We start from the raw sequence: 144,179 nt of genomic DNA, 5'->3' as shown, positions 1-144,179 counted from the left end.
GAAGAGAAACTCCATCAAGGGACAGATCATTGGTCTCATTTATGCAACGCAATATTTGAGAGTCCTGTTGATTATTTTCAACTCCCTCAGCATTGTTGTAAAACTGGTTTCTGGATGATTATTATTCGATGTAAGTTTATTATGTTATAAACCAGCGCATATACATAGTAAGTCTATTTTTGTTCTTAATATTATGTCTGTTCTGCTTATCAGATCAACAAGTTTTTGGAAGGACGGTGTTGCTGTTGGCAAAAGGAAAAAAAAGAGAAAAAACTTATGTAATGCAGTAGATTTTATTTTGAAGTATATGACAGATTTGAATATTGGATTAAGTCGCTTTGTGATTTGGGCAGTCTGTAGTTTCGTTAGTGTTGTATTTCTGTTGCTTGTAATCTAAACAAAATTGGGTTGAACTAATTACTAAATTTTATCTTTACCAAGTCTTCAATTTAAAATTCAACATCTTAATAACCTCTTCAAGAGTTTAAACTATATTCATATAATCGATATTATACAGTATTCTAATGTATACTGTATATTGTATACGTAACCAGATCTCTTTATTAAAAATACATGTGGTTAGCATAATCATCTTGATAACCTTTTTTTAATAGTTATTTTCAAGAAGATATCATGCCTACATTGTTACACCTCTGTCTAAGGCCCAGGAGTATGATCAATAGTTGGTACTACAAGTGTAAATAAATCAGAGTTGCAAGCATTTAGCGAAAGACTTGTAAAACTTGTGAATTTAAGTTGTAAATATTTACAATACAGAAGTTGGGATTATACAAGATTCCCAAAATATTCCAAAAGATTATATGTTATACATTACAAAACCACTAGTGTTTATAAGTTTAAGTTTAGCAAAAGATCCGAGCCATCGGATATTCAAAGCACTTCGTCACTCCAAGTGCTAAACTTGTTCACCTGCAAAATGTAAGAAAATACGTTAGCAACGAATGCTGGTGAACACGCTGATGCAAAATAACTTCTTTTTACTTTATTACCCCTCGAGACTACGCCTGCCTCGGCCCATCGTGGCTTAGGAATAACAAAGTCAAATAACACATTATAAACTAGAGCCTCTACGCTAGGTCACCTCAGCAAACACCGCAGCGTTCGACTTAGTTAAGTACCCGTAAATATACACATAAGGTCGTACTCCCTGCAGGAGAGCGTCCTACGACCAAGGGTGGTGCGATCATGCCCATACATCGCATAGTACCACCTATGTAAGGATCCAGACATACGTATACCACAGCCTGAGGGCTAGGTTTATACCCATAGTTATAACGGTTTTAGGAACACATAGTTCCTTGTAAACAATTTCACATAACAAGTTTGACTCATTTAAAAACAAGTTTAAAAGTTTGGGGCGTATTCACCTTGTCTCTTTAGGATCGGCTTCACTCACCGTCCAAGGGTCTTTCCCTTTCTTTATCTCGCACCTATAGTACGAGTATAAATATTTGTTAGTCGGATACACGATCCGGCTTAAGACCTTTAGTCTTATATCTCAATCCTCGATTGAACCTTTAGTTCAATTCTTTATTTACTTAAAAACTTTCAGTTTAAAAGTAAATTGTAAACCTTTAGTTTATATTGAAAACCCGACGTTTCTTCTTCTCCAAGAAACGTAATCTTTTCTTTTATTATTTAAGAATACTCTTTATTCATTAAATAATATTCTCATAACAAAGAATATATACATATATACTTACACACACATATATGTTATCACAATATTCAACAATCATACTTTCATTCGTTTCTTTGTTATGTTTTCTTTTCTTTTCTTTTATCGAGGTATCGAGTATAACCTCGACTTAAGGCTTAAGCCTTGAATATAATATTGAATTATATTGTATTCATTATTACGCCTAACCTTAGTGGCGTATCGAAACTCTAGAGAAATAAGCAGCACTTCGACGTCGCTTTACTTTTCTCGATCAACTTTGATATGCCAACTTCAACACTTGTCAGCACGTCTTTCTGGACTCTTTGCCATTACAACAACGCCTTCTTGATGAATGAGGGTGGAGGGTGGCACAAACTTTAAGGAATCGTTGGTACACAATTTGAAGGTCCGGGACACGTTTTACGAGGAAACAAGGCATGTTTATCGAGATAATCGAGTATACGATTGTGGTATTGTAGAGAGATATTAGAGAGAGAATGGAGAGCAGGTTTTGGTGTGAGTTGGAATGAATCCCGAGCCCGCTATTTATAGACTTCAAATTGGGTCCCATCGCGGTACGCGATGGGCTCCTGGGCACCCGTCGCGTATCGCGACGTAGCCCTGGTGACGCACAACGTAGGTATGCCACATGTCGCCACGTGGCAGACGGTGTGCCACGTGTTGACACGTGGCGGACGTTGCGCCACGTGGCGACCGATGTGCCACGTGGCATACCACGTGTCTTGTCGTCAGACGCCCCATCGCGGTACGCAATGGGAGTCTCTTCTGACTCATTGCGTAGCGCGATGGGTCAGGCAAACCAAATTTTCATTTTTAACCCTCAAGTTTGGAATTTGACAATTTCAGTCCCTAAACTTTGGAAAGTTGATACTTTGAACTCGAAATTTTCACGTTGTTACATACATCGTTTCAAATAGTATAAGGAGTTGTTCAGTTTGATTAAATGACGGTCCTAATGACTTTTCGCATATGTTTTGAACATGTTATATCCTTGGTAGCGACAACCAAGCGAGGTCAAACAGTACACGCTAAAAGGATCAAGTACTTGTATAATGTGAGGGAATAGGGATAAGCTATCAATATATTAGTTGATACACCACATGATAATCTCTTTGACATGGTGGGTATTTATGAAAATTTCTAAATTATATTTAATCATTTGAACTCCATATTCATTTTCTTTGATATGAGGATCAATGTTGGAAAACTTACTTTTCAGCCACCAAATTAGGCCACAAAAAAAAGCTCTCATTACTTGGAAATATTTAGGTATTGATGGGATTGATACCTGGCACTTATTCTCAACCTTCTATACATGTTCATGTGGTATGGTGGAGCAACTAAAATATATATTACACAACAAAAGTCGTGTGAACTTATTTAGAATAAAGTTCAGAGTATCACAACTTTTTTATTAATAAGTTTGCTTTAAGTTATTTCAAATAAACAAAGGATCAGTCTTTTATTATGAATGTAATCATATCTATACTTCTACCTGAGGTTAGTGACACCATGCCATTTAGACTTGGATTAACCAGATGTTTCATCATCGTTGTTAATCATGTTTTAAAAACTCTTTCAAACACAATCTTTTGCATCTAGAATACAAAGATTATTTATAGTGTTTAGGAAACAAACTCAAATTAAGCAAGATTATAGTATGCAAAACCTCAAACAATTAACACGGATACTCGTCTGCATACTTAGTCTTCTATCAGAAACACAAAGGGGCAGTAACCATGGTAGCTACAGTAGTTCATAACAAAAACAAATCAAATGATTCTTTAGCAGCTAGTCAGCTACCCATGCCATTATAATCAAATATGATGGCAAATCAAAATACAGACAATTAGACATCATAAGAACCTTACAAGAATACCGATGGGTCAAACAAACTATCCATACATCGATGACATGTTATACAGACCATTTAACAGTTTCCACCGATGACATGTTATACAGACCATTTAACAGTTTCCATGTACCATGATATTCGGCATACAGCCCATATGATACGTAGAAAATGTTATACAAGCCCGTATACAAATAAAATAAGGTTTATACAATAATCCAAGTTGTTATACGAATCGTTTAAGGTAGTTTGCAAAAGTTATACAGTTCGTTTAATTTTACCAAAACTGACTGTTGTGACAACTGACAATGGTATGCCATGTCAGAAATTATACGGGTGATATAATAACCTTACACGACATGGTATAACAAGTGAGGGTGATGTATCTATAATAGCACGCTTACTGACCCACTACCTACAGGTTCAAAACATCAAGAAACATGTCTATTGATTTCCAGATAAACAAACCACCAACACAAACCACATCAATACAAAAACACCAAATAAAACGTTCACGGTTTTCATATCTAGACACGCTAACTTACCAAAGTACCAAACGATCTCACTACTTCATACCAGTTTCCAAATCATTCGCTTTGACCGCACCAATCTTCTCATATCTGAAACCAAAAGGACACACATAACCTTCACCTTCACCTTCACCTTGCACCTTCCGCCTATCAACAAAATACGACCACACATGCGACACAATCCAACCCGCAAATGCTCCACAACCAATAGCCAATATAAATCCCAAATCACCACAACCTTCACTCTCTGAATCATTCTTCAAACCTTCGCTACCTTTCACCTTCGAATCCTCCTTCGGAATAACAGCAGGAATCGAATGCATCCATTTCGGAACCTCCTTAATCCCGAAACTCCACGAATACACAGCCGCAATCTCTTCCTTCTCTCCATTATCAGACACCAAACCCAACAAAACCTCTTCACCTTTCCACATTTCCCCCAAATCAACCCGATACGAAACCAACGGCTCGACCGGCTTCGGGTGACCAAACTCACTTACCCTAACATCTACCCGCTTCAAAATCGCAATGTAATCGACCCACGCCGTTAATTTCACTCCAGTTTTCAACTCATGGGTCATAATCGAAACATTGCTAACCCTAGAAAACGAAATTGTGCATAAACTGGCACCAAACTCGACATTAACGAACTGGGTTTCATCCAATTGTTCAAAAGATACGTTTTTAGCTAATTTGGAAGCAAACCCAGATGGGATTATTACCAGTGAGAGACCGATCTTGAACGTGAAGTTGGTTGAAAACGACGTCGTTGGGGTGAGTTTGAACGGTGTGGTGTGGAATATGATGCCGGAGCTTGATGGGTTTGGCCGTGTGAGTTGAACGGAATCGGAATCGGAATCTTTGTCGCCGGAGAGTGAATATCTGGCTGGGAATTGGAGTGAGGTTGATGACGTGGATGGTGTTGATAGAGATAGGATGAGTAGTGTGAGGAGTGAGAGTGGAAACCAAGCCATCATCAGTTCACAACAATGGTGATTTTGAGAAATCTGTGAGTCTCAAATGGTAATAATAAGAAGAAGAAGAAGACTATGTTGTACTCTTTGCTTTAAGAAGTGTACCTCGATTCATGTTATTTGTGTGTGCTTTTTGAGAGGTAAATTAATTAACATTGCATTTTCTGTCTCGAGAATTTCAATTTCGTCTAGACTCTAGAGATAACAAATGGTATTGATATCGATACAGAATAGGATATCAAGCTAGGGTTGTTAACAAGTCGAGTTAAGGTGGGTTCGAGCTTGAAATTAGACGAGATAGCTCAGCTAGACTTGGGCTCGAGTTTGAAGTTAAACGAACCTAAGATCAAGCCAGCGAGTCAAGTCATTAACCTAGCAAAGCTCGACAAAAATGAGCTAGCTCGGCTCAAGACGTTTCAAATCACTTTTTTTAGCTAGTATTATTCGAGCTTTTATCAAGCAAGCTACGAACCGCGAGATTTTTGAACAACTCTATAATCCAACGTTTTGAGGTTTTGGGTTGGTAGTGTACCTGTATTTTATCGATTTTTTGTTTTTACGGTACCGAACTGAGTATTATCGGTACCGGTATCTATTTTTGATGATTTTCGATTTCGGTACATATAATGAGCTCATTTGCTTCCACCCTAGTTTTTATTTCCAAAGTGTTCAATTCATTTATTTTGTTCTTTAGTTTGTTAACTCTTACAATTTACAGTATTAAAAATATGTTGCAAGCCAAGTTATATGTGGATTTTGAGATGTCACATGATGTAACAAAATGAACTTCAGAGAGATGAATGTGATAAATATGTTTATTTCAAGAACTTAAGGATTCACATTCTAGGATGTGACAGTACGATAATTATGGGAAATAATATCAAAAAATCATTAAAGGTACCATGTGTGACATGATAGATATGAGTTTAGCGCAGTTGAGAAGAATATTATGAGTTTAATCATATTTTTAGAAAAATATTTTAAATTGCCAAAACATGTGTAAGTGTGTAACCAATATGTATGTATACCTTGTGATGGACAATTACCCTTTAAATGGTTTCTTTTTAGTGATTACATAATGTCAATTGTCAAAGGATGCTACCACATTTTAAATTACAAAAGGTTTGTCTAGAGAGTATATGATTTACTAAGAGGAATGAGTTTAGTCCTATTAGTTAACAAAAAATTGTAGTTGCTTAAAGTTATCTCTCTCATATTTTATAACATCCCATATCTTATAACAATCATAAATCATAATCCACTCCTCATTCCCTTCTTCATTTTTAAGACATATATAAAAAAGTTAACACGCTACAAATTAAATATCCATCATTATAAATGCTACAATAACCTTTTATTATAAAAGAAAAACTACCATTTATTCTCCATCAAATTATTATAAACATATACAAACAAAAAAATTAGTGATTTTGAAGATAAAGACAAAAATATGAAATGAGATGTGTGAAATTTTAGAATGAGAGAGAACTTTTTTTTTTCTTTTTAAAAAATGTGACTTGGAGGGTCTGGATTCAAATTTAGGTTTTCGCATTTTAATTTCTAGCTTTTAGACTTTATAATTTTTGTTTAAATCATTATGTGTTTTTATTTATCATTGTATTTTTTTTTTGTTATTTTTTTTTGATATTGTGCTATATATTACATATTGTGTTTGCTATTGTGTTATATTTTGTAATCAATTGTGTTAGATTTAGAAGACTTGCAAGTAGGGCTGTAAACGAGCCGAGTCGAGTCGAGCTAGAGTGTGCTCGAGCTCGAGCTTGGCTCGTTTTCTTTATCGAGCTGAAAAATCGAGCTCGAGCTCGGCTCGTTTAAAGTTCGAGCCGAGCTCGAGCTCGTCGAGCCGAGCTCCTTTAATTTTTTTATTTTTTTTAATTATTTTTATATTTTATATTTTAAAATTTTGATATATAATATACAAAAAAAATATAATTTTAACATACATATTATATAAAATTTATAAATTTGAGAATTTATAAGTTTTATTTTTGTTATTCTTTTATAAGGTTTTAGGTATCGAGTGACATAATATATGTATAATTTTAATTTATTTATTTCTTGGTATTATATTATTACAAATAGATATTAAAATTTAGGGTTTAATCTAAACGAGTCGAGCCAAGACCGAGCCACGAGCCGAGCTGACCCTGGCTCGAGCTCGGCTCGTTTAGAAATCGAGCCGAGTCGAGTCGAGCTCATTTAGAATCGAGCTTTTTCGAGCCGAGCTTTTTTCGAGCTATTTTCGAGCGAGTTTCGAGGGAGCCGCGAGCCACGAGCTTTTTGAACAGCCCTACTTGTAGGATAATTAACTTAACCTTAGAGATAGTGGATTAGATGTGATCGAATGCTCTTATTTCCCTTAAGTATATAGATACACGATGAGTCTCTAAATATAGGGAATTAATATAATTTTTCATTATACTTTGGCGATGAGACATGGTGATGTGGAGTAAGAGAACAAATTTTTGTATTTTCTTTAAATTTGAGAGACGAGGACGACTATAAAAAACTATTAGACATAATGTAATTCTGTGAAAGTTAAGAGTATTATCTATACATGGTTGACAATATAACGTACCGTGTTATCTTGTGTAAACCGTAATCACAATCATCAATACATCAACACACATTTACATTTTTGTTAACACACACATGAGAATTTATCTTAAACCAAATGGAAATTATCTAAATTGAAGCCATTACAAAAATCATATCAATAAGGGGAGACCAAGTCATTTAAGTCATGTAATTACAACTCACAGTTTAAACACAACGGGGATTAAAACCTCCAACGTATTCCTATAGCTAAAAGATTAGAACAGCTCTTTATTTTTAATTACTATTATAAGAGTTTTCAATACTGAATTCTTGGAGAGCACTCAAAGAATAAAGATTCTTAAAAGACTTCAATGAAGTGAAAACTATAATGTCTTGAAACAAAGATATATCGGGAATTTTGGTGATTTAGGTGATTTGAAAAAAAAAGTGTTTTTAAGTGGTTGACTAGAATTTAAGTGGTTTTAGGTAATCCTCTATCTGAGATAGCGGATTACCAGTACACGAAAGCATACTTTCAATGTGTTCCTCCAACTCATCTGATTGTTCGACAAGCGTTGTCCACGTCAACGATGTGTGACATGTGGAATCCTCTATTTGAGATAACAGATTACATAAAGTCATTTTACTCAGTCATTTTACCTCCCGGGCATGTGTCACAACCCTAGGAATCCTCTATCTCAAATAGAGGATAAAGGATTCCACATGTCACACATTGTTAACATGGACAACGCTTGTTGAACAATCGGATAACTTTGATAGACACGTGGAAAGTATGGCCGTGTGTACTGGTAATCCGCTATCTTAAATAGAGAATTACCTAAAACCACTTAAATTCTAGTCAACCACTTAAAACACTTCTTTTTTTATTTTTTTTACAAGTAACCTAAATCACCAAAAAATACACGAATGACGAAATGCAAGTACATATGATAGTTTTCACCCGAGAAGGTTCATAGCCAAAATTAAGCTACCTATCTTGAAGTAGTATACTCAAGTTGAAACTCTTTAAATATGTGTTGTGTTACTTGTGTTGCATTGGTGACTTCTTAATTTCCACTTTCATGTGACATCGTAAAAAAATATTTATTTCCAAATATGACTATTATAACTTATTAGGATGAACCTTAATTAACATAACAATTTGGAACTTGCATACCTATATATGCATTTAAACGTTTAAATCATCTATAATGCAATGAAAAAGTTAAATGAAAAGTTACAGGTTTTTTCATGAAAACCGTCTCTAGTTCTAGTGACATGTTTGGAATTCCACTATTGATATCATTTTATTATAGTGACAAATGCCATTATAGACATCTGAAAATCACTATTTCAGTAATATTGCATCTACAGATCAACATGCTGTTCCATTACACATTCTAACAACTTTTTTCATACACTCTTCCACTAAAAATATATGCACTATGTAAACCAGAAAAAAATTCCCATTACATACAAAAAGAATTTCATTTTGGGTTGCAAGATTCGATTGAATACACACACACACATGAAATGCTTTACGTAAATATTTCTTGAAAAGTTGTGTTATGGAATAAAATTTCTACTTAGACTTTACCGACAGATGGTTGGTAATGAATTAATATTGTGTAATGTGTAACATGGTATAACTGATAGCTAGTGCAACCTTGAGAATATAATAGACATGGTCACCTTGAATATTCTACTAGATATATGTACATATATTTTTACCAATAAAAGGTTAAAAACCTCAATAATTTGGTAGTCAAATTAGACATTCTATCATTAATCGGGTAGTGGGTTGACCCCTTCAGGCATACTTTGGTTAGCAAAGTATTTCGATTTGAATTCCTCGTTAACGTACTATAAACTATTTGATAAAAGTCATATACCTTCGTAATACTTTATCCCATAAACCTAGAAAGATGTGAATTAACATTCTCTCTTCATGTCGTTCGCCGCTAGACCTGGTCGATAACAACAAATGATGAATATAATTCGCATAAACAAACAGATTAAAATTCTTCTACATCTGAATTACACACAACTGAATAAAATCTATAAGTTTAAATGTGGTTATAATTCGCACCATGTCCATTCGATATGAGAAGATAAGGTATTTTCTAAAGGTGGGAAGTAGCCATGTGCCTAGAGTTGAAGGTCGGGTTCATGTGACAAAACGAATATCATAAAGGAAAAAAATGCATTCCTTTATTGGAAAAATTATTTTATTTTTTCACAAATATAGTACATATACGTGCTTGTATTGCTCGTTTTCCTTTATAAATGAACAAGTACTGAAGAATAGTATGTATATATACATGCTTTCTCGATTAATCGTGTAAATTAATGAATATATATTTCATGCACATACGAATATCGTATATATTATACGTAATTAAGTGCTCTTAACCTACATACATGTTGACAGAAATATAATTTGACTAGAAAGTAGAATGTATGAAAAAGGTAACGAGAGAGGAGAACATCAACTAATTAGACAAATAAAAATAAGATATCAATTACAAAAATGTTCATATAATTTTCGTGATTCTCAATATAATTTATAATTCATTTTTCCATAAAAACATCACTTAACATCGTTAATTTTCTTTTTAACACTTCTTATTTGAGATTAAAAAATTTGTTAATGCTAACTTCCATCTCAGACTGAACGTGTGTACTCAAGCCGATTAACGACCAGGTCGTGTTATTATTGGCTTGAACCTAAGTTGGTATTAGCTTGACTCATATATACTTTCCAAACACCTATAATTGGACATAGTATCGCGACTCAATCGATATAACAAGATGAAGGTCAAAAAATGAAATTTCAAAAGCAACAAAACAATATTTATAATGTATAACGACCAAATACTTGTAAATTGCAATTACAGAAATTACATAACTTTTGTATAACTTCAATAAAGTTATAAAATTTTTAATATAAATCCTCAATAAAAATAATATAAAAAATTAACCCTTTGTACCATACTGTGATTTACTTCTTCCTTTTATCTTAAACTAGTCATTTTACAAGTAGATTCAATAGTTCTTTTTTCCCTATCAAGGCCACACTACACATGTGCATGATTCCCTTTGTTTTTAGGACACTCAAAATGAGCTCCCAAAATTAGCACATAACACTCCCTTGGATTCCAAATAAAGTACCACAAACCCATGTGGGTTTGGACTCCCTTTCCTATAGGGCCTCCCTCCACTGCCCATTTGTGTGTGTCCCATATGCTACCCTCTTAAGGATGTTTGGCTATTTTTGAACTTAATTAAAGATCTTTCTTTATAAAATACACTCTACACCTATTAAAACTGCACACTTCACATAAATCATATAATCTAAAGGGCATATATAGGCAAGCGTAATTTATAAACAAAAAAAAAGGAAAAAAAAACTAAATTACTTTTAATAAGACGATATAAGTTTTGTCAGAAGACTGACTTTTCAGACTCATATTATAACCACACAACGCAAATGATTATGATGTTATCTACGTATTGTCCTTCATAGACTTCTCATAGGCCTCAATCACATGGCAATGTCCATCAATATAAGCAAGCAAATTCATACTTCTTATAGTAAAAACGACAATCATCTTCCTCACCCACTATCTGACATCTATAGTTGGTTTGCTATTTAAACTATAGTGTTTTAATAACATCTAATCATTCTTATGTTTATTGACTATGTACAATCATCAAATTTATAAATCATTACAAATTTGTGATTTTCTTACTTTTAAGCTTGTTCTACTCTTTTACTTTTTTTTTATGATTAGAAAATAAAACTAATGCAACATTCAAGAGTCATATTATACATATATTATAAGGTAACTTGCGATTATCTCACACTAAAGATTGTTCATGAAATCAACCAGTCATTTTGCTACACGTATCCGAATTCCAAAACTATAAGTTACAATATATTATATTATAATAATAATAATTTACAGAACATGTGTTACTGCCAGAAAGCTATGTCATTGCTTCTTCTTCTCTACTTGATCAACTCACCTTAGGTTTCACTCTCTGATCTCCCACTCGCAAAATCAATCGATCGTTGCTCACCACCACTATCTATGGTGTTCGATTGTACCATCTCTCAGTAAATTGAAGACTACAGCACCGCTCCGCTGTTTTCGGTTATGGATTTAGTTTTCATTCATTGATTTCAAGCTATGCCTAGGTATTTTTAGATTAGCAATTTAGTTTTGGTTCTAAGGTTTCTTAATTAAAACATTAATTAGCTAAGTTTATAAATAATTTATATGTGATAAATAGTTCACATTTTATTACATACTTTATATATTTGTAAATAAATTGTATTTTCTTAAATAATTTATATTTAACAAAATATTGCATCATCTAAGAACTATGTTATGTATTGCCGTTAAAAAAAGCCATGTTATGTATTAATTAGCATTCAAGATATATATGTTTAAGCTACAAATAGCTACATTAGATGTTAAATTCGATATAAAAGACGTATGTACTTGAAATTCTTGAACCTCATCAAAAGTTTAAAAACAATCACACAAAAGCTTAATATTACAAAAGTTTGTCTGTAGTTTATAGACTAGAAAACATTAGAGGCTAATCAAGGAGCTAAAAACAAGACTTAAACTATTGAGTTTGTGAATTTATGCTTACTTGTACTTGGAGAATTCCCACATACGCGTCTTCTATATCCCTTTTCAAATTATTTGGAAATTGCTTATCAAGTGATTCAATTCCCTGACGACAATTGAAAATCAAACATCAAGGCCTCTCCCATCTTTGGTTTTCTTGGCTCATATTGTTCCAATTTTATCAAGTTAGAAGCAACCGAAGAAGGTATCCAAAAGGATAGCATGATCCCAACTCTACACACACACACACACATGTATACTACGTATATGAGATTTAGGATCAATGCGATCCCTTTGGATGCCTCCTTCAGCTACCGTCACACACGCGCGCAAACACATAGAGGGAGGAAGAAAGAGTGAGGAGAGAGAGATGGGAGGTGGGTAAGAAGAAGACTTGAGCAAATGAAAGAAGGGATGCTCAATATAAGAGATTGTCAAAAGTGATATCTTACAAAGACAACTCTATTTTCTGTTAGTATTTGAATTTATTCTATATTTTATCTTTTTCATATTTTAATGCTATTGTGTATCATAAAATATGCAATTCAAACAATAGCTGACTTGTCTAACGCCCTAAAATTACGTAGTAGACCTTTTTTCCCCCTAATCTTACTAATCTAAAATGATTGTTAAAATATAATAATTAATTTAATTTAATTAAAATAAATTGTTAATTGAGCGGACCCCATATTGTTTATACAGCCAAGCACATGTAAAGGTCTCACCAAAATAGTGGGTCACCCGATTCTTCAATAGAAATTCCCACCAATTTGGGAATACATATTATTATTGTTTTCTTTTCTTCATTATTATAATTACCATATATCAATGGATGTGACCCCATCCATGTTCATGTTTTTACGGATCGAAATTTAAATATCAAACAATTAAAGTCGTATTCGTTGATAAACCAAACTTTTGTTAGACCTTTAGTGATATAATATTTGCATTACATTTTAAACTATATTACTAAACGAATTGAACAAAATACTATATAACTCAAATATAGATATCTAGAATATAAACATTTTGATCAAATGTTTATTTTTCACAATGATTATTTTAAATGAAAAAAGAATAATTATGTAAATATAGGAGGGCTGTAACAACATAGTATTTTAACTCACTAAAAAAGATAGACTACATATTAAGTACATGAAATATTACACCAACAAAAATACAAAATTAAACTAGAACCGAATCGATATTTTTTATTATTGAAAACGAAAAAATAATAACAATAAAAAATATTTATACATATGCAAGAAAAATCAAATCTTTAATTACATGTAACTATAATTTCATATCATTAATTACGTTTGAAAATATGGGTACCATAAATCTTGATATGTTCAATTGTTCTTTACATAAATTAGGATCCAATGATTTTGATTGAAATAAAAAAAAACTGGTTTAGTGCAATGTCATGTGAATAAAGAGAAAAATATTGATTTTCATGTGGCATTTTAGAGCAATAATAGCCTAATGGGTAGGCTATCAAAAATCATAAGTTCTCGTTCTAAAAAAAGATAAGAAATTAAGTACATTTGAATGAATATGTACATTAACATAAATCATTAAATATTTACGAACTTAACATTTGTTTATGTTGGTTCGTTAATTAATTAATGTAAAAAAACTTTTTTTGATATTTGTTCGTTTAATAAATATACAATAAACATTTATGAACATTTTTTGCTAGACGGTAAATGAGCGGCATCTTAACATTTTGTTATTACAGGACTATTCAACAAGTCTTGTTGTGTGACAAAACTATAATGATTTATAGAAATTTATCAATACTTTACTTGGTAAAAGAAATTGTTTAAAAAAAAAACTATGGATGTGGTAATACGGTATAAACTAAGCTGATAAAATATTTTTAATTCTAATAATAAAACTAGCTTAAAATATGCTAATTCCTTTGGAAGCAAAATGGACCATCTTGTTCATCATTAGTGCGTAGCATGTGAGTTTTTTTAATTAAATAAACATGATTAGCAATTATGTAATCCAACAAAATCAGTCCAGAAAAATATTCTGATCTTCATGGTCAAAGATCTTTTAAAATTAGTTGTGCACATGTCTTCGTTACGCCGGCACAAATTATTATCATTTATAAATTACTAGCTTTAGAAACCCGTGTATTATACGAGATAAATTAATATATAAATTATAATGAATAATTTAATATAAATAAAAAAAAAAGATAAGTAAGCCTCTTTATATTATGTAAAAAAATGTATTAGAAATATAGTCGTATTATATCATCAAATATATTTGACTTTTAAATCGAGAATGAGTAGTTCTACAATCGGTATACGATAATGAAACAATGCCACTGAAGGAAATTTAAAACAATGAGGCACTTCGATGTGAAAGATATAGCTAAAGTCTTTCACAAAATTTTCAATATTTAATAAACATGGTTTGTTGTAGATTTTTGAATTTCACCAAGTATGTTGTGAAATATATTCTAACAATGTACATTAGTATAATATGTAAATATTTATCTGTATAAAAATGTATAGATATAATACAAATAGAGTTAAATAAAAATGAATAAATTAATTAGATATAATATAAATAGAGTGTAAAAGGAAAGTAAATATTTTTTTATATTTGCCATATATAAGTTTTGGAGGGAAAAAAATTGTAAAAATTAACCACAAACTGACACGTGTCATAATTATTTTATTTTATTAGAATAGATAGATTTTAGTAATTTTACTATAATAATAATAATAATAATAATAATATCTTTTTAAGGTGAGAACCCATTATGAGTTAATTAACTGGGCCTTATGTATACCTTGCTAACCAATACTATCTAGTAAAACGCAACTTGTGCCGGACATGTGTCCTTCATGGGGGTTTAAAGAAATGAATCGAAAATGGATTCTAACAGGACCTCTCTAATCTCTATAAGGACTAAACCGCATACCTTTGCACCAACCTTTTAACTGTAATGTTTAATTCCACTGGAAAATGCTATAAAATCATATTTTGTAATTTTTTCTTAAGCATAAGTTTCAAAAGAAAATACAACTATCCTTATTTAAACAGGTAGTTTTGAAAAGTATGAAAATCAGTGGTATACTTATTAGTTAGGTGAAAGCCAAAGTGATTTCTTTGAGTAGTAGTGAATAAGCAAAGTTATCATATTAAAAAAGAGTTACTTTTGGTGAAAGAAAGGGACCCAAGTGATACGGTGTTAAGGTCATTAAAGTTAGAAGACTGAAGTAACAATAACATTATTGTTGATGGCCATGGGGTCATAGTGGTACTGGTGGGGACCTTTAAGACATTTATGCCATTATTATTACAATAACCACCTTCTTAATTCTCCAAATATAAATATTCCATTTATTCTTCTCTGATCAAATTATACACAAACATATATAAATAATCTACATTACATCAAGTTTTACATAGAGGACCTTGAGTACTGAGTAAGCCCTTATACATAGGGTTAACCGGACAGTTACATAGCGCCGTATATGTTACAATTAGGATAATATATACAAGTGTCTATGCGTGGGTAATGAACGATCCAATGTGTGCGCGTACACACACTTGTGATGACATGTAAAAATCAATAAACAATACAAATAACACACTTTGAGTGAACTGCTTGACTTGCAATCTGAAGCAAGAATCTTTTTTTGACTTTAAGAAATGAAATCAACTTGGTTAGCTTTTTTACATCAAGATTTGTGATAAGAAGGAATATTCCAATGGAAAACAGTATGATCATACCACAATTTGTTCACATTTATAGATCTAACTGTACATAATTAAATAACTAAATGTGGCAGCTGCCCTGAAAATTATTCAATTTCAGAACAATTAATGGTTTCAGTGCAATTTACAGTAACATGGTTTTTTTTATATAAAACATGAGAAAGAGAAACCAAAATAAAGAGCCTGCAAATCTATGATCAATAATCTTTAAATAGAGCCTGAACTATGATAAATTAGTGACATTAACTTTGCCTCTGAAAATTCTGATGGTCAGATCTGAGCTGTTAAACTCCTCTCATTTTGCAAAAGCCAAAAGATAAAAAAGTAAGCTTACAAAATACTAGGTAAAAAGAACACGTTTTTCCATCTTTTTATAAAAAGATAACAATCTTAAAAACTGTTAAAAAGTATTAACTTTGTTTGGGAATGAAGAGATTTTGAGGAATTTTGGACCAAGCACATGGTCACCTTAGAAAATAAGACAGGTAAGAGATCAATGAAGATTATTTATAATGCAATTAATTAATTACTAATTAAAAAATTATATAAGCAAAATGTTAAATACTAGTAGGCTTCTAAATGAATCGCTCATTCAGTAAACCGTGTGACATGAAGTTCGTTTATTTTCATTTTATTTAATAAACAAACGAATATGAACGCATGTCACCTTAGTAAATGCTCATTTACGTTCGCTTATGTTCACAGGTTTACGTTTGATTAAGTTCGCTCGTTTACGTTTGTTAATATGGATTTAAAATTATTTTGGCCCATACAATTTAGTTTGGTTTTAATCACGTTCTAGGCCCCACACGGGCAGACAATTAGCTCAGTTATGTTCTTTCATCTATGTTACTTATGTTTGTTCTTCTACGTTCGTGAACCGTTTAGTTATATTGTTAACGAACGAACACGAACATATCCGACCCATTAGCAAGGATTTTTAATATTCGCAATCAACCCATTGCATCATCCAATTTCATAAAACTTTGATAACTTATTAATATCATAAGAATAACCAACAAAAATATTTTAAAAAACTGATTAACAAAGAGTAGGATAGCATCCAGAGAAACAATAATAATAATAATAATAATAATAATAATAATAATAATAATAATAATAATAATAATAATAATAATAATCATCCGAGGCAGTAGATTAGAGTTAGTTGACTTTGTCATTGTGAATGATGCTAGATTTTGTCCACACCAGTGAAACATCAATGGACCACATCAACTATGCAGGCTTTCTATGGTGCTCTGTAGGCCCATTACTCAAAACAAACACACATATTTTCAAAGATGTGATAAAAATAATAAATATAAAGATTTATGTAACAACATTCAATTTGGGTGGGACACCAAAATGTGGTCTGGTTCTAGTGTCTAATGTAAAATGAAAGAAGACTTTGTTTTGTAATGGTTTTTAGGTCCATCCATCACCATACTAAGGTACAATTGTCTTTACTTTATTGTACATGAATATTATTTCCACTCAGGTTCTGTTACCCATCAATTACAGCATCAATACTCTGCAACAAAACTACCCGTTTGGTCCTTTTTTTATTTAAATCGAATACCATATACAACTGAGTAGGTTTAGCAAACTTACTTGATTGGGCGGGTTCAAGTCACGGGTCATTATGAATTTTGAGCAAAATGAGTTAGGGGTTGTTTTATATAAAAATAACTTCAATTTGATTTCGTGTAAAAATGGAGTCAGGTTGAAATGAGTTTTTTTAGAAAAAAAGTAACAAAATAATTTAAACCAATTATCTTTTTTGGTGATGGTTGTAGGGGCAACTATGAGGTAGAGACGGTGTTGGAGGTGGCGATGGTGGAGTGGGGGAGCAATGACAACTGTGCTAGTAGAACAATGGAGGATCCGGATGTGGTGGGGTAGGTGGAGCGGCGACGGTTTCAATGGCCGTAGCGGTAGCGGATGTATCAACAGAAACTATGCCGACGGCGACAAAGCTGGTGGAGGCAAACAACGGTCGTGGTTGATGGTTACCAATTTGTACGCTTTTAAGTTAGCAAAATTTTATAATAATTACCCGTTTTGACTAGTTGACTAACTTAAATGGAATCAAATTGACATGTTGAAGAGTTTGAGGTGAAGTAAATAAGCCCTTATATGCAACTTACTTTTTCACAAATCAACCCATTCTTTCATACAACTGAGAAGTTATTAATTGGAGTCTAGTGAACAAATGGTATTATAATAGCTCTTTAGTTTTTACCTTCAAAGACTTATAGTGTTTTGTCCCATTTTTTAAATGACAAACAAATGATTTAAACACATAGGGGCATATATACGATTGATAATAACATACAAAATACAAGATTTGTACAAAGACATAATTTCATGATTCATGAAGAGATACAAAACAACTGTAGCAAGAAACAAAAAGAGCCCACAGGTTGTTTTCTCTAAATTTAACAGGTTTTTCTTGTTCGTGTTCATTCGTTAGCAACATAAACACACGGTTCTCGAATGTAAGCAAACAAACATAACTAAACATAAATGAACAAATATAAGCTAAAACTAGTTAAAGGTAATGTGATAAACAATGTGTCTGGTCTAAAATATTATAAAACCAAACTAATCTGGCTAGTCTTCTTTATTCCATCCCACACCAATAACTAGAATGGGAACGTCAACGCATCCAGGAAAAAAACGAATAATCTCTCACTTCTGCATCCAGGAAAAAACGATTAATCTCTCACTTCTTTCTCTCATTCAAAACCGTGCATGAGACTTTCATCTCACACAACTCCTAAGTGATAAAAGAAAGAACTCCGCTTCTTTCCTTTTTGATTGCCTTCCTCGTGTATGTCACCCGTTTTTAGCGATAAACTGAATGATAGGGAGACAACGATCTTTAAATGAATATATTAACATGCAGAGGTAAAGAGACGAACTTAAAAAAATGTAAATAAACGAACATAAACAAATTTAAATGAACAAACATAAAAACGAACCTTAGTGAACGAACGAGACATGTTCATGTTTACCGGGACCACATGCCTTTCCTGTAAGAATGGATTAATGGGAATAAAAGTATGCAGTTGAGAGAGCGAAAAGTGGGGATAAGAGTGATCAATTGAACTTATTGCGCACTTAACTTTGTCTATGTGTGGTCCTAGTATTAGATTGCAAAATTTTCAAATAAATGTCACTTCGTTGAATTAAACAACTTTGGTCCTTTCAGGTCTGCTAAAAAAGCATGTTTCATCACTGTTTTGCCTTTGTTAGCCATACTCATATTCTTTTGCTTTTATACAAGATATATGCTCCCCATTTTGCAAGTTTATAGTGAGTCTTGAAAGTGAAATAAACCTTTTTTTCTCCATTTTGAACCAGAGTTTTATAGTGGAGTTTCCATTTTTCAATATCATTTAGAGTACACACAATCAAATACCATTTTATAGGCCCCATGATGTATTCATAACTCAATACCTAACAGTCTAATACAATGATGACTTATAAATAGATGAATGGGTATTAAAGGGATTATGGTAATGAGACTGTATGTTCAAGGACCAGCTCCTCATTATTAATATATTGATGTTTTCTAGTTTCTACTATGAATTTCTTTTCATGTTAGTAACTTAGTATTCTACTTCTAGATTCATTTTTGTTTTGTATTCTTATCATTTATGATTATGCCTTATGGGCCATTGACAGTGTAATGTTTTATGATCGGGACATATCCGATTGACAGCGTTACAAATAATAGGTAATTAACTTGTGTTGTTACTCAAGCTAGCCGGATAAGAATATGCGAAATAATATTGTAATGTTTATACACTATTGCTACACACTAATAATCAAGTTTTTAAAACTTTGAAATTGCTCAAAGACAAAGGCAGGCATAAATTCAAAATATATGTGCATATTCATAATCCATCCCCACTTTCCTCAAGAAATTTTGGACTTGATTTAAAAGATAAAAAATGCTAAGAGACAGAAAAGACACAAGATTCTGTCTATATGTTTCACTATAATGCTCAAAGACACAAGATAAAAGATAAAAAATGCTAAGAGACAGAAAAGACACATCCACCAAACATTAACCTTCCATTTTCAAATCTTCATAATATTTATCCATATATAACCAATCGTAAACCTAATGTCATGCCTTGTTTATCATGTTATTGTGTGACTGAACAAGGGGAATCACTTGATCAATAATCAACTTAGCATCATTCTATCTATCAATCAATCAGTCACTAATTCATATGTCACTCTTATAGTCATCACATCTCAATTTGGGTTTGATACATAACTAATTGGAGGCTTCATTGGAGATCAAAAAGGAATCAATGACTCAGAACAGATCGACAAAAAGCTCGAAAAGAGACGAGCCCAAACCTCAAATAAAGCTCGCTTAGTTAGCCTGGGATCCAACCTTATATGGGAAGATTGCTTAGGCTTGTTGAGCCTTAATATGCCTAGTGTATATTTACGTTTCAACTACTTCTATATATTAATTTCACACCGCACAACCAAGCCTCGAGCCAAGCTTTTGCTCATTAAGGTTTTTTTCCTCAAAATATATTAAAATAATTTGTAGGTCCCAAGACTGGATCTTGACGAGATCAATTCGTACTACAAGGGTGATGAATCCCCTTGATCAACACTAGCAAGCAATAAACGAGTAACAAACCTTCAAGCACATCTTCTATTAATTATAAACGATTACAACCAATTCAAGACTTCAAACACGAGCATAGACACGTTCTCCAAAACACGATATATAGCGGTTGAATGATTAACTAAAAACCCTAAACAACACTTGTCTTATATAACCCAACAAGTCCACGGGTACCCAGGCCTAGTCAAGTGAACTTGTCAAGTTCGCTTGACAAGCCCGTTAGCTAAACAAACCCATTAAACACAACTTGAACGACACAAAGCATAAACATAAATGTAACAATTACAAGATACGCATACAAATGGCCGGCTATCTATAAGCCGAGATGTACCAACAAAATTAAAAATGCATATAAATTAATTAATAAATAACAATTGAGCGGAGCCCAAGCTTGAAAAAACTACTCATGAACCAAGCTCTAGCTTTAGAAAAAGAGCTCGAAACGAACCAAACTCGAGCTCTCGAAAGTCAAAACGAGCCAAGCTGAAGCATATTCAAACTCGAGCCTGAGTCGTTTACACTCCTAGTAGCTGAACAAGAGGAATCACTTAAGCAATCAGCTTAGCACAGTTTAAGCTATCAGTCAATCAATCACTAACTCATACGTCAAATTGATTTTGATACATAACTGAACACAGGTTTCGATGAAGATCTAAAAGGAATCCGTAAACAGAAGAATAAAAAGTACTATTGCATGTATACAAAAATAGCAATTGATTGGAACAGTGAGTTTGATGAATGTTCTAGGGTTTTTATTCGTAATTTCACGTCGATGGAAGAATATAATAATACATATAAACAGGTTTATATATGTTACATGATGTAGATAGATAGAATGTGTGTATCAAAATAATAAATGATCAATAATGGAAATGGATGATAAGATAGGACGAAGGAAGACTACTACCCGTGTGAGATGCATGGCCCCAAAGGTCCCCCAAACAGCTAGCATGGAGCGTGCACATAGATTTAGGGTTTATCATATCAAATCAAACTTTGAAAGCTCCGTTTCAACTACAACACTACAGTCGGTACGTTGTTGTTTCTATACACGTACTGTTTTTAAAATTTGTGTTTATTTTTCCGGTAACAAGTTATAGTATATTGATGTTAAGGATTAAGCCAATATAGAAGTTATTTTAAAATACACTATCAAAATAGGTTCAACCGTTATATTATGGCAGAGGTAGAGGCGGTGGTCATGGTTCCGGTGGAGGTGATGATGGTGATGTTGTGGTAGTGGACAAGGGTTCGGTGATAACTAGCGGGTTATGTAGACAAATGGTAATGGGAAGGTTAACCAATTTGGACAACAAGTTATATATTTTTAATTGTTTTTACTGGTTGTCTAATTTGAGATGACCCAAACTAACTCATATACAATCAGTTTTTCTCCAAATTAACTCATTTCTTGAAATACGGGTCACGATTGCCATCTATAATTAGGATGCTAATGGGTCGGATATGGCGTTAGTTATTGATGACGGGGGTTGCCCAAGGAAATAATAAAATGACTGAAACACATTAACGCTAAAAGGGTTAAAAGGTTAAAAGCTTCATTTCCCGCCCAAACTTATGTAAACAAGTACCCACGTGCTACAGTACGATGTCGTTCACATCCTTGTCCCCCCTGACCAAAGGACATGCTCAGATAAAGTATTATTATTTTAACTATGGACCAACGGTCCAAACCTTCCCGCCCATAAAGGTCAACTCTCTATACAAACAAGAGGCTAACTAGTTTAGTTAACTGGACTAAAAGGCTTACATCTCTTCACCTATATAAGAGATGCTTAGTCACAAACAAGAAACAACAGATTTGGGACAGATAACACCATCTCCCTAATCTTCTCTTCTTCTTTGAGAAATATGCTCTTAGTTTATTCTTTCTTACTTCAATTACTTCATAGCTTCACCAAGAATATTATCCTAAAACCGATTCCAAACATCACGGTTCTTGATCTTCGGTGATCTATAACAACAAACAACAAACTAGTGAACCTCCTTCTACGTTTTGCAAACGTAGAGGGACACCACGACCTGCGTTAGGTTAACCTGAACCCTTGAAGCTTGTTAGCCTAACCAGTCCATTCACTATCATTGGTCTTATCTTTGTTGTAGCAACAAGTTGGCGCCCACCGTGGGGCTACGCCGCTTACTTTATCATAAAGACCAGTAGTGTAACTCCATCACCAAGTCAGAAGGTGGATCTCCTGGAGAAGTCAATCAAGTGTCAAGAACACCGACACCAAGTGTCGGCCAAGAAGCTCCGGTGACAACCTCGATTTTTTCCACTCCGGGAGGAACTTCGACGGGACCTTTGTTCCTCGATTTTTCACCTTTTCGAACTCCAAACCCTTCACGATCCGGAGTTCCTTCTCCTCATGCAGGAGTCACAAACACTCCGGAACGTGTTGACTTGACAATGGAAGGGGTATCACGACATTTCTTGCAACTAAGACATCTTCTTAACCAACACGTGAGCCAAGAAAGAGAAAAAGGGATAAGAATAAGGCTAGATTATGACGAATCAAAGCCCTCACTGTCGGTCGGACGTCCACCTTCCCCTCTAATCAGCTCATGCCCGGCTGCTTCTCTTTTTGAAGCTGGTCCAAGTGTAACCTGTCAACCCTTTAACCCATCTCCCTACACCTATGGGAGATCAAGCCCAACGGCTTTCCCTTTGTTCACTTCACAACCCCTTGGACACGAGACCACTCTCGACCAAATATGGCAGTTACCAGCTTCAAGTGCTCCTCCTACAGCCACTACGTGGGAGCAGGCCATGTCGGTCTTGCCCTTGGCTCGAAGTGCAGCGATGAGCACTTCCATGGGAACAAACCAAGCAGCAACAACACCTGAAAGCCTTCAAGGCTTTAACCTCATGCCTCAGATGATGGCTCAAATGATGGCACATTTCCCCTGGACCCAGCTCATCAACCAAGCGTTGGGTACTCACCAAGGAACAACAAGTCATAATCCTGCTGTGAGGCTAGATGAAGATCTGGCAAAGCCTTACAAGCCCGGTAACTTATCATGTTTCTCTGAACAAATTTCCGATTATGACTTTCAAACAAAAATCAAGATGCCACCCCATATAAGAACGTATGATGGGACTGAAGATCCCGAAAACCACCTCCAAGTTTTCACTTGGGCAGCCAGAATTGAAAAATGGTCCCATGCTGAATGTTGCTTGATGTTCATGCAAACGTTAGTCGGGTCGGCAAGAATATGGTTCAACGACCTTCCTGCTCAAAGCGTTCGAAGCTTCGATGATATGAGCAAAGGCTTCTTGGCTCACTTCTCACAACAAAGAAGGTACGTCAAGGACGCCACTGTCATTTTTCAGATAAAACAAAAATATGATGAGAGCCTTCGAGACTTCATCGAAAGGTACAAGAAAGAAGAGTTACAATATGTGGGGGCTGACGAAAAAATGAGGGTGGCAGGCTTCATGAACGCCATCACCTCCAAGCACCTCACAAGGGACTTTAACAAGTGCCTGCCTGAAACCCTTGAAGAAGCTCTTGAACGAGCTGAGGCACATATTCGAGGCGAGGAGGCTGTTGATTTCAAAGAGAAGCGAAAAAGAGCTCCCAGTTGGTGAGGCAACAGCCCCAACTGAAAGAGAGGGAACTACAATCCTTATGACAAGTATCCCCGGAGTTCAGATCAACGAAGGTCTGAAGGCCGGAACCCTCCAAGCAGGAAGAAGACTGTAAACTTCACAGCCTTAACCAAAACCCCTCAAGAAATCCTTGCCACAGAAGAAGTGAAGCACAACTTCCGACCTCCTCGACCCTTGCCCAAGAGAAAGAAAAACGAAAGTTCCACCCAGTTCTGTGAGTTCCACGAAGAAAAAGGTCACCACACAAACGATTGCTTTCAAATCAAGAGAAGAATTGAGGAAGCCGTCAAGTCTGGAGAATTGGCTCATTTGGTGAAAGGGGTCAAAGACAAGATGGCTGAAAGAAAAAGCAAAGAAGTGAATATGGTGAATATAGACCAAGGTGTTCCCCACAAACGAAAACGCTTGGAGGCTTGGTATCTTCAATGAATCTGCTTCCCACCGCCTCAAGGTAACCTACTCTCAAACCCCCTAACGGTGGAAGCGAACGTGGGAACACTCCAAACAAACAAAGCCTACATTGACACAGGGGCGGCCACAGAGATCATGTATGAAAGATTCTTCAACCAGCTGAGCAAGGAAGAACGTTCAAGGCTTCAACCCTCCGAGTCATCTATAAAAGGTATCGCCGATGTACCCTTGAAGCCTTTAGACCAACTAACCCTTGATGTCTGTTTTAGTGAAGGTAGGATGAAGAAAATCAAGCCACTCACTTTTGTGGTTATCAACACACCTTCCAACTATGACGTGATCATAGGAAGGCCAGGGCAATGTGTGTTTAACATGGTTGTCTCGGTTAGTCAAGGTGCTGTGAAGTTTCCCATCGACATGGGAATTGCTACCCTTCAACCTACTCAAGAGGTTTACACGGTTGAAGGGGAAAGCTCAAAAAGCAAAGACAAAGAACAAGGCTTAATCATAAACCCCAAGTACCCTGAACAAAAGGTACTGGTAAACACAAGCCTCTCCAAAGAAACACTTTCACACCTTGAAAAGCTGTTAATGAACTATAGCGATGTTTTTGCTTGGTGCCCGGAAGACATGACAGGCATCCCTCGAAGCATTGCAGAACATGAGCTAAAAATGCCCCCCGATGTTAAGCCTGTTGTCCAAAAGAAACGGAGCCTGGCTCCTGAAAGAAGCTTGGCGGCATACCAAGAGGTTGAAAAGCTTGTACAAGCCGGGGTCCTACGTGAGGTCAAGTATCAATCTTGGGTGGCTAATCCAGTCCTGGTTCGAAAACCTGAAAAGTCTTGGAGGATGTGCATCGACTTCAAAGACTTGAACAAAGCATGTCCAAAGGATTGCTATCCCTTACCCGAGATGGACCTCAAGGTTGACTCTTTAACCGGCCATCCTTTTTAGTGTTTTCTTGACGCTTACAAGGGTTACATCAGATTCTCGTGAAAGTGGAAGATGAAGAAAATACCGCTTTCCACACGGACAAGGGTATATTCTGTTACCAAAAGATGCCCTTTGGCCTACAAAACGCCAGTGCAACCTACCAACGTTTGATCGACAAAGCATTTGCTAGCCAAATTAGCAGAAACTTGGAAGCTTATGTCAATAATCTGGTAATCAAGAGCAAAACCGAGCATCAAATGCTTGAAGACATACAAGAAACCTTCCAAAACTTGAGAAAGATCAACATGAAGCTTAACCCGGGAAAATTCTCATTCGGGTTCGAAGAAGGCAAGTTTTTGGGACACATCGTGGGGAAACAAAGCATAAAAGCTAATCCCAACAAGGTCAGGGCTGTTCTCGAGACCAAATCCCCACAAAGCAAAAAACAAGTGGAAAGCCTGAATGGAAGGCTTGCAGCCTTGAAGCGTTTTAACTCCAAGCTTGCTGATAAGTCCCTACCCTTCTTCAAAACACTAAAGGGTTGCACCAATAAGAAAGATTTCAGGTGGACAGAAGAAGCGGAAGAAGCCTTCAACCAGATGAAGCAACACTTGGCTTCACTTCCAGCTATTGCAGCCCCTGAAACGGGAGAATTGATCTCCGTCTATCTCTCAGTTGCTGAAGAAGCATTAAGCGCGGTTCTAACCATCGAACGAAACAAAGTTCAGGTACCCGTTTATTTCTTTAGTAAAACACTAAAACTGGCAGAGGTCAAATACCCTCCTTTGGAAAAACTTGCCCTAGCCTTAATTCAAACGGCCAGAAGGCTTCGAAGGTACTTTCAAGCACACCCTATACAAGTGGTCACTGACCAACCCATCAAAAGTGTGCTTAAAAACCAGAGAACTTAGGCCGATTGGCCAAATGGGCTGTGGAACTAGGTGAGCATAACATCACCTATGTCCCAAGAAAAGCTATCAAAGCCCAAGTATTGGCGGACTTTATTGTAGAAATTCCAAAGCAAGTCATTCCTGAAATACATACAACTGCCACTGAACCTTCTGACCCCGAAGCTTGGAAGCTTTTTACCGACGGAGCTTCCAGCATCGAAGGGTCAGGAGCTGGGCTCGTCTTAATCAACCCCGAAGGGTTAGAATTTACATATGCTCTTCGACTTGAATTTCAGACCACCAACAACGAGGCTGAATACGAAGCATTGATCGCTGGTCTGAAGATTGCCAAAGAGATGAAGATCCACAAGCTACAAGTCTTCACATACTCGTTACTTGTTTCAAGTCAGGTCAATGACAACTATGTAGCCAAAGAGCCCAACATGAAGAAATACCGTGAAAAGGCAAAAGGGTTGATGACCACATTTCAAGAATGTACCATCAAACAAGTCCCGAGATCACAAAACAAAAGAGCCGATGCCCTAAGCAAACTAACATCTCTCACATTTGCACACCTCACCAAGAAAGTATTGGTGGAAGTGTTGAAAACTCCTTCAATTCAAGAACTGGAGGTTCAAGACGTAATCACCGAAGAAGGTCCCATTTGGATGACTCCCATAGAAAAGTTCCTCAAAAATGGTGAGTTACCTTTGGACCAGACAGAGGCTGAAAGGGTTCGAATCAAATCCAGACAGTATGTGTTGCAAGGAGAGATCCTTTATAAAAAGGCCTACCTTGCACCACTACTAAGATGTGTGGGCCCCGAACAAAGTCAATATCTGATCAAAGAGGTTCATGAGGGGATATGTGGAGCTCATTTCGGGCCAAGAACGGTGGTTGCAAAATTGATGAACCTTGGATACTTCTGGCCTACCATGCACCGAGATGCAACGGAACAAATCAAAAAGTGTGAAGCTTGTCAAATTCATGCCCCGGTTCCCAAAAGCCCTAAACACGATCTAGTCCTCATCTCCTCGGCTTGGCCATTTCACAAATGGGGAATAGATATTGTTGGTCCTTTCCCGCCGGCCAAAGATGGGGTAAAATTTTTGCTAGTAGCCTTCGACTACTTTACCAAGTGGCCTGAAGTCAAACCACTTGCAAAAATAACGGGCAAACAAGTCATCGACTTCGTATGGGAAACCATCATTTGCCGTTATGGGCTGCCAGGAGTGTTGGTCACGGATAATGGGAAACAATTTGCTGAGAAGCCTTTTAGCACATGGTGCAAAGAGTTCAGAATCACTCAAGTGTTTAGCTCAGTCGCATACCCACAATCCAACGGCCAAGTTGAAAGAACAAACAGAACCATCGTTGAAGGAATCAAAACAAGGCTGGGAAGGCACAACAACAATTGGCTTGAAGAACTCCCAAACGTTCTTTGGGCAACAAGAACAACCGAAAAGACAAGCCAGAAACGAACGCCTTACAGCCTAGTGTTTGGATCGGAAGCTGTAATCCCAGCCGAAGTCGGAGTTGTGACTCAAAGAGCACTCAACATGGACCTCGAATCAAACAACAATGAGACCATGTTGAATTTGCAACTCATTGAAGAAATTCGTGATCAAGCCGCAATTCAAGAGGCTAAGTACAAGCAAAAAATGGAAGCTTATTACAATGCTAGAGTGAAGGATGCATGCTTCAAGCCTGGAGACCTTGTACTTCGAAACAACGAGGCCAGCAGAAAAGAAAACCAAGGAAAAGTTGGCCCAAAGTGGGAAGGACCATACACAATCCTCGAAGCTCACAAGGGTGGATCCTACAAACTGGCCGACACAGAAGGCAAAAAGCTTCCAAGACACTGGAACGGCAAAACCCTTAAAAGGTTCCATGCCTAGTCAAAATGTAAAAATGTATTTCAAGAAATGTACAATTCTCCTTTTTGTGAAACAACAACCTCTTGAATGAATGATAAACTTTTTGTCATAACTTATCTTTACTATCCTATAATCAGGTTGAGAACCTAGCAAGACACTTCATGGCAAGGGCCGTGTAAGGGGATGAGCTCCCAGGCCACATCGCTCAATAGGTTCAAGGGTTAAATGGACCTATATAAGGGGTGAGTACCTATATCAATTCGACTCCATGAGACTTAGAAAACTTTTTCAACCAAAACTTGTCTCATAGACAGGTTTGAACAGCCTACACCAAGTCGTTCCTTAAACTTCAAAACAGTTTACGAAAACAAAAACATACACTAAGTAGTGATATAAAGGATAGCCAACATGTGCTTTTTACTTAATGAAGCCTTGAAGCTAAAAGTGACTGCAACACTAAAACGTTTTAAGGAAAGTTAGCTAAAATCACATCAAACTAACAAGACAAGCAACCAACACACAAATACATAGAACATCATAGTTCATAAACAAGGCCATAGCTAAATAGCATTCATACATAATAAGCCAATTAAGGCTAAAGCGAGGAAATCACAAGGATTCCCAAGAAAATGTTCAAAGGGCCGTAAAGGCCAAACATAACCACAAGGCAGAAACTTTAAGAGTTCCATGCCAAACCTACATTGTTTAAGATTACATAACATTGTTTTAAAAGTGCTAAGAAAGCTACGAATCAGGTACTTAAACATCAGAAACAGGCTTTGAGGTACTAGCCTTACCACCCTTAGCCTTCTTGGACTTCTTGACTTGTGGGACAACATCAGCAACAGCCGAGCCTTCGAGGCTTGCCACATGAGATCCGTCGCTTCCCCCAGATAAAGTCTCCTCACTATCACCGGAACGGGAACGTTTTTTTGACCAGGACTCAAGCACCTCTTTAGCAACCTTCTCATCAAGGCCGGCTGGTTTCAAGCCCTGCAAAACTGAAAGAGGCTTACCATAGCATGACGAAACTTCACCCACATAAGGGTAAGTGAGCCTTTCCATCGCATGAACTGAACCGGTGAAAAGATTGTAAGCTTCAGGGTTGAACAAGGGGGACTGCTCCATAGGCTGACCGGTTTCGTGATGATGGAAGCCTGCAATAAAACCCAAATGCTTCCCATGGCCTAGCAGCTTCGTGTAAATATCGCCCAGCACCGAGTTAAACTCTTTAGAATGAAGCAAGTAAGATACAACCTGCTGAAACCCATGCTCAATCAACCACTTGTTGTCATCAGAAGTTTGGGTAACCGAAGCCTTCAAGCCTTCCTTCTCCATATCGAAGGCTTTCCTCTGCACCTCAAAGGCTTCACGGTCAGCATCCAACCTAGCCCTGTCAGCTTCCATAGCTTTCTTCAACCCTGCCATCTCAATCGCGTGGCCACGAGACAACTCTTCAATCTTTTTCACATTCACTTTCTCCTTCTCTGAATAACCTTCAACTTCTTTCTTCATGGCCGCCATAGAGGCCTTCATCTTCTCCTTCGTCTTCATGAACTCCTCATACTCCTCCATCCATTTTCGAAACCGAGTAACACCTTCTGCCAAAAGGGCAGAAACGTTGCAAGAGTTCAAGATCAACCTGGACAGCAAGAAATCACCTTCCATCTTGGAGATAGTATCACGAACCCCCGGAGGAGCAAAATGGGCTAAAGTATCAGCACAAACTTTGGGATCCTTGAAACTATCCCCGACCTTGACACTCCACCCTGGCACATAAACAGCATCGCCATCCAACCCTTGAACCACTGACATAGTAGCTTTCTTCCCAACCGATTTCCCCTTTTTGGAAACCACCAACCCTTGCTCCTTTTCACCCTCCACAGTTGGACCATGGTCTTCAGAAACCTGAATATCATCACTAACCTCAACTGGTTCATGAGAGGATGAGGTGCCAACAGACTTCAGCAAACGTCGTGTGGAACGACGGGTAGAAGACTTCGGAACAACGGTCTTGGTGAACCCTTTAACGTTTGCAACCCCAACATACCCAGTGTCCTCAAATCGACCCTCTTTCCCCCGAACCACTGAATCATCTCCAACAACAGCCACAACATCAGTAAGACCAACGTCAGAAGTATCATCGCTCTTTAAGAAGTCCAAAGCCGACATTATTACAAACACAAAAGAAACCCATTAACAAACAAATCAACAAGATAAAGCAAATACGGGATAAACAAATGCATACCCTTATTATCCCTCATAAGCACGGGATTCCGATTAGGCTTATCCCAAAGTTTGCTAATTCCTAACAACACAAGAAGGTGTTCGGGGAAAGGACGAAGACGTGATGGACATTCCCTAATCGATTTCAAAAACACCTCATTCAACTCCGACTCGGCTGGTTCTGGTTCATTGAGAACAGCCTCGGGTTGTCTCCAAACAGGCTTGAACGGAAGGATAGAATCAGAAACAAAGAAAAAACGGTCCTTCCAAGAACCAAGGGTTGTAACCGCCGAGGAAACCAAACATGTATCGACCTTAGTGTGTTCGAATGTGTACCAATCACCATTTTTTGCTAAGCGAAAGAAACGACGAAAATTCAACAAAGAAGGGTCATAACCAAGGGCTCTACACAAAACCTCAAAATGCAACACCCTAGCAAGCCCTAGAGGATGGATTTGACCGAATGATATACGATAATATTCCAAAACATTAAGAACAAAAACCGAAAAAGGGTGTCGGAGATTAGAAAACTCGAAATGACGGCAATATAGAGCAATAAAACTCGCCGGACAACAATCGATTGAAGAATCGACCGGCGGAGCAATCGGTTTATACTTTAACCCTATCCCACTCAATGCAAAACGATTCAACCTCTTCTTGGGTTAATCGGGAAAAACTGATCGAAAGATCCTTTTTGGCAACCATAATTTTGAAGAAAAGTGAAGGATCGAAACTAACCTGGTAATGGATTGAATGAAACTTGAAGGTGTTTATGGTGAAAATTGTTAAAAAAATCTGGTAGAAAGTGAATAGTTATCCCATTGATAACTATTAATGAAAAAGCAGTTATTGGAAACCGCAATCTGACAGTTACAATCACATCAACTGTCACATCAATAATTCAAAAAATAACCAAAACTGAACAAAGCTTTGTAGCCTATAAGCCTTTAAGCAATAAACAAAATGTGTGCAAAAGTCAGAAGCCCTTGAGCCTACTCCTCAAACACCTCTGACTTGGGGGGCTGATGACGGGGGTAGCCCAAGGAAATAATAAAATGACTGAAACACATTAATGCTAAAAAGGTTAAAAGGTTAAAAGCTTCATTTCCCGCCCAAACTTATGTAAACAAGTACCCACGTGCTACAGTACGATGTCGTTCACATCCTTGTCCCCTCTGACCAAAGGACATGCTCAGATAAAGTATTATTATTTTAACTATGGACCAACGGTCCAAAACTTCCCGCCCATAAAGGTCAACTCTCTATGCAAACAAGAGGCTAACTAGTTTAGTTAACTGGACTAAAAGGCTTACATCTCTTCACCTATATAAGAGATGCTTAGTCACAAACAAGAAACAACAGATTTGGGGCAGATAACACCATCTCCCTAATCTTCTTTTCTTCCTTCAGAAATATGCTCTTAGCTTATTTCTTTCTTACTTCAATTACTTCATAGCTTCACCAAGAACATTATCCTAAAACCGATTCCAAACATCACGGTTCTTGATCTTCGGTAATCTATAACAACAAACAACTAACTAGTGAACCTCCTTCTACGTTTTGCAAACGTAGAGGGACACCACGACCTGCGTTAGGTTAACATGAACCTTTGAAGCTTGTTAGCCTAACCAGTCCATTCACTATCATTGGTCTTATCTTTGTTGTAGCAACAGTTATAATAGTTATGTTCTATTAGTTGCATCAGGTCTTTGAATAAATTAGTCAAGATGATGGGATGGGATACACCTTCGACAATTTGATTTAAAAGTCATTTGCCCATTTGAAAATGTTGTCTAAATAACCCTCTAGGTATACCAACTCTAAAGCGACGTAGTCGTTCCATAAACGGTTATTTCCATCTTCAGGACAAATCCCTATATATTTGTGTTTGCGCTTTGCTTGTGATGAGCTTGACGCATCAACTGCATAAAGATTCAACTAGTGCATGACAATATTTTCAAATTATAAGATATCATCTGTTGAAATTGCATTTTTGCTAAACAAATGAGTGAAGTTGGCACGATTTCATTAGGGATGTGATCCTCCCACACCACCCCCACATGCCTATACGGCTCGTATAGGCCTATACGGCCGTATAGGGTACACATGCCTGACAAGTGGACAAAAAAACAGCTTTTTGCAGCCTATACGACCGTATAGGCATTAAATGTCTCGTATTGCATTAAGATAAAACCATAAAAGCTATACGGTCGTATAGGGCTATACGACCATATAGAAAATAAAAGCTATACGGCCGTATAGGGCTATACGACCATATAGAAAACATTTGCAGAAACATTCAGACTGCCTTAATCGCTGCCGGAACACGATTTAAAAAAACCTCAAATTTTGGGGCGCATCTTTATTTTAATGTATGTTGACTAGATGTTAAAAAAAACCTCAATTTTATTATATGTAAGCAACAAATATGCCTAGACAGTCTTGAGTTTTTGACAAGCTAAGTTTGAGCTCAACATTTAAACCCGCTAAGATAAATGAACCAAATTCGACCCGTATAAATCACATATATTGTATATATGGTCATCATTTTAAAAAAAAAAAGTGTCTATAAACGAGCCAAATACGACCCGTATAAATCACATATATTGTATATATGGTTATCATTTTTTTTTTAAAAAAGTGTCTATACGGCCGTATAGGCATATACGGGGGCCTATAAGACCCGTATAGGCCTTACGACCCGTATAGGCTTATACGAGGCACAATAAACGATGGCAGACAACCACTTACACGATTCAGGTCCTATACGACCATATAGCCCTATACAATCCGTATAGGACAAAAAATGGTGTATGAGGATCCATGATGGTGTGAGAAGATCCCATGACTTTCATTATCACCATAGCTCATTTTGAGCAATCATTGAAATAAAAGAAAATGGAGATTTTAGGAAACAAGAATATATGATTTGAAAGGGTTGGAAAAAGTGATTATATCTACAACTGTTTTGGGAAAACTAGCCGTTCAAATTTATCCAAAAGTTAATATATTATTTAGATATTTTAAACTGACAATGAAAGAAAAAAACTTAAGTTAATGACTTAATTCAAGAGGCTAGCCACAATACACACGAATCAAACCCTTCAATACGCCACTTGTGAAACGCACAACACCCATCATTGGTACCCTTGTTGCGGGCATAACCACGTATGCCACGAGCCCTGATCATGGACTCTCGATGTGAAAAACCTAACAAATAAGATATTATGAAAAACCCATGTGAATTTTTTTACAAGTATGTGATTTAGAAAGTTATTACGTGCTCGTAGGTGGGTGTTTGAAAAATGGATACAAATATGTAGTTCGTTACTTGAAACAAGCGGACTCCAACTGATTTTTATAACAAAAAACTGAGGTGGCACATTGTAACATACACCTGTACTTGAGATTCCTAGTTTGCTCGTTGAATAAGCAGACTTACTTTTTCTAGAGTTCGTTTGTCCATTAAGCGGACCTTTTAGAGTTTGCTAGGTTAAGAAGCAAACCATACAAGTCTGCTTGACACATGAGCGAACTATCGGTGACCTTGCTTATTCAAGGAGCAGACTAGCCCCGACTAGGGATCTCAAGTACATGTGTGTTCCATTGCGCCCTAACGCGCCACCTCATTTTTTGTTGTTATGAAAATCAACTGAAGTCCGCTTGTTCAACGAACTATTTATTTGTGTCGACTTTTCAAACACCCACCTATGATCACTTAACAACTTTCTAAACCATCTACTTATAAAAAAAAAAATATTCCTACCATGTATTCAATGGATTTATTTGATTTGTTGAATCCCATTATAGGATTGTCTCGCATTTAAGCGTGTAACAATCGCATGTCCCCAACACACCCCACAGAAAGTGGGCCAAAACACCATTTACTTTTCTATTTAATAAATTAAATAAAGTAATACATACCTTATTTTGAATTTCAATATTCGAAAATCAATTTTCTATTTACATTTCATGCATTTAAGAAATATTTGAACAGTTTGAAGTTAGATTGGGCAAATTAAAATATGTGTATTTTGTAATCTGTTTATTTGAGTTTTGCCTATCCCGCAGGATGTTGGCTGTATCAATTGAAGGTTGCAGTTCAAAAAAAAAAAGAAATATTTGAGGCTTAGATCATCTACTATATATGTATATTAATTTTTGTAAGCTTTTAGTAATCATCAACTCAAATTATTATATAATACAAACTTTTTAACGAAAAACATATCTTAATGAGACAACATCACCCACCTACCCGTCATAGCCAATGGTCAGGTGCCACAACCCACCACTTAAAGTCTGTCGCATCCACTCTTAGAGATAATGTTAGTCAACCAAGGATTTTTACCGACAATTTATGCTCGAGAATGAGATCTCTTTTAGGATTATATGTGCATGCATGTGTCGGGCCAAACACGTTTCTTATTGTAGATAAAAACTAACTTTAACATGAGAACTTTGCATAAACAATGCCTAGGTATCAATTGTTAATTGAAAAATAAAATAAAATAAATCAAAGGCTAAAAATGTTGTTTTGGGCTTACTCGCATCAGCCTAAAGCCCTATATATTACATATATTCGATTATAGGCCCAGTTTCACCAAAATACGATTCAGCTTTGGATGAATGTGCACGATTTTAACTTTTAATATATGGCCCATTTGTATTCAGGCCCACATAATACTTTAAATCAACCTTCAAACCACAAAGAATCTCATATTCTAAATTTGGTCATTTAGGGTTTGACCACATTACCACTATTGTGCTGGTCATTAATATTATTTTCTATTTATTTGATATTTCAAGTGTACTAAACAGTAAATAATTCAATATTTCAATATTTCTAATAAAATTGAATATATATATATATATATATAATAAAACATACTAAAAATATTCGAGCCGAACCGAACCGAGCTAACCCTTGCTCGTTGCTTGGTTCATTTACAAACCGAACCGAGTAGAGCGGCTCGTTTACAATCGAGCGAAAAAACGAGCGAGCAATTTTCGAGCAATTTTCGAGTGAGCGGCGAGCGACGAACGGTTTGGACGGCCCTACTAAAACAACTCGTATTTGAGTAGGGTTGTTCACCAACCGAGCCGAACCGAGCGAGCGTTCGCTCGAACTCGGCTCGAATTGTATCCGAGCGGCTCGGCTCGGTTCGAATTTAAGTAAACGAGCAAGAAAGCGTTGCTCGAACTTGCTCGAATTGAAACCGAGCGGCTCGGCTCGGCTCGTTTTCGCTCAGATTGGAATGAAGAATACGAGAGGACTAAAATCTTAAGACGAAGAGTAGCCTGTGAATAGCCGTTAGCGTGCGATTCCAATTACGATTCTCCGATTCAACGGCGTGGATAGAGAAGAGTGGAGCCGTGGCATGGATTGTGAGTTTGTGACGTGTGGATAGAGAGGGTGACGGCCTGATGCTTTAATGGCGCTGGTTTGAATTGATGTAGATCTGGTTCAAATAAAAGTGTTGGTGGATGGTGACGGCGTGGCCATGAAATCGTGGATAGATAGGAGCCGAACCGAACCGAGCGAACCCTTGCTCGTTGCTTGGTTCGTTTACAAACCGAACCGAGCAGAGCGGCTCGTTTACAATCGAGCGAAAAACGAGCGAGCAATTTTCGAGCGAGCGGCGAGCGAGTTCGAGCGACGAACGGTTTGGACGGCCCTATATTCTATGAGCCCACGAGCCCACGATGGTAAATAAATTGGTTAACATTAATAAAATAAATTGAGATCGAGGAACATTCTGGTGATAAAGTGTCTCTGTTATTAGTAGCGGGCCCAGAAACTATTTTTTTAGGGGATGACGTCAGGACTTAACACTAGTTTTAAAAGGGGCGATCGGGATTTTCACAAACAGACAACACTAAATTAACGTTATTATAGCTTAAAGTAGAGGGTTCAAATCCTGCACGACAACTAATAATAAGTAGATTCTAAAATATAGTATGCCTGTAAGACTAAATTTATAATTATATATATATATATATATATATATGGCCATTATAATCATTTATATTATAATAGATCAAAATATTAACTATACCTTATTATATATTAGTTTGGTAATTGTTGATGGGCCATATTACCTATAATTAACTAATAAAGGGTTTCCCCTTGGGTGTATATATAGAGAGATAAATATTAACATCATAAGCTAATCACACACACATGATAATTTTGTGTGTCTCCTCTCTTCTAAACCGGGTTCCTCTCAAGAACCCTAGCACCATCCTTAACTATACATCCTAAAGGAGAACTCGATCAACCTGACAACTATGTCGTCTACATCCTTCTCCGATGCGGTTAGTTAGCTCCATGCTATAACAGATACACATATAATTATAGGTTTATCATATTATTCATGTTTTCCATTATCACCATGAGGAATTGATTAACATGTGGTATCAGAGCGATGTTGTTTAATCGGTTCTTCATGGTTTTCCATTAAATCTGGATTTAAACCGGAAAACTTGAATCTAAAGTCTTGATAAACCCTAATTTTGAATTTTTTTTTATGTTTGTACTCATTGAAATCGGTTTATAAATAAATTGTTTAAAACTTTTAGAACCCGATTTCACATTAAAAACCTGTTAAAAATTTATGGTTTTTCGGTGATGTTCTTCGTGTTCATCATGGGTTTTTTTTGAAAATAATACATATTTTGGTTAAAATTTAGATTATGATTGTGTTATTCCAAAATTAATTGAAAAACACATCTCCAAAGATTTTTTGAAATCTGAATAATTATTAAGAATTTAAATTTCAAAATTAAACAAATCTTTGAGATAAAATTAATCTCTAACAATTTGAACCAAAATATTATTACCTTAAATAATTTTTGGATTTTAATACTTACCGGAATCTCGGTCAAACTGAGATTTCATCAAAACCGAAATCTCATTAAAACCGAGATCCCATTAAAAACCGAAAATTTATTAAAAATCGAAAACCTGATAAAAAAACCAAGAACTCATAATTTGACCGATAACTTATTACTGGAATCGAGAACTCATTACAAAACCGAAAACCAAAACTTTTCTAATCTAAACAGGTTATTATTAACTAATTAAATATTTTGTAAATACTTATAACTTAAAAACCTTTTACAAAACATAAAAAGCTTAACTTGAGTGAATTTTGATGTATCACTTCTGCCCAATGGTGATGTGTTACATCTACCCTATCATTCAAGTCTAACTAAAGCTTTTGTTAGTTTTTGCCTAAGATGATACAAATGTCTCACTTCTACCCAAAGGTGATGTTTTACATTTTTATCTAGCAAAACTAGCCCTTGCATAGTTAAAATAGTTGCCTCACTTCTACCCAAATGTGATGTGATACAATTGTTTTGCACACATACTTAAATAAATTTTAATTCTGCCCAAAGGTGATTTATTTATTTGTTTAAGTAGAACTTTTAACTATAGTCTATTAGTTTGATGTTAATAATAGACATATCACATCTTCAATAAAACATAATTATCTTCACATTAATGATCCTTCATTAATCTAATGATCATAAATATTAATCTGTATTGTTTTAATATTCCATGACATCACTCACTATAATTTTCTTCTATAAATAACTATCTCATTCAAATCATCCACTCTAATATTAAATCATAATATAAGTTTTACATCACAAAGAGTTTCAATAATATTTAACTCTTCTCAGTTTTAATCATCCATTAAGACATGATATGACTATCCTACCGCTCTTTCTAATAACAATCATTCTATTGAAAACTAGAGCATAACAAATGGGATGAGTCAATCATAATGTCTCTTATGATAATGATAATCAAGAATTTATTTATATAAATGTTATCACTAGAGTTATTCTTGATTTAGTTTTTCCTAAGACTAATCATAATAACTCATAAGATGCATGCATTCATTCTAAATTCTAACTATAAGGTTAAATGGTATTTCTGAATACATCATAATGTACAATTCCATGACCCATAAAATTAAGGGTTCGCACATGAAAATAAGTACAGTTTTATAGTACATTACATACTAGAATTTTCAATAGTACAATTTGGTGCATTACGAATCAACTATAACACTCAGAGGTACCAAAGGAAAATGAGTGTGTTGACCAGCAACATATGTACACGAAAATAAATGTCTGGTACTATAAATAAGATGTTATTCAACTCACTACCACTAAAACCTAAAAGAGGATAATTCTAAGGTTCATAGACAAAATACAAATATTACTTCCAGCTTTAAGTTCTCTAAGGATAAGTCTCATTGCAAAAATATGTCATTAGATTAGGCATAAGCAACAAGACTATCCATAATCCAAAAGAACATCTGGCTAAAACTATAGTCGTATATTAATGATATTTAAGTCTACTAATCCTAATATTCCAATTAACACGTGATAGGTTGAGTCTAGTTCTATGAGTTTCTTTACTGATATCAACAAATAACTAACATGAGTATTGGTGACAAAATTTAAATGTTAAGGTTGTTAGAACCATGATAAACTGTCTTCTAATTACGCTTTATGATACCTTAAATATTCTGGAGATTAATCAGAATTTAGTATCATACTTAAGCTACAATATGACAGTTATGAGGTTTGCATAGCCAACATAAAGTCACTCTTACCTTAAACTCTCATATTATTTGTTATCAATATCTAGATTGAAACATTTATAAAATAGAACCAGATGATATTATATATTTCACAACTTTTGTTATCATGCAAATAAAAATTTAACAAAAGACAAATGAGACCTATAAAATTCATCCATTAAAAGCAAATTTCATGAGAAATCATGACACTATTGACGAGGGTGATTTTTCATAATCTCATTCTTAGTGATTTAAATCACGTGTTAGATGCCCTAAATATTATTTGGCTTAAGAAATAAGTATGGGTCCACCATAAGTTATATTTCACTGACATTCGTGAAACTTATTCAAACGGAATATTCAGACATAATTCTTTTATCATTTAAAATGATATTTACTTGTATCTAATCAGTATCCTGTGGTCCGGGTCTTAAAGAGATCAGTTCATATATACTTAATACGATTTCTTCTAAATATGTCCTTTAAGTTTATTATGACATCTGGACGTTAATGGAATCAAATCAAGTCTAACATATATATGACAGATTCCCACGTCATGTACATCATTGAAACTTCTCTTGTATTTTTCCTAGAGATATTAAAGATCAGTGGGAGCCTTAAGTGTCTCAATCATAACTTACAAGATTTGTAAGAGGTGGGGGAGTGAAAACTTGATGTTATCTCAAATACACCTCTTGTACAAGACATTGCTCCACCACAACACTATTTCATCAAAACTTATCTCTGTAGAATTTACGACTACTCTTACAAAAGTTTCGGTGTTTCTTAAATGTGGGCATACTCCGATTTCTTACTGAAATAATCCTCACAAGAGTAACTACGACGACTTACATCATTAACTCGTTTTTCTATTAGAATCTATTGGTCTTTATATACTAACCTAAACATGCAAATTTTCCTAAAGGCTTCTAAGGTCAGTGGGAGCAGTAAAAGTCTTTATAATGAATTGTTAGAAGTACAAGAGGCGGGGGGAAGAGAGTTATTAAATTTTACTCCAAATTTTAACTCCAATTACACCTCTTGTACACCATACTGCACCAACTCTTACACACTTAGAATCTTGAAAATGATAGCAACATAACCAAGAGCTAATCCTTAAAACCGAAACTTTTAAAATTACCCAATAATCAACTTAGGAGGCCATCTAGGTTTTAAAACCTACTAAATTTGATGCTTATGTAACCTCCCTAACTAAAGTTGAATTGGATGTTGGAAAGTTTAATGATCATACCCCTTAAAATTTAACCATTATCATCAATCATAATTAACTCCATAAGTCGCTAACGTTTTGAGATTTGGTTGAATCACCTAAAGGTGTTCATAACTAAACTAAATCCTAACACAAACGTTAAGACACTAAGAAGCATAATTGATTATTAAAGGTTAGATTCAAAAGGGAATAAATCATCAAAGAATCTTATAACCTATATTATAAAACATTTCTTTGAGGATCATCACTGTTCAACTAGCTTATAATAGTTAAAGAGCTACGTTAGAAAAACATTAAAAAAAACTTTCCCTAATATCTGACTTACATATCTACATGCTCATAAAACAACCTAAATGTTATAAATTGAAGGTTAATGAACATTTAGTCTATAAGTCAATAAAATCCATATATGGGTTAATGCAAACATCAAAATTTGATGAAATATTTATAAAATTATTTTCATCAAAAACCAAATGGATTAATGTACCTACCTCAAGATGAGTGGGAGCAATTAAAAACAAACTTGTCCTTATATAGATGACATTCTTCTGACAAGTATATGTTACATAAGTCAAAGCATTGTTCACACACTTTAATATGAAATATCTCAAAGATATCCCTTACATGATAGATATCATAACATTTTGAGATAGACCCAAAGGGACATTAGTTTTGTTCTATAAGTTTTATCTTAAATGGGTCCTTACACATGTAACAAACAATATTGCTCTATTTAGAGGATAATAGGATTATTGAGATTATTACCTTATGCTTCATTAAGTAGAAGCCTTATGTAGGTTTAAGTCTATACTCGTTCAGATATTACTCAAAATTGTAACATACTAGATATGCCTAGATTAATGTGAAACATCTAAAAGAGTATTAAAATATCTTTAAAAGAAATGAAAGACTATAATTTAAAAGAAGAAGTGAGAATTCAAACCGGTATATTACTCTAAACTTTTTCATATTCAGAGATAAGAAAATGTAATTTTCGGGATATATTCTTATGTCAGTAGATAAATCTATCTCATGGAGGAGTCATAATGAACTGATAACAACAACCTAAGTCATAACAACATAATATATTGATTAATTACAACGTTGTTGTCAATAAATGTTGTTGAATTTATTAGTGGACTCATAAGTTTTATCAAACTCCAAATAACTTATATATTGAAGACTAATTGTGATAACGTCAGCTACCATTGTTTTCTCAAACAATAACAGTTTGATAGGTGCTGCATTAAATTTTGATATGAAATTAATTATTCGTTTATGAACGATTTGAGGAATCTAAATTTTCATATCGAATACATTCATGATATGCTTAAGGATCCTATAACTAAAGGTCTATTACCCATAAGTATTATGAAAGAGTTTATAATCATGAAGGGTTTATTAATGACCACGTACAACTGCATATCGTACTATGAATGATTAACTATTAAATTTCCTCATCAGTTTTGATTTTGTACGTCTCTTAATATGTTCTGCATGCATAATGACATATAGACGAATTAAATATACAAATCAAACGTTCTGAAGGGCTTACTTGAAAATTTTGATCATAACTACTTAGGTTTTAAATAAGGACTGCAGTATGATTAATGGGAGTCTTGAGCTGATGTTCAATTCAATGACTGTATTTCTCTGCTTCAGTTTAAGTTTAAAGCTAAAATGAGTGTTAACTCCTGATCAGGCTTATATAATACTCATAATAAATGATTACTCGGCCAAGTGGGAGAACGTAAGACTAAATTTATAATTATATATATATATATATATATATATATATGGCCATTATAATCATTTATATTATAATAGATCAAAATATTAACTATACCTTATTATATATTAGTTTGGTAATTGTTGATGGGCCATATTACCTATAATTAACTAATAAAGGGTTTCCCCTTGGGTGTATATATAGAGAGATAAATATTAACATCATAAGCTAATCACACACACATGATAATTTTGTGTGTCTCCTCTCTTCTAAACCGGGTTCCTCTCAAGAACCCTAGCACCATCCTTAACTATACATCCTAAAGGAGAACTCGATCAACCTGACAACTATGTCGTCTACATCCTTCTCCGATGCGGTTAGTTAGCTCCATGCTATAACAGGTACACATATAATTATAGGTTTATCATATTATTCATGTTTTCCATTATCACCATGAGGAATTGATCAACAATGCCTAGTCAAGGGTTTAGATCAAATACAAATTAAATTAACGTTATTATAGCTTATGTGGCAATCTTCATGTTTAAGTTTGTTTTGTTATTTTACCGTTATTTAACAAGTCGGGTGTGTGGTTTAAGTCCCCTTGTTAGTTCGGTTAGTTAGCTAATTTTATGCAATGGTGCATGTGCACGTTCTTTATTTGTTTCTCTAATTATGTACATGTTGAATTCTTAGTTTTAATTATCAGAAAACAAGCAAATTTTTGGTTAAAAAACATCTCGTCTTTATTTCCTTTGTTTACTCCTGAAATAACAACACTTTGCATACCAATTTAACACTCTGTTTATGTTCGTTTGTTTAACTAATCATACAAAATTTCTTGCTCATGTTTGTTCATTTAATAAACAAACGAATATAAATGAATTTCTCATCACCGACCGGTACTCAAATTGTTCGTTGAACGTTTAGTTACACGGTATGTGAGTAAGGTGTCAATCGTTTCAGGTTGGCAGGTTGATGGGTTTCGGGTTGGTGGGTAAGCGTGCTGAGATTCTTCAACCCTAACCTAGCCCATATTTTTATTCGTTCCATGTCATGTCGATCCATTAAAATCCGTGTCGTGTTTCAGGGCAACCCATTTTACGTTCATATACGAATACGAGTAATATCTATTGACTTAGTAATAAATTAAACAATTATTTACTCTTATTAATATAAACCTTGTTAATAATTTTTGATAAATTCAATTTTGTTTTGTGTATTTATCTCTTATTCTCAATTAACAAACTTAGGTGCATATATTTAGCTCAAGATAAGAATAAACGAATATAGAACTAATAAAATGAAAATGTTGAAAGTAAAAAATAGATAAAAATAATGTAAAAAGAAATTAGTTTTACTTTTAAAAGTTGATTGATATATGAAAAATTAAAAATCTAATTATTTAACTTTAAAATTTATTTATATTTATCTTTAAAATCAAAATATTAACTTCTCTAAAATTGTCAAACGGGTTAACATGTCAACCCAATTTTTAACGGGCCGGGTTCGAGTTGACATGTTTTTTAAAGTGTCATGTTTGAGTTAATACGCATATCCCATTTTTGCACAGCAGGGTTATGAAAATCCACGAGAAGCGACTGGACGTATTGTATGCGCCAATTGCCATTTAGCTAATAAACCGGTGGATATTGAGGTTCCGCAAGCGATACTTCCCGATACTGTATTTGAAGCAGTTGTTCGAATTCCTTATGATACGCAACTGAAACAAGTTCTTGCTAATGGTAAAAAAGGGGCTTTGAATGTAGGGGTTGTTCTTATTTTACCAGAGGGTTTTGAATTTGCCCCTCCCGATCGTATTTCCCCCGAGATAAAAGAAAAGATGGGTAATCTGTCTTTTCAGAGCTATCGCCCAAATCAAAAAAATATTCTTGTCATAGGCCCTGTTCCTGGTCAGAAATATAGTGAAATGACCTTTCCTATTCTTTCCCCGGACCCCGCTACTAAGAAAGACATTCACTTCTTAAAATATCCTATCTACGTAGGTGGAAACAGGGGAAGGGGCCAGATTTATCCTGACGGGAGCAAAAGTAACAATACAGTTTATAATGCCACAGCATCAGGTATAGTAAGCAAAATCCTACGAAAAGAAAAGGGGGGATACGAAATAACCATAGCGGATGCATCGGATGTACGTCAAGTGGTTGATATTATCCCTCCGGGGCCAGAATTTCTTGTTTCAGAAGGTGAATCTATCAAATTGGATCAACCGTTGACAAGTAATCCTAATGTGGGCGGATTTGGTCAGGGAGATGCAGAAATAGTACTGCAAGATCCGTTAAAAAAAGGGGACGTGTCAAGTGTCAACCAACCAAAAACCTAAATTTTTTATTGTCGGATATCGGGTCGTGTAAGGAATTGACACCCCGATATGTGAGTGTAGAAACTAGAAACACTTTCTAAAACATTATAATGTGAGTGTAGTTAAAATATAGTTAAGGGGTTGAAGAGAAAAATAAAGTATTTATACTTTATAGTTATTATATACTCAACAAAAACAAAATTGCAGTTAGTCGAGGTTGGTACGGTTACACAGCCGAAGAAATGAGCGACGACGCGGTGATAATAATCGACCAACAGATGACCGACGGTGACTCCAGCCATCCAGACGACGGCGGACAAACCGGCTATGCGATGACGGTCGACGGCGGAGATGGCGGCGGTAGCTCGGAGAAGAAGAACAAAATTAGCAAGGGACCATGGTCGCGAGAGGAAGACGTGGTTTTAAGCGAACTTGTGGCCAGATTTGGGGCTAGAAATTGGACCTTAATTGCGCGACGTGTACCCGGGCGGTCTGGTAAGTCGTGCCGGTTACGTTGGTGTAATCAGCTTGATCCGTCACTTGAGCGCAAGCCGTTTACTGGTACGGAATTGTTGTTTATTTTTTTCGAGAAGTCGTAATTGAGTTTCGATATATAAATTATTATGATCGCGATTGATGATGAATGTGCTTTGTTTAGTAGGGCTTTTGTTGTTGTTGTTGTGAATGATATGTGTAAGTTAGGGCATAAATTGTTGGATTGAGGTCTGATCACAAATCTAGGTTAAATTATATTGAGTTTTCTCCTAAATTTGTTAGCGGTTATCGTTGTAGACATGATAGATGACTGTCTATCAGGTATTGGCTTAGCCAGTGGAGAAGTTTGGACAGAAACACGAAGGGGGGGGTTGTTAAAAATTTTCGGTCAAAACGGGTAAATATACGCCGCGTTTAAATTTTTTAGACGAGACGGGTGAATTCACACTATCGAGGGTGGGGGGGGGGGGGGGCATAAAGTTTCGCCCCCGGACCTTAACGGCAATATAAGTTTGGGGCTAGACTAGGGTTGTTTATCAAATGATAGGAAACATAGAGACCTAAAGTTTGTACAATCTCCCATCGTTAAATTGTGTTTGATATCTGTAAGACTTTAACAGGGTTGTGCTCATCGATTTGCAAATTGGCAGTTAGTTTAGGAGACAACAAACGGAGCTGATCATTTTATAGAACCAAGTTGCAGGCACTACTTAAGCAACTTGGAAATATTATGCAAGCTCCGTGTTCTGTTAAAATGGAAGCATGTATTTAGAATGTGACACGATTTGGTTCACGCTTTTAGCTGATACTGTATTTTGTTAATCCTCGGCTCATAGAACACGTCATTAACCAATATGCGAATAACATGCCTTCTTTTCTTGAGGGAAATAAAACAGATTTCACAATATATATTGTTGCTATAAGTGCAAATATATGGCAGCCACTAAACTTATCATAGATTATAATAATAGAATTTGACCTTATTTAATCTTGGTGTACATGGTAGCTAACAATTTCCCCAGTATTACATGAGTGCTAGGTTTTAAACATTAGCCAGTCTCTTCAACCTTTACCTTTTGGATCTATTTTGTCTTAAATGACTCTCTTGCTTGATACCTATGACCCCCCACTTACAAACACACCAACACACATGTGGGGTGATGTTAGATTGATCTTGGTTTCAGTCAAAGTTTTGTGTTGGAGTTGATCAGTTAAGTTGTTAAGTTTATCAAGTCTTTTAAGTGTTTACTAGTTTAAATGAGTTGAGTTAGAATCAGTTTGGTCTTTGGTTAGGTTTAAAAGGGATGTCCAGGTCTTGTGCGGGTTGTGAGTTTTGATTATTGATAAAAGGAAAAGCATTATGACTGTGCTTGGTCACAAAATCGGATTGTTTGTGTACTTGATCCAACTGATTTCCAACAAATGTTTTGTTTGGTCAAGTTGGAACGGAAGGAAAAAGGAAATAAGATTTTTTAATCACTAAGTTGAGAAGTTAAGTATTTAAATGAGTTCATAAGTCACGTTGAATGTTGATAACGCTGTCAGATGTAACAATGTAACATTCCTTAATATTACTATATGAGGTCAAAAGGGCCCCATCAATACTTTTCACAAGATTGTGTATGAAGAGTTTGAGATCATAGAATCAGCATTCCCGAATATTACGTTATTACCCAATAATTATATGCTTTTTGACATCTAATACTTATCCCTAATGTAATTATAGCTTAAAACTGTTAGATTCATTACAATTAAAGGTGCTCTTTGTAGATATTATCATTTAACGTGTTCATGATAACTTTTTGCTGAATGGGGTCTTGTGAACTGCACGCAGGCAAATTCACATGTAAACGTGAAATAATTATTAAAATTAAGTTTGATTGTTTACAATGTGACATGAACCATCTCTTGTGGCATTATCTTACAGATTTGATCCTAGAGAGTTAATTTTCTTTTATTGAGCAGATAAAGAAGATAACATTATTATTAAAGCCCACGCAGTCCATGGAAACAAATGGGCATTAATTGCAAAATTCTTACAAGGTAGAACAGATAACGCAATCAAGAATCACTGGAATTCTACCCTGAGAAAGAAGTTCACCCATCCTAACCTGTTCCCATCCACCACTGAAGCAGACATCAACAATCTCGACGCCCATAAGGCATCATCTGAAGACACCTTCTCCAATGAAAACAACATTGATCAAACCAAACCTCAAGAAACCGAATATGTCACAGCTCACCAGACCCTTTCTCGTCCCACCCCACAATATGGAGCATTTTCCGTTTATACCCCTACAAATAATGGGGCACTGAGGACGGTTGTGCCCACACAAGGACCATTAATACAGGCGTGTAAACCCAGAAGTGTCGGGTGCAAGTTTCTTAAAGGCTATTCTGTCGAGCCTGTGGTTCCGTCAAGATGTGGTCATGGTTGCTGTTCCGGGTCCCACACCTCGTTACTGGGTCCCGAGTTTGTTGAATATGAAGAAGTTCCGCCTTTTTCAAATATGGAATTAGCGAACATCGCTGCTGATCTTAACACCATTGCTTGGATTCAAAGCGGGCTTGAAAACCCGGGGGGCACTCAAACTCATGTCTCGGTTCCGGTTGAAGGATTGAGTTGAAATGGTCAAGTTTTAATTTTAAGTTTCTGTTTTTCTTAATGAATATATATAGGCTTACAAAAATGTGATATGCTAGCCAAAAATGATCTATAGCGTATGGTTTTGGTCCGTTGTTTTACATGTATCTGAATATTGAACTGGTTGACTGATGTTATTGACGTGTCGTGCATTATTAGGTGGTTGTAGCTTGTGGATTGAGTATGTTTTTTGTTACTTAGCATGGTCCTAGTGTACTAATAGAAAAACATAAGGCTGTTGGTATGGGTGTAAATGAATTGAGCTGAGGTCAAGCTCGGCTAAGCTCGAGTACGGCTCGTCTAACTTAGCAAAGCTTGATCGAGCTCTACACGCTGCGAGCTCTATGTTCAAAGTTGGCTCGTTTTAAGCTTGATACTCAAAGCTTTGGCAGTTTGGCTCGTCAAAAAGTTTTTGGGCTCTTTATATTAATATGAATACATATATAATTATTTTTGCATATATCTATAAAGGGGTGTAAACGAGCCGAGCTCGTTTAGCCGACCTCAGCTTGTTTTCATTTAAGAGGGCTTGAGCTCAAGCTTGGCTTGTTTAGAGTTGTATTTTAAAGCTAGAGTTCGGCTTGTGGGTAGTTTGTCAAGCTCGAGCCCGGCTCAGCCGAGGCTCGGCTTGTTTATTATTTATTAATTGTTTAAATTATTTTATTTATATGCTTTGATAATTATTTACATATATGTTATATTAATAGTTATTATATAAGTATATTAAATAAAAATATATAAATAAAAGCTTGTTTAGGCTTTGAGCTAGCTTGAGCTCGATATATGAAGCTCGGGCTCAAGACCATTTTTAAATGAGCCTTAATAAAAGTTGGAGCTCGCTTACACTCAACTCGATTCGAGTTTTTAACGAGATGATCTCGAGTAACTCACGAGCAACCCGGCTCGTTTACACCCTGAATAACTATTTAAAACAAATTAACAAACGTACCCAATATAATCTCATTTATAGTAGAGCTATTGGCAGTGGGGGTATGATATAGACACACATAACTATTATAATAATCTTTTTTATGTAAACATTTTTTTATATTTATATAAAAATAGGCTCGTTTATTAAAGAAACTTAAATTTAGACTCAAGCTTGTTTAAGCGTGTGGCCCGATTTAGGCTTGTGAGCTCATTATACACCTTTGCTGGATGCTGAATCTAAGGAAAGGTTGCAGATGAAAAGGGACAACCCTCCATACCCATGATTATTTACTAAAAATGTTACTTTTGAAAGAGAGAGGCCATCTCATAATTGTTCATCATAAAAGGAAAAAAATAAGAGGAAAGACAATCTTTTGGTGATCTTGGGTAGAAAGTTGTACTTAGACCTGCCATATTTAAAATACAAGCAATAATATGGTAAAATAAGTTTTCAAGGGTTCACATAGTGTTTGGCATTCAGTTAGTGTGTGGTGCCATTTTCCCTCTATTTACGTGTTCTCGGTTAGAGACTTAATTTCGATTCACAAAATGGTTTCGCTTTGTAACAAAAAGGTGAAAGTCTTTCAAGGCCTTATCATGACCGTGTGTTAGTGTATTTGGAAGGCGAGAAATGAGGCAACCTTCTCCAACAAACCGATAGTGATCTTGAAGTTGGTGGACGACGCTAAATCTTTGGCTTTTCTTTGAAGAAAAAATAGATTGCCTTTATAATGAAAGTTTATGTTTGGAAAATAAAATAAAATTGGTGTTGTAGCATGCAAGAACAACTATGGAATGTTGAAGTTATGGCCTACTTTTATGACTATAACCATAAACCATGTGTCCATGTCATGTGTTATGTCACTTCTCCAATTTACAATAGTTGAAATATATATATTTTAACTTACACATGGTGAATGAATGATCGATCAACCTCGTCGGTCAAAGTTTTGTTTCTTTCATGTTTGTGATAAAATAAAATAATGTTATCCAATGAAAACTAAACACATGTATTAACTGGGAAAAGGAAAAGGAGTTGAGGATCCAAATCCATGTAACATATATACATGGTATAAACCTTAAATATCATAATGTTGTATGACACATGACACATGGTTTATGGTTATAGTCAGAAAAGTAGGCCATAACTTCAAATGAAGAACAATTGATAATGAAGAGTCCGTATAATTTCAGAAATCATTCTATGGATTCTTATGTGATTATAAATTTTTCGGGTTGATTAACGGTTACTGCGTAGTGAAATCAGCAATGTTGGTTTATTTACTTAAGATGCTTAGTGATTATTGACTTAATTTCGTATAAATAATGTATACCGGTTGTACAAATAAATCATCATATCCTAACTTTCACGGATCTAAACATTTTCTGAATTTTGTGCAATTATATACAAGTGTAACTTTTCTCTTAGGGCATACTAAATTGAACTATAAATGAAACCACGTATAATTCATGTGTCCACACATTCCTATGTTTTAAGGTACGGCCGATATACTGGCCACAACTCAACTTTTTAATAAAGCACATTTCTGGGGCAAAATTTTGTTTTTTTTCTTCATTGTTTTATGTATCTGTTACCCCAAATAAAAACTTTTTTAGCCCACGCAACCTCTTAATTTTTCTTTAGATCCATCACTTTTAAGATTAAAACAAAAACAAAATAAAAATGAAATCTTTATATATCAACAGTCGACATTGCTGGTGATATCATAACGGAACATATTATTTAGATAACTACTTATAACTAGAAAGCCAAATAACAATAAAATAAATATAAGAGTTTATGGTTTAGCTTAAGGCCAACCTTATACCTCTATATATAGCTATGCACTTTGATTTATTGTATAGACAAAGAAATATGCACTCATTGATTTCATAGGTGAAAAAGTTTGATTTCGCCTTTTCATTCTAAATTCTCATGCCTTTTGATTTCGGTTGACATTTACAAGCCGACACCCTCCCTCCAAAAACTTCCACTGCCATGTTTTGTCTCAGAACTACGCACCTATGAGCCGAATTAAACGACACCATCACCACTATTGTGTTCATGTTAGCCGTCCAAACCACATATCAAAACCGCCAGCATCCGACCTATATAAAAAACAAAAGCAAGTAATGTTTTAAGTATAACAATATCATATTCAAAGTAAAATTTAGATGCTTAACTAGATAAAAGATCAACAATTATAGTTTTCCGTTTAGCCCTAATTTTCTAGCTAATTATGATTCTAATACATCTTATTATTTGTGTTTCGAAAAATTCATTTTCTACGAAATCTCTCCCTACCCCCCCCCCCCCCTCTAACTTTGATTGGTTATGTATTATACAACGGTCATGTGACAGTTGGAGATGACCCACAAACAGGAGACGTACAAGGCGTTAGTGGGCTATCACCCATGCCCTTAGCGTCCCCCTTAAAACTTACGGCCCGTTGTTTGGGGTGTTAAGGGATTGATGTGTGGGTTGGCGCCCCATTTTAAGTCCACAATGACCGACTTAAGAAATGCTCATGTCGCTCTTCACACCCTGCCGTTTGGGTGTTTGGCTCGTTAATGGCTAACTTGGACAATGATGTTAGCCCAGCATACCAAGACTTATAATCGCACAATAACATATTTTTGTATACAACCGAACCAATCATAAAACCAACAACTCTAAGTCTCTTGGATCACTGATTAGATTGGTTTTAGAAAACCTTTTATCACACTTACTTCTAATTTTAGGTTATAACAAAAATCTAAATATTTGGAAAATTCATGGAGTCAATCATACTTTAAAGTATCCACAACGACGAAACTTCACAAACTGCTACAAAAGCGCCACATTATATTTCAAAATTTTTTAAAAAACATTCACTTTTCCTACAACAAACATCATTAAAAAAATATTATAATTGTATATATCAATGAGAGAGGATGACCCACAAACGTGTCACTTTGCAAGTGAGTTACAGGTTTGCGATCACAAACCGCAAACCTCACATCCACAAACTTGTTCCACAACAAGAAAAGTTTGTCACTCAAAGCTCATTCCTTTGCCACGTTATTTGCAGCTCGGGCTACGTAGCCTGTTGTAGATACTTGTGGATGCTAAGTTAGGAAGAAGAAAAAAAAGGAATAACAAAAATACGAAGTAAAAATAGAAGGATGCAAAGTCACAAATTCACAACTCAACAACTCACAAGTAATTAAAACTCTCTTCCTCCCTCTCTATTCCCGTGCTATGTATACTACTACTACTACTATTTAATTCCTCCAGTTTTATTCCAACCAACCATTCATATTCATGGCCACCAAATTATTCTAACACAATACAATTATTCATGGTCTCACCTTCACTAACCCATTACATGAACCACACCTTCTCCAATCTTATTGATCTCCAAAGATGGCAACTTTACACCAAACCCACCTCGATTTAGAGTCTGGCAACGATGGTTCATGGTTATCAGATGCTAGTGAACACAGTACAACAGCCACCTCTGAGATCTCAGTGGTGGATCTTGAAACTGGTGGTGGTGAGTACACTAAAGTACATTTGTCAAAGGTTGAGAGAGATTGTAGGATTTGTCATTTGAGTCTTGACTTAACAAATGATAAAGATTATTGTGAGAATGGAGTTGCATTTGAGTTGGGTTGTAGTTGTAAAGATGACTTAGCTGCTGCTCATAAACATTGTACTGAAGCTTGGTTCAAGATTAAGGGCAACAAGTAAGTACTTATAAAGATTATGTTCCAAGATTCTAATTTTATTATTTTGGTTACATAATTATATGCATTTTTGCTTGTTTTATGGTAAAAAAAAATGATGTTTTATGAGAAAAAAAATAATCTTTTTATTGATTTTGGTGGTTGTTCTTAGTTAAAATGTAAGTTTTGTTTAGTTGGATGTTTCTTCCAATTTTGAGGTGGTTGATTGTTGGGATTTAGTTGACCTTTGTGTTCATAAAATTTACCTATAAGGCTATGTGTAGTGGGCGTCGGTTAGGGGCGAATTTGGGCGACAAAGAGCGCAAACACCGTCCCCCTCGGCGATATTTGGACGAATTTGCGCGGAGGCGAGGTTAGTTTGTCGCCCGGAAGAAGAAGAATATTATTATTATTATATTATTTATTATTATTATTATTATATTACTATTGTGTATATATGTATATGTGTTGTGTGTGTATATATATGTATATGTATATATGTTGTGTGTGTGATATATATATATATATCAATATGTATATATGTTGTGTGTGTGTATATATGTATATGTAAAATTAATCCTAGAAACAACCCAAACCAACCGAACCACCAATTCTCTCCTTTCGGTCAACACCATGGTTCGCAAAACCAACCGAACGTGAACTTACATTGGAACCCGATGAACCTAAACCAACCGAGCTATCCATTTCAATTTCCCGACCCGAACCTAAACATGTACGCCAACCGAGCTATATGTTTTTTTATATTTTTAGTTATGTATTTTCTTTAGTTATGTATTTTTTTTGTATTTCTTTTTAATTTAAATGCATTTTTATTTAATTATTTGAATAAATTGGTTTTTATTTAATTAGTTTAATTATAAAAAGAGAATAATAAAAAAAACACTGTGGGCCCAACTTGTAGCCCCTACACCATTACACCCCAAAAACTAATTTTCACTCCATGCTGACTGGGCGCCACGTGTCACAATTCGCCCCCAATTGTAGCCCCTCCACTACACATGGCCTAAGGCCAAACGTAGTGGGTGCGAGATTGGGCGACAAAAAGGCGAATTGGGGCTAGAAAAGCCGCCCCCGGCGATTTTTGGGCGATTTGGGGCGGGGGCGGATTCTTTTTATCACCCGGAGAAGATGAAGAATATTATATATTATTATTATATTACTATTGTATATACATATGTATATGTATATGTATATGTATATATGTTGTGTGTGATATATATATGTGTGTGTGTGTGTATGTATATGTATATATGTTGTGTGTGTGATATATATATATATATATGTATGTATATGTGTATGTGTATGTATATGTATATATGTTGTGTGTGTGTGTATATGTATATGCAAAATGAATTCTAGAAACAACCCGAACCAACCGAACCACCCATTTCCTCCTTTCGGTCAACACCATGGTTCGCAAAACCAACCGAACGTGAACTTACAATGGAACCCGATAAACCTAAACCAACTGAGCTATCCGTTTCAATTTCCCGACCCGAACCTAAACATGTACGCCAACCGAGCTATATGTTTTTTTATATTTTTAGTGATGTATTTTTTTTGTATTTCTTTTTAATTTTAATGCATTTTTATTTAATTATTTAAATAAATTGGTTTTTATTTAATTAGTTTAATTATAAAAAGAAAATAATAAAAAAGATACTGTGGGCTCAACTTGTAGCCCCTACATCATTACACCCCAAAAACAAATTCTCACCCCTTACTAACTGGGCGTCACATGACACAATTCACCCCCAATTATACTCCTCCCCAGCACATGGCCTAATAACCCTTTTTTTTCATTTAGAGGTTGTTGAGGTAACTTACTAGGGGGGAAACTCAAAATAAAGACAGATATAATTTTCAAGAAAAAGTGATGTATTATTCAATATTTAAATATCACACAATGCATATGGATATAATTTTCAAGAAAAAGTGATATATTATTCGATATACTTTAAATATTACAAGAAGGTTCTACATTTTAAATTTGACAAGTATTCTTAATTTTTTTATAAATTGCAAACTACCTAATAAATACTGAAATATATAATAATGCATAAATTATGGTAATACACGATTACAAGAAGGTTCTACATTTTAAATTTGACAAGTATTCTTAATTTTTTATAAATTGCAAACTACCTAATAATTGAAAATAGCTAAAAATTATAAATTTTTTAATGAAATCGGAGCCCTAGTTGGCGGAATATGAGTCTCTTAGTGGTTTGCCATATGATCCGGCTCGTCTAGACCTTTCCTTATGTGGCTTATACGCCCCACTGCTCTACTTGTAATCCAAGTTTGCTTCTTTTATAGCATTTCTAACAGGTTCTTCATATTATTGTAAGTATTCTTTATATTACACAGAGCATGTGTAAGTGATTATGAGTGGAGGAGAGATAGAATGTAATAATAAAAATATAAAAAATTATTATTTAATTATTATTTTTGCCCATTAATTTTATCTAGCTGGTCCAAGTAAGAATATGTAAACTTTTAAATATGTTTCTTATAATAACTATATATTGGTATTTATAAACATTGTTCTCCTAAAAAGAGAAGTCCATTGTCCAGGTACAATTTAAGTAGCAACAGTGACAAAATCTTAGTTAAAAAAATGTCCAAATTTATCAGATGGGGAATCAACACTTTAGAGAAAGAAAGCAGGGAATAATTGAGAAAATAATAAAGTTGAAAAAAGCAGTTTATATGACATAAAAAGATGCTAGTAGCTAAAAAAGAAGTCGGCAACTAATAATACTATGTATGTTTTATGTATGGCAAACATTGAATGTGTTTGTTAAGTCTTTAATCATGTTGGAATTTGCTTTCATCCTTTCCTTTTCGCTCTCTCTTTCGGTTCATCAAGTCGCCTTTTGAGTGAAATCGACATAATAACTTTTAAAAGCTTAAAGTCACATTTTCTTATTTTGCTTGTACGTTTGACACGATGTTAGATTCTCGTATTTAACCTTAAAGACGACATCTTTTATGGTGTCGGGATCCTGGTTTCATGGGTGAAATACTGAAATCACCTCGACCGATCATTTGTAAAGTCGGTATTGTTTGTTATGCTATGTTGAAAGCTTTATAAATTATTGTCACTACTTTATCTATGATTCTAAGTAGATTTATTTGTAGTTTATAATGACTAATGAGAAGATTAAATTCACTAAAAATAGGGATTTTTTTTATATATCCATATGCTTAAATGTTATAGTTAATTATTTGATTTGGTTCAACTTAAACCTTAGAATATGTGAGATATGTGGATCAATTGCAAGTAATGTTGCTGGTGCAAACGAGGCTGAACTAATGGAACAATGGAACGAAGCTAATGACGCCATGTCATCAGCTACCGCACATGGTGGGACCGCAACTGCCACAGCAGATAACCTTAACTTCTGGCAAGGCCATCGGTTCCTTAATTTCTTGCTAGCTTGTATGGTTTTTGCTTTTGTCATCTCGTGGCTGTTTCACTTCAACGTCCCTTCGTGAAAACGAGTCGGTTCTATTAATGGAAAAACATTCAGTGAGTTATATAAAGAATATTTGTTGTATGCTAGCTACCGGTTACCGCCGCATCTGTTATTGTAGTATGAAGAAATTAAATTAGTGTCTTGTTTATGTTATTGTCATTGATAGGGTAGCATTCATGTGGTTCATTAGAGCTTTTTACTTAAATATGTGTATGTAATGTTTGTATAAAGAGACCATGTATTAGGCTATGCTTCCTCAAGTTCCCCTATGGGATCTTTTATGTGCCATGTGTTTTTTTTATCGTACTTTTTTTTTCATTTTTTGGCTTGTCAATAATTTGTCATATGAGGGCTTATACTCTTTCAAGCAGCAATCAAGCCCATCGAAGGCCTTGTTGGATGGTCTTCTTGGGCTTTTTATGGGGTTTGTGGATTTTTAGTGGGCTTGATATAAATGATAGTTAACGGCTTATCACTTTTTATATGCAGTTTAAATTATGATTTAATTTATATAAATACAAATAATTTATAATATTATCTTCACTGGAAAAACCTTAATTTTTTGCATATTTGTATTTTCAAAGAAATATAGCAAGCGAATGAACTTCATGTAAAGTAAAAGTAATTGTGAAATGATTGCTTACATCTAAATGTGTGCATATACTAACCTGCAACGGTGCTCTTTCACTCGTGTTAATCCGAACTGGAGCACATGTGGAATAGAAAGAGCAAAAGACATTCATGATTTTGAACGGAAGTCAATCGGGATTATGTTAAGCATGCGTGGTGACGTTGGATGGTCTTGCATGCGTGGTCCACCGTTGTGGTTGCTCTAATTTGTTACATTAAATTTGTTTGCAATTAATTTGTTGTATTGTATAGTTAGTTAATAGTCTAAACATGTATTATGAATTTATGTGAATGCAAACCACTTTGAATGGATTGATAATGCTAATACTTGTTGGTAGTGTATTGAAATACAATTGTTCGAAAATAATGATTATTAATTTATTATTATGTTAAGCATTTAGCCAGCCCATTAACTATTTATAAAACTTAATCCGGCCTTACCAGAAAAAAAAAAAAGAACTTACACGTAACAGATTTTCACTTATTACCTGTGACATATACCATATTATATTCTCAATAAAAAGGGAAGGGGCATTCATGGGTATTACCCAATACCCATACACTGGTCAATAATGTATTGTCACCTCATTTCTACCCTTAATTACCCACAAACCACAAAGTTACAGGCAACACTTACCCACAAGTACCTTACAACTTTATTAACTCATCTTAATTCTTGAATGATCAACAACAAATCAATTTTGTGTGGCAAACCTTTGCCATGAAATGAAGCCATGTACTTTACCCACCACATAGTGTGGGGGTGGTGTTACCATGTGGTTTGAAATTCATACACTCTACCCATATGGGTGCGCCTTCCTCTCTAACTCTTTTCAAAATTTCTTACATCAATAACGTGCAAATCATTAATTTTATTCAACAATTTTTTTTTAAATTTGACAAGGCCATGCATATTTGGGATCCTATAAGCATGACTTGTTATTACAACTTAAAATCTTGAAATTCATGAAAGAATATCACATTCTCTCTACGTAGTTTGTGCAATATAATGTAATAACCCATCCCAAAAGATAAGAACTTGAAGGCGTTTTATAAACCTAAGTCTAAAGTTGTGCGCTCCCTGTATCTCCGTTCGTCATTGTCTAAGATGAGATCCAAATTGTTATGAACATGAGAGTTTAATTGCATTTCTGTCCCATGTAGATAGATGACAACAGGTATAACATAAGTCTTAATTATCAAATTCAGATATGAGGTTATTGTCAAACGTAGCATTCAAAGTTGGTAATAATGTTTCATTTTTAAATAGCAAAGACCTGGACACCCTTCCGCCCGAAGATTAGAACGTGGTGACCTGGCCCACCCATTTAGAAGGAAACCCACAGTTAAAAAAAATCAAATATATTTTTGAAAAGCTAGGATATGAGGCTTTTGAAAAATAACTTTTTTTAAGCAAACCATAAAGCCAAAAAAAAAAAAAAAACTTTTACATTTGCTAACTACCTTTTTAGCTTATTGGCTTCTTGAAAAAGCCAATAAGTCAATAAGCATTTTTCAAACTTTAATCTCAAACACCCTATAAAGCAAATTGCTTAAGACGATACTCGAACCCACAATCTTAGAACAAGTAAAGTCATGAGGCTACAAATCTAGCATTAGACTCGGTTAAAAAGCTAAATCCAACTGTAGATCACTAGACGAATATCATATTCTCATTGTATTAAGTTATAACAATTATAATTTTTTAAGATACAAAAGTTTTTGAAAACTTGTAATGAATAAAAACTCGACACATATTAATACTTTGTCAATTACAAAGACATCAAAAGTGGGAGTGTGGGACCAAAACGGCGCCGTTGATTGCTGCTTATTTTCGCAAGTAACACCGTTGCAAACGAAAACAACAAACAGTCAACAAACATTTAAACTACGGTTGTGCTAAATATGGGATAGGCCCGATAGGGTCACATGACCCCCATTGTTTTTCTAAATATCTAAAATGAAAAATAAAAAATGTTACATAATCAACAACAGAGGTATGGAGTGGAATATATTCACATGACCCATTGTTTTTTTAGTGTTAATCTTGATTAAATGACTAAAATGGAAAATCAACAATATGTTTAGCCTGAATGTAAAATGGTGTTTGTAGATGTACTTCTTATCCCTTTCATTATTAACTCCGTACTAAACGTACACTCTCTCAACTTTTACATTAATGCGATAATTAAAGACCCTTTTATTTTTTTTCTTCTACATTACTAGCTTTTGAAGGATGTTGCTTCTTGGATCCGTTATTGGTCTTTGATTGGATCTGATACTAATTGTTGGCTCGGATCATACACACGAGCAAATTTAGATCGATAAATAGAAGTGTACGCAGTAAGAAAATACAACTCGGTTTTATGGAAACCCATCACGTCGACACTTTTCTTATATTCAATTCAAAACTCGACACTCCACTAACAAAACCATGACTCAATATTTGAGCACACCAAAAAACGAACCTACTATGACTCATATACTAATTAAACTAATAACATCTACACAAACTAGATAACCCTAAGTAATCAACCGATCAACTAATTAATAACCAAGACTCAAACTCTAACTAGCTTCATTTTCTTTGTTTATCAATTTATAACCTTCATCATATGTGAACCAAATCGGGATTAATGCTTTCATGAAGTACATGCAAAAAAGGGTAATATACCGGCATTATTATGTTTATATGTGAACGTTCATGAACCTGATACGACCCATATAAAATATTAATTTAAACTACATATGATGTGTTATAGAACATATAAATGCCTCCATCCATACTTTCTTGGACATATCTTCAAATCTGCTTCAATGATTATTAAAACATTTGGTGTTTGAGAATTGAAATCTTTACCAAATTTTTCATAGTTTAATTTGTAATTCAGTACACTGTTATGTTCTAAGTTCTTAAAATGCTTATGTTGATTTTGTTGTAAAAGTCATCATGAACTCGAGTTATATTTATGAAAAGCTTCAAAAAAAATTTGTTGTATAGGTGTTATGGGTCAATTTTATGATTCGAGATCCCTAAATAACAACAAACTGCAATTTTCTTTTTTTGCTTTGACTTATCCTCACAGGAGAACGTTAAAAGACCTATAAAATAGACAAGATCTTGGAATCAATTACGTTTTGTTTTATATAAATAGAAGCAAGGTTGATCGTAGAACACAATTCACACACTCTCAAAAAACATTCCCTATATTTCTAGCTAGCTTTTATTAACATTGTTCTCAAGTTACATTTCTTATTTTTTTATTAATAATAATATTTTTTTAAGACAGATTGACGTTTAGTCATCTCCCGATGTTTTATGTCGGAGATCATAATAGATTAAGGGCTTTCCTCGTAGTATCAAGAGTAGTTTACTGCTTGATTTCACACACCTTTTGCAAAATTCCGAAGAGCACACTACCTCACAACTAAGTTTGATCACTAAATTACTTTGTTTGTTTTTTTTACCAAAACAAAAGACAAAACGCATTGCTTGTGTTTAACAAACAGATATATAAAATTGAAGAACTAGATAATTATTCGCTGGCAAATCGGATTATTATAATCTTATCTTTGTGCAGGCAGCCAATAATAATCCCACCTGAAATCATTCATGTTGGAAGTCTCACCTTTTAAACATTTTGTCTCATTGTACATCCGTTAACGTCGCTAAGTTTTATCAGAATTTTAAACTGATGTTCTGGGGTTTTTGATCGGAAGGAGGATATGAGTCAATTGTTATAAAATTTATCTCGAAACGGTGCTACAAGCGGCTTGATTTTTGGTTATTGGAAGTTTAGACACAAATTCAAGCACCGTTTTATCAGTTGGAGTACCATTTTAAGGTAAGTTTTACATCAATCAACTCGTATTCTTCTTCCGATTAAAAGCCTTAAAACATCAGCTTGAAATTCAAATAAATCTTAACAGCATTACGTTTTTCTTAATGAATGTAATGAGACAAAAATGTTTAAAATGTGGGACTTCTAGCTAGAATATTTTCAAGTTGGATTATTAATGACTAACCGCATAAATGTGAAATATGGGATTATTAAAATTCAGTTGGACTTATTTGTTTAACTTGCGGGATATTAATATCTTCCATAACTAGTTACATTAGCGAGATATTATGACATTTAGTTCAAATAATTGAGGTTATGATATTTTATTCATTAATGTTGTAAGCTTTCAGTAACGAACAAACATAAATTTGACGAGACGATTCATCTGGTCATGGATTTTTGGACTGTAGGTTGAACCCCCGGCCACAAAATATCATGGAACGTGCGTAACATGATGGACCGGATGGGTTTATTAAAAGCCATGCAAACCGCCAAACCAATTGCCGGTTGCTCCAACATCAACCACCATAAACGACAAAACCAGATTATTCCATTGTCTTTCAAGTTTCAACCCATACCTTAACCAAATGCAATCCCTATTTCCATTACAACCACCAGATCACAATTTTGTTAAATGTTAATACCTTCCAAACACTGCTTACTTGATTTTTTTTTCCTTTGTGCTAGCTATTTATTAATTGCTAAACAACATTCTTTCTTATTAATATACTAGTTTTTATCCCTCGTATTACGGGGTTGTTTTATTATTTGTTCTAATATTTATTTATTTTTGGAATTTATATTTTTTTATTGTATGAAAGTTAATAATATAATTATGGTTTTGTGATAAATTATTTCACTAATAAATGAGATGTTATAATCCGATTTAAAAACTCTATGGTTTTGATAAGACCCAAGACCCGTTTATTTCTTTTACTATAAAATTGGTTTTTAACTATAAATAATATTTACGAAAGTTAATAATATACTTATGGTTTGATGAGACCCAAGACCCGTTTATTTTTTTTACTATAAAATTGGTTTTTTAATTTAAATAATATATATATATATATATATATATATCTTTTTTAAAATAAATAAGATATTAATTTTTAGTATATCATATTTTAAAGGATTTTTACACCAATAATTTGGTGAGAATAATTTTTAATTTAATGAGATGTTATAACTCGTTTAAGAAATATATGAGTTTGGTAAGACCCATACCAATGAATTCAGGTCAAATGCATGAGAAGCCTCCATTTAAAAATCAAGCAAATCTAGTGACTCCAAAAATGGGGGGAGCGACCACATCGCGACACGTAGGATTTTTATGTCTTCGTTTATATATATTATAGATTAAAAATCACAGATTTAAAATTTTGGACCCCTGAAAGTTAATATCTTAACATCAACCTAGGCCCGCTCAATATATGAGGTATAATAAACTATTTTAAATAGAGAAGTTTATAATTTTGGAGAGAGAAATATATTCGGTTAATTTATTTTTTTTTAATGGTCAACGAAAAACAATATATTAACAACAAACAACACAAACCAAGTTACTTTTGTATATGTAATAGTGTATATTAACAACAAACAACGAAAAGCAATATATCCGTTAAAAACCTAATAGTGTATATGTATAAAAGCTTATAGTTTTCTCTGTTGTTCTCTGGTCAAAATTAGTTTTGTAGTGAATATATATTTACCAACGAACAATTGTTCGAAGATAGTTGGTTTCGATCAATTACGTCTAGAGATAAGGTATAGTTATCCAGTCAATACTTTAACTCTCTCATTGCTAGCTAATGTGCTATAGGTTTGATTCACTAACGACAAGGAAACTAGTAAGATAGATTTTGTTATATCAATAAGCTACATAATTATTTCAATACATGGATATACACACACATCTTAATTCATTTTGTTTTAGGTTTAACTATATTAACATGTATCTGTCACAAAAAAGTTACTTGTATGTAGTAAATCGTAACAAAATTTTTAAAAGTATTAAACACATAAAAAAACCATTTTGTTATTATGAAAGTAACCATATAAATATATCAAAGGACATTTTGAAGCTTATTCAGGCAATATAATAACACTATGTTAAATATGATACATTATTTTAATGTAGTGAGTCATTTATTTTATTTATCTTATGTTAGGAAGAAAGAACAACTAGATTGGGCTTTATTTTAGTGAATCATAGCCACAAAGCGGATTTTTTTCAATAATCAAATCATACGTTGTCTGATAAAAATTTAAGTCAGATAAGCAATATCATTAATTTATTCTAATACATGTTAATTATTTACCAACATAATATTATTTTAAACATTGAACTAGCATAAAATAAAAATAAAGAGAGAGAAAAACAGTGAGCGTGCGGACACGACATAACAAAAGAGTTGGCACGTTACAAAGTGACTAATGGTCGGCTGGTCATTCTCACTGGCCTATATCTTTCCATTTGAATCCATTACACACTTCCAAGTCTTCAATACTTCAACTATCTTAATTTCTCTAAACTTAACAATGAAGACCTTATGCCCAAACCTAGACAGCGAAGACGGTCTCGAAACCGTGCTTGAGGTTCCGATACCAGAGGAAAGCTTTGACGACATCAAGATTAATCACAATGCTAATTTCCCGAATTCGGTTGCTGGAATGCTGAAATCTTGGATGAAGCCTCATTCCACTTATCAAAAACGACAGTTTTCGGACTTCGGTGGACGAAATGGTGAAATTCAACTTTTGCTTGGAGTTGTTGGAGCTCCTCTTGTCCCTCTTTCGGTGTCCTCTTCGCACCCCGCGGGTATCAACCCGGCTATTCACGATCACCCTATCGTAAGTACTGTTAATGATTCGTTTTTTTTATACTTGGATGCCTTTTAACCCAACGTTTGAATTATCTGGTCATGTCACATAAATAATGATAACTTTTCATATCATTTAAATTTAAAGTTACAACAAGGTTTTTTATGTCACGTACAACACGAAAATTTAATGCTCCAAGCAATAATTATACACAAAGAATAATAGAATTACTTAATCAAACTTAAAGCCTTATTATTTTCTTTTGTTTTTCACTTGCAACATGTACTTTTTAAAGTAAATTTAGAAAACTCGTGTCAACACAGGATTGGTAGAGAAACCGTAGTATATGTTACATATTACATGGCTAAGTATTAATTAGAATTTGATTTATGTAGGAGTCTTCAATGGCAAAATACATCGTGCAACAATACATAGCAGCGGCGGGAGGCGAAAAGGCTTTGAATTCAGTCGATAGTATGTACGCCGTGGGGAAGGTGAAGATGGTGGCGTCGGAATTCAACGCAATTGACGAAATAACCGTGAACTGCGGCGTTGGTAAAGCGTTGAAGGCCAAGAGTGTGAAGAACGATGGTGGTGAGATGGGTGGGTTTGTGTTATGGCAAAAAAGGCCGGACCTTTGGAGTTTGGAACTCGTTGTTTCCGGTTACAAGATCAGCGCTGGCAGCGACGGGAAGGTGGCATGGCGTCAGACACCGTGGTATCATTCCCATGCCTCTAGAGGCCCTCCTAGACCTCTTCGTCGTTCCTTACAGGTACTTTTTTATTTTTATCTGCATGTAGATATAATTTTAAAAAAATGTGTGATAATTAATTTCAAAGTGGGTCCTATTTCAATCAACCTAACAATAATCTGGAGTAGATCACGCACGTATTAAAGTTTCTTAGCTGTCAATTGCTTAAATTCCTTTTAATTAAAGTCGACTAAAGGCTAAAAGTCAAATCTTGATTTTGACAGGGTCTTGATCCAAAGTCAACGGCTAATTTATTCACAAATTCAATCTGTATTGGAGAGAAGACCATCAAGGGAGAAGACTGCTTCGTGTTAAAGCTTGAAGCAGAGCCTTCAAGTCTTAAAACACGAAGCAGTAACAATGTGCAAATAATGAAGCACACATTATGGGGCTATTTTAGTCAAAGAACTGGTCTTTTGTACCAACTTAAAGACACTCATTTAATAAGAATAAAAGCCCCTGGAAGTGATAATGTGTTTTGGGAAACAACCATGGAGTCACTAATCCAAGATTACCGCACCATCGATGGTGTTAACATCGCGCACGGTGGTCAAACAATTGTTTCGTTGTTTAGATTCGGGGAGGATCCGGATAGTCATTCGGAGACGAAAATGGAAGAGGTTTGGACTATTGAGGAAGTTGATTTTAACATAAAAGGTCTTTCAATGGACTGTTTTTTGCCACCCAGTGATTTGAAAAAGGAGGATGATCAACCGATAGTTCGTACCAAGAGTGGTGACAAGTTTACTGGAAGTGCTAGGTTACCGTTCAAGAGCCGAGGAAATGGCCCGAGGTTTGGTGTTTCGAAGATTGTGGCGATCGATTCCAATAATTTTGGGGAGCTGTGACATAATTGTTTTGTTTTGTTGTCATGTTTTGTACATATAATGTTGTACAAGGTTGTATGGCATTTGTAGGTAGGTAAACGTTTGAGCTGTATGTGCTCTTAGATGATCTAATAGAGATTGTTAGTAGGTTTTATCATATACTTGAATGTTTAGTGACTTCATTACATTGTTTACATTGTTGAATAATGATTATTTAGGTTACAAGAAGTCATTTGTGCCTATGTGAAATTTTACGGTTGGGTGTAATCAACTTACAGATGATAAATAAGTTGGGTCCGACCGTTAGAATCAAGGGGTGTAAACGATTCAAGCCGTTTGTGGGTTATTCGAGGCCAGTTTGCTAAAAACTTTAATAAAAGCTTAGCTTAAACGATTCAAGCTTAAACTTCAATCCCATAAAACCAAACGAAACTGTAAAACTACAAAGTTACTTAACTTCTAAAATAACCATTATATACAAACACAAACATTCCCCTTCCTATTTACATAACATGCCTGTCAAATATTGCGTTCGTGCGGTTCAAGCCACGGAAATCCAAGAAAGTCAAACACTTCCTTCTCTGAGTCAAACTTCAAACTTGTGCTACCACTGACCTGCACAAATTGTAAAATCAGCCAGCCATTAGGAATAAACCCGACTTCTCGTTTGCTATTATTACTATTATCACCCTTTTTCCACTAGATCCATGAGTTGCAGGAAAAAGCCCGTTATCGTCCAGTCGGAACCCTTTGGATTCTGCAAGTATTCTCATTCTGCAATAAAGGCTTCAATTTAGAATCATTTACAAGCCGACATTATAAGCCATAATGATTAAAACTGCAAAAAATACATATAAAACCGAAATACCTTCTGTTCACCACATCGTTCCCTGTCCAATGTATTAGCCCAAATGGGTATATATCCTTTGGGTAAACCTAAAAATGAAAACCGAGTCATGTACATATAAAACAATATTTCAGATTGTTTTGAAATACATAAAAATCTCATAAAAGCGTGTGTAACACAACACATTGCCAAAAAGGGAACCAACATTGTGAAAGTCTTTTATAAGTAACTAGTTAAGGCTATTAAGTATTAACTGATAGACGCATCAAATTAATATTATGAACCATTAACTATTCATTTTTTAATAGTTGGAAGTATGAGCATTATACCTTCAAATCAATACGATGGCGGAGCTCGCGACCAGGATATGTGCAAAGACCAAAGTATGTATCAACCCCGGAATCAGTACCCTGCACAGCTGATAAAACTTAGGAAATATAATCATCTTCCACCATACTATAAATCATAGATAAAAACAAGCAATAAACAAAGATAAATTCATACATACATATATATTATACATTTCATACTTACCTGCTCGCTGTGAATACTGAAAACCAAATCCTCTCTTAAAAAGTTCATATCTTTCAAATGATTTACATACTTGGATAGAAAACCTATATGGCTGTAAAACAAATCCATTCAGTTCTGAAGACCATGAACAGTAAAGTTAATTAAAAAGAAAAAAATATATATATTAATATTTTTTAGTTTAGCTCGAACAAACCCAAAGACAGCATCATTTTAAAAGTAAACCAACTGAAAAAATTATTGTTTATAATAACTTTACATCCAACATACACATTGAAATTGTAATTTATATCAGTTTAACTTAAAGCTTTCAATTTAAAATCGAACAGGAAATGGTTTCTCAATGCAATTTTTATAAAAGCTAAAAAAGTATTAGTTTAGATATATGACCTTTTTCCATCAGGATGTGTAATTATAATGTCCATATCCCCACAAGTAGCCTTTCCACGTCTAAATGAGCCTCCACACACAACACTCACCTGCGGTAAAAGTTGATCACAACATTATTAGGAAATAAATTCAGAAATAGGATGTGAAAGAAACTACACCATCACTGACTGAGCTTTATGAACAAGAATAACCTTAACCCTAATTACTTGGTTATACCAATGAACTGAATAAACGATAATTAACTGAACTCGTTACATGGCCTAACAATGTTTTCAGATAAAGTCAGAACTTAATATAATCTTATGTGATTATTGGTTGGTTGGTCTTCTATTAAAGGATATTTGTGATTCCTTTGTTAACTTAATTTTGCTTACACATATGAACTTAAAGATATTTTGGTCTGGCCACCCAAGTTTTGCACACCCAATTAACATGTAATAAGCACAAGATAAATAAAAAAACTAACTTTTGATTTTCAGATAGAGCCAAATCATGCCACAAAAACTTTGTAATGATAAAAATCACAAAAATGAGAATTTGCAACTGTTTATGTTTATAATTTGAAACATGATAAGAGAAGCTTCACAATGAGGAGCATTACAAGAGTTGAAGTGCCTTACATAATTTACTTTTCAGAGTTAAAGTAGACTAGATCCATATCTAATATAGATATATATGATTTATTGATGTAGGATTATAATTTGAAAGCTATCATTTCAAAATTATATATCTAATATCAATGCTTGCTACCAGATAATGATAAAAATAATTTACTTTTCAGAGTTAAAGTAGACTATATCCAAAAGAAGAACATCAAAATTTTCATGGGGTTATAGATATATATGATTTATTGATGTAGGATTACTCATCCAAAAACGGAACCCTACAGACCTTAAAACAAGTTAAAACAACAATCAGACTAATGACAAAGTGTCTAATGCGAATCACTTTATTTCTTTATGAACTTTAACACGCTATTTCGAATCATGGTTTATTCATTTTAAGTTGTTCTCGGTTCTCTCTTGGCTATCTCAGAAAGCCAAGATATTCCTTCAGTTAACATTTTAAACTTGAAAAATAATCACTAATATCCAGTGACAAATTAAAGCATAAGACACGTTTTAAGCATAATGATCGTAGATATAATTTAAAGAAAGAATACTTACTCCAGGTAAAACATCTTCTGCAGCTCTCTGTAGCAAGTGTTCCATCTCTTGTACCTATTATATAATATCAAATAAAGTTCATATTATTAACCTTTTCTAGGAGTGCCACTTTTCAACTGTTTAAACAAGAACTCATCTTAAAAAACGAAAGGTCACGACTCACCAAAAATGCAGTTTTAATTCATAAAACCTCCTAAATCATATTTATCAAAATATCATATCATTATTAAAATTATATACTGCACACATTAATTAGTTTCAAAATTCAACAAATTTGAAGATAATATTTCATTTTGCCACATCTATGTTCTTTGAATATGCAGGAAAAAAATAAAAACCTTAGAATCCAGACCTCCTGACGTGGTATCCTTGTTCTGATGTCTTCAAAATATTTCAATCCTAACCGTTGTGAATTTGTGAGTGTGGCGTCATCTTTCAAATCATCCAGACTCCTGTGTCCTTTTTCATAAAGTTTCAGTGCCGTAGCGGGACCCACCCCCCATACTTCCCCAAACAAGCTAATTGTCCGTACCTGAAAGACATACAACCAATCAGTTACTTTATTTTCATAGTCTAAATTTAACGATTCATGATTGCAATATTATATAAATCTTGATATTTGTTATGTAAAACACACCTTTTCATCACTCTCAAAGTGTTCCAACTTGGACAGTTTCCCAGTCGTCATGATCTCATGTATCTATAATAGCAAACCTAATTTCACGTTAACTATGCATACTGAAGATAAAATGTCCAAAAGATAATGCAATGTTTTATGAATAATGTCTACTCACATGATCCTGCATTGACTTTCCAATAGCGGGTAAGTCTCTGACTTGGTCAACACTTTCAATTTTAAACGGTAACCTTTCAATAACAGGAATTGCCTTGTAATAGCTGAAGGACCGCCGATCATCACCCAAAGCTGACAAATTTATTAAAATACGAAAGTGAATCTAAAACAACTCATTATGAATGTGTAGAATGGTATGGTTAATAATAAATTTACCTCTATAAATATTAATCAGCTTGCCAAATATTTCAGTAATATTTCGATTTAAATCAGGAGGATGATAAGGCAATGAACTATCATCTTGTGCACTAATCTGAGTATAAAAAAAAGAAATATATATCAGACACACCATTGAGACATATAACTATACAAGTCAGTAACAAAAGGTCTTACAGAACTATGTTGACCATCAGTGGTGAGTTGACTAATGCTTGAAGGGCTTTCGGGCGATGAGTTGTCCTTAGAAGTGTCTGACTTGTTGGGTGAGGCTTTCAGCTTTTTATGAGGGTGTAACTGAGATTTTGAAGGTTCAACAGGGTTCTCATTAGGTGTGTTTTGGCCTGCAGTTAACTTGTAGGAGTCTTGGTTGAGTTTCTCGCCTAGTCTCAAACTGTCCTCTATCCATTGATTAAGAAGAATGGCCTGAATAATATAATATTATTACAGAAAATCATCAATCACCACATACTGGAACATGCAACACTATCGATTACCTACCCCTTTGAAGCGGTGTAATATTTTGGGAGGGAATTTGTGGTGAAGGGAGTCGGAATCGGTTGCGAAAACGTGAGTCACATTCCCAGACAGAGTTTCTTCTTCTTGTATGGTTGCTCCCATCTGCACTAGCTTTTGCTTCCATATCTTCTTATTAGTTCACCACCACATGGAATAATAATAATAATTCAATCATACATATATACAAACAAACAGCCTGCCTGCCTAGAATTAAATTATTAATTAATGCGTATAAGCAACCTGCAGGCGACGTTTCTGGACGCCGTTATCAACGAGGAAGACGACCATTCCGGAGAATATTCCATCAGGATCCAACGGTGGTGGACAACGCTTTCTGCTTCCCATTACTATTACTGTTACTGTTACTACCAAATCAAATCAAATCAACAAGGAAACAAACAGTATATATACAAATGGTAAAATGCTTAAAATATCTCTATCTCTACTAATTATAAAGCACCGGTCAAGGACCTCTAACTTGTTGCTACAAGTACAACTTCTATAGCATCAATTTTTGAAATTTAAGGGTTATATTTGTCTAACAAAATAACAAATCTATAGCTAACAGAATAACAAACTTATAACAATGTATAACTACCAAAGTAATAAAATTATAACAAATAGGGTCTGAAATAAAGTTGAGGAGAGATTGAAAGTGAATAACCAGTTAACCAGCAATGTCTGATGTGAAATGTTAATTGTATGGAAGTCGGTAGTAGTCGTCTGAATCGTAGTCCAATCGTCCACCGGTGAAGTTCGCTAACAGCCGTATACCGGCGAGAGATATGTTGTAGATCGATGGCCACGACCACCGTACACCGGCGAGTGATACGGCATACGTCAACGATTGACTGATATCTGTTAGGTGGATGAATGCTCAATCTGGTCTTGTGTATTGGGACCTGTGATTTTGTTTTCACTTTGGATGCAGGGTTTCCAAACTAATTTACTATTTACGTTTTAGTATAACAAATAATTATAAATAAATCAATTTTGAAATTTCCGATATTGGATATCCGAAAATTTGTAAAATCACTGTCCGAATCCGAATTCGAAAATTCAAATATCCAAAATTTCAAAATTATTTATTTTTAATTATTTGTTATATTAAAACATATATACTAAATTACTTTGGATCCGGATAGCCATTTGGAAACAAAAATGGAAGAGGTTTGTATCATTGAGGTAGTTGATTTTAACATAAAAGATCTTTCAATAGACTGTTTTTTGCCACCAAGTGATTTGAAAAAGGAGGATGATTAACCGATAGTTCGTACCAAGAGCGGTGTCAAGATTACTGGAAGTGTTAGGTTACCGTTCAAGAGCCGAGGAATGGCCCGAGGTTTGGTGTTTCGAAGATTGTGGCAATCGATTCCAATAATTTTGGGGATTTGTGACATAATTGTTTTGTTTTGTTTTGTTTTGTTGTCATCTTTTGTACATATATTGCTGTACAAGGTTGTATGACATTTGTATGTAGGTAAACGTTTGAGCTTGTATGTGCTCTTAGAACGATCTAATAGATATTGTTAGTAGGTTTTATGATATACTTGAATGCTTAGTGACTTAATTATGTTATTTATATTGTTGAATAATGATTATTGAAGTTACAAAAAGTCGTTTGTGTCTATGTGAAATTTTAAGGTTGGGTTTAATCAACTTAGACATCAATAAGTTGGGTCCAACCATTAGAATCTTGGGGTGTAAGCGATTCAAGCTGTTTGTGGTTTATTCGAGACCAGTTTGTTAAAAACTTTAATAAAAGCCAAGCTTAAATGAGCTCGAGTCCAATCTTGAACTTTACTTATTGAACTCGAATTGACTCGTGGGTCTAAATGAGCCCATTATACGGGCTTTGCCCCAATGGTAAAAGGAGAATCCTCTTTGGGTGGGCACCCAGGTTCGAGTTCTGAGTAGGGAGTGTAATATTTGGGAGGTAAAATTGTAAATAAAGGAAATACTTGGTTTTTAAAAAAATACGTATGGTATATATTTTTACATTAGTATTATATATAACAAAGTATAATGTATTATGGGGGAATGTGCACTCATGGGTACTTTCGATGCACCGGCTAATACTACATTGTCACCTCATTTCTACACTCAAATAGTACAAACCATAAAATCAATAGCAGCACCTACCTACAAATACCAAATAATTTTTTTTATTATTATTTTTTAAATTGGTTGTTAAAAGTTAAAAGGAAAATGGTTTGGGTTTATGTAGCAAAGGTTTACCATATGGGTTTGAAGCCATGCATGGGTAAATATGTGGCGACAATGTTGCTACATGAGTTTGAAGTTTGTCATGGATTGCTCTGTCACCTTAGGTTAGAAATATGAAGCATATATAAGCAAAGCTTGAGACCGGAAAATTAGGTTGGCACTAGTCAAGTTTATATGATAAACTTTGTTGGTCCCATATCTCCAAGGCTTATGACCAAGTTGGGTTGAAGTTCACCTGTTATGAGACGTAGAATACAAACAATACTAGAAAAAAAATGTTTGCTTTAAAGGTAAATTCGATAAAAAAAAATTCAATGACTAAAGTGAAGGGCTAGTCTTAGGAGGCATCGATTAGCACCCTCGGTTGCCTGGAATCCAGCTAATATGTCTCTACTATAATAAGAGTTTTTCGTTTTGTCATGCCATAGACTTATCGGTCTAGAGAGCGACAAACACTCTCGACTAGTGGTGTGAAGAGGTAGGTCCCAGCAGAACCCAGTTGGTCCCGCAAGACTCACCTTGAACAGGGACGTCGGCGCAAAGACCATCTGCTCCCGCAGGACCCACCATGCTCATAGAACCTTACGCGCAGTACGCAAGCTGTACACGCAGGGAAAGCCTCCCAATGGTGAAGTACCCCGCCTGTTCCCGCAGTTGCGGATACAAGCCATCAGGGAAGGCTACCCGCAGACAGCAGGGCTACACGCACAAGACAATAGATACTTCAGTAGTCACATGAAGGAATGAGCAAGGCAGGAACAATCCCGCCTAAATGAGCCAGTCTGTATGATTCTGAAAGATCTTTTGTACTATACCTACCAAGGTATGGATAGGACAGACGATCTGACCAGAACAACCCATGAGCCAATCACAGGGTGACAGCTCACCGACAACAGTGCGAGGAGGAACACCCTCTAGTACTGTTTGTCACTATTAGCCGCTGCCTACTCACCAACCCTTACTGTGGGACATGCGCAGCCTACAGTTGGTGGAATAGTGTTACTATTGGCCGTAACCTTTTCACCAACCAGCATGGCCTGCGTACAATCCACAGTAGGTGGGACGTGCATAATCTACAGTTGGTGGAATAGTGCAGCCGACTTTGTCACTGTTGGCCGTAACCTACCCACCAACCAGTATGGCCTGTGCATAGTCCACTGTTGGTAGAACAGGAATACTATTCAGCCGGCTGTACCTGCTTGGAAACCTACCTTCGGCTATAAATACTCCAACATCTTGGAATGGTAAGATCATCTGCTACCCAGTTATCTAGCAATCTCTTAATATACACTTATATTCAGAGCAATCTAGTCTGATTCTCACGCCGGAGGGTGGTCACAAGGAGGAACCCCCCCTTCTCAGTGACGAGCTTACGGTGTTTGTTTTGCAGGTCTCCTGAAGAACAGCCTTCTCAGTTAGACCTCATCCGTGGGAAACATTACTTAACCCCCAGATTATCTATAATCTGTCCAGATTATCTATAATCTGTCCAGGGTTCACTTAGTGTTTCTTCATGGTGCGTTACCATTTTGGCCTTGAACAACTAAAGGTGTCAAATTTATGACACCCAATCTGCTTGCCTTGTAACAAGGATCGCCGTTTTCTTTCCTCATTGACTCATCTAGAGAGCTATATGAGTGTTTTGCTTTCTCTGTGTAAATGTATGTAGGCATGTTCACTTTTAACAATTCACTAATGACGTCCCAAGCGTGGCCCGGGCGATCGTTAAACATCTAGTATGTCACAATAGACTATTACCCAAACCACACTATTATACGGTAAGTCTAATTTGTCAAAGTTAACCTAATAACAATCGATTAACATTCTAAACAAAGGTACGTGTAGATGATTCAAACATAAACTTCTTGTGTTTCTACATATAGAAATCAAAATTCTTAGAACCAAATCATTTATTGAAACTAAAACCTTTTTAAATTATGGTATAAAGACTTTGCCAAGTTTGAGTTGACATTCTACCCAAGTTGGGTGATTTTGTGCCTCCTTTTTTTAGTTTAATAGAATAGAATCTCTTAACAAATGATACTCTATCAAGTAAAAGGGCAATATTGTCATTGTTGAAATCAAGTTAGAGTGACGTTATCTACAACAGGTAAACACACTGAAACCCAACAGGATAACGTTTACTTCAACCTCCCAATTCCATCCATCATCATCATCATCATCATCATCATCACCATGCTCTCCTTCACTCTAAACCCCTCACCACCCACCACCCTCCACACCCCATTCCTACCACCCACCCATCCCTTAATCCACCACCACAAACCCCACCACCGCACCTCCATCTCCGCCATCATCCTCCCATCCTCATCATCCTCCCAACCACAACAAAAACAACTCTACCAACCCTTCCGTCCACCACCATCCGAAACACCCATCCCACCCAAATACCGCAACCTCGACATCACCCAACGCTTAGACGTCCTCACCAACCGCCTCGGCTTATGGTACGAGTACGCACCACTTATTCCACCACTCATCCAAGACGGCTTTGACCCATCAACCCTTGAGGAAATCACCGGCATCCCAGGTGCTGAGCAAAACGTACTTGTCGTTGGTGCTCAAGTCAGAGAGTCTTTTGTTCAGTCAGGTGTAGATGAAACAACCCTTGAGTTCTTTGACAAAGGTGGTGCTGAGTTGTTGTATGAGATTCGCTTGTTGACTAATAGACAACGAGCTGATGCCGCTAAGTACATACTTGAGAATAAGTTTGACCCGGCTAATGCGGAAACACTCGCTAGGTCGATTAAGGATTACCCGAGAAGACAAGGCGATCGCGGCCGGGAGATGTTTGATTATACCATCCCTGCTGATTGTTTAGCTTTTATGTATTATTGGCAAGCGCTCGAGTATCGAGAAGCCGAGTTAAAGGTTCCTGCATTGGAGAAGGCGTTTTCGGTTGCGGTTTCGGATAAGGCGAAGGAATGGATTGGGAAGGAATTGGATGGGAAAAACGAAGGCGAAGGCGAGGGTCGGGGACGGGTTGGTGGGGTTATCGATGGGGTTAAGGTCCCGGTTGTGAGGTTAAATTTGGGGGAAATTGCGGAGGCAAATGTGGTGGCGGTTTTGCCGGTTTGTGTAGCGGAGGATAAGCGAAAAGGGGTGGAGGACGCGCCATGGGAGTATAAGGGTAAAGGCGATTTCGGCATTGTGGAAGGGGATAAAGGGTGGAATAGATGGGTGGTGTTGCCTGCGTGGGACCCGGTGTTTAGGGTGAAGGAAGGGGGTGTGATTGTGGCGTTTCCGAATGCTCGGGGTTTGCCGTGGAGGGTGAATAGGTGGTATAAGGACGAGTCGATATTGGTGATGGTGGACCGGGGGCGGAAAGAGGTGGTTGATGATATTGGGTTCTATTTGGTGGTGATTGATGATGAGTTGAAGGTTGAAAGAGGATTGACATTGAAGGAGAAAGGTTTTGAAGAGAGTCTTGGAAGTGTGGTTATTGTTGTTAGGCCACCTAAAGAGAGTAATGATGAATTGGATGAACAGGATTGGGATTAAAACGTTAGAGCATATTTTGATGATTGGCTTTGGTTCTTTTTAAGGATGTTTTTGTCACCGGGATACTCGGAGGTTAGTATGTTGTATGTGTATTGAGTCATGTTTGTGCATCTATAATCAACATGTTCCTAAAACAATACATAGTGCCTTACAATATTCATTTCAACCAGCAACATTACATTTCAAATTGTGCTTCAACATAAAGATTTTTTATATTTTTGTTTTTGTTTTCGCAATAATTCTACTAGGAACGAATCGCACAAATGAAATATGTGATGGTTAATGTTGATCGATTGGAGAAGGAACTAAATGCAAATAAATCGAGTTTGAATGTAGGTATGATGGGACTTGGGAGATGTAAATTAACCATGTTATCATGATAATTAATAACATAGACATTGACTTATTAAAACTGTAAATGTATCAAATCCTCGTATTTGTAAATTTTGCGCAACATGTTTCAACTTGACACTTGACGTTAAAGAAAGATATAACCTTGACACTACATATTTGGCACAACAAATCACCTTGGCAGCGTAACATATTACATCTGCACCACCTCGACGTAGTGTGTGGACACATGTCCTGCTGGGATTGGCCGAATCACATACTCAGACTATCATCGCCGCCACAATCCCATAGTCGCCACCATCAAGTAGCCAACACTAATTGTTTACAGTCAAATACATTACAAATTGAATTTTAACTTCATATCCTTTTGTGATAGATTCCACTTTGACTGTTATCAATCAAATGCATTACAAACTAAATTTTATGATAAGCTTACTACTTTTAAAATTTCGTATCTTTATTATTTTATATTCGAATTCCTTAAAGCGTTCATACAATTCCTTACGAAAAAAGAAGAAAAAAAAAGGTTTCGTAAAACAAACTTCTTAAATTTTGAAACTTGTTCATACCCAATAGTTTTATTAAAGTAGCGGGGAGATCGTAACTCTACACTTGAGAAAAGTTAAAATACAAAAAAAGACAAAAATAAGAACTGTAAAAAGAATTTATAGCAAAAAAAAACCCTCTTGAAAAACATAACTCAAAATATAAATAAAAAATGAAAAATTTTAAAAACTAAAATGTTTTCCCCGTCATTCTCATTCCAAAAAGAAAAAAAAAAGATAAAAAAAAAAGAATGACGAAAAGACACAATGCCGACAAGAAAGACATAATGACGAAAATAAACAACAAACACAATGATAAATAAAAAAAGCCACGACAGATCATAAATATAACACAATACCGAACAAAATATAACACAATATAGAGAAAGAAAAAGGCACGATATCAACTTATAGAAAAAATACACAACCAACGACGATAATACAAAATACAATGATGATAAAAAGAGACAATGATCTTTTTTCCTCAACGTTGTGTTTTTTTTAAACAAGGAAGACGGTGAGAACATTTTTGTCTTTTTTTAATTTTTTTTATTTTGTATTAAATTTTGAGTTATGATTTCTTTATTAATTTTTTAAAGTACTTTTACTACAAATCGTATAATTCTTGGTTTTGTCTATTTTATAAAATAACTTAATCCTTCTACATCTATCTCGAAGCTTGAAGAAATAGATATTTATCGTAGCCATACTGAGGAGTGAGAACTAGAGAGTAGGGAAGAGTGAGTTGGACTTTCAAATTATTTATTTTCATCTTGTTTGTTATATAGGCCCAACAGAGCAATAGAGAATTTCTAATTCACACGCCTTGCTAAATAAGTGTGTAACCACTAACCACCTATAAATATTATTATTCGAATTATAAAGAATGTTCGAAAATCATTCCATTCGGATTCATCGTATGTTATTCCTCGTTCCTAGTACTTATTTGATATTTTAATTACAAGTTTTAAGATTCCTATGTAGTAACTTCTTTATTCAATTCTATATATTTTTTTATAAAACTTATAAAAACTTAACTATATCTATTATTACACTGTATTATATATGTTTAGTTAGATTTATAACATAACATTTATTAAAACAATTATTTTCTTGCATCTTATAATTTATTAATTGAGCAGCTTTTAATATAATTCTTCTTCATTCATTTTGGTACAATATAATCCACATCTTTACATAATAATAACACCACAACCTTTTATTCAAGCAAACATGCAAATAAACATAAACATAAGCATAAACAAACAAACCACACCTCAAAAACACCACATTATTTCAAACCACCATCATACAAAACCACCACAAACCCCTAGCCGGAGATATCAATAGCCTTCACCTCAGGCTTCTTCTCCTCCACCTTGGGCACAGTCACCGTCAACACACCGTTCTCCATCGTCGCCTTAACGTCCTCCATCTTCGCATTCTCAGGCAACCTAAACCGCCTCAAAAACTTGCCACTACTCCTCTCAACCCTATGCCACGTGTCGTTCTTCTCCTCTTGCTCCTTACTCCTCTCTCCACTTATTTGCAACACCCTCCCATCTTCAACCTCCACCTTCACCTCTTCCTTTTTAAGCCCTGGCAAGTCCGCCTTGAACACGTGAGCCTCCGGTGTCTCTTTCCAGTCGATTCGGGCATTCGCGATTGCTGCGGTTTCCCGTGAGGGTTCACTGAGGCTGCTGGAGAGCCCGTGGAAAGGGTCCCAGACGTCGAGGGAGAATGGGTCGAATATGTTGCTTCTGCTGCCGGTGAAAAAGCTTGGAATGATAGACATGGTACTAGAAAATTAATGTGATCTAAGATTTAAGACTACTTGGTTTTGCTTGTGAATGAATACGTGTGAGTGAGAGGATAGAGAGGACGAGTGTTATTTATAGCTGAGAAGTGATGAGGTGGCTGCTACTGGAAATTGCCAACGCGATTTCTATAAACTTCTATAGCTCTCTGGATAGACAGAGAAGTGAAGCACCTTTATGTAATATTATTATTATATATAAACTTGAGTAGAGTGCCCTCGGCCGGCTGAACGTCCTCAAATGCCTAAAACTAACTAAAATGTTGAGACATTTTTCTTTTCTTTTTTTATGCGTATAGCGTTAGAAAGTAAACAAGAATTATGAAATAATGATGATATGCAGTGATAATTTATATGAAACAATCCTTCTTAGCTTGTGGCCCATTAATGAGTTACTAATTCTAAAATAACTATACTTCCAAAATCTCATAATATGTAACTCTTTTTTAAGATTGAGGCCCTATAAAACTGGAGGCCTAAAGTCATCGCCTCATTTAACTTACCCACGAGACGGCCCTGAGAGTGCCATTTTCATCTTTATAATTTGACAAATAATAATGTGAATTTATACTAAAAAAGTTTATTTATTTTTATATGTACCATTCGCATTTCCTAGTTCTTGTTAATCCAAATCACTAACCCCGTTATATTTAATCGTTAAGTCAGGGGTATTTTCACTTTTTATTTATTATAATACTTATTTCAGTAAACTGCGGTTTTTGTTCATGTGGTTTGTAAATCTGCGGTTTTAGTTCAGTATTTTCAAATTTACAATTTCTTCCATATGGCCGGTTTGGTTGCTTGTTTCTCGTTTACTTGTTTATTTACTTCCTTAGTTTAATATTAGTTTAGAAACCCCTTAAAACATTAATAATAAATAGTCGTGTCGTAAGTCGAGTCTAATTAGCTAATTTACGAAATTTATAGAGTTCCGTGAGTTCGATTTCCGGACTTACTTAGCTTTAGTACAATTGATCGGTTCACTTGCCGATGTTTTGTTTAGTCGAGTCTTAAGTATATTCTTTATTACTTGTTTAATTTAGTTGATATTTGATTGACTGTTTTTAGCACATCATACATATACGTAATATCGTGACTGACTTTTTTTTATTATTCTTTAAAATATAAGAATGTTGGAAGGAAAAAAAATAATTTTTTAAACTAAGTTTTTATAATTAAGAGGAATTTCCGCCATGAAACGTTGAATTGAATGACATTTCTTAATTATATATTCCATTAAAGAAATAAAAATGTATAACATCGTGACTATGAAATTGCTAGCTAACGCAGAAACTTAGAATGACGAAATATAATTAACAAGAGACTCAATTGATTCAGTCGAAGAGCCACCTTTTATTATAGAAACATTCACCTTTTGTTTCCAAGCTCTAGCTCTCTCTCTAATCTCTTTCCCTTCTTCATACACCAATACTCTTCTTATGGCACTTGAAATCTCTTCTCTTTGTAACCAAATCTCTAAATATGCCCCTATCCTTAAAACTTCACTAATATATCTTGCATCTAGCGGTTGATCACCCAAAAAAGGTGAACAAATCATAGCAACGCCTTCGCAAACACTCTCCAACGTCGAGTTCCATCCACCATGTGTCCAAAACGCACCTGTTGCTTCATGAGCTAGCACTTCTTGTTGAGGAGCCCATTCAACAACAGGCCCCTTTTCCCCCGGGAACCCATCAGGCAATGACTCAAGCCATGTTGAAGTTGAACCGGTTACAAGCCCAGGTCGGACCACCCATAAAAAAGGTTGCTTGCTATTGACCAACCCATGAGCTATTTCCAAGTACTCTTCCTCCTTCACTTGACTTATGCTACCAAAACTAACAAACAATACAGACTTGGGTAGTTGCTGGTCTAACCAAGAAAAAACGGTTCGATCTTGTTCTAGTAAGCTGCTAGACGAAGCACCAAAATACTTGGGGAATGGAAACAAGAAACGTGGTATCGGGAAAACATGTTGAACCCTTTCGAGCTCGGCTTCTTCAAGTTCTTTGAATGAGTTCCAAATGATTCCTGATGATGCCTTTGCTTGTTTAACCATGCCACTTATCAACTCCGCGTATGGATCTTTATTGCTTTTTATACCGATCTTTAAGATGTCTTTCACTTTTAGTAAAGGAAACTCCTCCACTTGTTCTTCCAAATCTTAAAACCATCCAAATAAAAGGGGAAATCATAGTCAAAAGACAAAAATATGCCATTTCATATTACTATATTAGAATATCTACTCCTTCAAGACCTACTGTTAACCTCTAGTTCGTTTCAAATTATAAAAAGACTATTGGATTATTTAATAAAATTTGAGGAACTTAAAGAAATCATCATTATTATTACTTTTAAATAACTTTAGTGGAATTCATAGAAAACTTGGTTAATACTAGATAGGGTGAAACCCGAACCTGATTGGAAATTTTTAAAACTGACATAAATGAGACGGGTAATACCCAATCTATTTGGGTTTGAGATGAGTCTGGGATTAATTTTAATTTTTTTTTCGTGTGTTTGGGACGGGTTTGAAATTAGTTTTGAATTTTTTGACTGGTTTGACTTGTAATATGCCCGATTAACTAACCTGATTACCCGATAACATTGACCCATTTACCTGATTATATACCTGATGTACCCGTCATAACTTTCTTTTATATATATTTTTTAAATATATATGTATCTAGTCTCTGATCTAATGGCATATTGGCCTTTCTGTATATTTCTCACGCTCACGTCTCAATTTTTCCACGATTCCAATTACATAATTAATGTTCATGTTAACTCATCTTGATCGATGATAATTAAACAATTGAAACTGTTGAACCAGATGACTAAGTGAACTAGTGTGCTATTTATTAATTAATTTTACAAACAAACTGGATTAATTAAAATATATATTAGGAATATATTTTTTTTTTGACCAATTCAAAGATCAAAACTATTCTAAATTGTTTGTGTAAGCATACATAGTGACCTTTTTGGGCAGGACACCGACAAGTATTTTGTCAAAACCCGAAACTAAAAAACCCGAAATCTGACGGATTTAAGACGGGCTTTGATAATTGGTTATGGGTTTGGTAATACCTAAACCTGTCCTAAACCCGACTTATTGCCAACCCTACTCTTGGGTGAAGTTTTCATCTTTAAAATCAGTCCTATATGTTAACTTATCCGATCATTAATTATAAGCATTCTAGTAACAAAAAATAAAAAAACGAAATAGAGATTAGTTATGAGCGAACTTACGGGTATGGTCAAGTGCGAAGTAACCACGATCATCAAGAAGGGGTATTGAAGAATAAACAATAGTACTATACACGCTAGTCGTCCTCAAAACAAGCCTTGGGAGGTTAAGGCTATCGGCTACCGATTGCGTGAAGTGCCAAAGCGCATCAGTGATCAAACACGACACCGGTTCATCTTTCCTCAAAGCTAACAACCGTTCAAGCTCAACACGTAGTTCATCTGCACCCTCTTGTTTGAAGATGAACTTATGAGCAAATTCAACCAATGATAATTTGGAAAAATGTTCATTTTCAGGACAGTTGTCGAGGACGGATACGAAAGTGAAGTGAGGATAGTTAAGAGATTCTTGGGGTGTTAAAGTTAGTGTGAAGGATAGTGATACTGAAGCCTTTTGAGTAAAGTAGATTTGCAAGCTGAAGCATCGGGTTTATGTGACCTTGAAGTGGTAACGGAAATATTATTATTCTCCTGTGCCGGCGAACGGCGGGTTCCGGTTGGTTCTCCATGGTGATGGACAAATGTTTTTGGCAGATCTGGTTGTAGTCTTGTAACAAAATATAGAGGGCAGTGATTGTTAAATGATATGATGCCAATTGACAGTATACAAAAGTTTAAATTATTGAGATATTTAGAGAGGAAAATTTTTGTCAAACGAAACGATCACATCTATTATTTCTTGAAAGCTAACGATCTCAACGACTATATTTAAAACGACCAGATTATAAGCACACCAACTTAGACCACATTTTTATAATTAGAAAATTTGTAGGATTAAATTAGACAAGTTTTACGACACTACAAGGGCGGGAAAGTCATGGCAACTCCAAGAAGATGTCACATGATAGTGATCTCACGTACCTAAAGATGGGGCGGTGTTCTTGTGCGGCATTGTTTTGTCATTCATCGTCGCCTTAACCATGTCGCTTCTCTTCCTGCTTTCACTCCTCGATCTTATTGTGTTTGTCGACTAATATATTTTTATATAAGAATCCTAAATCTCGCTAATCTATAAGAGCAACTCTCATGCTAAAACTGAGACATTCATAGACGTGCCACATCAGCTTCTATATTGGATTTTAATTAATCATTTTAAACTTGAAAACACTTACTTTCTTTTCAATACCATGTTATTTCTTCAAGCTTAATTTAATTTCTATATTATTAACTACTCTTCACATTAATTTTTATCAACAAAGTACTTCTATAAACTATCCTTTCTAAAATTCGTATTAACATTTACAACTAAAACATCAACAAGAAGAAGTTGTCTCTTATAAGATCGTAAGAGCCACATACGGGCCATATGACTTTCATATGATTGTATAAGCCATATAACATATCCTTGAAAATGCCATATGTTTAGGGATACCATACGGGTATATACTTCATATACAACAAAGATGAGGCCGTTCTTTTTAAGGGAGAAAAACCCAATTTTTCTCGGTTTGACAAGTCTCTAGGGATAAAAATCGGTCTAAAAAACTTTATAAGTGGTCTTTTTTGGATATGATATTCAATCTACAAAGAGTGTTGTTAAAACAAATAGAAATTGATATTCGGTCTCTAATAATCGACGGATATTCTACTGTTTGAGAAAATATATAAAGTTTGAAAATCAGTCCTAACATTTCATGCACTAGAACATATTGAAAAATGATAGCCTCGAACATCTTTTATATACAAAATGATTTAGTACTGATTTTCGGTCATTTGTAATCTCTATTCAACCATTATTGACTAAATAAAATAGATGAACAAGAAAAGGGGATAAAGGAAAAAAGGAATTGAAGAGTAAGAGGCAAGATAAAAAAGTGAAAATTATATATTGGTTGTGTATCTACAAAAGTTATCTTTTGGTATCTTAAAAGAAACCAACAAATATGAGAAATACAAATTAAAGTTTTTTTTAATTATATTAGTTTATAATCATCATTATTATTGTTATAAACATTGCAAACAACAATAGAAAATACATTAGTGTGCATGGTGTGTGCGTTTAGTGATAAAACATTAAATATTTTATTAAAGAGTAACTATGATTTTCATCTATTTGGTTTGTTTAAATTTATTATTTAGTCCAAAAGTTTAAAACTTGTTATTTCCGTTCATAAGATTTCAATTTCATTGCAATTTTTGTCCTATTCGTTAACATGTTTCCGGTTGAAATGGCAAATTTTAACAAAGCACATGGACAAAAGACACAGTGAAAACGAAACCTTATGGACAAAAATTGCAACATAAATGAAACTTTAGGGACAAAAATAGAAAATTTTAAACTTTTATATTGAAATAACAAATTTAAACAAACAACAAGGACGAAAATCGCAGTTCTCTATTTTATATTTTATAATTGTTGAAACGGAGGCCCAAGGACTACTAGATTAGCAAGGTTTCGCGTCGGACGATGGGTAAGCTACCGGACTTAAACCTGCTAAGATGAAGAACACCGTTAGTTTTAACACAAGATAAAGACCACCAATGTGAAAATAAGTAACGTGTGCGTTGAAAGTATGAAAATGAGGAGTGAATGAATCCTTAACCTACTTTTTGGCAAGTGCTTATAGTTGTGATGTGGTTGGTATTATATTATGAAATTTTGTTGGTTGTTGAAAAAAATAATATATTATTAACCGTACGTGTTTAATAGCGTATAAAAGTATATTTAAAACATTAAACGACTATCAATCACATGTTATACATCAACCACGTACTATGTTAAGTATAATCATCTACTATTCTTTTTTTTCATTTAAGAAATTAACCTCCCTTTAAGAAAGAAGTCACGCTCTACTGCCTCACATATGGTTAAAGGTCAAGAAGTTCAAACCAATGTTCCGTAAAGTTAAAGTTAAGATCGATCTGCTGATTCTCAAAGATAAAACTTCAACTAGGGCTGTCACTTTTACCCGAAACCCAATCCGAGAAAACACGTACCCGAACCCGAACTAACCCGACCCGAAAAACTTGAACTCGAGAAAAGACTAACCCGAACCCGAACCGAAGTAATTCTGGTTGGTTCTCGGGTTTGATTTATAAGTTTCGGGTCAACCCGAATAACCCGAATAAACTTTTAGTTTTGAAATTAAATATATTTTTAGGTATAACAGGCTTAGTCTTAGCCATTAAAGTTATCAGAATTTGGTCATAATCGATTGTTGTCATTACAACTATTATAGATCCATTGTTTATTGCTAATTTATGTTTTTTAGTTTATTACTAATAGCAACTGTTATCGAACAACCAAATCACGCCCGATAGAAGACAATTATGGTTCGAGTTAGTTTTACTCTTCTTTTGAATTGCTTTATCAAGTTATGCTGATTTATTATTTGATTAGCTTTTGAACCCGTGATTACACGGGATTTGTCAAATGACCGAAATTTAGGTATTTAATCATATGTAATTTAGGGGTTTTCTTTTGAATTTAGAGATTACTTTTAATATTATCACACACTTTAAATGTTACATATTTAAATTATAGATTTTCTTAATATTAAAGTAATGTTTCAGTATAACATAAAATCATGTATTGGTACCTAAATATATTAAAAATGTTTTATATGATCAATACGAATGTAAGTTAAATAATGTTTTACAAATTGTAAGATTATAAATATTGTATTTATTCAACGAAATTTGATGTACACACGTAACTAAATATCTATTATACGATAATGGTTCGTAAATCATTATTTAACTTATTTAATAATTCACTGTTTGATTTTAAACTTATTATATATATTTAATGGTTTATGGTTTATATGTTTTTTTAAAAATTATGGTAAAACTTTATATATCTAGTAGTGAAATTAGATTTAATGGGTTAGTAAAAGTTAATATGATTTAAATTACATTAAATACCTTTTCATATAGTTACAACTAATGAGTCATACCAATTAAACACATGACCTATGGATAGCTTGGTTTAAAGAGAATAAAGATTAGAAAAGATTGAATGTGGTTAAGACACATTATCATTATTATTTTTGTTTATTAGTATAGGTAGATTATTTGCTTACGAGCAAAGAATAATATGTTGTTTTAATTTTAGCATTTTTTTTGTTTTTGTTTTTTGGTTTGTTTTCTAGGATACTCAAAACCCGATCAACCCAACCCGAAAAAACCCGAACCCGGAAAACCCGTGAGAGATTCGGATTGGATTTCGGGTCAAGATTTAAAACTTTGAAACCCGAAAAACCCGAAACCCGAAGAAGACCCCTAACTCCAACCAACTTATTCATTGTTCTTAATTATTCCATTCGAACAACTTCAGTTCCAAATAGGCATACTTTGACATTTTATATTCTTTTGCAAAAATATTTTTTTATATTACAGTGATGATATATAAGCAACTAAGCTCTTTAATGATTCATTAGAAGAGCCGCCTTCATCTAGCGAAAGGTTTACCTTCTCCTTAAGACGGATTAATCTTTTACGCATTTCTTCTCCTTCTTTGTCCATCATTATTCTTTCGATTGCCTTCGCAATTCCCACCCTCTCAAACCCATCCTCCAACAAAATACCTATTTTCCAAACATCACTCACGTATCTTGCAATTATTGGTTGGTCAACGTAACAAGGCGAACAAATCATGGGAACTCCTTCACATATACTTTCCAATGTTGAATTCCATCCGTTATGAGTCCAAAAACACGATGTTGCTGAATGTAGGGATGGCAAATGGGTCGGGTCTGGGACGGGTCTAGGTATTCCCAGACCCGAACCCGATTATAAAAACCCGTCCCAGACCCGTCGGGTTCTTATCGGGTAATTACCCATCGGGTATCGGGTAACCCGCGGGTTTCGGGCATACCCGTCGGGAACACCCAAATTAAACCCATCGGGTTTCTATCGGGTTTGACAATACAAATATATATATATATATATATATATATATATATATATATATAACAGAATAATATTAAACTTTTCAAATGTTACGATGACCGGTTATCAGAACTAACAAAAGCAAACATATATATATATATATATATAAATTTTTAATATTATTATATACTAAACATATATATAACAAATATATAAAAAAAATTATGCCGGGTATATTGGGTATATAATCGGGTAAATGGGTCAATGTTATCGGGTAACCGGGTATTTTATAAATCCCAAACCCGTCCCAGACCTGCGAAAAATTTCGAAACTAATCCCAAACCCGTCCCAAACCCTAATAGGACGGGTAATACCCGTCCCAATTATGTCGGGTTTCGGGTATTCCAATCGGGTCAGGGTTTAACTGCCATCCCTAGCTGGATGAGCTAGTACTTCTTGTTGAGGACGCCATTTCACTATACGTCCCCTATCACCCACACTTTCTATGAACTTTCCAGACAATGACTCTATCCATTCTGAACCAAGTACAATCCCTGGTCGAACCACCCACAAGAATGGTGAACTCGTATTTGCCAACCCATAGGCCACTTCTTGAAACTCTAGATCCGTAATACGTGCAACACTCCCAAACTTGTGTATATAACAGACTTGGGAGGTTGTGTGTCTAGCCATGATAGAATGTCCCAGTCTTGTTTAATCAAATTACTTAAAGATGCCGGGAAATACTTGTGAAACGGACCTAAAATGAAGCTGGGAACTTGAAAATCTTGGTTCAGGTTCTTCGAGTTCTTTAATAGTGTTCCATATAAGCCCGGATGACGCCTTCATCTGTTTAAGCACGTTGGACACAAGTTCCCCGTAACCTTCAGGGTTAATCGCTATCTTTAACATATCTTTGCCTTTTAATAATGGATACTCAGGCACCAATGCTTCGTAACTAGGATCTGCAAATGAAAAATTAGGTGTGTATAAGTACGTTATCTTTTGTTAACATAATAAATATGAACATAATTTAATAATTTAATTAGTATGCATCAAAGCATAGTGGCCTATAAAAAATATCACGAACACTATTTCATGCTTTAGCATATATTTTAAAGGAAATACAATATGATTCTCCACCATTGAGTTATTTTAAAATTCAATTATTGTTGTTAATGGTTCCAAAAAAATAATTAATCAAATATTGTTCACGCATCCACATTCCACGTCACGGACATAGAGCTAACAATTTATCTCGGGATCCATTAATATAAAATAAGCACGTTAATAATACTGGGAAAATTAATATACAAATGAAATTAACGTATAATTTGTGAGAAATTTATAAAGTAATCATATATACAAGTAGGTTAATTATATAATTACATTAATGATGTAATTACATAATTACTCCACTTGATTCTCATAATTATCATGTTAATTTCATTTGTATTTGATTCAAACCCAATAACACGAGTAAAAATATGTCTAAACGAACAAGGTTAACCTGTTTAACCCGTATAACAATATGAAACGGACCTTGCTTGGTAAGGTTGAATCGGCCCTCCTTGGAAAAGGGTACAGCGCCATAACCAATGGCGCACCCAAGACTGCTGGTCCGGAGCACCATCCGGATCAGCTTCAACTCATCCGCAACGCCTTGCGTGAAGTAAAACATGGCATCCGAGATTAAACAAGCAACGGGTTCCTCATCCAATAATTGAACCAGACACTCCCTAAACGGATCTTCACAGCTTCTATTGAGGTACTTAACGTAAAAGCTAGGATCTCGATTGGTCGACCGCAGGTGGTCAACCTCGGAAAACCGGTCGTTGTTGGACCGGAAACGGAAGTGAGGATAGCTTGTATGATCTGGAGAGTTGAATTGGGTGTGTATGATGGTTATATTAAAGCCTTGGGTGTGAAGTATGTTTGCAAGCTGAAACATGGGATTGATGTGGCCTTGGAAAGGTAGCGCAAATAATATTATTCTCCGGCGAGTTTCAGGCGACTGGAGAGTGTACTTTTTCACATCCATGACTAGGTGTTTGTGTTGCTACCATAAGAAAAACATCATCTGTTGCTTTTGTAGTTTTGTAGTTTTCCACATGCATGGTAAGCCCCTCTTCAACCAAATTGTTTACTTATTATTATTTCCAAAATATATTTACTAGGGGTTTCCCTTCATGTAAGATTAGAAAGTACAGGTTTTACGGCCGTTCAACCTACTTTAAAGGTTGTTTCATGCAATGTGGCTAATTATAAGATGTGTGTTGACAATCAACATGTATTTATACATTTTGTATTTGATACTTTTGGTTTCTTTGCGCGCGGAGCTACTTAACCAGGTCCAACAGGTTATGCGTAGTAATGTTATGACTTAAAAATTTATCAATGTAATTTATAAAAGACTTGATTTTACAATCCAAAAAAGAGATAGTGGCGTCGTTTGTCTTCCATATGTAATAGAACGAATTCAACTTATCCTTGCAGCCTAGCCTAATTTTGCTTAGGAAGTTATAGCCATATGATCCATTAAACAACTAGTATTTTATAAATTTATAAACTCGTTTAAAAAATGAGAATTGAAAAAAAAGAGAGTTTTAACTTTTAACTAAGAAAACCGAAGAAGACGTCCGGGTTTTATTACCTGTGGGTCTTTGGATTGGGTGAGTTTTTCCCTTAACTAAAAATAACTTGGAGGCGAGCTCCTCCATACGACTGGGTTGAGCCAACTGACAGTGGCCTTTTGCCTTGAATCATCCCGTAAAAAATATCTAGCAATCTCTAATTATTGACCGTTTGAAAAAACACTAGTGGTTGTCTGCTTCATGCATACCTTGTACTTGTAGGCCCTTAATAATTCATAGTTTAATATTTTCTGCTTAAAAAATGAAAAGATAATGGACTTTTCCTTCGGTTTCAAGTCTTTAATTGTTGTATCCCAATAAAGGCCCAAATCTTTCCATGAGACCTGTTCATCAGCTGAGGCGAGCTGAGCCGAACTGACCGAAGGTTTGCTTGTTGCTTGGCTTGTTTCCAACCGAACCGAACCGAGCGAAAACCGAAACGAGCCAAAATCGAATCGAGCATTTTTCGATCGAACATCAAGCGATTTCGAGCATTATTTATTTCTTTTTCACTTTACTATTTTCAATAATAAACAAATTTGAATATTGTAAATAATATATTTTATAAATAAGTTAGTAGTTTTTAGACAAACGTGTAATATATTGTACATCTTTATTAAAAATAAGTTTGAAGTAAGGTATAGTGATAATGTAAACAAACTTTTAGTATTTTAAAAACTTGAATCGAACAAATAAACAATAAAGTTGATGGAATATGAAAATTTTAAATAGGTAAAAATAATTGTAAGCTTATAGTTTATGTGTTTTGTCTATATATTTATATATTTTTTCATATACAATTATATATAAAATAAATTAAAAATATTCGATCCGAACCGATCCGAGCAGACCTTTGCTCGTTGATTGGCTCGTTTAAAAATCGAACCGAGCAGAGCGGCTCGTTTTCAACCGAGCGAAAAAACGAGCAAGCATATTCCGAGCGAGTTCGAGCGACGGACGATTTGGACGGCCCTACATGAGACCAACACCAACTGACCTAATCAGAGATTCAGAGGTTCACAAAACTCCGAAGTCCAAACCAGAATCAGATTGATTTTAAAATGGGTATTGATTTAAGTAAAAAAAGAAAATCAAAACTGGATTCGTTCAAACCTGATCGAATTAGAAACTAGTTTATAATGTATAAAACAGTTCGGTTTTAACGGGTCTTGACCTATTTCAAACTAACGAATCAGATTGGGTTGAGAATGGATTCACTATCCGTTTCAGATTGAATCGGATAGAGGTTCCGGATCACCGTTTAAATATGCATCATTATGCATAATTTCCACAATAAATAGATACCATAACAATTAAAAGTATTTATAAATATATCATGAAGTATCAAAAAATTCAACGAGTGGTTTTTAAACATTTTTTGCTATTAATGTATCTATCTAATGGGGTGTTTATGAAAATTTTATGATATTTTATATATATATATATATATATATATATATATATATATATATATATATATATATATATATATATAAATTAAACAATGTAGTTGAAAATAATAAAGTTTTATGTCACCGATTCAACATGACTCGAATTGGAACTTAACTAAAATGAGAATGCGTATCATGATTGATATTAGGAAATGATAATTTCATGATTATTTTAGCAAAAAGGCTTTTTTGTGTACTAAATATGAGATGTATCATTCACGTGATCCGAAAGTTTTTGTTAATCCTGACTAGTCTACCGTCGACCGTCGTTATCTCCGACTATTCTACACTAAGTCATCACCATGGGTGATAGGACATATCACCCATTATGTTAGCATAAAATTAAATAAACACATAGCTTTTAGCTTGGCACAAACCATAAAATGCTATGGTAACACAATTGAAGCCTGAAGAGTAATCTCTTATAACTGTGAATTGGTAAAAAAAAAATTGGGCCGAATGCAAGAAAAAAATTGGGTCTTAAATAAAATTGTTTTTATTAGGTTTAAATAATAAAATTTTTAATACCGGATTATTGGGTTATAATTTGGATTGTGCAAAAGATACTTTTAAAAAATGGGTTTAAATGAATTGGATAATTGGTTATAACATTAACAATACATATTTTATCAAATATATACATAAACACCTTGCAAATAAAATCTTCGATTAAATATCACAAAAGAGTGTTAACTCATAACACCTTGCATTTCACAAAGTATTAATGAATGAAGCTAGTGTATTCCACTTTTATATACTGTTGCCTACAGGCTACAACATTTTGGGTGTCATCTACTACACACATAACACATTTTGTGACATCTACTACACATGTGATACTTTATTATACAACATCCACGTGATCACATATAATAACATAACCATAAAAAAGCTAATAGTGACAATTGCTACAAACAAAATCCTCTGAAATGAAAATCATCAAACCATTAACCTAAACATAACCCAGCATAGAAATATGGTCACACCCATATGAACATGTACCGGTTTTCAAACTAATATGTTTGACAACGTATCACGGTATCAGTATGTTGTGCTGCTAAAATACAAGTATGACAAATTTTGGAGGAACTCGTCATTCATCTTCTCCACACAAGTCAAATATCAACCCTTTCACCATTGTTTTGAAACCATTACTTTTACCCTTTGAAACATATTTATACGCAAAAATGTAGTTCCATGACACCTTTTATCTTGAATAATAACTCAAAATCCATGGATTAAGGTCTATAAGATATTAAGTAGATTTGTTTGGTAATTTCCTAAACCAATTTCCATAGCACCTTTTATCATGGATTATAACTCCAAATCCATGAATGCATTTTTTATATATACCGCTAATTGAATGCGTTTTTAGCTTCTCCAGCTTTAAAACATTTAGCATATCCTAGTAACACTTCACAAGTTATTCACACAATCCCAATATGATAAAACTCTATTCATTTATATAGTTGTAACTTCATCTAACAATTATATTCTAGCATTTGATATGTCGCGGCATTTTCTGTGCAAATAAGTGTGCGTTTGTGTTCGAATTTATGAATTTTTTCCAATAAATAAAAGGAAAGAGAAATAACATAAGTGGAGAAATAACAAAAATAACATAAGTGGAAGGGTTTATAAGAAGTCATCCCATATGGGTTAAGACAGTCTAGTTTTAACATTATATGCTCGAAGTTGTGGCTGTCAAAATCTTTTGAAATAAGTTTATTTTTAGATCATGATTTTGAGCCTTTTGGCATTTGGTGTCACATACTGTACAAGTGCCATAGCCCCAACCCCCTCAGGTGTGGTGAGTGTGGCTCATGCATATCATGTCATGTCATGTCATGTCATGGGGCAAGGGTGAGCATGGATCGGGTCAACAAAACTTAAACCAAAATTTGTTTAAACACGTTTTCAAGTGGAAAAGGAACGGTTCAATTCCAAACCAGCTACGATTTTTGACAGGTTAGGCAACGGTTTTTACCTCAACGGAGGGTTTCCCAACCCGGTTACAAATTGGTGGTTCAATTTCTAACAAATTCTTTACAAACCATTTTGAATACTGGTTTCAGTTCCCAAACCGATTTTTTTACACCGTTCCCATCTTGTTTTCTATATAATTTTAGAAACATAATATATATGTAACAAATAGTAAAATACAGTACATGATAGCCGATATTTGAATGAATCCCAAACGGCACGTAAAATATCGTGTTACCAACTAAAGTATGGGAGGGAACGCACCTCAAACAATTAATCATGACCCTTTTTTGAACCCAACTTTTTCAAACAATAAAATAACACCACAAACCATACATCTAGCATTTATTATACATACCAACTTTAATTTTACAAGAATTTACTTTACAAACTATAAAAATCATAATATAAAAAGATACAAAAGACAAGTAAAAAGCATGCTGACAATATCTGAAAACACACCAAATACATTCAAAATTTGGGCCTCTTTTATTAATTATGAATCAAGGAGAAATCCATTCCATATCCCAAAAAACAAACCCACGCTTCAAATATTACTATTTACCCCCTTACATTTCTTTCTCCCAACCAAAACCTACCCCCAACAATACTTCTTTTTCCAAATTCCTACCTTAACTTATTAAAATATTTCAATACCCTATACTATTGAAATCCCTACTAGCTTCTACCTATTTTTTAAGCCTTCAGTATGTCCATTCTTGAGGGAGGACAATTTCTTGTGTTTCACGGCCAGTGCTCCGTCGTGGTGGCGGCGGTGGAACAAATCCGGCAAGGATAATGTTTGGCCGTGGTGGGGCAATAATGGGGTCCATGTTTTTGTTGAATGACCGAGCTACTCCAGCTGTTTAAATTTAATTCCAAAAAAAAATAATTAGATTAATAATGATGAACAGAACATCAATCAAGTCACACTAAAATAATGCGAAATAAAATATGTTCCGTTTAAAGGTTTTCAAAAAAAATTAAGTAATTAAAAAATATATAAATTGGTTAATATTTTGAAAATAATAAATAAGCTGAGTTCGAACCATGCCCGAGTTTAAGAAAATGACTCGCAAGACGCTTGTACTTTAAAAAAGAGCTCGAAATGAGCCAATTTAAAATTCAACCTCGAACGAGTCAATCTCAAACCAAGCCTGAGCATGAAAAAACCAACTAGCCCGAGTCAAGCTTTAGAAAAAAATCACCAAATGAGCCAATTTAAAATTCTAGCTTTAGAAAAAAAAACTTGAAATGAGCCGAGCTCGAACTAAGCCCGAACATGAAAAAACTAACTAGCTAGCCAACCTCAAACTTTATAAAACAAAACTCAAAACGAGCCGAGCTTGAAAAAACCAACTAGCTAGCCACTCTCGAGCTTTAGGAAAAAAAAAGCTTCAAACGAGCCAAACTCAAGCTTGAGCTTCAAGAAAAAAAGAGCTCGAATCGAGCCGTGTACAAGCTCGAGCTCTCGTAAGACAAAATTGGCATAGCTCAATCCTAGTCGAGCTTGAAGCAACTGGGTTTACTTGCACCCATGTAACATACCTGGTTTTTTATTAAATTCCGGTGGAATATTCAGGTAATTACGTGGCAAAAACACGCCTGTACCCGCACGTTCTTTCTTGACAACGTTATTAAAACCAACGGTTTGTTGACGGCGTTGGGTTTCAACCGGAAGTGGAGGCCACGCTGACTGACGGAACCCTAACGGACCACCACTAACTCTCTGAGTGTGGGGTAAATAGTGAGAAACCGGAGGTCCGAGTGGACGTGGGGCTCCGATCAAACCCCTGTTACCAAAAACGACGTCGTTCATGTGGTTCATTTTCATTTTGAATTTCATCATGGCCACTTGCTCTGCAGCTGCGTAAATTAGATCCCAAGAATCTTCTTTCCGGTGACCAAACGGCGTCGTTGGAGTAGACCAAGCCTGAGTGGGCCCGGAAACATTCCAGTTAAATGTCGATTCCGGCGAGCCAGCTAAACCCCTTTTCGTCTAAATAATTTTAAAAAATAATAATAATAAGTTAGAAAATTTGAAGTTAATAATAATAGAAGTAATAATAATTTTGTTAGAAAATGAAAATGAACCTTGAGAGGAGGGTAAGGGGTTTTGAAGCGGTCTTGTAAGGACACAGAGCGAGTGAAGCGGCGAGGTAACCCAGTGACGTCATCATCGTCGCTTTCCGACTCGTTGGAAGATGAGTAGGCGAGTTCGCCGGTGAGAAAATCCGGCGGCAGGCAGGTGGCGAGGTCCGGGAGAGTGTGAGTGTGAGAGTGAGACATTTGGGGGGAAGGGAAGTGAGTTTGGCGGATGGAGAAGATATGATAATGAAAGTGGAGGGAATGTTGGTTTCCTTTTTATTAAGGTTTCGAGGTCCTTTTTATTCCTTTTTTTTCTTAATTAACTAAGGCCCTGTTTGTTTTCAGTAAGAGAATTATGTCATAATCTAAAATATCACATCTGGATATTAAGAGCTGGTTCAAATGTCTGAAATCTGAATCATTAATGCTGTTTGTTTTTTCTAAAACATCTGAATATTAATAAACGTCTGTTTGACCATTTTAAATGTTAAAACCTTTTGCAGTTAATTTAAAATTAAAGTTGTCTTAACATAAAACGTTAAAAAGAAAAGTACAACCACAACTACAATGTTTCCAAAACATCTAAGCGCTCAAATTCGATTTCGCATTAATTGTGTCGCGATTCCATTTCTCATATTTATCATGTATTGTTGATCTGCACTACTTCCATGTGATTGAAGCTCATCATCAACAACATCATCATCATCATCACCGTTGTTACATTAAAGCTATAGAAAATGATAATCAATAACCCTATAGCCTACATATTTTACAAGTATAACATCTTCTTAACAATCAAAAATACAAAGTCATGGATAGTATTCAAAACCTTAACAAACCCATGAACAAAATAACCTTAAAACATCAAGAAATCAGCCATACTAATCAAGATTCAACTAGAAAAGATAACCCAGATCTACACATTCATACCAATAATAAACAATAGCATTGATCTCACCTGAAATTGGGGGAAAGAGGAAGACCGGCGAGGGTGAAGACCGGCGTAGGTGGAGGGGAGGCGGTGGTGGAAGCAGCGAACCCTAGAGAAGGAGGCGGTGGTGGCACAAACAAACATATCTCAGCTCTGACCGTGTTTTTTTCTGAAAAAGAGGCCATTTAGAAGTTTTACCTCTTAATAATAAACAAAAAACAAACAGCCGAACCTCTTAATTCCTCTTATCGAATCAGACTTCAGAGGCCATTAAGAGGTTTTTCTGTAAAACAAACAGGGCCTAATAAAATCCCTCAATGGGTGGACCGTTAAGGGCTCCGTCCGTCCGGACTAATGGCCGGCTCGGGCTATCTTTAGCCAATGGGGGCCGCGTACGAAGTACTCGGCGTTACTTAGTTGGTCATTAAAAAAAAATTAAGTGGGACTATTTTGGGTTTGTAACAGTATCAGGGGATCTAAGAATATAAATTGTATATGACTAAATGGTATATTATTCTTTTTATTAGTGAGAGGGAAGAGATTTAAATCTTACTCTCATTAATTTATATATTAATTTATATGGGAGATATAGGATGACTTTGGCTTGCAAGGTTCGAGTGCTGATCTCACCCGGTTTTACCGGCTCCTCGTTGTTGTGTCGTTTGACGGGCGTGAGTCATTTTTCTAGGGGCTCCGTATGTCTGGACTACTGGACGGCTTGGGCTACCTTTAGCCAATGGAGGCCACGTACGGAATACCCGACGTTAGTTGGTCGTTCCAACAAAAGAGGGGATCTAAGAGCATTTTCAATGGATTCTTCATGCCCGTCTTTATTTTTAAAGTATAGAAAAAACATCTAAATAATTACTCTAACTAATTCCCTTTCTTCAAACTTTATCTCTAAATTTTGATGAAATGATATAGGAAGCATTCAAATTTAGAGTGTTGCCACAATACTTCATTTCCAATTACCTTTCTATAAATATATATTAGAAATCAGTATATATTGAAAATGATAAGAAGACAATAGTTAAGAGTTAAGATTATAAATGAAAAAAAGAAGAAAAAAAGAATATATAGATGATAATGGAGAATGCGTTGGGAAAAATTATTAGAAAATGATGCATATATTAAAGAAATTATATTTTTTGGTTAAATTTTAAAAATGGAGATATAGAACTTATTGGGAATGCTCTAATACGTTCACTAATATAAATAGTGTTGTGTAGTCTTAAGAACATTCTTATTTAACCTCATATTTTATGCGAGAGATTTTTTATAATTTAGAGGGTTATTTAAAGTGTTGTGAATGAATGATTTTTATATATTATGAAATGAAATAAATTTTCAGTATATTTGAAAAACTATTGTTCACTTAGTATAATTTTTTAATATATTTTGAAAATGATTGTGAGTGAAGGAAATAAAAATGATAATGATATAAAAATATTATTTAATTGAAAATAAGAAATAAAATTTAACGTGTTTTAGTGTAATTTCGGATTTAGAAATAGTGAATAGGATGATAATGCTCTAAGTCCATAATCTGTTTTTTATTCAGGTTTCAGGCTTTTTTTTAACAACCAACGAAAAGTTCTATTCGGAGTAACCCAGTAGAAAAAGATGACTCCGTACGTTTTTTTTATTTCTATTATTTCTTTTGTATTTTATATTAATTTTGAGGTATAAATTGCGATCAAGTCCTAGATTAGGATCTAAAATCATTTTGTTGCGAAGATTCCGAAAACAAGGCCTATGGATATCAACTTTTACCATCTTTTGATGATTAAAGTATTAAGATTTTGACTCTAGTGTTAGATAAAGTTTTCAAGGAAAAAAAACTTAAAAATATTAAATCAGGGTGGAAATTTGAAGCTGTAACAGGACGAGTGTTTTAGTTTTAGGTATTGAATCATATAACAAGACTAAATTTTATCGTTACATTGTACTAATTTTAACACGGTGGCGACTTTAGTTTTATTCCAATTGCCTGTTCTTTAGACAAATAACATTTTAATTCACTAGATAGTCCTTGTTGTTTGCAAATAAAGTTAGAGCGGAGCAGTTTTGTACATAGTATGTGGTCATATAGGTTGTATAACTTGTTGTCTAGTTAACAATTTTTGTGTGAGTCACACATTATCCTGGTTGCATGATTTGGCAAAAACAACTTCATACGATATAAATGACAATTGTTCTTGTATTGATAATTTGATACACCCCGCATGATTACTTTTCTACTATCATGCAACCCATATGACTATATTATCCATATGCAGGGCAAAGCTTAGTGAGGGTCAACACCCCCAGTCTTTCACGCAGTGGTGCAAATTTAGTCGTTTTTCTCATGAAATTTTTATACGTTATATAAATTTACCCGTTTTCAATCAAAAAATTGAATCCAACCCCCTCATTTATAATTTTCTTTTTTATATATTTTGAGGTTAGGCCCACAATGTTTTTGTCCATGCTTTACCATTGTCCATATGACATGAAATGCAAGTATAGTATGCATCTTTAACTTAGACCTTACTTTATTAGATCATATTGCTTATTGTGAATTTTATAATAATGATTGAATGTTTGCAACTACATGTCAAACATCATAATCCAAAAAACATTCGGCTAATGATATTGTTGTGAGGAAACCGACAAAAAAAAGTGAAATAAAGAAACAAATAATGTAATATTTTGGTTAAGTTTTAGTCCTTTTTCACTTTGGACATATCTAAATATCTTGACTTTTGGAACAAATTTTGGAACGTGATTGAAGGTCTCATTATAAGCAATTGATGTTTCATGATTATGCTAGTGACTGCTTTTCTGTTAGGCCTGGATATCATTTTTCTAAGTCGAAGGTAAGCTGATTTCGTAAGAGAATAGAAGACATATACGAATACGGTTATATAGAGGGAGGTTAGGTGATAGTAGAGCAATGGACGAATCTTCATAGGGACCCAACGGGTCCTTAAGCTTCATCATTGAGTAGAGTATACGAGTGCATCTTCCCTTTGGTTGCATCATATATTTATCTAAATTGGATATGACTAATCCCACAAGATTACGACGAGTATTTATAACAAATAAAATGTATGTTCGTAGATGCTTGAACAATCATGCATGCATGTATTTTGTTGGTAATTTAGGACTCTAACCACATGTTGGTAAGTTTGAGAGATCAATATTGACAAGTAGGTAATAGTTTATTATGTTTCCTAATTACAATAGGTTCGACTATGATTTACTCGAACTAGTGGACATGTATAAGTGGATGCCTAAGTACTTGGCCTAGCACACACAAAACTACATATAGAATAATGGTCATGTAAGCGTTAGGCTATGTGTTATGAGTCACTTTTCATCATTTTGGATTACTCGTCACATAATTCTCAACCTGTGTTATATATCATTCTTCAACTATTTATTTGTAGTAATTAAATACATACACATGTGTGTATATGTGTAAGTGTGAGTAAGAGGCTCAATGAGTCGCGTGACAATCTAGTTTCAGCCTCGGCGCACTACCATTGGTATGCTATGGTGTCGGTGAGCTCACGGCAGGCTCCATTTGAAAATACAAACTTCTCTCGTCTGAGTTTCAAACTCCTTACAAAATATCATAAAATTTGTAATGTAAAACGATCGGTGTCTATCCACGGTACTCAATGCATGGACTTCAAACATGATATTCAATTGGATTTATTACTGTTCCCGCCAAAACCAGGCACGAAAAAAAGACCTTTGACCGGTTTTAGAAATTAATGTTGGAAGATGTTTGGTTAAGGACGTACATACGACTAAACTCAGAATGAACGGTTTGTCCAAAAATAGTAATTTTGATGCCTTTTTACAAACAAATGGTGACTTATCATAGTATCATCCCACCTGGTACGTGTCACACTCACTCATATTTACTTTATTTCATTTCATTCTTATCTTTATTTATAAGTTTTTCAAAAATATCACATGCTACTAGAAAAAAATTGTTAATTTTCAACATATAGTTTTATTAATTTGAGATAAGTTAAGGGACAATTATTATTATTATTATATAAACGAATTAGCACCTTTCACAAACATTGTTTGTTACCATCACACATCTCTTAATGTGGCCATCTCGATCACTGTCGTTGCTGACGCTATTACCACCCGGTACCAGCATCAACTCCTTACTCCACAATTGTCGCACCTCACCACCACCACCACCATCACCCATCACCATTCGCCACTAGGGCGCCACATCCACCATTAATCCCATTTATAGATAGATAATATTTTGTTACATTTCTTTTATTATATATTTTGCCTACAAAATGAATTAGGATGGGTTAAGTGTTTCCCGCCATAGTCAACAGTCGTTATCATGCAGACAAATAAGATATACTGGTTCTGGTTTGGTGCAGCTCTTGGTTCCAAATGTGAAAAAGTAGGGCCTTGCTTTTGACCCTTTCGTTTTCAGATTTCACATGTTTCTGTAAAACAAACAAAAAAAATATATTAATCAATGCATTTGCTTTATTCAACATATCAATTTTTTTTCAGAAGTCAAACAAGATGTATACAGATTCAAACTAAACCGTATGCTTCCGTTTGGAACAACATTTTATATTTTGACTCGGTCAAGCAAATTAACAAATGTCACAATACATGAACGCGTGCTCTTATTATAAATAACTAAATATAAGTGCTTTAATGGATTTCATGTCAAATCAGTAATCACCATAAACAAGTAACTCAGGTCCGGCACTCCGACTCCAAGAACGGTTAAAAAAATTTTATTTTTGGGCCGAATGCAAAAAAAATTTAGGCCTAACTTTTTTGGTCTTGATAGAAAGGGGTATCTTGTTGGATTTAAATATTTTAATTTTTAAATGAGCATTAATTTTTTTGGATCTTATGATTTGGTTGTGAAAAAAACATTTTTTTTACAAAAATAAGGTTAAAATTGTGAAGTAAGGTTAGAAACCATAACCTTTTGGTTGAAAGCCATACCCCTTTGCTATTAAACCAAACTTGTGGTTATGTAATTAGGTTCAAACATTATATATACATATTGTTTTTCATAAAAATATATATATATAATTTTCCGGGCCTATCAGGGTGTCGGACCGGGGTCTGTCGACCACCCGGCCCTCCCTTATAGCCGACCCTAAAGTAACTTATTTCAGTGAGTTTATAATCATGTTACACGCAATAGTTTCTTCTGTTTGATGTTGCGGGTTCTGATCTCACTCATGTACCATATCCTGAGTTTAAGCATGGGTGAAGCACCACTGGATAGATTATACCTCATGACATTTTGAACACCCCCTGGGCGAGAGTTTTCTGGGGTCTAGCCACGTGTTAGTCATTCAGAAATAAAAAAACTAAGTTAAACATAAAAAAAATTTATTAACGCAGCAATAATGTTTGCATAATTTCATGTACGATATTAAATTATTTTATTTGTGTGCCTTGTGAAATAAGGGTGGCCATGCCCACAGCAGATGCACATGCATTCAACTCTCATCAACCCGTAATCTCCACTACTTTAGGTTGGTTTCTGCATTTATTTATGTTTTAACATCATGGGGAAAACATATTATTATGTTTTCGTATTTGTAAATAATTGTTATATGGTTAAATACTTTTATCTTATGTTTATGATCAAAACAAATATATTTATTTTATGTAAAAGAAAAAAAAAACTTTCGGGTTGTCTTATGTTTGTTTAAATCATGTTACGGCCCAAAAATTAGACGAGTTGAGAGATGAGAATCAAGAAAGCTAGAAGAGACTAATCAATACTTGACCTAAGTATTAAGCAATTGGGGTCACATATCTTTATAACGACAATTTAGATCACTGACGGGCCACTAGCCAACCAAATCATGTCTATTCCTTGAGTATGAAAGCATTGGGTGCTTGGTTGGCGCACCCCTAAATGAAAGCTTGTACATCATTCTTCCCCATTAGTATTTAGTATTGACCCGGATACCATCCTCAGAAGAAAATCCACAATATGTAAGAAAATCCACTAGCCAATTACCTAAAATAACTATTTTATGACAAGTGAGACTTCAACCCAAGAGCCCCTGTTAAATGAAGTCTTTGGGGTCACTTATATTTTTCTTTTATTGTTATATAGTATACAATTCACGTTTTTTAATAGTATAGGAAAATTGATACTGATTAACCACATATATAGACAAAAAAATTATTGATAAAAAATACCAAGTTTATTATTGTATTAAGAAAGTAATTGAGTTTCTAATGATTCTATGTTTCACGGTAAGTACACATAGGTACGAACCCGGTACGTTGTTAAACATAAATGCTTGAATTTAAGATGGATCGGATAATCGGGAGTTATCCCAAATTCTTGGATGTGTACATAACTCGCTTGGTTGTGTTCTAATTGGAATTAGACAAAAAGGGGGGGGGGGTGGTTAAGAGAATCAATTGAATGACCTTATGGAAGAGCTCGAAAAGCATTGTGTTGTCCCAAGAGCCGGATAAATGAGTTTGGAGGCCTAATGTTATGAATGATTTCTCGGTTAGAGCAGTTTGACGAAGTATAGATGATGTTTTGCTTCGGTCAGGGGCTCACCATATTATATGGTACAATTGCATCCCACGAAAGGTTAATGTGTGCATGTTTGGAACATACTTGTCAATAGTGGTCAATAGCGAAGGCCATCTATACGCTACGATAACGATGAAATAGCTGTTTAATCGATTTCAATGCCTAAAAAAAACCTAATTAACGCTATATCACGCTATTAAGGCACTAAACATCAAATAACCTCTTTTTTATATTAAAAAAACATTTTCTCAAGGAACTATCAAGAAAAAACTATTTTTTTTTAATATAATGTTACGCAGTTTTCTTTTATTGGTATAGTAGTAGAAACCGAAAATGTATAAAAGGGGTGTCTGGGATTCCTATCATTCACTATTGTACATGTAATCACTTGAGTTTGGTCCGCCTATCTCGTTTTTTTAACAACGTTTGGAACTAACCCCAATACCTGAGTGAGTCTTCTTGAGACAAGATGTCACTAATCTATACTGATTTTAACACTTTAGGCCTGACTCATCAAAAAACACCCATCTATGAGGAAACTCACAATTGTAGGAAGCACCGCTAAGTCATGTTTCAAACATAAGACCATAAAGACCATAAGTCAAAACCATCACCTCCATATTATCGGATAAAATACTTAGGTTAAGTGTGAATAGTTAGCCTATGCACATTTTTTAATAACCTATTATAAAAGGAAGACATTGAAGAATGGAGATACGTGTGGCATAAAAAGCTGTCGGATACATCTGAAATCTCTCGTCCACACCACCACTTTGACGACAGTGTTTCTTCCTTTGTGTCGTTCCATGTTTTAAGGGATTTTTATAATTTTTTTTATCAATTTATTTAAAATAATTGATGAGATGATAATATTACCATTATTGATAAGTTAAATAAGTATAAAAGGCAGAAAAGAGAAAAAGCATTTGCATATTTGATTTTTCATTAAACTTAAATTAAAGTTTTTGACATTTTTTGAACTTTTTATAAAATTAATACACTTTATTTTTATAAACGTTTGATTTTCTTTAATTTAACACGCGTTTTATACATGACAACATTTCGTTAACTTTCAGATTTTCCAACTTTACAATCTACGTATATGATTAGTTCATGTAACGATACATTTTCCATATTATAACAGTGTATCTAATGCATTACCTGATTCATCCAATTTTTTATTCGTTATCATTGAAACTATGCATTTTATCTCGTAAATTCCCCTCTAAAATCTACCCATATAGCAAACATTTAAAAATAAAAAGAATAATAATGATTATTAATTTACACTTTCAACTATTAGTCATCATTGTTTCATTAAGGGTGTCAGAAGAATAGAATAGGGTCGTCTATGAGAATCATGAAAAAATGGAGCCGAAAACAAAAAAAAATTGACCTTAAATTAGTTGAGTAGTTGGGTTTAAAAATTAAGAAAAAATATACATATAATTGTTTTTAAAAAAAATTTCAAGCCTATCAGGCAAGGGTTGATTGACCACCCGGCCCTGCCTCATAGCCGGCCTTGAAGAAGAATATTGATTTTAGGCCATACAAAGCCATCTAAATTAGGAGAAAATTGAAACTGGGTTGAGGTGGGGATTTGGATCCAACAAAAACGGGAACACCGTGATCCCAAAACTGGGGAAAAATTTGGACCGGGGAATCAGCGAAATCAGGACCACTCCGTATGATCTGCATCATCATCTTTCTCAACATGAACCTCAAATGCACATAGATTATCAAACATAAAGATAACCCAAATCACTGGGCAATCATGTAAAACAATATTTTAAATACATATCAACCAACATGATACAACACTAACATATTCACACAATGCACTGGATTATTCTATGAACGGTCACAAATTAACCATTGCACTTATTTTACAATGTGCAAACAGGATCGAACAATTAATTATTAAACAAGAAATTGTACTCTGTTAAGTAGGAGACAAGTATGGCGTATGGCCAGGCTAATGATCAGCAAATAAACATTAATCAAAACGCCTGACTTAATTATTGGTATTCACCAGTGATATCTGCAAATTGGAATTCACACTCGTAAAGTTTGAAATCTTTTATACCAAATCATGTTTGCAAAAGATAAAAAAAATTTACCAGAAGAATATCTTCATCAGTGCCGTAGGACTTCCGAGCTTCTTCCAAGCATTTTGATGAGATCCTATCAGTTTTCCTATTTACATATTCATAAATTAAAATAAGCGACAACTAATATGTTATTCAGAAAAATAATATGTTTTACCTAGAGCTGGCTGGATCTCGGATCTCAAACTCATCGGTATGGCCATCATAGCCACATATAATTACATAATGACCTGTAACAATTAAATCAATCAACCAGTTAGCTATTTATATGTCTTCCTTTCAAATAAAAGAGTAAAAAGGTTCACTTCATACCAGTATATGCTGCACTGCCAGCATAAAAACGTGGCATCCGAACATCCTCCTCCCAAGGTTGACTACAAAATTTAAAACTCATCTATAACATGTAATTATGCATCTTTGTAAAAGTATGAGTCAAGTATGTAACTATGTACCTCAAAATGCACTGGTCAACTAAAGCGATCACAATATATATTTCCCTGATAAGATAAAAAGGACGATTTCTTCTCCCTTAACTGACCTGTGCTGTTAACAAGGAGAAACATGTTTACTTATAACAAGAATCTAAACAATTGTAAATGTTTAATAAACAACAATATAAATCAAATAGTTGATGTTACCTCAATATTAATTCCCTCTTCTACTGATCTTTGAAATAGCATATCTACTCTGCTAATATCATTGGCCAATTGCTCCTGCAAAAACCAAAACTGTTTTAAGGATCTTGTATTGTTGAAATTGAATATTGCAAAATGACTAATAGATTATAAAATGTAACTAAAATCTCCAAGATAATATGATTGCTAGAAGGGAAATTTACTTTGTAAAAATTCTCCATTGAAAAATCTGGATTCGCACCTAATGTTACGGTGTAGAATGAGAATGTAATAGAAAGCTTTTGCAATAAAATATGCAAGATCAACGGTCCAAATGCTACAAAACACACTAACAAGGAAAACTTCATCAAAATTTACCTGCACAAATCTACACATCACAATAAGAAAAACAAAATCCACTTTTTGACAATTTTGTAAATTGCCGATCCGTTACACAACTACTGACCCCTTTCGGTGCACATGATTCCCTTTGTTCATCACTATCGGAGAACTATTAATACACTTGACCAAGGGAATGTTTGCGAAAGATGTAGTTGTACTGTTGTAGTCTCGAGTTATGAGCTTTAGTCAGTTAATGTTTGAAATAGAAGTACTTAGCAAAAGTGCACACGTGTATAACTATATCCACATACTTGGTTTTAAAAGGCACGAGGTGCTAAGGGGGCAACATTCATAAAATTCTTGAAAACTAATTCTAGATAACACTAATAAAGGAGATGGAAAAATTCAGCAGATAGTAACCAAGTTTTCCAAGAGTCACTATAGTCACTCAATTTTTTTGTTTCATCTAAAGTCATTTAACTTTCATTAGGCGTTCAAAAATTAAGAACCTAAACGGAACATGTATGAATCTTGGTTACTGTTTAGTGACTATTTATTCTCATGAAAACTTGGTTACTGTCCAATTAGAAAACTCAATTTGGACAATCATGAAACTTGGTGTTTATTGGTGAATATTTCTTTCTTCACTATTATCTCCTACTTCAAGTTAATTTAAAAAAAATAACTACCAAAAAGTACCAGGATTAATATATGTGCTCCCATCAGATCACTTAGTTTGAAAGAAATTCAACACAAAAAAAAACTTCACAACATTGAAACACATTGAAATTTAACACATAAAAAAACACATATTGAGAGACCTTAATGGAGCATTTGGGAAACTTGGCTACTATTGTTTGAAACTTTTTCATAAATGAAATACACACAACTAAATAATATAAAATCATAAACTACTCTTCCAGGCTACCAGTAAGTTACGAGGCCACGTCTCAAGCCTAAGGGCTTTTAATAAAACAATTATACAGAAGAATAAGCATATTTCAATACTCCATGCAGCCCTTCAGTATTGGCCGATAGATTATTAGAGATACAGATAAGAATATGTTCTATGCATCAAAAGTACAGGCAAACAATCCCTTTCAAAATAACTGTTCACAATATATCACAGGTTGGAAGCTTGAATAGGGTTAAAAAAACCCATCTTCTATATAGAAAAATGATCTTTATTTTAGAAAAAAAAAACTTAGAAGACTATCGAATAACAAGATACTTTAATCCTATACTGGATGGTTAAGCTAACCATAAACAACAATAAAGAACAACAGTCTAAAAAACAATAATATATTATACAAAAATAACTACTATAAAGATACCTGGTTGTACGACAAATCTCTTCCAGATCTTGGAGATCATACTGGTCGAGACCAAGTGTTTTCAAAACCATAAGAACACAAGCAAGACCACAATCCCAAGATCGCAACTGTTTTATATGCTGGACCTACACCAAGACAGAACTCCATCAACTTGCAAAACCAACACCTTAAACAACATAAACCGTGAACCATCAAACGGGCTTACTTCAACAAAGTGCGATCGGCCCAAAACCGCCTTGTTGACATTCCCACTTTTTAATGACAATTTGAAGTTGAATGATTCAGCCAAACTTAAATCATCTTCTTCATCTTCATTAGCATTATGTCCTTCAGCTTTTAGCAGCTTGTTTAAAAGGCTATGTATTGGCCACATCATATACAACTAGTATTTCTTTGTGTATATAAGTTATAAACTAGGTCCAATGAAGCACTGTTTTCTGCATATAAATTAATAACTAGGTCAAATTAAGACTAGTTAAACCTACAATTCCAATGAATGTAGTAGCGGAATTCACCGCAAGTAAGTTAGGCGTACCACATACAATTGCAGTCTTACAGAATCATAAACTAAGGCTGTAAAAGAAAACCTAATAGAATGAGAAAACTGAAATCAAAATTAATCTAAATTCAAATGAAGCGGAAAGTCAACACAGTCAGCATGTGACATCCAATATTTAATATGAAAGTTAAATCAAAATTAACCTAAATCAAAATCTAGACTTCACCGGAAATTGACATGTAACAAAAAAAATTAACTTTTAGGTGTCTTACAAAGCTGACACGTTAGGTCAAATTAAGAGGTGTTTCCTCCATATCAATATTGTTGAAGAAACACTAACCGACCCCGGGCAGATTACGGATAATCTGGGGGTTAAGTAGATGTTTCCCACGAGGGTTATGTCCGGCAAGATGGTTATTCTTCTGATGACCTGCAAAACAGACACCGTGAGCTCGTCACTGAGAAGGGGGGGTACCTCCTTGTGACCACCCTCCGGCGTGAGAATCAGACTAGATTGCTCTTGAATATAAGTGTATATTAAGAGATTGCTAGAAAAGATAAGATGTGATAAGGTAATGTAATGTAATGTAATGTGTCCATACCATTCCAAGGTGTTGGAGTATTTATAGCCGAAGGTAGGTTTCCAAGCAGGTACAGCCGGCTGAATAGTATTCATGTTCTGCCAACCGTGGGCTACGCACGTGTCATGCTGGTGGTTGGTGGGTAGGCAGCGGCTGATAGTGACCAGGCCGGCTGTGTACTATTCCTGTTCCACCAACTGCAGGCTATGCACGTCCCCCGACAGGTTGGTGAGTAGGCAGCGGCTGATAGTGACATACAGTACAAGAGCGTGCTGCTCGTCATACTGTTGTCAGTGAGCTGTCGTATCTTTGGTCAGATCTTTTGTCCATACCTCGTCAGGTACAGTACAAAAGATCCTCCAGTATCGTACGGACTGGCTCATTTGTGCGGGAGTGTTCCCGGCTTTGTGTGGGAGTGTTCCCGGCTTGCTCACTCCTTCAGGTGACATTACTGAATTATTTAAGAGTTAAGTGCCTTGTGCGTGTAGCCTTGCTGCGCGGGTAGCCTTCCCTGATGGCTAGTATCCGTTGCTGCGGGAACAGGCGGAGTACGTCGACCATTGGGAGGCTTTTCCTGCGGGAACAGCTTGCGTACTGCGCGTAAGGACGTCACGTCTCTGAGCATGGTGGGTCCTGCGGATCCAGTTGGTTTCTGCGCAGACGTCTCTTCAAGGTGAGTCTTGCGAGTTTAGCCTTTGCGCAGACGTCCCTGTTGAAGGTGAGTCTTGCGGGTTCAACTACGCAGACGTCCCTCTTTGAGGTGAGTCTTGCGGGTCCAACTGGGCTCTGCTGGGACCTACATCTTCAAGTCCCCCCAGTCCAATGTTCTTCTCATGAATTGTTAATAAGTGAGGTGAACTTTCGGACTTAAGCAAAGGGTTTTGAAAAGGGTTTAGTTTTAAGGTTTTCCATGGGGATTCTTCCCGCGGAAGTCCTAATGTCACGTGCAGAAATTCCCGACTTTTCTGCTTGATCTTTGGGTATGATGCGGGTAGGTCTGTAAGTTCCTCGCAAGTCAGGAGCGTTGAGTTCCACTTGTATAGATTCTCCATGAGGTTTTGGTAGTTTTGAACATAGTGATCAATTATGTTAAAACAACCAATTCCATCTTGGAGCTTCAAACAATCTAGTTCTCGACGTTCCCGCTATGCGGGGATGTTATTCCCGTTTCCGCAAGCATGGCCCAGAAGATCCTTCTTGGTTTCAATTCCCTGCGGAGTGCTAGGTATGTGAAGGGTTTCGCCTTGACACTGTACCCGCACTCGTCTTATAGTTACTTTACTTCCAAGGTATTCCTGGCTTCAATTCCCTGCGGGTGCTAAGTATGTGAAGGGTTTTGCCTTGACACTGTACCCGCACCCGTCTTATAGTTACTTGGTCGCCGAGGTATTCTTGGCTTCAATTCCCTGCAGGTGCTAAGTATGTGAAGGGTTTTGCCTTAACACTGTACTCGCACATGTCTTATAGTTACTTGGTTGCCAAGGTAAGGGGTATAGTCCCGCTTACTTTTGAATCTTTTTGAATCTTTTTGAAGTTCGAAGAGTTGGTGAAAGGATAAGAACAGTCCAAACTGTTGAAACGTCGTCCAACGGTTTCTTCTGACAGTGTCAGGACGTGCAGGAAGTTATGACGACGTGACAGTATATGGTCATTCCAGACGCCTTTTCAGGCGCGTGGGCGCGAGTTTTCGGGCGCATGGCCGCGAAGTTTACAGCACGCGTCCTGTCAACAGCTATTGCCAGCTTGCTTTTTCCACGTGTCATAGTTTCATTGCACCAGCGTTTTCCTCTCTCTTCCGTATTAAATTCATCGCATTCATTGCGATGAGTATATAAAGGGAGGAGATGTTGCATCTCAACTCACAGTTTCACCTCTCTTCTTCTTCTAAACGATTTCCGGCGAATACTCTAACTTTTCTGTCGAGCATTCTCCTGAAATCGTTCTTGTTTACATCCCAAACATGTCTTCTCATGATCCTGAGGTTACTGTCGAGGAGTCCGATGTATACTTCGAGAATCCGTCGTCCACGTCGGACAAGGATGACAAGAGTACTGCTGGCGAGTTCCAGTGTGCTCTTCCGGTCGACCTTTATCAGTACGTCGTCAGGAAGTTCATGCTCGAGCCTTTCGAGCCTGAGTTTCCTGCACCTCATCAGACGGTGTACGATGCCCTCAAGGGCAAGATAGGGGTGTACGCTGCATTCTTCGTCTCTGGGAATCTCAGGTTCCCATTGACGAAGTTTGTATACCGTGTTCCGGAGAGACACGGTGTGCATCTGACTGAGGTACACCCAATGGCGATCGCCAAGATCCGCCATTTCGAGTGGGTGTGTCTCATTCTGGGTGTGGAGCCCCATGTTGACCACCTGATGACCTTCTACTCCTGGAGGTGCATCCAGGGGTGGTATACCTTGGTCAATCGGATCAAGGGTTTGAAGATCTGCGCTACCGAGCGCAGTCTTCGATCTTGGAAGCGGGAGTTCTTCTATATCTCCGCTCGCGTCGTCCCCATAGCGATGACGTTCAAGAACGGGAGAGCTCTCCCGACCCTTCACGCCTCTAACTACCAGGAGGCGGAATGGTTCTCCAAGGTTTCCCGGATCCAGTCTCCGGTTTACCGCTTTGCGGAGTCCGGGATGGTGATGCTCGGGATGAGCCGGGTGTGGAAGGAGGCGTCACAGATTCCCATCGTCCTCGAATACGGTTTGAACTCTGTCCCTTACGGTATGCTTCATTTTATCCGTTAATTTAGGGTTTTTGTTCTAACCGTTTTTTCTTTTTGTTTTCAGAGGGAAACGACTTGCAGTCTCTCCTGCAGCTGCGGGAGAGTGATGGTCCTGCTCGGATGGGTACTCGTGCTCTAGATGAGAACGAGTTGCCCATCCTTGAGCAAACGGCGGATTGGTTCGTGGATGTCTACCCGCCGGGCCACCCGATTCTAAGCGCCGCGCGGCCAGGTAAGGAGTTGTTTAACCCTTGACCTGTCAATGCTCAAACCTCTGCTGGAATTCCTATAATCTTGTCATCTTCTGATGAGGAATCCGTAGATGGTCCATTCTTCGTGAGGAAGAAGAAGGCTGTAGGCGGGAAGGGGAAGGCGAAGGTTGCCTCCACTGCCGATCCGGTGAATCGGTCTGACTCAGAGACCGAAAGCGAGGATGTGGCGGGGAACCCTGGTGGTGTTGAGATCACTGCTCCGGAGGTTGAGACGGCTGTCACCTCCGGGCAGCCCAGTACAGCGACGGTGACCGGCGTAAAGAGGCCGTTTCCATCGGGTTCGTCCCCGCCTGTTCGTACCTTCAAGCTCAAGAGGACTCGTAAGTACAAACTTCCTTTACTTTTAACTTCATATCTTTCCGCCATTATACTTATATATCTTGTCTTCGTGTAGGCGTGGATGCTACCGTATTCCGGGGTGGAGCGGGGAGGAGCACCTCTGGACCCATGACGGTAGGTTTGGTTAACCTACCCGAGGCGATAACCCAGGCGGCTGCGCCTGCTTCACGTGTTGGTTCAGTTGCTCACTCGGTTGAGTCAACTGTTCCAAGTGTGACGCCGTCTCCGCCGGCTGTCAGTGCCATATTCACTGATTCCTTCACTGAGCCGGCGGTGAGTTTTTCTGCGGGCTCTTCCGCAGCGGCGAACACGGTTGTGAGTTCACCTCCGGTGAGTTCACCTCTGTTGGTTCCTACGACGACGGCTTCAACCGCGCCTCTGGCACCGACGACCACCTCGCCCTCGGCCGGTTCAGCAGGTATGTTTGGGGTTGGGGCGTCTAGCCAATCTCTGCCTCCTTCCCATCTGTCTGACCTCTTGGATGGATATCCGTTAGGTTCGGGTGATGGGTTTGGCGACTACAGGCCTGTCGTCGACCCTACAGGTGCGTAGGGTTATTTTGGCCTGTTTTTTTTTATCATCTTTTCCTAACTGCTTTTTGTTTTTGCAGTGTCGGATTCGAATGAGGTGTTTGTTCCGCGGTGGAACATCCGCCGGGGAACCACCTTTCGGACGGCTGTGGATTGCGTCGAGTGGGCGCGCCACGCCGCCCCCAGTGGTGCACTGGGAGAAGCTATGTCAAGCTACCAGGAGGGTAAGCTGACAAACGAGCTTCGAATTCTCCTTGCCCGGATGCAGCCGCGCTTCGAGCTGCTTTGTCGTGAAAACGACAAATTAAAAGCAGCTCGTATCCAAGAAGTAGCTCAGGCGCGGGCTGTCCAGGAGGAGAACAGGAGGCTCTCCGCCGTTTCTGCGGAGAAGGAGAAGGCCTTCAAGGCCCTTGAGGTTGAAGTTCAGGCCCGTCTCGAGGCCCGTTCCAAGGCTGCCCAAGCTGTTAACGAACAGCTTCGGTTAGCTAAGGAAACCGCTCGGAACGCAACTGAGAGGGCCACCAGGGCTGAAGCTGTTGCTGAGCCTCTACGCACCGAGAATGAGGAGCTCAAAGCCAAATTAGAGAGGCTCCAGCAGGCTCATGACGCCTTGGCCATGGAAGACGCCAAGAAGCTTCAAGAAATCTTGGACCAGAGGGGTATGCTTGACCATACTGAGCGTAAGCTAAAGGGCGTTGAAGAGGCTGCTGCTAAGGAAGTGTTGCTTGCCAACCTTAACAAAAGTGAAGCCGAACGCGCCCGTAACCAAGCTCAAGCTGCCATCCAGGAGGCCCTGGTTACCAAGGAATGGCTTCTACGAGAAGCGTTGTCGCAGGTAAGCTTAGCTTCATAATGTCTTCACGCTTTTCTTTATACTTAGAAAAGGTTTTGATACTTGTATTTTTGTTTTGTAGGTTGTGCATCGGGTCTTCACGGACACATCATATGACGATGCCATGAGCGCAGCCCTCAACGCTTCTCATGAGGATGGGGAAAAGGCTGGCTACCTGCTTGGTCTAGGGTTCGTTGAGAAGGGCATCCCGCCTTCCAACTTCCCTTTATATGATGTGGATACTGAAGCTGCTTATGACCAAGCAGTGAACCAGTATGCTGCCTTCCCGCATCCAGTGGTGGAGAAGGTGAACGAAGTTGCTGCTGCTGATGATGGGTTAACCATTCTTAAGACCTTCCTTGAACCGCCACAGCCAAGTGATGGTGCGGGTACAAGTGGGTTTGGAGGAAGTGGTCCTGAAGCTTGAACCTTTAGATCCCTTTCCACTGTTAGGATAGGTTTATGTTTTTGTATAGATTTACACTCTTGTAGGCGGGTAGATACCCGGCCATTCTTGTAATACTTGAATTTTTATGGAATTTAAATCTTTTGTGCGGTTAGGACCGTCACTCTTGCTTTATAAACGTTATACGACTTGCTCATGCATATTATAGTTTAATTTGGCACTTGTTTTGCCGCATAAACAATATATGATTCGCTTGTGCATACTTTAGTTTAACTTAGCAATTTCTTAAGTACTTTGGATAAGTTAACCTTTCAACGTGGCAGATAATAGGTTAAAGTTTTGCTTCCTCTTTCGTGATTGTGCGGGTAAGACCGTCACTTTCACTTAGCAGGATGGCTAAACTTTACCTATATCTGACCTGCGTGGAGGTTTTCCTCATTTTTTCCTTTAGAGATTTTCTAAGTGTTCTGAATAAGTTAACCTTTCGACGCGCGGTTGTCAATAGATTAAAGTTCAGTTTCCTCTATCATGATTGTGCGGGTAAGACCGTCACTTGAATTTAGTAGGATGACCAAACTTTACCTATGACTGACCTGCGTGAAGGTTTTCCTCATCTTTTCCTTAGAAATTCTTGCCATTTTTTGTGTTTATGCGGGTTTTGCCGCCTTCCACACGCAATGACTTCTTTTCACACTTATTTATGCGGTGAATACCGGCATATCATTGTTTTGGATAAGTTAACCGTTCGACGCGCGGTTGTCAATAGGTTAGTTTGGTTTCCTCTATCATGATTTGTGCGGGTAGGACTGGCACTTTCATTTAGTGGGATGACTCAACTTTACCTATAACTGACCTGCGTGAAGGTTGGCCGTTTTTTGTGTATGCGGGTTTTGCCGCCTTCCACACGCAACGACTTACTTCCCCACTTATGTATGCGGTGAAGACCGGCATATCAGTGTGGAAGTTCATAAGTATAAATGTAAGATTATCAGCTCAAAGTGATAAGGAGAATCATTTCCATTTGAAGTGGCTCTGGGCCTTTTCTTTTACAAGTTTGGAATTGATCTACATGCAGACTGTGTAATTGAGCTCCCTTCCATGTTCTTGGGAGAGTCATCGAGCCTTTCGAGCCGATATGCACTTGGTTCGGAATCTCGTTGTTTACGCAGTATGTAGTCTCCGACATTGAAGCTGCAGTTTTATTCGTGTTTTCCCCAACTGGGGTTCTACACACATTAGCCTGCTCAGCGTTCATTACGCCACGAGGTGCGTGAGCGTCCCATCTCTGACAAATGCTTCGACGATGTCCTTCAAGTCTACGCATTCCTCGGTGTTGTGGCCTCTTGTCCTGTGGAAGTCACAGAATTTGCTCTGATCAGCGTTGTGATGCTCTCGGATTATTGGAGCCTTTGGCCATGGGAGTCTCTCGGTGTCGAATATCTCGGTGACGCTTTTGGTGAGTGGCGTCCATCTGGAGTTCCGGTTTGACGACGGCATGTTATCCTTTCCGCCTAACCGAGGGTGCGAGCCGAATGAGGTGTCAAAGTTTACCCTTGACTGCCAAATGCCTAGCTTCCTCTTTTTGTTTAATCGGGCGGTAAGGACATTGTTTTCTCTTGTTTTCTGGGTATAGAGGTTTGTGCTCTGGGGAAGATCTCTACCCAGTTGCTTTTCCGTTTCCGCGAAGCGTTTAGCTGCTGTCATGATGGCATCCCATGTGGATGGCATGCCATCTTTACCCGTTAAGGTGCGGATGAGCTCTGGGTCTTTCGCGCCCTGGATGAAAGCAGCGCGAACAAGATCTTCGCTAATACTGCCCAGACTTAGCTTCTTTGAATTGAAGCGCGTGATGAAGTCTAGTAAAGACTCATCTTCCTCTCGGATGCAGTTGAGGATTGTCCATTGCTCTTCAGTGTACTTTCTTTGTTGACTGAAGTGTTGGCTGAACTTCTGTTGGAAGTCTGCCCAATCGTAGATGTGGTGGACCGGTAGACGGTCGAACCACGCTCTGGCTGCTCCAACCAACGTCATCTGGAACATATAACACCACGTGGGTTCCGTCCAGTTGCTGACGGTTGCCCCGCTATGAATCTGTTCAAATGATCGTCTGGGTCGGATATACCATCATAGGTGCCGATGTTGGACATGTGTTTGGCACTTCTTGGGCCGATTGCTTCCGCAATGTCCCTTGCAAACTTGGAAGTTCCCGCATTTGCAGCGGTTGGTCAGAAGGTTTTAGAGAAGTCACGTGGGTTTCCACCCGCGTTTTTTGGTTTGAAGGTTTCTCCAAAATTCCTTCTTGGTTGGAAGTCCGTTTCCTTACGCTTCCCTTTCGCCTTATGGCGAGGGTTTACGTCGGTGTCGGATTCCTCCGAATCATTGTCCAAGTACTCGCACTCATTGCTCATGTTGAGCTGTTGTCGAGTGCTTCCGAATTCGTCAGCCTGTTGGAGTGAACGTAAGCGTTCATCCAACTCAGCTTGGAATTCCCTTTGACGTTTTTCCGCCCACGCTTTAACTTGTTCAAGTGTTTGGCGGGGGGGGGGGGGGGGCTCGTCTGTTGTCTTTCCACCTGGGTATCAATGAATCCCAGAGGAGGATTGTTTACTGCACTTGCCCCGGCTCGGGTAACCGGGGTAGTGTTCGTAAAATTTACTGCACTTGTCCCGGCTTGGGTAACCGGGGTAGTATTCGTAAAATGTGTGTATTCGCCGGTGTTCCTCCCAGTAGCTGGGGTTGTGGTTACCGGGGTTTCTTGGTTACTCCCTGGCCTGGGGACCGGAGTAACGTTAACCATCTTTTCGGAGGTTTTGAAAAAACTGTGAATTAGTTCTAGCTTTTATGCACGGATGGCGCCAATGAAGAAACACTAATCGACCCCGGGCAGATTACGGATAATCTGGGGGTTAAGTAGATGTTTCCCACGAGGGTTATGTCCGGCAAGATGGTTATTCTTCTGATGACCTGCAAAACAGACACCGTGAGCTCGTCACTGAGAAGGGGGGGTACCTCCTTGTGACCACCCTCCGGCGTGAGAATCAGACTAGATTGCTCTTGAATATAAGTGTATATTAAGAGATTGCTAGAAAAGATAAAATGTGATAAGGTAATGTAATGTAATGTAATGTAATGTGTCCATACCATTCCAAGGTGTTGGAGTATTTATAGCCGAAGGTAGGTTTCCAAGCAGGTACAGCCGGCTGAATAGTATTCCTGTTCTGCCAACTGTGGGCTACGCACGTGCCATGCTGGTGGTTGGTGGGTAGGCAGCGGCTGATAGTGACCAGGCCGGCTGTGTACTATTCCTGTTCCACCAACTGCAGGCTATGCACGTCCCCCGACAGGTTGGTGAGTAGGCAGCGGCTGATAGTGACATACAGTACAAGAGCGTGCTGCTCGTCATACTGTTGTCAGTGAGCTGTCGTATCTTTGGTCAGATCTTTTGTCCATACCTCGTCAGGTACAGTACAAAAGATCCTCCAGTATCGTACGGACTGGCTCATTTGTGCGGGAGTGTTCCCGGCTTTGTGCGGGAGTGTTCCCGGCTTGCTCACTCATTCAGGTGACATTACTGAATTATTTAAGAGTTAAGTGCCTTGTGCGTGTAGCCTTGCTGCGCGGGTAGCCTTCCCTGATGGCTAGTATCCGTTGCTGCGGGAACAGGCGGAGTACGTCGACCATTGGGAGGCTTTTCCTGCGGGAACAGCTTGCGTACTGCGCGTAAGGACGTCACGTCTCTGAGCATGGTGGGTCCTGCGGATCCAGTTGGTTTCTGCGCAGACGTCTCTTCAAGGTGAGTCTTGCGAGTTTAGCCTTTGCGCAGACGTCCCTGTTGAAGGTGAGTCTTGCGGGTTCAACTGCGCAGACGTCCCTCTTTGAGGTGAGTCTTACGGGTCCAACTGGTCTCTGCTGGGACCTACCTCTTCAATTGTGTATATAAATTAGTAATTAGGTCAAATTACAACTTGCAAATAATACGATTTTAATGAATTTAGTGTCAGTATGTTAGGTGTACAATTGCAGAATCATAAACTACATAATCTATTTCTGATTAAAAAAACCTAATTGAATGTGAAATTGAATTGAAATTAAGCTAAATTTAAATTGTAATAGACGGAATCGAATCAAATAGATACCTTGAATCGATTCAAGATGTTTGACGGTGTTCGTTTATTCTACTTTTCTTCCGTCTGCTTTCCTCAATTTTCGCGGTTGGTATGATAAATAAATAATGTGAAATTCATTGGTATAGTTAACGGACGTGACGGTAACGTCAGTCAACCGGATCTACGGCCAAGTTGTTATCGGGTCGGGGCAGATCACGTGTTGGGTGGGCGGTTTACGTGGGCCTAATGGCCTAACTCGTTAATACCGCTATTTGTTTTTTTATTAATGGTTTATCCATATGTGGTGGTCTTAGATTCTAATTCCTCTATACTTCGAAACTTAAAACAAATTTCATTTCCAAATTCAGGTGTTTCAAATTCTAGGTTTTTCTGCTAATTTGAATGAACTTATGTGATCAGGTCACACCACATAGTCGAACTTGATAAGAGTTTTTATTGAGTTTAACTAATCATAAAAGTAGTAAACTTATAAAGGCCCGGCTTCGAGAAACACAAAAAAATTTTGAGCCGAAGACGAATCTAAAGTTGGGCCTTAAAACTTAAGTAAAATATAAACCCGATAACACAAATAAAAAAAGCAAATCATACGATGATAATATTAATTTCAATACACAAAACATAAATATTGTAGCAAAATAATCTAATTTACATACCTAAACGAAACGCGATGCTCGCCTTGCATTTATTGAAGCAAAACTCTCGATCAATTCTTGATAATCTATGCTTCAACATGAATCACATTATCTTCATCAACATTAGCATGTTCTTGTTCTTCTTTTGAGACTTTCTTATTTCTTCGTCACGTTTCCTCTTTTTGCGTTTTTCATTACCGGATAGGTATTTGTATTTAGTAGGCATTTTTCTAAAAATTAATATATATGTGTTAATTCAATAAACAAAAACAAAGTAACAATTAACAATCAAACCTACTGTTGACATAAACTGATAAACTGATAAATAACAATTCAACAATTTTTATAACAAAACTGACAAACTGTTAGTCTGTTACTAACCCAAACTGATAAACTGAACTCACTAACTTTAAAAATAAAAGTATAAAACTAAACAAATTATTTGTTACAAATAAACAAGAAGTCAGATTGTCAGAACTCAGAACTAACCGCTGACGGAGTCGGACTGTCGGAGCAGAGTTGGAGCCGGTTGCGCCGCTGCGGTGCCGCGGTGGTGGTTGAGGGCCTGCAGGCTATCGGCGGTCGAGGTGGTTGATGGCTAGCTGGCTGCCTTTTTGAGTTTTTGTAAAATATAAAAAAAATATCGGGCCTACCGGGTGGTCGGGCCTATGGCGGTCGACTACCCTGCCATGGGCCTGGGCCGGCCCTGAACTTATAATGTAAAACTGTAATGTTTTGTTTTATAATTGGAAAATTGGTTTTTATTGGTCCCAGCTATCGTCTTTTGGTCACTCCCGGTCCCAACTAACAAATTGGCTCCTGACGATCCCAACTTTTAACGTATATGTTCCTAACGGTCCGCGACTAACAGAATTTTAACGTCGTTAGTTTTAGGTTGCCGGAAAAACGTTTTTGACCGGAAAACACACATTTTTTTCCGAAAACTCAACAATTTTGTCCCAAACATCATGGTAACTTTATATCGTACATTCAGGAACCTTTTTCTAGTAAAATCCCCAATTATTGAGGTCGCCAGAACCCTAGAACCATCGTAAAAATCAGTTGATGGTGCTTAAGTGATGGTGGTTGGTTGGCGATGAGTCAATTGGTGGTGGTGGCAGTGTTCATGTGGTGTTTTTCGGCAAAAAAAATTAACTTTCTCGGCCAAAAACTTTTTCCGGCTACCTGAAACTAACGGCGTTAAGATTCTGTTAGCCACATACTGTTAGGAACAGATACATTAAAAGTTGGGACCATTAGTGACCAATTCGTTAGTTGGGATCGACAATAACCAAAATGCAATAGTTGGGACCAATATAAACCAATTTTCCTTTATAATTTGGTAATTCTACTCTCATGGTTGCATTTTATACTTGTATTGTAATGAGTATTATTTATGCTATACTTATTAACAATAACCTTTCTCTTATGTTTATGTTCGTTATCAATGTCAATTGTAGTCATATATAATAAGTCACTTCTTGCTTGTCTAGTGCTACATTTTACGTTATATAGAAATTGTCCAAAATGTTCGACGTTCGCTCTAAAAATGTGCGGAAAATGCTCGATTTATGTCGTAGATTTGTAAATGAGTCAACCGGCTCGATCCGGTTTGTAAACAAGCCAAGACAAACAAAGGTATGCACGCTCGGTTCAGTTTTATTGCCTCGAATAAATTTTCATATTCATATGTATAATTACATACACAGACACACACTAAGTCTTAATACCCTTTTAAGATGCCCCCCCTCTCCCCACCCCACCCACCTAGTCAAATTTCATAGTTTTGTTTTTGCTCGTTTCAGTTTTTCTAACTACTAAAAGTTAGTTTTCTTGTGCATTATATCCAATTTCAAACTTACTTCTTTTAGAAATTTACACGATACCACAAATTTGTCTAAAATCTACTAATTTCTTTTCAGCAATATTATATCAAACAAATTTGTTTCTTTTTAGAGTTCTTTAAAGTGAAAAAAGAAATAAGTAATTCTCGAACCTCAGTCAATAAATGTTTGGAAAACGATTTTAACTCGATTTGCAAGATTTGTAAATGACCCATTCGGCTCAATTCAATTTGTAAACATGTCAATCACAAGCAAGCTCTCACTCGATTCTAACCAACTCATGTCGTGAAACAACCCTTATATAAAAACTTGGGCTTAAATTGAGCCTACTTATTAACTTACTTTCATATCTCACTACTCCACGGACATCAACATCAAACAAAATACATTTCCTAGTCAAAGAAACACATCTACATCTAATCTGAACACAACACTCACTTTCCCTAAATCTCATCATCAAAAAATGAACATCATCGACGACCACACAGCCACCAGATTCGGCACCACAATCCACATAACCGCCTTAGACGGAATCATCAACGTCAACTCCTTATTCACTCTCGCTGTCTTCATCGGCCTCGCCTGGCAACCCACCGACCCCAACAACACCCTCATCGACAACCCCAACTGCACCCCGGGCCCACACGTCGCCGAGAATCTCATCTGCTTCCACGTCTACTCCTTCAGCAGCTTCCTCTTCTCCAGCCTCGTTGCCTTGAGCCTCAAGCAAGCCATCCGGATTGCCAAGACGTCGTGTGAGACTCGGAGGCTGATGGTGTTTAGTTTTGATATGTGTCATATTAATAAGAATGTGCTTCGGGTCGGGTACTTGGTGTCGGCTGTGGGTTCGGTTTGTGGGTGTGGGTTTTTGATGATGGCGCTTGTGAATGTGGTTCAGATTAAGCTTGGGGTGTTGGGGTGTGGGAGTCACCATACTTATGGTGCTGTTGTTCCTTTGTTGACTTTTGTTCCTTTGGGGTTGTTGACTTATGTCTTCTTTGTGTTGTTTGCTTTCACTAGGTAAATGTGTTTGTAAGTTCATGTTCTGTAATGATTATAATTATGTCTGAGGTTGAATCTTTGTATTGGTGTATTTTGTCACTATTATAACATCTGACATTGATAATATTATTATTGTTTTTGTGACACTAGTGGTAATATACAAGGTTTTAGGGGTAATGGGGTTGGTGAGATGAGGTTTTGTAGAGATAAAATGTCCACCATCTTGCTTAGATGATGAAGAGGTAGGTCCCAGCAGAGCCCAGTTGGACCCGCAAGACTCACCTTGAATAGGGACGTCTGCGCAATAACCAACTGCTCCAGCAGGGCCCACCATGCTCAGAGAATCTTACGCGCAGTACGCCAGCTGTACCCGCAGGGAAAGCCTCCCAATGGCGAAGTACCCCGCCTGTTCCCGCAGCTGCGGATACAAGCCATCAGGGAAGGCTACCCGCACTAACAGCAAGGCTACACGCACAAGGCATTCGCTACTTCAGTAGTCACATGAAGGAATGAGCAAGGCGGAAATACTTCCGCCTAAATGAGCCAGTCCGTATGCTTCTGGAAGGTCTTTCGTACTATACCTACTAAGGTATGGGCGGAACAGACAATTTGACCAGAGCAGCCCATGAACCAATCACAGGGTGACAGCTCACCGACAACAATACGAGGAGGAGCACCCTCTAGTACTGTTTGTCACTATTAGCCGCTGCCTACTCACCAACCCTTACGATGGGACGCGCGCAGCCTACAGTTGGTGGAACAGTGCGTAGCCGGCAGTAAAGGAACAGTATACAGCCGACCTTTACTGTTGGCCGTAGCCTATCTACCAACCAGCATGGCCTGTGCGTAGTCCACTGTTGGTAGAACAGGAATACTATTCAGCCGGCTGTACCTTCTAGGAAACCTACCTTCGGCTATAAATACTCCAACACCTTGGAATGGTAAGGACATCATCTGATATCTCAATCTTATCTAGCAATCTCTTAATATACACTTATATTCAGAGCAATCTAGTCTGATTCTCACGCCGGAGGGTGGTCACAAGGAGGAACCCCCCCTTCTCAGTGACGAGCTTACGGTGTCTGTTTTGCAGGTCCCCTGAAGAACAACCTTCTCTGCTGGACCTCATCCTCGTGGGAAACAATACTTAACCCCCAGATTATCTATAATCTGCCCGTGGGTTCACTTAGTGTTTCTTCATTGGCGCCATCCGTGGGACTAAACTTGAACTAATTTAGTTTTTTGAAAATTTCCGAAGAAATGGTTAACGTTACTCCGGTCCCAAGGCCAGTAACCGACCAAGAAACCCCGGTAACCACAACCCCAGCAACTGGGGGGAACACCGGCGGTTATACAAATCTTACGAACACTACCCCGACTACCCAAGCCGGGGCAAGTGCAGTAAATATTCCACTGGGGTTCACTGACGCCCAGTTGGAAAAACGAACGAGGGCCCCTCGCCAAACACTAGATCAAGTGAAGGCGTGGGCCGAAGCACGTCAGAGAGAGTTCCAAGCTGAATTGGATGAACGCTTGCGTTCAGTTCAACAGGCTGACGAATTCGGCAGTACTCGCCAACAGCTCAATATGAACAGCGAGTGCGAGTACTCAGACGAGGAGAGAGAAGAATCCGATACCGACGCAAACCCTCGCCATAAGGCGAAAGGGAAGCGTAAGGAAACGGACTTCCAGCCGAAAAGGAATTTTGGGGAAGCTTTTAAACCAACGAATGCGGAGAGAAACCCGCGTGACTTCTCCAAAACCTTTAGGCCAACTGCTACAAATGCAGGAAAGTCAAAGTTCGCGAGGGACATTGCGGAAGCAATCGCCCCGAGAAGTGCCAAACAAATGTCAAACATTGGCACTTATGATGGTCTATCCGACCCGGACGACCACTTGAACAGATTCATTGCGGGGGCAACCGTCAGTAACTAGACGGAGCCCACGTGGTGTTATATGTTTCAGATGACCCTGGTTGGAGCGGCCAGGGCATGGTTCGATCGTTTACCGGTCCACCACATATATGACTGGGCGGACTTTCAGAACAAGTTCAGCCAGCACTTCAGCCAACAGAGGAAATATACTGAAGAACAGTGGACGATCCTCAACTGCGTTAGAGAGGAGGATGAATCTTTGTTAGACTTCATCACCCGCTTCAACTCCAAAAAACTAAGTCTCGGCAACATAAGTGAAGATCTTGTTCGCGCCGCTTTCATCCAAGGCGCAGAATACCCGGAGCTTATCCGCACATTGACGGGTAAGGATGGCATGCCATCAACATGGGATGCCATCATGACGGCGGCCAAGCGCTTTGCCGAGACGGAGAAGCAACTGGGAAGGGATCTTCCCCAGAGTACACACCTCTACACGCAGAGGACAAGAGAGAACAATGTCCGGATCGCCCGGCAGAACAAAAAGAAGAAGCTAGGTATCTGGCAGTCAAGGGTAAACTTTGACACCTCATCCAGCTCTCACCCTCTTGTTGGCGGAAGAAATCACGCACACCCTTCAAGCCAAAAGCACCGGTGGACGCCACTCACCAAAAGCGTCACGGAGATATTTGCCACTGAAAAGCTACCGTGGCCAAAAGCTCCAATGATCCGGCAGCGACCTAATGCGGATCAGAGCAAATCCTATGACTTCCACGGGACAAAAGGTCATGGTACGGAAGAGTGTACATCCTTGAAGGATATTGTTGAAGCATTCGTCAAGGATGGAAGACTGGCACACCTGGTGGCATCAATCAAGAAGGGAGGACGGAACGACAACCGGTACCGAGGCAACGGACGGAAGCCCGTTGACATCAGCATCAACATGGTTCATGGTAATATCAGAGGAAGAAAAAGGCGAACGATAGAACCATGTGCGTGGAAGGAAGCTGAGGTGCGCTTCCCGCGAGTGCCAGGAGGACCCAGCAAAGAAGGCCCTATCGTCATCAAAAGCCAGCTGGGGCACTACATCACCTCCCGCACTCTTGCTGACAACGGCGCCTCGTCAACGGTGATGTACAGGCAGTTCTTCGACAAGCTAGATGACGAAGACAAGGAACGCCTGGAAACGATCTGCGCCTCGATGGAAGGGTTTGATGGCAGCACAAACACCCCCTGGGTATCCTATCTTTCCCCGTCACTCTTACGGATGGGAAACACTCCCGCACAGAAGATGTGGACTTTGTCGTGATGAGGAAGCCACACCACACATACAACATTCTCTTCGGGAGAGACGGGATGGCAAGATTCAACGCCGTGGTATCCTCAGTCCACGGCATGATGGGATGGCCAACTGCTGAGGGTGTAGCGATGATCACCGGCATTCCCCAGGTATGCATCGCATCTGTCTCATCTAAACCCAAACCAAAGATGGCTAAACCAACCATCACCGAACCAGAAAGATGGGCCTTCAACGGCAAGTACCCGGACCAGGCCGTCTCCATTGGCCCAACAATTGTTGATCCCACACGCACCTTACTTAAGCGCTTATTACAAAAGAACGCTGACATCTTCGCGTGGACACCAGCTGACATGACTGGTGTACCCCGAAGTAAGGCAGAGCATAAGCTCAAATGCGATCCGGCTGTTACGCCGATCGTACAAAAGCGCAGAGTAATGGGGCCAGAACAAACTAACGCGTGTAGAACCCAAGTCAAGGAACTCCTTGACGCAGGCATCGTACGCGTTAGTAGATATCAAACTTGGGTTGCAAATCCCGTTATGGTACCGAAGAATAACAAACAATGGCGCATGTGCATAGATTTCAAAGACTTGAACAAAGCATGCCCCAAAGATTGTTATCCGTTACCTGAAATTGATCTTAAGGTGGACTCGTTGGCACCATTCCGCCTTAAATGCTTCCTGGACGCGTATAAGGGGTACCACCAAATCCACATGCCCGTTGATGATCAGGACAAAACCGCTTTTCGGACGCCCGATGGCACATTTTGTTACCAAATGATGCCATTCGGACTTAAGAATGCCGGGTCCACATACCAACGCCTGATGGACAACCAGTTTCGTGCCCAAATTGGGAGGAACTTGGAAGTCTACATGGATGACTTGGTCATCAAAAGCCCTGACCCAGAAGCGATGTTGAAAGACATCGAAGAAACTTTCAACACGCTCAGGAAGATAAACATGAAGCTCAACCCGAGCAAGTGTGCCTTTGGAATGGAAGAAGGGAAGTTCTTGGGGGTCATCGTCACTAAAGATGGCTTCAGAGCGAACCCTGAAAAGGTCGAAGCCATTATCAAAATGGAATCACCTACTACCATCAAACAGGCTCAGACACTGAATGGACGACTAGTGGCACTTAATCGCTTTTTGGCAAATCACGCGGATAAGTCGTTTCCCTTCGTGTCAACATTGAGGAACTGTTTAAAGAAAACGCACTTCCGCTGGACACCAGAAGCGGAAGCAGCTTTTCAGGAGATTCGGTCACGCTTGATCGAACTCCCAACGCTGACAGCACCAAAAGCGGGAGAGGAGTTAATCCTATACCTTTCCGCAACTGATAGAGCAACCGGGGCAGTCCTGCTAGTAGAACGAAAAGGCATCCAGATGCCAATCTATTACGTCAGCCGTATCCTAACAGACGTAGAAACCCGGTACTCTACCCTCGAAAAATTAGTCTTAGCACTTATACACGCTTCACGCAGGTTAAGACGATATTTCCAGGGTCACCCAATCACCATTCTCTCCAACTTCAAACTTGCAAACGTTCTAGGCAAACCCGAGTTATCGGGACGCCTAGCCAAATGGGCAATTGAGTTGGGGGAATACGCGATAAAGTATAAGCCAAGACCAGCCATAAAAGGCCAGGTTCTGGCCGACTTTATTGCAGAAGTGCCTGCATCGCGGGGAAAAAGAGTGCCAGGAAGAGGCTCAACCCTCTCCAGCACAAGACATCAATGATGTCTGGCGACTCCACACTGATGGGGCAGCCAATAACGAGGGTTCAGGCGCAGGGCTAAAGCTAACCAACCCAGCGGGCCAAGAATACACTTACGCTATTCGATTGGATTTTCCAAGTACGAATAACGAAGCCGAGTATGAGGCATTCCTGGCTGGGCTGAGAATTGCGCGTAAGATGGGAGTGAAAAACTTGGAAGCCCACGTGGATTCCATGTTAGTAGCCAATCAAATCAACGGGACGTACACGGCCGTGAACGACACAATGGCCCTGTACCTCACACAAGCAAAATCCCTTATGCGCGATTTCAATGACTGCAAAGTCATACACGTCAAGCGAAGTGAAAACAAATCTGCGGATGCGTTAAGCAAGCTTGCATCATTAGCCTTCACCCACTTAGGAAAGGATATCCGCATTGAACTCCTCGAGACACCATCGGTCCCGCACAAGGAAATTTGTGTCATCCAAACCGGCACGGAAACGTGGATGACACCAATAATAAAATACCTTGCGGCAGGTACACTACCGGAGTCCAAAACACAGGCAAGAAAACTACGCTGTAAAGCACTGAATTATCAACTCATCGATGACATCCTTTACAGACGTAACTTTCTTGGCCCACTCTTAAGATGCGTGGACAACCAAGATGCTGACTACCTCCTAAGGGAAGTACACGAAGGCATCTGTGGAGTACACGCAGGTCCCCGCGCTGTTGTAGCTAAGCTAAACAACGCGGGATACTTTTGGCCGGGGATGCATACGGATGCACTGGCATACATCAGAAAATGCAGGTCTTGCCAGCTTTACGCACCCAACACGCACCGCCCGAAGAATGAACTTGTTCCAGTCACTTCTTCATGGCCATTTCAGAAGTGGGCCATCGATGTGACAGGCCCATTTCCTACAGCAGCAGGAAATGTTCAGTTCCTAGTGGTAGCCATCGACTACTTCACCAAGTGGATAGAAGCAAAACCTTTAGCCCAAACAACCGCAAACATATCAAAAAATTTATTTGGGAATTTATTATTTGTCGTTTTGGACTTCCACAGAATTTGGTGAGCGATAACGGCACCAACTTTGCTGACAAGAAGCTACAGCAGTGGCTGAAAGAACTTCAAATCACCCACACCTTTACCTCAGTGGCACACCCGCAAGGTAATGGTGAGGTGGAAAGAGCAAATAAGAGCATCGTCGAAGGCATAAAGAAAAGACTCTTGGAACACAGATCCAGCTGGGTGGACGAGCTTCCGCACGTCCTTTGGGCAAACAGAACGCTGAAGAAGGCCAGTACGGGAGAAACCCCGTTCAGTCTCACTTATGGCACTGAAGCCATGGTCCCGGTCGAAATTGGTTTACCCTCACCAAGGGTCTTGGTTCAGCCAGAAGACAATGATGCGGAAAGACGGTTGGACCTTATGCTAACCGAGGAACGCAGAGACTTAGCCGCAGTGCGTGAAGAGAACTACAAGCGACAAATGCAAAAGTACTACAACACGCGGGTAAAACTCTGCAACTTCAATGAAGGAGACTACATACTGCGTAACAACGAGGCTTCAAACCAAGAACGCCCAGGAAAGCTGGCCCCAGTCTGGGAAGGGCCATACATTATCAAAGAAGTCCTGGGAAAAGGCGCATACCGGCTCGAAAGGCTCGATGGCACTCCCATCCCAAGAACATGGAATGGAGCTCAATTATGCAAATGTTATATGTAGATCAATTCCAAATTTGTAAAGAAAAGGCCTAGAGCCACTTCTAATGGAAATGATTCTCCTTTCACAGTGTGTTGATAGCCTTACATTTATACTTATGAACTTCCCACACTGGTGCCGGTATTCACCGCATAAATGGGGGAAGAAGTAAGTCATTACGTGTGGAAGGCGGAAAAACCCGCATAAACACAACGCTAAAAATAAGGAAAACCTACAGCAGGTCAGATGTAAGTAAAGTTTAGCCATCCTTGTAAGTGCAAGTGACGGTCTTACCCGCACAATCACGAACAAGGAAGCAAAACTTCAACCTATCATCTACCACGTTCAAAGGTTAACTTATTCTGAACACTTAGAAAATTTCAAAGGAAAAGATGAGGAAAACTTCCACGCAAGTCAGATATAAGTAAAGTTAAGCCATCCTACTAAGTGTAAGTGACGGTCATACCCGCACAATCATGAAAGAGGAAGCGAAACAAACTTATAATTTACCACGTTAAAAAGTTAACTTATCCAAGTACTAAAGAAATTACTAAGTTAGATCAAAACATGCGTAAAATAAACAAGGCAAAGAACAAACACAATCTTTATTTCATCAAATTCAAACATTACAAAGATAGCTATACAAAAGCAAAAATCTACGTTAATGGTGGAAAGGGATCTTCAGAATCAGGCTTCAGGACCACTTCCACTTGGACTCGCTCCATCAGTAGAGCGTGGTGGTTCAAGGAAGGCTTTAAGAATAGCTAGCCCATCATCAGCAGCAGCGACTTCGTTCACCTTCTCCACCACAGGATGCGGGAAGGCGGCATACTGGTTCACTGCTTGGTCGTAAATAGCTTCAGTATCCACATCGTACAAAGGGAAGTTGGAAGGCGGGATGCCTTTCTCAACGAACCCTAGACCAAGCAGGAAGCCGGCCTTTTCCCCATCCTCATGAGAAGCGTTGAGGGCTGCGCTCATAGCATCGTCATAAGACGTCTCTGAGAAGACCCGATGCACAACCTACAAAGAAAACTTCCAAGTATCAGAACCTTTTCTATTTATAAAGAAAAGCGTGAAGACATGAAGCTAGACTTACCCGAGACAACGCTTCTCGAAGAAGCCATTCCTTGGCAACCAGAGCTTCTTGGAGGGCGGCTTGAGCTTGGGTACAGGCGCGTTCGGCTTCACTTTTATTAAGGTTGGCAAGCAACACTTCCTTTGCAGCAGCCTCTTCGACGCCCTTTAGCTTCCGCTCAGTGTGGTCAAGCACGCCCCTCTGGTCCAGGATCTCTTGAAGCTTCTTCGCGTCCTCCATCGCCAAAGCATCATGAGCCTGCTGGAGAGCCTCTAATTTGGCTTTAAGCTCTTCATTCTCCACGCGTAGAGGCTCGGCAACAGCTTCAGCCTTGGTGGCCCTTTCAGTCGCGTTCCTAGCAGTCTCCTTAGCCAGCCGAAGCTGTTCATTAACAGCTTGGGCAGCCTTGGAGCGAGCCTCGAGACGGGCCTGAACCTCGACTTCAAGGGCCTTGAACGCCTTCTCCTTCTCCGCCGCCGCGGCGGAAAGCCTCCTATTCTCCTCCCGGACAGCCCGCGCATGAGCTACTTCCTGAAGGCGAGCTGCTTTTAACTTGTCGTTTTCACGACAAAGCAGCTCGACGCGCGGCTGCATCCGGGCCAGGAGAACCCGAAGCTCATTGCTTAGCCTACCCTCCTGGTAGCTAGCCATGGCTTCCCCCAACGCACCACTAGGAGCAGCGTGACGAGCCCACTCCACGCACTCCACAGGGGTGCGAAGGGTTGTTCCTCGGCGAATGTTCCATCGTGGAACATACACTTCATTGGAATCCGACACTGCAAAAAACAAAGCAGTTAGGAAAAGATAAAGAAAAAATATATATAAATGGGCTAAAAGAACCCTACGCACCTGTAGGGTCAATTACAGGCCGATAGCCGCCGAACCCATCACCTGAACCCAACGGAAATCCATCCAAGAGGTCAGGCAGATGAGAAGGTGGCAGAGATTGGCGAGAAGCCCCATGCGTACCTGATGGATCGGCCGTCGTTGCCGATGGCGGGGGCATGGTAGCAGCCGCCGCGGTCGCCGCCACGGAATCCGCAGCAAAAGTTACAGCCGGCTCGGTGAAAGATGCTGTAAAAATCGCACTCACAGCCGGCGGTGACGTCATCTCAGCTGGAACAGTCGGCTCAACGGAGTGAGCAACTGAACCAGCGGAAGCAGGCGCAGGCGCAGCCGCCTGGGTCGTCGCCTCAGGTAGGCTGACCGGGCCTACCGTCATTGGCGGGGAGGTACTCCTCTGCGCTCCACCCTGGAATGCGTCAACATCCACGCCTGCACAAAGAAAAGTGTTAAATGATATTAAGCTATGAAGATAAAAGCTAAAGGAAATTTGTACTTACGGGTTTTCTTGAGCCTGAAAGTACGGACGGGCGGGGATGAACCCGATGGAGCCGGCCTCTTCACGCCGGTCACCGTTGTCATCCTGGGCTCTTCGGTGACAGTTGTCACAGCCTCCGGAATGGTGATCTTGTCACCACCGGGATTCCCCGCCACCTCTTCGCTCTCGGTCTCCGAGTCAGACCGAGGCGCTGGATCGGCTGTGGAGGCCACCTTCTCCTTCCCCTTCCCGCCGGCAGCCTTCTTCTTCCGCACCAACGGAGGACCATCTGCGGATTCCTCATCAGAACATACGATTAGAGGAATTCCAGCAGAGGTTTCAACATTGAGGGGTCGAGGGTCGAAGAGCGCCTTACCTGGCCGACGGGCGCTAAGGATCTCATGGCCTAGCGGATAGACCTCCACGAACCGATCCGCCGTTTGTTCTAGGATGGGCAACTCGTTCTCATCTAGAGCGCGAGTACCCATCCGTGCGGGACCGTCAGCCTCCCGCGGGTTCAGGAGTGACTGCAAGTCATTCCCCTCTGAAATAAACAGGAAAAAAGTTAGAAGAAATTCTAAATCAACAACAAGAAAGAAAGCATACCGTAAGGAACAGAGTTCGAACCGTATTCGAGGACGATTGGGATCTTATGCGCATCCGCAGCCTTCCACACCCGGCTCATCCCCAGCATCACCATCCCGGACTCCGCAAACCGGTAAACCGGAGATTGGACCCGAGATATCTTCGCAAACCATTCCGCCTCCTGGTAGTTGGAGGCGTGAAGGCTGGGAAGTGCTTGCCCATTCTTGAATTTCATGGCAATAGGGATGGCGCGAGCGGATATGAAGAAGAACTCCCGCTTCCACGAGCGAAGACTGCGCTCGGTCGCGCAGATCTTTAAACCCTTGATTCGGGTTGTCAGGGTATACCACCCCTGGATGCACCTCCAAGTGTAGAAGGTCATCAGACGGTCAACATAGGGCTCAACGCCCAAAATCCGGCACACCCACTCGAAGTGGCGAATCTTGGCGATCGCCATGGGGTGCAACTCGGTCAAATGAACACCGTGCCTCTCAAGGACACGGTAAACAAACTTTGTCAATGGGAACCTAAGATTCCCATAGACAAAGAATGCAGCATATACCCCGATCTTGCCTCTGGGGGCATTGTACACCGTCTGGTGGGGTTCAGGAAACTCAGGCTCGAGAGACTCGAGCATGAACTTCCTGACGACGTACCGATACAGATCGCCAGGCAGAGCACACTGGCACTCGCCAGCAGTACTCTTGTCATCGACTGCAGATTCGAGATCACGGGACATCTTGTAAAAGAAGAAGAAAACGATTTCGGGAGAATGCTTGCCTGAAAAGGTGAGTATTCGCCGGAAATCGCAAAGAAGATGAAGAGAAGAGTGAAAGTGTGGATTACAAAGAACCCTCTCCCCCTTTATATAGTAATCGCAATTAATGCGATGAAATTAATGGGGAAAAGAGAGAGAAAACGAAGGTGCAATGAAACTATGACACGTGGCAAAAAGCAAGCTGGCAACAGCTGTTGACAGGACGCATACCATTAATTTCGCGGCCACGCGCCCGAAAAATCGCGCCCACGCGCCTGAAAAAGCGTCTGGAATGACCATGTACTGTCACGTCACCATAACTTCCTGCACGTCCTGACACAGTCAGAAGAAACCGTCGCACGACGTGTCAGAGGTTTGGACTGTTCTTATCCTTCCACCAACTCTTCGAATTTCAAAATTCAAAATTCAAAAAGATTCAAAAGTAAGCGGGAAAATACCCCTTACCTTGGCAACCAAGTAACTGTAAGACAGGTGCGGGTACAGTGTTAAGGCAAAACCCTTCACAAACTTAGCACCTGCAAGGAATTGAAGCCAAGAATTCCTCGGCAACCAAGAAACTGTAAGACAGGTGCGGGTACAGTGTTAAGGCAAAACCCTTCACATACTTAGCACCCGCAGGGAATTGACGCCAGGAATACCTTGGAAGTAAAGTAACCGTAAGACAAGTGCGGGTACAGTGTCAAGGCAAAACCCTTCACATACTTAGCACTCTGCAGGGAATTCAAACCAAGAAGGATCTTCTGGGCCATGCTGGCGGGAACGGGAATAACATCCCCGCATGACGGGAACGTCGAGAACTATATTGTTCGAAACTCCATGATGGGATTGGTGGTTTTAGCATAATTGATCAGTATGTTGAAAACTACCAAAACCCCACGGAGAATCCACACAAGTAGGACTCCACGCTCCTGACGTACGAGGAGGTTACAAACCTACCCGCTTCACACCCAAAGATCAAGCAGAAAAGTCGGGAATTTCTGCGTGACATCAGGAAAACCGCGGGAAGAATCACCACGGAAAACCTAAAAACTAAACCCTTTTCAAAAACTCCTTGTAAGTCCAAAAGTTCACCTCACTTATTAATAATTCATGAGAAGAACATTGGACTGGGGGGACTTGAAGAGGTAGGTCCCAGCAGAGCCCAGTTGGACCCGCAAGACTCACCTTGAATAGGGACGTCTGCGCAATAACCAACTGCTCCAGCAGGGCCCACCATGCTCAGAGAACCTTACGCGCAGTACGCCAGCTGTACCCGCAGGGAAAGCCTCCCAATGGCGAAGTACCCCGCTTGTTCCCGCAGCTGCGGATACAAGCCATCAGGGAAGGCTACCCGCACTAACAGCAAGGCTACACGCACAAGGCATTCGCTACTTCAGTAGTCACATGAAGGAATGAGCAAGGCGGAAATACTCCCGCCTAAATGAGCCAGTCCGTATGCTTCTGGAAGGTCTTTCGTACTATACCTACTAAGGTATGGGCGGAACAGACAATTTGACCAGAGCAGCCCATGAACCAATCACAGGGTGACAGCTCACCGACAACAATACGAGGAGGAGCACCCTCTAGTACTGTTTGTCACTATTAGCCGCTGCCTACTCACCAACCCTTACGATGGGACGCGCGCAGCCTACAGTTGGTGGAACAGTGCGTAGCCGGCAGTAAAGGAACAGTATACAGCCGACCTTTACTGTTGGCCGTAGCCTATCCACCAACCAGCATGGCCTGTGCGTAGTCCACTGTTGGTAGAACAGGAATACTATTCAGCCGGCTGTACCTTCTAGGAAACCTACCTTCGGCTATAAATACTCCAACACCTTGGAATGGTAAGGACATCATCTGATATCTCAATCTTATCTAGCAATCTCTTAATATACACTTATATTCAGAGCAATCTAGTCTGATTCTCACGCCGGAGGGTGGTCACAAGGAGGAACCCCCCCTTCTCAGTGACGAGCTTACGGTGTCTGTTTTGCAGGTCCCCTGAAGAACAACCTTCTCTGCTGGACCTCATCCTCGTGGGAAACATTACTTAACCCCCAGATTATCTATAATCTGCCCGTGGGTTCACTTAGTGTTTCTTCAGATGACATTTGTTTAGTGACAAAAGTATAATGCTATGTTTTAAAATGCGCGTATCAGGATCATGTAGGACCGAAATGTGCACATCGGCGCCATATGCAGATAACCATTATTTGAACAAATTAAGCTGTCGATTGTAACATGTTTTGAGTTTTTCAAATCTGATTGAACAAAGCTGACTATCGGATCAATGGGTTTAAGTATATGAATAAATTAGACCACTAATTGAACAAATTTTAGTGTTTGAAAGTTAACAAGTTAAAATATTATCAGTAACTTTTTAGTATATTTTTATAACAAAAGCGAACGTCTAGCATACGCTAAGGGATAGGCTTTTAGTATCGAATTAGACAGGGGTGTCACACGCTTTTTAAAAACAAGGTATAATGATTGTTCTAGCATTATGATTTAAGTTAAGTATAATAGTGTTAGTGGTGCAAGTTCTTGATGGCGCTTCCACCAATTAAGATAGTGTAAGCTACGTGTAAGCAACTTTGATACTACCAAAACTAGTATAAAACCCTGTGAACCCTCAAGTGATTCTTGCATCCTGCTAAGTACAAATTACAAAACAACTTACACAATATGGAAGGTTCAGCGAGAAACATGTGTATGTTGGGCCTTCTTCTGGCTCTTATGATTGCTGGATTGGGTGAAGTGAATGGGGCCCACGAGTGCGGTAGAGCCGACCCTAATATGGAAGCTTTCAAGCTCGCACCGTGTGCATCGGCTGCACAAGATGAGAACGCCTCAGTTTCTAGCAGCCAGTGGCGGACCCAGGATTTTTTGCCAATGGGGTCCCATATTTTCAGTGTTCAAATTTTTCGGGTCGGTCGTTGTTCATGTCGGGTCGAGGAGAAGAACATAATAAAAAACAATATCATAATAAAACTTTCTTTTCAATCATCACTACCTGAACGGGTCAAAATGGGTCGGGTTGACACATAAACACTTTGTTTTCCCTTTCTTAAACATTTTTGAGATAGAACCTAGATCCACCCTTTCATAAGCATGTGTTGAAAACCATTAACTTAAACTAGTGAAAAATAAAACTGATATTTTAAAGTGTTTGAATGTTTCTAAAGAAAACCATGCATAAAGTTGAAAACAATGATATGTATTTTAGAGGTGTTTGAATGTTTCTAAAGTTATCATTGCAACATTAGCAATCAAATGATTGATTAACACTAAAAATTAACACAAAAAACCAAAAACTGAGCCTTGTAAGACTTGAACCCATGACCTTTCAAAGATAAAACAAGGGACTTTCCACCAGACCACATCAACATTAATAGTATGGGTTCCAAGTATTAAATCTTATGGGGTCCTCAAAAAATTTAATATACCGCTTCTAATAAATTTTTAAAAAACATTGGTGTCCCGGGACCCCGATCCACACTATGTGGGTCCGCCCCTGCTAGCAGCTGCTGTGCTGCGGTGAAGAAGCTGGGCCAAAATCCTAGCTGCCTTTGTGCAGTTATGCGGTCTAACACCGCCAAGAGTTCTGGGGTGAAACAGGAGATCGCGATGACCATTCCAAAACGGTGCAATATTGCTGATCGTCCCATTGGTTATAAGTGTGGAGGTTTGTTTATTTACGTTTCGTTTACAAGTATACACTTATATCTAATGTATACATTTTTTTATTTTGACATAGTTGTATGTTTTGGTTTGCAGATTATACATTGCCTTGAGAACTTGAAGACTACTAGTTTTCATGGAAGTTGTGCTTGTACTAGTAAGTTTGAAGTGTGTAATCTGTTCATGTGTTTAGTAAATAAGTTACTGGTGGTTTAATCGTGTCTTGAATAACTTCTGTTGTGTTGACTTTTATATGGTCAACATTTGTTGTGTAACTTAAAAAAGGAAATGCAATTTGATATTTGCATTAGACATGTTTTTGTGACTTAGATGGTGGAATCTGGTTCTTGATAGCAATTTGGTAGAAGAAAGTTGATACAATATAGACACATCTGGTTTAGTTTAGCATGGGATAGAAAGATGATATAAACATATTGCATCATGATCTCATCAAATTGACGACTTTCTGAATATAAGAATAAGAGAAAACACATATTATCTTCAACAAAATGATGTGACATACCCAATCTTATTTGACACATTCAAAAGAGGGTATATTACTAGTAGAAAACCAACCAAGTTAGGTACTGAAGGAAAGTTTATATATTCCATAGACTCATAGATAGAGACCATTTAAAGAGTTGAAGCTAACAAAAAATAAAATAAAATAATAATAAGAAAAAGCCTAGAACAAACAGATATCATGAGTCGTGACCCTGCTTGATCTTTAGGATTATGTACTGTCTTGCCACTCTCTAAATTTCATCTTCATCCATGCATAGAAAGACATGACATTTAGTAGTAGAGAGATCCTACATGATCATAGGAACAAGATCTTTAGTTATTGGATTAAAAATTTATTAAAGTAAACAGGACTTTAGCATCACCAAAAGTTCCATAAAGTTGTTACCTTGCCACCAGTTTCCCCTCGAAGTGCTGCTCTCGTTTGGATCAATATCACCTTCATCTTTCTTCAACTAATAAACCAAGACACGTATAAAGACGTTGTAATTGATAATTTATTATGCAACAAAAAGGAGGAGATGCAGATGCTCACGGTATGCTGAGGACGAGTGGTTTGGGTGTTTGGAGGATAAACTTTGTTGTGACCCACGAACTTAACCCACAAGTTACAAGGCCATTGCAATTAAGAAGGGGTGAAAGAAAGAAAACACAACCTGCAAAGCTGAGGGACTACAAGCTAACATAGAAGAAGAGTGCAGGGTTATCTAATTAATTATTTAATTCCTTTATATGTCTTGACAGTATGATGGGTGTGGGTATGTTGATTGTTATGAAAGTTTGTTAGATCTTCTCCTCTTATCTAATCTTCTGAAATTTCTCTCATCCCCATTCTATTGAATAATAAAATTATCCATTCCCTATCAATTGTGTTCAGTTTTCTATTAGATTTATAATCGATACACTTCAAACTTCTTGTCCACCATAATAGATGGATGAACTGAGATAGCTTGGTTCAGTCGTCGTTTCATTTTGGTAAACCAGATTCTCCTGATCCCTTAAACCCATGCTTCTTTGTATCCTGTAATCTGTTGTCAAAAGATGATATAATTAGTAACTAAACTCACATTGGTTTAACATTCTTGGTTTAACATTTAATAAAAAAAGTGATGTGTTAATCTTGATTGTAAAAGGAGCTATATGGCCAATATGGGTGAACCAAGAAGTTGATATAAGTCTTGAATCTTGATTAATCGTTTAAGTGTTACGAGATAATTGCTATAAATTATATATTAATACGTTGAGTACTATTATTAGGAATTAGAGTTGGGGTAGTATGCAAGTTATTGTAGTATTGCAAGTTATCGTAGTATATATAGGGTTTTTGTAAATATTTTAGGTGTGGTTTTCGTTAATAAAATTCAAAAGAGTCGTGGGAGTTTTCACAACAATATATGTCTGCATTCATATGTGATATACGATTCAGCGTCAACAAGAAGTTAATCGACCTGGTGTTGAAGGTTTGCTATTTCCATATGGACCTCCAAATTCGTGCTTCTTGGAGTGTGATGGGTGTCTTCCTAGACCCTAAAGACAAAAAAATAGTATGTAAAATTCTGTGACAAAGCAACATGTGATATTGATTTGATAACATAAACATAAAAAGATTGAGTGATATCGAAGGAGGAGGATACCGTGGATGAGGGACGGAAGACAGGACTAAAAAGGATGGATGAGGAGGTGGATGACACATCCTTTGGGCCAAACAGATTCTCGGTAAACGAAGATGAACCTCGGGTTTGCTTATCCATTATTCGTAGGTTATTGGTTGGTCCGTTACAAAATCAAATCTAAATTGTTTGCTTAATCACAAAACAATCTTGATTGATTGGATGATAAAGAAAATGAAAAGGGGGATGGTTGTTATTTATAGGTGCCAAAACATAATATTATTATTATTATGTTTGTTGAGATCAATTTAGTTTGTTGTCCCTAACTTAAACTATTTCATTTAGTTGCCAGTTAAAATGAAATAGGCAGGTAAAGGAGACGTTATTTCATGGTTCACTGATGGAGGCTATTCTATTCGTTCAATCTAGCCATTGCAGTTAGGTTTGTTTATATCTCAAATTTCAATTTCTACCACAAATCCCCTTTTGTGAGTTTCCAAATAACACGTTTTATGATTTTGTAGAGTTGAAATTTGAACCTTAGTTTGTAGAAAATGGTCTTATATCTCTCAGCCTCTTACTCTTATTTTGAATTTGAAGCATCTACGGACACTTGAGTTGTGTATGTGTAAGATCATAACACCAACAGGTATGAGCATTGTAAATAACTTGAATATAAAGTTATAAAAATAGTCGACATTTGAATACCTTTTGTTTTATTAGGTTCATTGATGAGCGCTTAAAGTTCATTTTATTTCTAATGTATGTTAATATGGTCTAACTTGAAACTTGAAAGATCTCAAACTTATCAAGTGCTACTCAGTTAGGCCATTTTAGTAAAGATTAATCATTTATATATTGCTAAATGTTAATGTTGTTGTTATCTGATTTCATCTTTTCTTTGATATAAACTCTCTTATTTTTCTATTTTTGATTTCGACTTTTTAAGTCCATTTGCATATATTTTGTAATTACTAAATAATTGCATATACATAGGTGCAATGTTCTACCTTGAGTGGATTATTTTTATATTGATTTCCCAAGTTTGGTGCTATGGTGTGATATTAGTTTTTAACTAACAGGCCAAAATAAGTTTTTTTTTGTAACGGGTCACATTAGTTTTTTATTAACAAGTTTTTTTATAAATTATTTCGTTATTTTTATATGGTTTATTTTACTAACGGGTCAAATTATGTTTTCAACTAACGTGTTTAAATTTTTTTTATAATGGGCCATATTAGTTTTTTTTTAAATATTAACAGATAGTTTAATGTTAATGGGTCAAAGTTGGATAATTTAAACAGGTTACGAGTTATAACTTGGTAAAATAATTTGAATATTAATCGATGGTTTCCTGTTAACGGCCTACAAGCTTAAAAACTTAATTATGGTAACAGGTTACTGGTTAAAAACTTACATGGATGGTTACCTGTTAACAGGTAACGGGTAACGTGTTTTAATATGATAATGTTAATGGATGGTTTCCCGTTAACGGATTAATGCAACTTCAAACTATGTTCTTACTAAACTTAAACAGGACCATTTTACCCCTGTGACAACAAATGATAAAATATTTGTATTTTTCTATGATCTACAAATATTGAACTTGAAAAGGATTTGTCATTAGACCTGACATCACCCATTCAATGGTCGTTGCAGAACTATCCGAGCCTGCTGCAAACATCTCACGTGCATAAGTTTTCAAGATCATATCAGAAATATTATCAAGTCCATGTGGTTTGTTATAAATTATTTGTAAGTGTTTTAAGCTCTTACAATATTGCTCAGTTCAGTTTATAAGCATCATGCCTTTCTATAAGTTCAACCATATTGCAAACTGCAAAGTGCACACTGCATTACTGTTTAGTTTAATAGAAACATCGGTTTCTTTTAACAAGTCAAATTAGTTAAGATTAACAATTCAACTATTTTAAAGAATACCAAAAAGAAATCACAATGAACGTATAATATACATAAATTGCATCCTGTTGTGTTGGAGCTATCCAATGGAAACTGAATCCTACATTTGGTTTGTGTAGTAGGTCAGTTCACATATTAAATGTGTTGTACTTTTATCTTAACAAATACTAATTTGGTTTAGAATGCAAATTTCTTTCGTTTGTTGCATTGAAACATGCAATTTATTGTTTAATTTGTAACGGTTGGGGTTTTAAGTTTAGGAAAACCTTTCGGGGATGTATCATGAGATAAACCCTCGGAAGTATTCTTTACAAATTAATTTATACCGTTTTTGTGATCTTTGTAATGTTGCCTTTCAACAACAAAAAAATATTTATTTGCTACGGTTTATATTTCCAGTCAATGAGCATGGCAGTAATGCTGGATGAGATTATCAATTATGTTTAATCTTTGCAGAACCAAGTAGAGAACTGCAAACATCGCATGTTCACTTTTATGTAATGCATACAAGGTTTAGTGGTATAGTCAAGTTCTAGATGTTTATATTTATTTTTATTTCATTTTGAGTGTTAAATCAAGTGTTTGCTCTTGCATGGTGCAGCTATTGTCTTAAAAATACTGTTAAAGCAGCAAATTATACCTTAAATTTTCATCCGCAGGGTTCGTCATATGTTGTTAATTGTTCGTCACATTCTTGGGAGGGGGACTCCGCAAGTTTTTTTTAGTTTTTCAATTTCATTTGAGTTCAATGTATTCAGATTTAACTTCATGACTCAAAATGTAATATTGATTTTAAACAATGTTATTGGTTCTAGGAAAAAAAAACTTATAGATAGTGTACAATTTGACATTCTGTGTTGTTTTTCAACTTCAGATAGGATAGGGCGTGAACTCTTCAATTTTGATCATAGCTATAATAAATTTGTTGTCATACATAAAATACATATCAAGTATGTATATTGTAAGTAATTGGCTTGACTCCAAAGGTCAAACTATATGTTACTAAATAAAAAGTTGTAAATTCAACGTGACAAATGTAACAATAAAATTAAATTACAATGCATTTCACAGCTTAGATTGTTCAATTGGTGGGATCATTTTCCAACCAGATTTGATGATTTGCTTTTGTGAATACAAGTAAAACATAATTAACAATTAATGATTTTAAGTTTAGTTTTTTTATCCAATCCCGTGTAACATACGGATTTATAACCTAGTTACTGAATATCTAGTTACTAAATATGACACTTAACCATAAAGTATATGACCCGGCCCCCAACCTTGTATCTTCCAAGACTCCTATCGTTGTTAGTTATCGAATATGTTTTGATGTCAGGTGGGCGTCCAGTTAGCGTTGATCACGTGTAGGCAGTAAGGTGAGGGGTCCCATAATAGAAAATCTAAAAGTTGTTACAACTTGGTTTTGATTCTGATAATATATGCATGACAGCCACCACCTTAATATATCTTCTGATTCTATTCCTATTAAACTTTCCAACATTCTATGAGTTAAACTTAAACATTGAACGATGAATTGACTAAACTGAAAGTTGATAATCGACCAAACTAATCTATAGTTACCACTAAATAAATAAAACTTTTTCAAGCCACGTGTCATCTCTCTAACCCATTCTCAATCTCACATTCCCGCTAAATCATTCTTCCCACTTTCCTAAATCATTACCAAAATCCATTCTCTCTTTCCATCGATACGGCGATTGTTATCATGGCGTCATATTATCATCATCCATGTCTCCACCATCCGATCAGAAAACACTTTTGTTATATCTTGCTCTGGTGACTTAAGGTATACAATTGCTTCTTTCTATGTGTTTTACATACTTTTTGATGTATAGGCTTGGGGATTCTGTTAGGGTTCAGATATCAATTTTACTTAGATAGGCTTGGGGTTGTATTTGATGCATAAAACTTGTGTTAGTTCAGATCTTCGATTTCAATAATAATAGTGTTTACCATCACCACAATTATTTAATGTTTGCTGTTTATGTTAGGCTTCATATTTCAGTTTTACTTATATATATATATCATACAATTTGTGATTATGTCTTTCGTTTTAATATATGTATATATGTTTGCGGTGATGATGAATAAATCAACTGAACCCCAGTTATCTTCTTTCTCTGTTGGTTTTTAAGTTTACTTTTCATATAGTAACATTTTAAATTTCATTGTAAATACTTTATGGAGTATAAAAACAATGGCATTCATGTTAAATTTTTTATTTCAGTTATTTTAGTATGATCCATACATATAAACTTAAAATGTTATGTCTTTCATTGATCTTAAAGATCAGTTAAGATGATGCTTACATGGAACTTTAACCATAATGATTTGTGCACCTTTCTTAATGTTTCATACCCCCTCAAACCTTATTCCCAAAATCCAAAATCCCCGGAGACCAAAACTTCCAAATTCGTCTCCATCGCCGTCAAAATATAGGTCCTTTATCAAAACATAGGCTTGCGTCACAAACAGTAAGTTTTGTGATCTCTCATTCAGCCTGTCTCTTATTTTTACACATTTTTTTGAAATTTCTTAAGCAAATTTGTAGATATTGGTTTAAAGCTGTTGAATTTCTGACTTTAAAACTATTGATAGTTGCGTCATGTAATAACTTGTGTTGTTCTTTATTGGTGAACTTTCTATACAGTTTTACGCTACCAAATGTGTTTAAGATCAAGCTTACTGAAATTATAGATGACACAAGGAAAAAGAAACTATTTGGTCCAACTAAAGCAGGTATGTTACTACCAAGTGTGTTATGCAAACATTACCTTACCTTGCTTGCCTTAACAAAACATATGATCATGTCTTTCGATTATTAATCACTTTTTTTCTTTTTTGTAGTTATTTACACTTTTAAATTTCAAAAACGAGGCCTACCGCATTGTCACATTTTGGTCTTTTTACATCATGAAGCAAAGCTTAGAACAATCGAAGATATTGATAAGTACGTATCTGCTGAGCTTCCTTTTTCTTTATGTTTACTTATATTAGTCTCTTATTTTTCTCCTTTTATACCATTTTAGATCTTAGGTCTTCCTTATCAATGATTGAGCATGTTTACAACAGCTATTAAGGTACTTTCTATAATATTGAAATTTGACGATAATATATGTACCCCCTCCCTAAAAGACAACTTAATATTACAAGGGCATTATTGTCATGTGTAAATAATAGTTTACAAGGGTACTTAGCACTGTAAGGCTATTATAGTCAACTATAAGGGCATTTTTGTCAAATGTAAATAATGGTATAACAAAATGGATTCATTACTCACAATCTGTTTGAGATTCTGTATATAAATCTTGAAAAATTTGACTGTATTTATTTGTGAACTTAAATATGGTTATAAATTTTGTGATGCATGCTCTAAAAAGTTTCCTTCTTAGATGTTTCATAAATATAATAAAGAAGCGTGAGCTGTGTCGATTAACCACTTGAGCAATTAACACTTCATTATCAGGTATGTTGGTGCGATGATGCTTCAAAATATATGCATTTATGACGTTCACGTGCTTCCTATTTTTTTAATAACTTGAGTTCATATATTTACACTTGAGTAAAGTGTGATCATACACATGTTATTACAGATTCAAAGGATGCATACATGTTTATTTTAAGTAAATTTGGAAGGGCATATTAGGGATTTAAAATCTGAAAATCATGGCTGCTGCAAATCGTAATGGAATGTTGCAAAATCGGTTTTGTTTGGGATCTAAGTGATGTGCAGGTGTGGTAAATGCACAAACTGTAGGTTTTAAGTCATTTACTGCAAGTGTAATTTAAATTGGTGAGTAAATAAAGTCAACAATTAGTATAAAATCCTGTGAACCCTCAAGTGATTCTTGCATCCTGCTAAGTACAAATTACAAAACAACTTACACAACATGGGCGGTTCAATGAAGAAAATGTGCCTGTTGGGCCTTCTTCTGGCTCTTATGATTGCTGGATTGGGTGAAGTGAATGGGGCCCACGAGTGCGGTAGAGCCAACCCTAATATGGAAGCTTTCAAGCTCGCACCGTGTGCATCGGCTGCACAAGATGAGAACGCCTCAGTTTCTAGCAGTTGTTGTGCTGCGGTGAGGAAGTTGGGCCAGAATCGTAGCTGCCTTTGTGCAGTTATGTGGTCTAACACTGCCAAGAGTTCTGGGTGAAGCAAGAGATCGCGATGACAATTCCAAAACGGTGCAATATTGCTGACCGTCCTATTGGTTACAAGTGTGGAGGTTTGTTTATTTACGTTCCGTTTACGCGTATATCTAATATATATTTTTATATTGACATAGTTGTATACATGTTTTGGTTTGCAGATTATACATTGCCTTGAGAACTTGAAGACTACTAGTTTTCATGGAAGCTATGCTTGTACCAGTGATCAGTTTGAAGTGTGTAATCTGTTCATATGTTTAGTAAATAAGTTACTGGTGTTCTACTGTTCTAATCGTGTCTTGAATAACTTCTCTTGTGTTGACGTTTTTATGGTCAACACATGTTTTTGTGACTTAGATGGTGGAATATGGTTCTTGATAGCAATTTGGTGGATTGAAGTTGATATAATATAAACACATCCGGTTTAGTTTGGCACGAGAGAGAAAGATGATACAAACATATAACATCATTATCTCATCAAATAGGCGACTTTCAGAATATAAGAATAAGAGAAAACACATATTATCTTCAACAAAATTATGTGATACCAAATCTTATTTGACACATTCAAAAGAGAGTATATTACTAGTAGAAAACCAACCAAGTTAGGTACTGAAGGAAAGCTTTTATATATATATATATATTTCATAGAATCTTAGATAGAGATCATTAAAAGAGTTGAAGCTAGCTAACAAAAAAAAATAATAAGCCTTGAACAAACAAATATCATGAGTCATGACCCTGCTTAAAATGCAACAAAAAGGAGGAGATGCAGATGCTCACTGTATGCTGAGGATGAGTGGCTTGGGTGTTTGGAGGATAAACTTCTTGTCCACCATAATAGATGGATGAACTGAGATAGTTTGGTTCTGTTGTCGTTTCATTTTGGTTAACTAGATTCTCCTGATCCCTTACACCCATGCTTCTTTGTATCTTGTAATCTGTTGTCAAAAGATGATATAATTAGTAACTAAACTCACATTAGTTAACATTCTTGGTTTAAAATTTTTATAAAAAAGTGATGCCTTTAATCTTGATTGTAAGAGGAGCTATATGGGTGAACCAAGAAGTTGAGAGTTGAGTCTGTTCACATGTGAAATGTGAACCAAAAAGAGATCGAGAGAAAGTGTGAAAGTCAATATAAGTCTTGATTAATTGTTTAAGTGTTTTTATAGATTATATTTATTAATACATTTAAGTATTATTAGGAACTAGGTTATGTACCCGTGTCTTACACGGGTTGGACAACTTAAATTTTGTAAGTGATAACTTTTGATAAATAAAGTTGGGTAATACATGATTAAGTAAGTACGAAGTTAAATTATAACTATTATTCACAAACTTAAAAATAAATCATAAATCTCCAAATACTTCTTTCAATACAACATTAGATAATACACTAAAAATATGTTAGCAACTAAAGTAAAATAGCATTATGAGAACATAAACGGTACAATCGAAACAATATGAACCAATCATCAATAAAAGAAAACGTTCGATTAGTTAAAGAATGTACATTAAAGGATAATCAATAAGGTTTTGATCAACAAAATATGGATAGAAAGAAAGATATTACGGTTACAGGTGAAAAGAAAGTGGGTCGGGTTCAATTAAAGATCCACGTGTTTTTAACATTGAACCCGTTGAATAATGAAAATGTTCAGTTTATAAAAATGTTTTACAGATAAACCTAACGTATTTTAAAAATATAAATTACGTTTTGTAAAAACAATTAGAGAAATCGTTAAACAAAAAATATATAAAAAGAACTTTAAAACGTATGTATAATTAATAGGAGATAGGGGCGGGAAGAAAGAATAATAATACATAAGAGATTGACATGTGGCATGAGAAAACTTGTATTTATTATATAGTATATATATATACACACACACACAAATATATACACACACGCATACCTATTCTAATAAAAGAAAATAATTGAGACACGTGTCACTTGGAAATTTATTTCTAGCCTAAATTTTCCGCTCAAACTATTTCCTTAATTTAAGGAAAACGTTTTTATGTCATTGTAATAAAAACATATAAATTCATCCTTTAATTAAATAACTAACTGTCTAAATTTTGTGGTTAAAAATATGTGGGTATTTATGCTAATATAATTAAAATATTTATATATTTATTGAAATCATATCTTCCTTTTTTATTAAATCAATTAAATGCACTTTTAAGTGTAGGAGATGAATGCTGTAAAATTCAATGAACAATATTTGAAGATTTAAGATGATAAGGGCAAGAAGAAATTTTGAAGAATAACAATTTTGTTCTCACATATTCATTCAACCTTCATGGATACATGGGATTTCATCCATCTCTTTCGAAATCATATATATGTATATATTATAAGTTTAAAGAAATATAGATGCCAAATTAAAAAAAACATTATTTTACATTAATTACAATACATAGCATTG

At 36.9% G+C, this 144,179-nt stretch overlaps 9 protein-coding genes and 4 pseudogenes across 17 annotated transcripts in view; 6 read left to right on the top strand and 7 right to left on the bottom strand.

Moving 5' to 3' along the window:
- LOC143558802 (uncharacterized) overlaps positions 1–407 on the top strand; it is a 4,332-nt gene extending 3,925 nt beyond the window's left edge. The window contains exon 2 of the mRNA XM_077047561.1: positions 1–407. This exon is cut by the window's left edge and continues 119 nt beyond it. Coding sequence (XP_076903676.1) covers positions 1–118 — 118 coding nt within the window. The 3' untranslated portion in view covers positions 119–407.
- A 3,712-nt stretch (positions 408–4,119) lies between these two features.
- Positions 4,120–5,058, bottom strand: LOC143558809 (L-type lectin-domain containing receptor kinase S.6-like). Its single transcript, XM_077047565.1, has one exon. The coding sequence runs from the start codon at positions 5,056–5,058 to the stop codon at positions 4,120–4,122; it is 939 nt and encodes a 312-aa protein (XP_076903680.1).
- A 39,643-nt stretch (positions 5,059–44,701) lies between these two features.
- On the top strand, positions 44,702–48,115 carry LOC143558827 (transcription factor MYB25-like). The gene is made up of 2 exons (XM_077047587.1): positions 44,702–45,073; positions 46,973–48,115. The coding sequence occupies exons 1-2, from the start codon at positions 44,755–44,757 to the stop codon at positions 47,632–47,634; spliced, it is 981 nt and encodes a 326-aa protein (XP_076903702.1). The 5' UTR covers positions 44,702–44,754; the 3' UTR covers positions 47,635–48,115.
- Positions 48,116–51,777: 3,662 nt separating this feature from the next.
- LOC143558801 (uncharacterized) lies at positions 51,778–56,029 on the top strand. 2 transcript variants are annotated; one of them, XM_077047560.1, is made up of 3 exons: positions 51,778–52,310; positions 55,568–55,845; positions 55,959–56,029. In XM_077047560.1, the coding sequence occupies exons 1-2, from the start codon at positions 51,988–51,990 to the stop codon at positions 55,809–55,811; spliced, it is 567 nt and encodes a 188-aa protein (XP_076903675.1). In that variant the 5' UTR covers positions 51,778–51,987; the 3' UTR covers positions 55,812–55,845; positions 55,959–56,029. The 2 variants fall into 2 exon arrangements, with proteins under 2 accessions (XP_076903675.1, XP_076903674.1); XM_077047559.1 differs by having other exon boundaries at positions 55,568–56,025.
- Positions 56,030–62,507: 6,478 nt separating this feature from the next.
- On the top strand, positions 62,508–64,813 carry LOC143558826 (uncharacterized). The gene is made up of 3 exons (XM_077047585.1): positions 62,508–63,117; positions 63,483–63,860; positions 64,064–64,813. The coding sequence occupies exons 1-3, from the start codon at positions 62,701–62,703 to the stop codon at positions 64,685–64,687; spliced, it is 1,419 nt and encodes a 472-aa protein (XP_076903700.1). The 5' UTR covers positions 62,508–62,700; the 3' UTR covers positions 64,688–64,813.
- A 229-nt stretch (positions 64,814–65,042) lies between these two features.
- Positions 65,043–70,040, bottom strand: LOC143558824 (DNA polymerase lambda). Of its 5 annotated transcripts, none has more exons than XM_077047582.1 (15): positions 69,801–70,040; positions 69,369–69,493; positions 69,111–69,257; positions 68,787–69,035; positions 68,610–68,706; positions 68,395–68,525; positions 68,238–68,300; positions 67,953–68,132; positions 67,601–67,654; positions 66,435–66,523; positions 66,048–66,138; positions 65,843–65,923; positions 65,535–65,602; positions 65,356–65,440; positions 65,043–65,281 (listed from the first exon to the last, which is right to left on the bottom strand). In XM_077047582.1, exons 2-15 carry the CDS (start codon positions 69,471–69,473, stop codon positions 65,186–65,188), a joined length of 1,536 nt encoding a protein of 511 aa, XP_076903697.1. In that variant the 5' UTR covers positions 69,474–69,493; positions 69,801–70,040; the 3' UTR covers positions 65,043–65,185. The 5 variants fall into 5 exon arrangements, with proteins under 5 accessions (XP_076903697.1, XP_076903696.1, XP_076903699.1 ...); XM_077047581.1 differs by having other exon boundaries at positions 69,369–69,487; XM_077047584.1 differs by having other exon boundaries at positions 69,111–69,254; positions 69,369–69,487.
- Positions 70,041–73,547: 3,507 nt separating this feature from the next.
- LOC143558823 (rubisco accumulation factor 1.1, chloroplastic pseudogene) lies at positions 73,548–75,100 on the top strand (annotated as a pseudogene).
- Positions 75,101–76,965: 1,865 nt separating this feature from the next.
- On the bottom strand, positions 76,966–77,596 carry LOC143558821 (17.6 kDa class I heat shock protein-like). The gene has a single exon (XM_077047579.1). It carries the CDS (start codon positions 77,565–77,567, stop codon positions 77,103–77,105), a length of 465 nt encoding a protein of 154 aa, XP_076903694.1. The 5' UTR covers positions 77,568–77,596; the 3' UTR covers positions 76,966–77,102.
- A 1,203-nt stretch (positions 77,597–78,799) lies between these two features.
- Positions 78,800–81,452, bottom strand: LOC143558820 (UDP-glycosyltransferase 76G1-like; annotated as a pseudogene). The gene is made up of 2 exons (XR_013139815.1): positions 80,841–81,452; positions 78,800–79,751 (listed from the first exon to the last, which is right to left on the bottom strand). The product of XR_013139815.1 is annotated as a UDP-glycosyltransferase 76G1-like (transcript).
- A 3,701-nt stretch (positions 81,453–85,153) lies between these two features.
- LOC143558822 (UDP-glycosyltransferase 76B1-like) lies at positions 85,154–87,922 on the bottom strand (annotated as a pseudogene). Its single transcript, XR_013139816.1, has 3 exons — positions 87,210–87,922; positions 86,093–86,632; positions 85,154–85,501 (listed from the first exon to the last, which is right to left on the bottom strand). The product of XR_013139816.1 is annotated as a UDP-glycosyltransferase 76B1-like (transcript).
- A 4,401-nt stretch (positions 87,923–92,323) lies between these two features.
- LOC143558800 (uncharacterized) lies at positions 92,324–94,023 on the bottom strand. The gene is made up of 3 exons (XM_077047558.1): positions 93,829–94,023; positions 93,283–93,733; positions 92,324–92,596 (listed from the first exon to the last, which is right to left on the bottom strand). Exons 1-3 carry the CDS (start codon positions 94,021–94,023, stop codon positions 92,439–92,441), a joined length of 804 nt encoding a protein of 267 aa, XP_076903673.1. The 3' UTR covers positions 92,324–92,438.
- A 9,072-nt stretch (positions 94,024–103,095) lies between these two features.
- On the bottom strand, positions 103,096–116,251 carry LOC143558799 (guanylyl cyclase 1-like; annotated as a pseudogene). Its single transcript, XR_013139809.1, has 10 exons — positions 116,036–116,251; positions 105,922–106,153; positions 105,717–105,841; positions 104,265–104,377; positions 104,065–104,139; positions 103,879–103,969; positions 103,739–103,800; positions 103,584–103,656; positions 103,439–103,514; positions 103,096–103,359 (listed from the first exon to the last, which is right to left on the bottom strand). The product of XR_013139809.1 is annotated as a guanylyl cyclase 1-like (transcript).
- A 2,561-nt stretch (positions 116,252–118,812) lies between these two features.
- LOC143558798 (uncharacterized) lies at positions 118,813–119,716 on the top strand. The gene has a single exon (XM_077047556.1). The coding sequence runs from the start codon at positions 118,966–118,968 to the stop codon at positions 119,524–119,526; it is 561 nt and encodes a 186-aa protein (XP_076903671.1). The 5' UTR covers positions 118,813–118,965; the 3' UTR covers positions 119,527–119,716.
- Positions 119,717–144,179: the final 24,463 nt, after the last annotated feature.

The sequence above is a fragment of the Bidens hawaiensis genome, unplaced genomic scaffold, assembly GCF_021521415.1.
Source record: "Bidens hawaiensis isolate Kalapana, Puna unplaced genomic scaffold, B.hawaiensis_p1.1 tig00019660_1, whole genome shotgun sequence".
In the NCBI taxonomy this organism is placed as follows: domain Eukaryota; kingdom Viridiplantae; phylum Streptophyta; class Magnoliopsida; order Asterales; family Asteraceae; genus Bidens; species Bidens hawaiensis.
Note: the sequence above shows the minus strand (reverse complement) of the source record. Positions and strands in the feature narration are given on the sequence as shown.

What these genes read in the sequence shown, in the direction of transcription:
- LOC143558809 (XM_077047565.1), bottom strand. Translation starts at nt 5,058, where the DNA reads ATGGCTTGGTTTCCACTCTCACTCCTCACACTACTCATCCTATCTCTA.
- LOC143558827 (XM_077047587.1), top strand. Translation starts at nt 44,755, where the DNA reads ATGAGCGACGACGCGGTGATAATAATCGACCAACAGATGACCGACGGT. An exon ending in TGAGCGCAAGCCGTTTACTG is followed by an intron (nt 45,074 to 46,972) that starts GTACGGAATTGT and finishes TTTATTGAGCAG; the next exon opens with ATAAAGAAGATAACATTATT.
- LOC143558801 (XM_077047560.1), top strand. Translation starts at nt 51,988, where the DNA reads ATGGCAACTTTACACCAAACCCACCTCGATTTAGAGTCTGGCAACGAT. An exon ending in TTCAAGATTAAGGGCAACAA is followed by an intron (nt 52,311 to 55,567) that starts GTAAGTACTTAT and finishes CTTAAACCTTAG; the next exon opens with AATATGTGAGATATGTGGAT.
- LOC143558826 (XM_077047585.1), top strand. Translation starts at nt 62,701, where the DNA reads ATGGTCGGCTGGTCATTCTCACTGGCCTATATCTTTCCATTTGAATCC. An exon ending in CTATTCACGATCACCCTATC is followed by an intron (nt 63,118 to 63,482) that starts GTAAGTACTGTT and finishes TGATTTATGTAG; the next exon opens with GAGTCTTCAATGGCAAAATA. An exon ending in CTCTTCGTCGTTCCTTACAG is followed by an intron (nt 63,861 to 64,063) that starts GTACTTTTTTAT and finishes TGATTTTGACAG; the next exon opens with GGTCTTGATCCAAAGTCAAC.
- LOC143558824 (XM_077047582.1), bottom strand. Translation starts at nt 69,473, where the DNA reads ATGGGAAGCAGAAAGCGTTGTCCACCACCGTTGGATCCTGATGGAATA. An exon ending in GCTGATTAATATTTATAGAG is followed by an intron (nt 68,526 to 68,609) that starts GTAAATTTATTA and finishes TAAATTTGTCAG; the next exon opens with CTTTGGGTGATGATCGGCGG. An exon ending in ACTTTGAGAGTGATGAAAAG is followed by an intron (nt 68,133 to 68,237) that starts GTGTGTTTTACA and finishes TATGTCTTTCAG; the next exon opens with GTACGGACAATTAGCTTGTT.
- LOC143558821 (XM_077047579.1), bottom strand. Translation starts at nt 77,567, where the DNA reads ATGTCTATCATTCCAAGCTTTTTCACCGGCAGCAGAAGCAACATATTC.
- LOC143558800 (XM_077047558.1), bottom strand. Translation starts at nt 94,023, where the DNA reads ATGTCTCACTCTCACACTCACACTCTCCCGGACCTCGCCACCTGCCTG. An exon ending in CCCCTTACCCTCCTCTCAAG is followed by an intron (nt 93,734 to 93,828) that starts GTTCATTTTCAT and finishes AAAATTATTTAG; the next exon opens with ACGAAAAGGGGTTTAGCTGG. An exon ending in GGAATTTAATAAAAAACCAG is followed by an intron (nt 92,597 to 93,282) that starts GTATGTTACATG and finishes AAATTTAAACAG; the next exon opens with CTGGAGTAGCTCGGTCATTC.
- LOC143558798 (XM_077047556.1), top strand. Translation starts at nt 118,966, where the DNA reads ATGAACATCATCGACGACCACACAGCCACCAGATTCGGCACCACAATC.